The sequence below is a fragment of the Molothrus aeneus genome, chromosome 6, assembly GCF_037042795.1.
Source record: "Molothrus aeneus isolate 106 chromosome 6, BPBGC_Maene_1.0, whole genome shotgun sequence".
Classification (NCBI taxonomy): Eukaryota; Metazoa; Chordata; class Aves; order Passeriformes; family Icteridae; genus Molothrus; species Molothrus aeneus.
Genome location: NC_089651.1, coordinates 52,171,025 through 52,314,567, shown reverse-complemented (window position 1 = coordinate 52,314,567; position 143,543 = coordinate 52,171,025). Strand labels below are relative to the sequence as shown.

The 143,543-nt window shown below is 42.2% G+C and overlaps 5 protein-coding genes, 1 long non-coding RNA gene and 1 other non-coding gene across 11 annotated transcripts in view; 3 read left to right on the top strand and 4 right to left on the bottom strand.

Annotated features, from left to right (window-relative positions):
• The window catches only part of LOC136558196 (uncharacterized), a 44,427-nt gene extending 6,538 nt beyond the window's left edge, over positions 1 to 37,889 (bottom strand). For both annotated transcript variants that reach the window (XR_010783847.1, XR_010783846.1), the window contains exons 1-3: positions 37,214 to 37,889; positions 34,434 to 34,490; positions 23,720 to 23,811 (exon numbers count right to left, since the gene is read on the bottom strand). This is a non-coding gene — a long non-coding RNA (uncharacterized lncRNA). The remainder of the gene's footprint in view (positions 1 to 23,719; positions 23,812 to 34,433; positions 34,491 to 37,213) is intronic.
• A 1,054-nt stretch (positions 37,890 to 38,943) lies between these two features.
• Positions 38,944 to 40,743, top strand: ANKRD9 (ankyrin repeat domain 9). Its single transcript, XM_066551926.1, has 2 exons — positions 38,944 to 39,043; positions 39,506 to 40,743. Exon 2 carries the CDS (start codon positions 39,556 to 39,558, stop codon positions 40,429 to 40,431), a length of 876 nt encoding a protein of 291 aa, XP_066408023.1. The 5' UTR covers positions 38,944 to 39,043; positions 39,506 to 39,555; the 3' UTR covers positions 40,432 to 40,743.
• Positions 40,744 to 56,031: 15,288 nt separating this feature from the next.
• Positions 56,032 to 98,873, bottom strand: TECPR2 (tectonin beta-propeller repeat containing 2). Of its 2 annotated transcripts, XM_066552855.1 has the most exons (21): positions 98,765 to 98,873; positions 96,243 to 96,391; positions 92,950 to 93,234; positions 92,708 to 92,836; positions 92,153 to 92,284; positions 91,075 to 91,232; positions 89,666 to 89,978; positions 88,733 to 88,865; positions 86,986 to 87,414; positions 85,384 to 86,384; positions 83,797 to 83,980; positions 81,826 to 81,999; positions 79,534 to 79,714; positions 77,965 to 78,106; positions 76,510 to 76,750; positions 75,680 to 75,769; positions 74,600 to 74,833; positions 70,883 to 71,031; positions 59,651 to 59,792; positions 58,529 to 58,678; positions 56,032 to 58,267 (listed from the first exon to the last, which is right to left on the bottom strand). In XM_066552855.1, exons 3-21 carry the CDS (start codon positions 93,181 to 93,183, stop codon positions 58,110 to 58,112), a joined length of 4,374 nt encoding a protein of 1,457 aa, XP_066408952.1. In that variant the 5' UTR covers positions 93,184 to 93,234; positions 96,243 to 96,391; positions 98,765 to 98,873; the 3' UTR covers positions 56,032 to 58,109. The 2 variants fall into 2 exon arrangements, with proteins under 2 accessions (XP_066408952.1, XP_066408950.1); XM_066552853.1 differs by lacking the exon at positions 96,243 to 96,391 and having other exon boundaries at positions 86,986 to 87,447; positions 98,765 to 98,841.
• Positions 98,874 to 98,878: 5 nt separating this feature from the next.
• CINP (cyclin dependent kinase 2 interacting protein) lies at positions 98,879 to 117,981 on the top strand. Of its 3 annotated transcripts, XR_010783886.1 has the most exons (6): positions 98,879 to 98,930; positions 100,153 to 100,321; positions 101,523 to 101,649; positions 103,196 to 103,325; positions 104,796 to 105,073; positions 116,797 to 117,981. XR_010783886.1 is itself a non-coding variant. In XM_066552857.1 (5 exons), the coding sequence occupies exons 1-5, from the start codon at positions 98,924 to 98,926 to the stop codon at positions 104,996 to 104,998; spliced, it is 636 nt and encodes a 211-aa protein (XP_066408954.1). In that variant the 5' UTR covers positions 98,879 to 98,923; the 3' UTR covers positions 104,999 to 105,130. The 3 variants fall into 3 exon arrangements, 2 of the variants coding, with proteins under 2 accessions (XP_066408954.1, XP_066408955.1); XM_066552857.1 differs by lacking the exon at positions 116,797 to 117,981 and having other exon boundaries at positions 104,796 to 105,130; XM_066552858.1 differs by lacking the exons at positions 98,879 to 98,930; positions 116,797 to 117,981 and adding an exon at positions 99,380 to 100,023 and having other exon boundaries at positions 104,796 to 105,130.
• On the bottom strand, positions 107,830 to 118,611 carry ZNF839 (zinc finger protein 839). The gene is made up of 8 exons (XM_066552856.1): positions 118,069 to 118,611; positions 116,290 to 117,195; positions 114,287 to 114,538; positions 113,465 to 113,557; positions 112,965 to 113,117; positions 111,720 to 111,860; positions 110,929 to 111,067; positions 107,830 to 109,208 (listed from the first exon to the last, which is right to left on the bottom strand). Exons 1-8 carry the CDS (start codon positions 118,609 to 118,611, stop codon positions 108,217 to 108,219), a joined length of 3,219 nt encoding a protein of 1,072 aa, XP_066408953.1. The 3' UTR covers positions 107,830 to 108,216.
• A 1,131-nt stretch (positions 118,612 to 119,742) lies between these two features.
• On the bottom strand, positions 119,743 to 119,816 carry TRNAI-AAU (transfer RNA isoleucine (anticodon AAU)). Its single transcript has one exon. It is a non-coding gene; the product is annotated as a tRNA-Ile (tRNA).
• A 2,201-nt stretch (positions 119,817 to 122,017) lies between these two features.
• On the top strand, positions 122,018 to 142,621 carry MOK (MOK protein kinase). The gene is given in 13 exon segments (XM_066552553.1): positions 122,018 to 122,053; positions 122,603 to 122,630; positions 125,900 to 125,947; positions 125,950 to 125,989; positions 127,726 to 127,795; positions 127,797 to 127,819; positions 129,366 to 129,436; positions 132,182 to 132,201; positions 132,204 to 132,262; positions 132,790 to 132,838; positions 133,715 to 133,894; positions 136,223 to 136,315; positions 141,840 to 142,621. Coding segments are annotated over 13 exon segments (771 nt in total). The 3' UTR covers positions 141,894 to 142,621.
• Positions 142,622 to 143,543: the final 922 nt, after the last annotated feature.

Below are 143,543 nucleotides of genomic sequence, written 5' to 3'. Positions count from 1 at the left end.
AAAATTATGCAAGTGTTACAGCTGCATACACAGGGGACTTTCTTTTTTCATGCAGCTTTACACCAAAATAAAGGCCTCAGTTGTTCTAGTTGGTGATTAGGCTCAATATTATGCCTCTGGGAATGGGAAGCACAGGGACTCAGAGGAACAGAAAACTTAATGAATTCTTTATTTGAAGAAGAAAAAAATTTTCAAAATGTTTTCCAGAACTCACAGGAGAGATTCAGAGGCTCCTCCCTCTTCAGGAAAATATAGCTCTTCCAGCTGAAAAAATTAACCCTTGTCTGCTCTCAGCTGCCCCTCACCAAAGGTTCCTTGCCCTCAGAGCCCAAGCTGAGCTGTACAAATTCCCCTACTGGCTCAAATGAAGTCACCAACTCTTTTATTGGATCTTTTCACTAATATGGCTCACACTGGCACATCTCCCTGCAGGACTTGGGACTCACAGCAGGATGACTCAGAAACCAATCTTGAGTTGCACAACAAGCTCCAGGAAGACAAGGAATACAATCAGTGAATTTGCATACACTCACTTTGGAGGGGGCTTGCAAGTAGTCCATGAGCCAGGCTTAGCAGGCCCTTAATTTGGACAGGCTTCTGCATCCAGGTCTGAGCCAAGAACATCAGACCTCAAAATGGAAAGCACTGCACCACAGGACAAAGGGACAGCAGCCCTGCCCAGCAGGAGCAAATGGGGAGTATCCTTCTCTGGAAATACCTTATGGGCATTACCCCCCGGGTAATGGGGGCTTTCCTGATGTTGGCATGGGTTGTTTTGGGATTTTTTTTCCAAATTTGAATATTTTATGTAATGGAATAAATAAAAACAAACCCCAGTCTCAGGACTGCTTACAGAGCAACTGGGCAGCTGGCAGAGCATCAGTGAGGCAGGGCAGCAAATCCCCACTGTCACCCTGAGGCAGAGCCTCCTGGTGCTGCTGGGTCTGTGACACCTGCCTGGGAACAACACCTGAGAGGCCACAAACCATGACAGTGAGACACCACTGGAGCCATAGGCCACCACTAGAGCTGTGGGCCAGCCTCAGCTCCCAGCAGTCCAGCTGAGGAATGTTCTGCATCCAAGGACTGCCACTGCCCCTGCTGGGACACAGCACTGCAGCACCGAGGGGTTGTGTTTGACAGCAGCACCCATGGGCTGAAGGTAACCCTGCTTCCAGCCCTGTCTACAGCAGGAGGTGAAGACACAATGGTAAAAGCTGCCCACTGTCTTATTTTATCCCAGATCAGATGACCCTAAATCAATGAGCTGTGCCTGATGCTTCTGAGTGCACTCAAGCCTGCACATAAAAGAAGACTGGCAAAATAATCATGTTGCAAAATGCTGAGAATAGTAGAAGTGGTCACCCAGTGTATCCAGGCTGCTAAGAAAGCTCTTTTGATTAAATCAAACACAGAGTACAAGAAAAATGCTCACATCATACATGATGGTGTCTCCTGGGCTGCCTTATACTGAGAAGAAAAATCAGAAATTACCCATGCAAAACCCACATCATCCATAATCTGCGATGCATTTGGACAGAGGGAGGCCAGCCTTAATTCAAACCATGTGTGTTTGGCTTTAAAACCAGCATCAGCAGGACTCAGCCAGCCTTTGTGCCATCCTGCCTGCCCTGGATTCCCTGCTTCTCTCTCATATTCAGCATTTCTTTCCATGTTCACAGCTGAATCACTCTTGCATCAGCAGCATCACCATGGGCAGTGTTCCTTCTTCAGGGCAGCAAGTGGCAAGACCCCCAATCCAATCCTGCTCTGCTGAGCCCTCAGCAGCACAGATCTCTTCTAGGATACTGTGTCAGATTCCTGCAGGGCCCTGTGCAACTTTTTTTTTTTTTTTTTAATCCCAAATTAAAACTTAAGCTTCAAAGGCAGAGATCTAGGGGGGTCTCTTCATGCAGACGCTGTATTTCCTGGAACAGATCCTTTAATTTTGTGGTGAGCTGGAGTTGAAGACATTTGTATTCAAATCCTTATTTAGGCTCTAATGCTCTTTAGTATTGGATACAGGGATTTTAGACTGGAAATGGCACTTTTGACTTTACTATCACCCCCAACAGACAATCACATTTTAAGCTGCTATTTCTTTTCCAGCCTTCTTACACTGTCCTCCACACTCTCCCAGAAACTGTAATTATTCTGCCACATCTACTCGACAAATAAAATTTATTCTGTTCTATGTTCTTCCCTCATTTTCTTCACAAGTCTTACACCATCAAATAAAATCAAAGTTTTCATTTGTAAAGTGGTTATCAGCAGCTCAGCTTTTACTTACAGTTCTTTGAACAGGCTACAGGGATGGTAGATGGGTATAAATGTAATGCAGTAGCATATACTGTGGTGTAACCTCCAAGCATCACTTTCTATGGGGTGTCCCACAATACCTTCTCCTTTTGGGGGGCTTTAGCCCTAGAGATGATAACAGTACTGGTTCTAACAGTTTTGCTGGATGTTAAAAATAGGCATGATCTAGTTGGTGTTGATGTCTCTCATGCCAGCTCGCCTCAGCGTTTGCAATCCTGCCTGAACATTTGTAATCTCCATGGGTCCTTGCAGAACAGCCCTCGCTCAGGGATCTCTCAGGGCTTTACAAGCTCATGTGGTGCTTTGGATGCTGCCTAAAATCCACAGGGATGGAGAGCACTGGGCTAGTGCTGAGGCAGGGCAGGTGCAAGACCATATCCCTCTAAAACCACAGTGACTGAAACTCCTTCTGAAGGATTGAATGCATTTAATCATCTATGCCCAAAAAAAAAAATATTTTGTGAATATAAACAAAATATTTCTTTGAATCTCCCAGTTTATTCTCAGATTTGCTCATCTTTTTTGCATTGGTGGCTTTAGGAGCAGCAGCTTTTGTAGCAAAGGATTCATTCTCAAGTGTCCCTTGTATGCAGCTGACCCTGTGGTGTCCATAGAGTGCCGTGCACCTCCTCCACTCTCAAATGTGCAGGTTTTTTCCTCAAATGTTCACACCTAAGCTGGTATGCATGGGTAGAGCCTCCCACTCACCAACACTAAATTCCCAGGCCTAGGGCCTGGGAGAGTTTTGTTTCATAGGCTGGTATTGCTCCTGCTCTTAAAAAAAAACAACAAAAAAACCCAACAAATCCCACATTAAGGATGAGCTTGAAATTTTCTGTACATTTCCTTTACAGAAAACAGACTCCAAAAAAATTGGGGAAGGGGCGTGAAAATCAGATGTCATTCCCAAAAGGAAACAAGGCAACATCCATTTATATAGTCTCACATTCCCTCATTTAAAATCAATAACATCCCCAAATAAATAAAAGAGGCATACCCATTCAGTAGATCTGGGGAATACTGCTAAAAAGGAGTTAAGAATATTATTTCATATCCTCAGCATATGGATGTGCATTGCTCTGGGAGCAGCTCTCCATAAGCACTCCAGCTAACAAGCTTGCTGCAGAGCAATCTGAGCAGCAAATTTGAAAAGAAGGCCTGGAAAATATTCCCCAGAAGACAACTTGGAATAACTAATCATAAAAAACTTCACACTGGACAGCTAGTTTAGGAGCTCTGATCATCCTTTCAGTAGCTGGAAATATAACACTGGATGTGTTTGTCCAGTCAGAACAGATGTGTGTGACTCAGAGCCACCCGCTCGGGAAGCTCACTCTGCACTCAGAGGCAGAACTGGCTCAGAAAAGTCCTGAGTGAGAGCAAGAGTGAGTGAGTATGTGTGTGTGTGTGTGTGTATCAGGGGCTTCCCTCCAGCACATTATTTACTGTGAATTACTTAGGCAGCCCCAGATTTTATTTGATAATTTTTCCCTTGATGTGCTCCATAGAAAGGCAGTGTTAGCATTAACCAAAGCTAATCCACGGCGCAGTTGGAAAGGGATTATTTTGCCAATGATTGGTTTCTTTAAACATGGACTTGTGATCAAAGTAATATGGTTCTGATTTTTTCCTCTAATTTTTGGCTTTGTAGTGTGGTTCTTTTAAATAATAAGTTACTGCTATAAGCACGCTGTGAATTTCCAATATAGCAAAGCTTTAATAATTTGCAGCCATAATTGTTCCTGCTTCAGTCTCCAATTCAATTTGGTGTGGAATTCCCATCTCCCAACATAAAGCTTAACTCAATGGTATCTGTGTGAGACAGACTATGAAACTAGTCTGGTATAATGGATTTCATTAAGGGATAGGCAAATTATTTTCATCTGTAATCTATTTTAAATGGAAAAAAGGGCTTTGAATAAATATTTTTCCTTCAAAAGTTATTAATTTCTGTGGGGAAAAAGGGGCATGGTTACTGTTGCTTATTTTTTCCTTTGTTTTCATAAAGGGTTTGAAAATTATTTTCTGGTTGAATTATTTAGTTGGTTGAAATAACAAATATTTAAGCCAGGGGTAGAAACAACATCTTTTTATTTTACTGAAGAGTCAAACTCTGCAAGGAGCTTTCACTTCTTTGCCTGCCCATCTGTAACCTCTCCTGATGCTAAAATCCCAGCTCACAGACTGACATAACAAGCATCACTCATCTCCAGACCTCAATAGCTATTTCTCTGCCTGTGTGTAGATTTAGTAGCCTCAAATCATTTTTTTAGTCCCACTTGAAAGTAGAAAACGGTGAAATTTTAGCACAGATATCTGTTTTTAAGAGGGAGCCTGTGCTGGCACAAGACCATTAACCCTAACCTGAACATGCACAGACTAATTCCACAGGTAAGTGGAAAGTCTTATTCAAGCTCTGCACATGGCAGTAAATTACTCCCTTGATGAATAAAAGCCATTACTTAGTATTTAGCATCATAGCAAGAAGCCTCTTTGGCCTGTTCCTAACAGAGATGTTACAGTTAATTTAGTGTAAAATTATCACCTGCTGTACAATAAAACAACAAACTGCAGTCAAATAATCTCTTAATAAATGAAAATGTGTAATAAACTGTGTCAGCACCACAGAGACTTGGCAAGGCTGAATACCCTAAAGGTACCAATCCAAACAAATTCACCATACAATATATGGCCTATGTCATTTCTGGTTCTTATCAGAGATGATTCATCTGGGAATCCCTGGCACTAAGTTTTACCTCTAAAGGCCAGGCAGTTATTACAATGATATAATTTCTGCCACATTAATTAAATATAATGCCTGTTAGCTCCTTTATAGGGGTCCATAAATTTGTTGTAAACATATGCTGTAGATGGGCAAATGTAATCTACAAATGCAATAAACATTTAGTCAGCTTCCTCTCCTTGCAGAGCTGGGAGAGGTCAAATTATCACAGTGCCAGAAAAACCACAGATACCCAAAGGTAAACCTAAGCTTGCTTCTGTCACACGTTATGATAAATAAATATATATATATACACAAACACATTATATATATATATATATATACACATATATATGAGCATATATATGACCTGTGTCCCTGCCAGAGGGGGAGGCAGCACGAGCACAGAGAGCATGAGTTGGTGGCAGCAGGCCAGAGGACATGCCACTGCCCTCACTGCCTGCCAGCTGCCAGATCCAGTGCTGGTGAGCACCAGCAAAGGGCCACCAAGTCACTGCAGCTCAGCACAGTCCTTCTGCTGGCCTCTTCCAACTGCAGGAGAGCAGTGGTTTTGTTAAATTGCCTAAAGTCTGTGTTTGCTGGAGATTCAAATGCTCACTTTACCCAGTAGGAGAAAGAAATAAGAGGGGGGAACAAAGAGGAAAGCAAAGCCAAGGGAACAAAAGTTGGGTAACACTTTTTGCAGTCAGCCAGACCCAGACTTTGAGCAGCATCAACAGACTTTCTGAGGCACCACATGATCCCAGAAGGACCTCTCTGTCTGTAAGGCTTGTGACTGTACAATTTGACTGTATGATCTTACTCTGTCAATGAAAGGGACAGACCACTGCCTGCACTTGTGTTCCTGCTGCTGTCAGCAGGGCAGCCACTGAGTCCCCCATTCCAAACAACATCTCCAGCCTCAGCATGTCCCTTTCTTTGTATTATGAAAATGGCTGTTTATATGATTACTATTGCTACTGGCACTTCAGTTTGATGTGAAATTAAATGCTCGGTCTGGTACTGAACCATGATTTTCAGGTTTTTAATTAAAATTAATAAAGATTGAGTAAAAACAGAAGAAAAGTTTGAAGTTTGAAAGTCTGAAATTTTTAGTAAAACAGGGAACTGTTCAGCTTTACTTTGCTTTACCTTTCAGCTGTCTCAATGTCATTAAATTTTGCATTTTTTGTGGAGGAAACCCAGCCACTCCAGTAATGAGTTGTAAAGCTAAGAAAAATAAACAAGAAGAGTTTCACTTTGCTTTTATCTGTTGCCAAATCAGATGTGCCTTTTGCCTGAAGTGCAGTTACATTATGGCAGAGATGCCCATTGAAGGAGGATTTTCTCATAACACCCATGGCCACTGCCATCCCTTAAATCCTCAGACAGGGTTCACTCCACTCACCTGGGATCACCTTGCTTTCAGTTTTGCCCCGTCCTGGATTTTGCCTTGCCCCATCAAAGGCAGAGCCCTGTTTGCACAATGGCTCCTTTTGCAGCAAGGGCAAGCAGCATGGGCAGCAAACCAGCCCCCCTGTCCTGCAGGACAGCTGCAAAGGTGGGGGGATCCCCCCAAAGAGGGGGAACATGACTCCACCCAGGAGTGACTCCGCCCTTGGCTGTGGAGTCCGGCCCTGGGGGCTGGAATGTGCAGGAGCACACCACGTTCACATCCTTGACCTCACAGCACTTACTGTGCCTTCCCCATGCAGGACACAAGCAGAAAGGTGATGCTTTGACTTTTTGGGGTCACTCCTGACTTACACCACCACCAGAGCCGATTTAGAGATTCCTACAGGAGTGGCATTTGCATTTGGTTCCACATGATTACTTGGGTGGTGACAAGGAGCAGCATTTGGGCCTGTATTATGGTGTCATCATTTTGATAAAGATTTTTGCTTAACAGACATTTTCCCCCTCTCTGCTGGGTGCAAACCTCACACAGAACCAAAATCTGTCCAGAAGTGCATTAAAAGGCAAAACTATTTCTGCTTCACAGAAGGACAATTTCCATTGGCACCTCTGATAGACCACAAGGCTAATTCTCATTCTATTTTACAAAACCCCCCATTACAGTAAGGGGAAGAGAGGCAGCGGGATGTTTAAAGAGATGTGGAAGCTGTTAAACATTTTCACCAGGTCTGTCAGAAATTCACATCAAGAACACAAAGTTGCAAAAAAACCACACACACACCAAAGAATTCCTACAACTGAGTTTCCAGGCCAGCAATGCTGTTCTGCATGTGCCCAGCCACCAGGTATGAGCAGAGCCTGCACTGCCAAGGCAGTTTCTTCAATCAGACCCAGGTTCCTGTGCCTATAGTACTGCTGTACAAACTGGGGAAGAAGAGCTGCTGAGCCCTCTAGACATGATTCCACCCATGTTACTGGAATTATAGAGGGTCAATATTGCAGAAGGAAGGAAACAAAAACCTGCCTGCTCCCTGGTCTTAGCTGTGCCCAGCAGCAGAGATGGTCCCACCACAGCCATGTATCCATGGTCTGGGCTTTTCAAGGTGTGTTTCTTTCCTGGCTGTGTGCTTTGGGCATGGCAGATGCACACAGAGGCTCAGCATCCTGAGCAATGCACACCAGCATAGTTCAACAGCAGTGGCTCCAAAGGGAGAGTGAAAAAGGTTATTGCTCAGTAATTAAAACTGAGCTCTCATAGCTGGAACATGGAGCAAGAGAGGCTGCAGCTAAGGTTTAGCTTCCTTGGGGTGCAGCTGTGAGGGGAGAGCACCCCACCACAACATGGCTTTCTGAGTCCTGTGTTGGGGCTGCAGACCCAGGCACAGTCAGTGGCCACAGCCAGCCCTGCAGGAGAAACCCCCAGGAGAGGCCTGGGAATGGGAAACAGCTCTGTGGACAAGCTCTGCTCACATGTGCACAGCATGGAGGTAACCCAACAGCAGCATAATCAACAGGGAAATAGCAAAACAGCCTCCTCAGGGTTACTCAGAGAGAGGAGAACTGAGCCCACTTTCACCCTGCTTAGTGGGGAAAAGAAAATCCAGTTGCATTCTCTCTGCAACCAACTACTCGACCACCTCCTCCTGTTCCTTTGTTCTTTTGTTGTTCACTACAGACCTTGGTCTTTTTCTTGCTCTGACTATCTGGGTTTTCCTCTCAGTGTAACCAAGCACACAGCTATCCTGAAACCATTTTCTTCTCTTCTTGGAGAAGAGAAATATTAAAGCACAGGTTTTTCTGCCTCAGTTCAACTCACCTTTCTACTTTCCACAGATGCTATTTCCCCTAACCTTATATTTCTTCTGCTGAAAAAGTCCCTCAAAATAACTAATCCTCTTGCCTTCCTTCTCTGCCTCCCACCTCCTGTTTTCCCATCCCTGCTCCTCTCCTGTTTCTGGTTTCTTCCCTTTCATCTGGTTTCTCTCCACCAGCTGGTCTCTACATACACACAGCTCTCCCCTCCCTTCCCAGTCTCTCTTCACCCTATTAGCATTTTTTCACTTGTGCTAATTAGGCCCTCGGTTAACATCTTTTCTGCCTCCCTTCCCATGACTTCCTAGCCTCCCTGTCCTGTCATTTTCCCTTCCAGGGCTGCCTTTAATGCCCTCCTGGGATAAAGAGGCTGCTCAGTGCATCCAGAGACCTGTGTGGGCTCTGGAAACCCCTGTTAAAACCCCTTGCTCAGAAAGCTGCCCAGTCTGCAGCCCCACACTGCTGCCCTGCACAGCTCAGCACCAGCAAGGAGCCACTGTGGTGATAATCACCCCAACCAGGGCTCACTCTCTTAATTAAGAGGAGGTCAGATAATTTCCAGCAGGTCAGGCCAATGCCAGCTCTGAGCACAGCCAGGCTGGGTGCCCTCCTCCCCCAGAGTCCCCAGCTCCACACGAAAACTCCTCCACTGCAGTCCCAAACCACAACCAGCACTGGTCCAGGGAAGGGCTGGGCACCTCTCCTTGTCAGGGGGAACAGGGGAGCTTTCACCTCAGAGCTGATGTCCCTGAGACCTGCCCTCGAGGACATGTTACAGCAGCAGCATGACTTATAAACAGAGCCTTGCTCTGCATCCTGGTGGCACATTCCCAAGTCTCCAAATAGCACAGGTCACTGACAAATTGTATGATTCAGATGCCAAACCCTTGGTATCTGGGATGGTTCTAGTTAAGAATTGGAGAAAGGAAGGCTTGTGGCTTCTGAGGAGTCCAGCCCATTGCTGGGAGAGGTCAGGGGGGTTTTGGTCTGTGTGTGCTTTTGTCAAAGTTGGACTGGAAGAAAGTTTCTATCTCCCAAAAATGCCTTTGAACTGCTTTTCCCAAGGGTATTTTTCTCAGCACAGGATCCTCAGGCAGAGTTCTGCAGCTGTCAGAAAACAAAATGCCTGCAAAGAAAACCAGTCCAGCTCAGTGTATTTTGTTTCACATCACTGTCATTCTTCCTCCTGATCATCACTGTTTGCCAGAGCAACCAAAGCCCTACTAGGACTAGACCCTGTGTTGAACATGGGAAGATGAACTCTCTGGTACAAGGGGAATTGTTTAAACACTGAAAACATTGAACATGAAAACAGTGTGGGTCATACATATAATCCACCTGAGGACACAGGAAGGGAACACAAACACTGGGTTTTGGCCAGTACTGCTTGTGACACCCAGACTTTGCCTCTTTCCAGGCTGCCCTAAAGGCTGCAGGGAAGAGCAGGTATCCTCTTACAGGAGTAACTGAGGAACTGGGTGTTGAGACACGTAAACACACGGCCAATTCCACCCAAGCATCACCCAAAGCCCACAGAGAACAGCCCTGGCAGAAAGATTTGCCCCAGCTCTTCACAGCCCCTCCTCAAACCACAAGGAGCCCACAGGGAGCCAGTGGGACCAAAACCCAGGGAAGGGCTCTGCTGAACACACATGGGAGCTGGCACAGGAACAGTGCTGTCCCTCCCCAGCCCTGCAGGGCCTTTCCAAGGACAAGGAGCCACCGCAGCTGCATCTCTGCACTGCAGCTCTCCCCGCTTGGAGGAACACCCGTTTGGGATGTGTGTGACCCCACATGAACCCTCTCCCTCCTTCCCCTGCCAACTGCAAATGCGTCACTGAGGGATATTGCCAGAGCCAGCCCCGGTGAGAAGTCGGGCGCTTTTTATTGCAAAACGGATGAAAATGAGGCAGTCTGCACACAAAACTGTATCCACAAGTATTTTGACAGGGAGAAAGTTATTCCCATTTTTTGTATCTAACAGATTTTATTTTATATTTAACCAAAAATTTCAGATTATTTTGAATTTTCTTTCTCTCTCTCCCCCCTTGGATTTAGAAGCTGTGTTAGCAAATGCCACAGCAGCAGCACTGCCGTAAGCTCCCAAACAACCTCCTTGCTGACCTCAAGCATAGGCAGTGAATGAAGGACTCCTTTAAATTGCTCTCTGTTTTTCCCTTTGCCTCCCACTCTCTACTCCCCAGGACACAGCTTCCCCTGGGACTGCTGAGCAAACACAATCCATCTCCTCTTCCACAAATACTGAACTTATGATTCTGACAGGGATAGATGTTCCAGGGTTGGGCTGCACCCCTTCAGCTGCCTCTGGGTTTGTGAAGGCTGAGGATCACACCAGCTCCTCTCCAGGTCAGGGTCAGTGATCTACGCCTCAGCAAAGCTTTGCCTGGGCTGGGTTACCCAGCACATTGACAATCCCCCGGGACCTGCATCCCTGCCCACCTAAAATATTGTCCCTTTGCAGTATTTGCCAGCTGCAGGGTGGAACAGGCCTTGCTCACTCCAGCCATGGCATCACCCTCACCAGGAGTGAACAGCAGCAGGTCCCCCCCAGGTCCCCACAGTCCAGAACTGGTCCTGGTCAGGTGTAACACAGGGGGCCTGACTCCCCTGAGCACTGCGGCTGGCTGGGAGCCACGTGCCAGGGCCATGCCAGCTGGGGGAAGATGGGTAATTTCCAATGAACCATGAGGCTGGAGCAGCCCTGACAAACTCTATCTGATCCTACATCAAGCCAGCCCATACAGTTTACTTGTCAGAATGTTTTAAGCCCCTGTGGATGTGCAGCAGGAGCTTCTGCTGTACCACTGCTCTGTAGCAAGGGGGTTGTGACAGCAGTGATCCAGGCTCCAGGAGCAGCTATTCACTGCTCTGGCAAACCAAGCTCGTGGCTCTCCTCTCATCCAGCTCCTGGTGCTGGGGTCAGACAAATCTGCATCACAGCACAAAGCAAAAAGCAGTAGCATATTTTAACTCTGCTTGTTAATAAACAGTAGCAGCAACCCTGTCCAGGCAAAAAGGGAGAATTCTAAGGCAGCAACAGGTTCCAGATAGGATGAACAGCACATATTCTGGAGATGAGATGCAAGAGGATGCAGTAGGGACGAGACCAGCAGTGCTTTCCTGCTAACAGCAGTGATTCATCCAAGAGAGCTATGTAAAGTTTTCCCAGACAAACAGAGCAAAGTTTGTTCCTGTAAGTCATTCTAAAACAGCTGGCTTTTAGTTTTCCATTGAGCATCAGCCATTTCCTTGTCCACTCTTTCCAGGAAAACCTTTAGAAAGGTTGAGGAGGAAGAAGGAGGGATGACAAGAGAAGGCTGTTCAAGAATGGCTGCAAGTTAATAAAAAGACAGTGTGGAATGCTCTTCTGTGATAAAATGGGAGCATCTGATTTTCTAAAGATTCCACACTACTTTCTTGCTTTATTGATTTTTTTTTTAAGAGGTTTGGGTATATTCCCATTTGGCCATATTTCCAGATAGCTGTAGTGAGTTTTACACACCCTCTCCCTGAGCCAGGCCTAAACTTACCCCCACCTCTGCGTGGAAATTGCTCTCAGGGAGATGCAGGCAAGGCACAGCTTCCCTTCCCATCCCTACTCCCAGTGCTGGGTGAGGGGCTGGTAGCACTTTTAGAGCTCCAAGGGCCAGAGCTGACCTGGGGCAGGTGTCACCCAGAAGGGTTTAAGGGAGGGGAGCTCCAAAGCTCAGCTCAGCAATACAAGATCCAGGCATCATGAGATAACTTATCCCAGTCCTGGTGAAAAAAGGACAAACCCTGGCCACCACACCACCAGTCCTACAATGGAAGTGAACATTTAAAAATGCTTGTTTGCAGCACCCTAAATAGAAAAAAATATATATATTTGCCCCCATCATAGGCTTTGCTTTGTGAAGGGAAGGAAATGGGTTTTCAGGGGCTTTTTATACCTTTGTGGGCTTCCACTACAAAAACAAAAGGAGGATAACAAGAGCCCTGTTTCCACCATCAGCAATAAAATGTTACACAGCTATGAAGCTGAACCTGAGATTATAAAGTAAAACTAAACTGAAATTTAGTACTTTTGCCTTAGGTCAAGAAGTTGCATTTTCAGTGGAACCTTAATTACTTCTTCCAGCTGTAGGTCTTAAATAAGCCTGTCTGTCAAAAGCTCACAGATTGGGTTGAAGTGGAAATTTCTGTGTAACCAAATTTGGAGCAGATGAAATTAAAGAAAAATAAACCACAGAAGAAAAACAAAATGACATGATGTACTGAGCTGGAATTAATTTTGCTTTCTTGACAGCCTTCTGGAAGGGGTCACCAAGTCCTATATGCCCATGCCCAAGGTGTTGGGCAGGAGGAGAGGAGAGCCACAACAGTGTTAGTGCAGTGAAAACACCTACCAAAAGTTAAAGCCTAGAATAACTAAAGTCAAACTTCATTAGTTCACTCCTCAGTACAGCTCCATTTTATCATCTCCCAAGGTCAGTTTTCATGCGTGGGAGTGTCAAAGTCAGCAATTCACATTTTTTATTGACATGCCACCTTGCAGCAGCTTCCATGCTGAATTTAATGGGTGCAATTTCCAGCAGGGCAGGTGGCTGCTGTGGTGTTGTCTCCCCCATGGGAAGCCCATAGTTTTGGCTGCGTCTACTCCAGAAACCAGGTTAGGGCAGAGCCAGGGCCACCCTAGGCTCAAGAGCTTTTTGGCCATCAAGAGCTGTGGTAGGGTCCCACAGCCCCTCCAGCATGGCTCATGCTGCTCCACAGCCTTCCCTGGGGACAATGAGCAGCTCAGCATGGGTAGCCTTAAGTAGGGTGGACAGAGCAGCAAGAATGCCAAGAGGCACTGTTGGGGCATTAGTCTGCTGCCAAAGCACATCCCCCTGAACCTTCTAAGAAGACTTGGCCTTAAACCTCAAAATCCACATTTAGAGTAGGTCTAGACTCCCTCAGGTCATCTTCTTCCTCTCTTTTTTCCTAAAGACAAGGAATGTGTTGTTCAGCCACTGTAACAGCTGGGTCAGCATTTGGCCTGGAGGAGAATGACCCTCTGCAGAGGAAGGGCCACGGGAGCAATCAGCTTGGATCCAACAACCCATATCCAAAGGTGTGGCCACTTCATAGCTACACCTCACAGCTGCTGGCCAGCTGCCACAGCTACTTGCCAATGCTGGCCTCACTTCTGGCAAAGCCTGGAGCTTTTCCTCAGTGAAGGAACCCAGGCACCCACCCCTCCCCAGCCAGCTCTCTACCCCACTGGTCACTGGTCTGCAGCTTTCCCCTGCCTCCATTTCAGTCTGGGCCCACTCCTGCTCATTCTGTTGTGCCTATTCATGTGTGAGGAAGCACAGATAATCAGATAACCGCCACATTCAAAAAACAAAAATGAAAAAAGAAACTCAGGACTCCCAGGAGAAGCCACATTGCATCACACACTGTCTCAAAACAGAGTGATGTTATAACAAACCTTACTCAGACCAGGAAAGGAAACTGATCCCCTATTATCATCAATATATTGAATAAATACAATCTCCCAGACCCTATGAAAACAAAGGGCTCCCTGCACCCACCTCCCCCCCACCCCAGGGAGAACAGACAACTTGTGACAGCCTCACCTCCCACCACACTGGCCTGTGCAACAAGCACAGAACAATCATCCCTGACATCTCCTCAAGGCGATGTGTCCAGGGCAGGCTCCTCGGCCCGCAGCAGGAACGTGCTCGTACGTGTCATCCATCCCCCGCCCACGCCTTGGCTTTGCCATTTCAGCAGTACCCGGCAGTCCCTGGGGCTTTACCCCCTTTTCTGTGGCATTCACTGACTGTCAGGCCCCGTCCCGTCTCTGCCCTGGGCTGGCAGCGAACAGGAGATGCTCAGGCCCCAGCACTGGGGTCCCACTCAGGGGTGACCGAGGCCTCGCTCGGCCTCAGGCCGGGCCGGGCCATCGCACCCCGAGGTGCAGCCGCGCCGCTCCCGGCCCGGCTCGCCCCGTCCCCACACAGATCACATTGCCCTCTAGTGGAGCTGGAGGCACAAAAAAACCTTCAGCAGCGGCCACAAGGACTGGGGAAATTAACACCAAAAAAAAAAAAAAAAAAAAAAAAGAAAAAAAGAAAAAGAAAAAAACCCAGCAGATCCGCTCCCAGCCAGGCTCCTCCCTGGCATGCGGAGCCGCTCTCTGGGAACAGCCGGGCCCAGCAGCGGGGCCCACAGCGCGGAGCCGCGGGGGTACGAAGCCCCCGGCCGTGCAGTGAAAAATACACAGCCAAGTGCTCGCTGCCCTGAAAAGCAACGAGCCATGGTGCAGCTCCCAGCCATCCCACAGCACAAGGCCAGGACATTCCACAAAGCATTTGGTTCCCCTCACACTCAGGGCTGGAGCCTGGGTTAGCAAAGGCTGCAGCACTTCGGGTGAAAAAGCAGCAGGAGACGTCCCTCCGCCCGGGAGAGAGGGAGGGTTTTAAGCTGGCGGCTACCGAACTCTAAAGTGCAGGTGCTTTTTGAGAGGGAAACACTCCCAACTATTTAGCCGGGGTGGTGGGTTCAAAGCGATGGAAACAAAGCAATGGCTCCAAGCTGCTCCAGCCTCCCAGCCTGCCGCTGCATCACTGAGGAGAGAGGGATGGATTATCCCCCTTAGAACAGGATTTCAGAGCATCTTGCAGGACCTGTGAACTATCAGGACAGCAGCTCATCCCTTCCAAAGGAGGGGAGCAGTGCTGGGAGGTGGTGGCCCTGGCAAAGAGGCCATGGTTCAGTCCTGGGGCACAGGCACCCACAAAGCCTGGGGGAGGCTGGAGCAGCCCCCAGCAGCAATTTCAGCTTGAATCCTTACCAGCTCCTACAGGACAGAGACACAAGAGAAGCTTCCCAGGAAGACACAAAAAGCCAAGAGGCATCACTAACTGCTATGAAAGCTGCCCAGCTTCCCAAGGGGTTGGTTTTCCTTGGCAACCTGACTCCAAATCCAGTAAGGGAGGACCAGGGCAAGACCTGGCCTGCTCATTACATCAACTCCAAGGAACAAGCCAGACTCTTGACTGGGCTTGATAGAAAACCAACACAAATGAGAGGAGAATTGAACTTTCAAGCCACTCCTCCACCTAAAAATAATTAAAGGTAAAAGAAACACGGCTATTTTTGGTTTACAGGTCAGCACAGACAGTCCTGTGCTTCTGCTCCATAGAAACATTCACCGACCCCAAGATGCCAACAGTCACACCAGGAGCTCAAGGCCACTCAGGGCCTGGGTATTGTCCCAGTTATCCTTGGACAGATGGCCAAACCAGACTACTTTGGGCCTCTTGCAGCCCCTCTTCAAGTGCTATCCAGCAACTTGTGTCTAAAGTTTCTGTTGCTCTGTGGTTTGCAGGGTTGGACAGCTGCCACTGCATGACCGCACCGCCGAGTCACCCAGCTGGAGCATTTGCTGAGGGGAAGCTCATCCAGGCTCGGATGCTGCAGGGACTGTGTCACTCTTGGACACTCACAACCCCACTCCCAATAAAGGCATCCTCTATACTCTTCCTGGGGTGATTCTGGGCACCATCAGCGACTAGGTAAGGAAAGGTTTGTGTGAGTGGGAGCATGTGGATCCTCGTGTCTCCTGGCAGTGTCACCTGGTCAGGACACAGGTCAGATTGCTGCACCCCAGCAGGGCATGAAGGCAGGAACTCATGTATAGAGCAAAAGTCTTCTCCCTCTCTTGATCCACCTCAACCAGGAAGATTCATACCCTCCCATTAGCTGACAGCCCTCTATGAAGGAGTTTCACCAACATTCAGTGAGGTTCAGGCACATAGCTGCTTTTTGGGTTTGATTTCTCTGTCTGTATTCCTTGCATCCATGATTCAGGTATGAAAGCCATGCAGGTGAGGTCCTGGTGCATTTTCTATTTGAGACCAGGCAAGAAAGAAAAGGAAAAGGAGGTCAGTGCACAAGAGGTGCTTTTCCTCCAAGCTGGGGTCAGTGGGTAACAGCCAGTCCCTGCTGAGAGAAGAATCAGGGAGGCAAACAGCACTCAGGTTTCCCCTGAAAACTGGGGGCAGATGCTGTGCAAGACACTGGACTGAAGTGCACAATGCCCTTTAGCTGGGCAGTGGGATGCAGCTGATCACTCACCTTTGGTGAGGATATACTCTTGGGCTCTACAGGACATTTCACATGCCTCTCACACACAGGCCCATTACTCAGATCTTTCTCTTCCCCACTCTTCCAGTTTTATTCCTATCCTTTACTCACACATCCACCCAGATCCTCCCATCACCCAGCAAACACCCACCTAGCAATAGCTTGTTTCAGTCACACGATGGTCCCCACTGCTGGGCCTGCACTGCTTTGCTGAGTGAGGGGGAAAGCAAAGAACCTTCTTCCCCCTCAGGCAAGTCCATCCAGGGGAGGAACAGCACCAACCTCTCCCCATCTGCACCCCTTCTCCCCCAGTCCTTTCTTTCCAACTCCTTCACTTAACTCAGGTCAGAGCTACTGTGCTCTGCGTGCTCCTCCATTGCCCAGGGCTGAACACATTGAAAAATTACTATATTTTACAACATATGCAAATAATAAAGAATAAATAATCCCTGATCTGCTCAGCCATTCCGCTAGAGTCAAATGGGGACAGAATTTACCTTCAAAAGTCTGAGACACAGCATCCCAAGTGCAAGATTTTTAAGAGGCCCGAATAGACAGAGATGAAATTCAGCAGATTTATGTTTTTTGGGACATTGAATCTAAATTTGGAATCAGGCAGTTGCCTTCCTGTTAGCCCTTAGCTATCCACTTTCCCAGAAGTAGCTGCCTGTGTTTCCAAGACATTTGGCAACTTTTCTGCCTCTCACGTCATGACAACTTCCATTGGTTTCTGTAAAAGGGCTTTAAATAAAAGGAAAACACTACAGAAAGGTGGAGCATCCCCTTTGATATGGGTTTCAGAGGACATAATCATTTACTCACCTCACAGACTGAGAAGAACAGAGGTTTTAGTTCTAAGTGCACTTTCAGTGAAAAAAAATGCACATTCGATGAAAAAGTTTCAAACAATTTTTTTCATTATGACTGATGACAAATTCCATATGCATTCAACTGGTGCCAAGTTAGGTCTTCTAAACCTCTGACAGAGCCTTATTTAATATGATCATTAGTTACAAAATTAGTTCTTTGGGAATACCATCTCCTTGGAGAATCAGACAAGTTGAGAAAATTTCCCTCTGGGGAATCACTGGTTTAATATTCAGATTCAATTCTCTTCTAAATTTCTGGTGTGTGTCTCTCATATATTGAGTAGAGAGCTGAAGACATTTAGTAGACTATATCATCAATTTGAAATTCATGTTTTGTCTGGGAATGTGAAGGCTGAGTTGCTAGAAGTAGAAGCATATTCATTCCCAACTTGCCCTGAGCTGGTTCCCCCTTTCTGAAGCTCTTTGCATGCAGCATTATTACATGTAAAGCTAATTTTGCCATGCACAGGTGCTTTGCAGCACTGCTCCCCATGTGAACACAGCTGCTCAGGTGCCAAGGGCTGTGCCCCAAATCTCACTTTAGAAGTGCCATCAGATAGATCCTGTTTCCCAGCAAGGATGAAGCAACTCAGTGATGGCCATCCAGCTCAAAGGGCAGAAACCCACATCAGAGGAGTTCCTGATGCAACCTGCACCAGGAGTGAAGAGTGGTAGGAACAGGAAAAAATGTCTATTTACACCTAAAAGCAGGCTGGACATGAGAGTAGAGTTTAGAACACACAGCTTCTGGAGAAGGGGAAGCCTCACCCACTGGTGTCAGGGCACTCACTGGTGCCTCTGCAGAGGAAGGATTCCAGTCCCCAGGGCTCTTAATCAGGCATTTAATATAATTGATCTTATTACACTAAGCACATTACTGTTAAGCCTTCAGCTGTTAATGTTCAGTTGCTGTGGGAAGGGTCAGTCCCAGCCACAAATCAGCCTAAAAGTGACACATCTGAAGCAACAAGATAATACTTCTGAGAGTAATAATTACTTTGTCCAGGGAGTCTCTGAATCAGCACAGCAATAACTCCTAAAGCACTGACCAGTCATTGTGAGAGACCTCTGGGACATGTCCCCCACGGGCATCTGTCTGCAAAAGTGCCTTCCTCACACTGCCAGCTGCCCACCCTGGGCTCTCCTGCTCCTTAAACCCCAGCTCTGAGTAACTTGGACAGGTCTGTTCTCCTGTATCAGAGAGCATCCCACACTGAACTTACTAGCATCAGGTTCTCAGGGCTTTCCAACCCCTATGCATTGCACAGGCTCTGCAATTCTCCATCCTCCAAAACACACACAAGCCTCATTGGCCTCCAGCCCAGCTCTTACATCCTCCAGGGAAGCCAGAGCCCACCTTCATCTTGCAAGGCAGAGAAAGGTTCCTGCAGGCACCACTCAGACCCCAGCAGAAAGCTTAACAAAACAAGCTTCCCTGCAGCCCAAATCCCAGGACTGCTGCTGAGCATACCAGCAAAGACTGATACCCAAAACCAGCATCTCCTCTTTGGGATTGCTAATCCAAACGTTCCAGCTTCTAAGTGCTCTCTACATCCAGCATGAGTAGCTAACAGCAACCACCTGAAGGCCAATCCTTAGGAGCTGTAGGTTGTTGAGGCTTTTTGATGTCTAAATGAAAGCATTAACCACCCACCTGGTGAGGAGTTCATCAGCCAAGGGGGTTTTTGTGGGTATTTGGGCAGCCATGGTGAAGCAAGGGGTTGGGGTAAGTGAGCTGCTCTGGGCCTGAGTCTCTCCACCCATCATCAGGTGGAATCAGGCAGAAACCATGCTGGGTTGCATTCACACCATCTACTTTTCTTTGTGTCATAGGGTTTTTTTTTCAAGATGTTTTAATATTGGTCAGCTCTTTACATACTATTTGTTTAAAAGGGACCTTACCTTGAATAACTTTTTTTGACATTATCAACTGTGATTTCACAAATTATAGAGGCTCAAATTATTGAATGTAAAAATCACCAATTATCTCAAAAACTATGTATTTGAGAATGTCTTCCAATTTCTTCATTTTCCTCAGCCTTTCTAGGGCAAAACTATAACCTTGAAGTGGAGGGATGGAATAGAATTTAAGAAAAAAAGAATCAAATATTAGCTTTCAAATACCAGGAATGAGGACCCAGGGCTCTAAAAGGATCCTTGAATATTTGGAACCAGAACAGTATTACAAGAGCCATCTGTGCTAAAATTATTCATCTCATTGTTTTTATACATGAGGTGGAAATCTATATTTGCATAGTATTGCATGGGATTTAAGCACCCAAGAGAAACTGAAAGAGAAAAATTCAGCCCTGAAGATTTGGTCTATCAAAAGTAAATAACTGCAAACTGGGTGTTTGCTGATTCATTCAGTTTGTGACCAACTCTCTCATTATCACTTACTTGATTTCCCTCTCTGTCATACCTCTCTGTTTCACAATGGACAGAGAAGACTGCATGGAAGAGTCCTTGGAAGCTGTAATCAGTTATCAGCACGCTCAGATCTGTGACTGAAGGTTGAGGAAAATTCAAAGACTCCAAGCAAGAGTTCAGTGTAAGACACAGCTGGCTTGAGCTGCTGGTAGGCAGGAAAAAAAGCAGGTAAATCAAGATCTGTGTCACAGGGAAAAAAAAACAGATTGGATTTCACAACACTGCCCACAGGATGCCTCTGTCAGAGGAACACACTGGGAAGTCCTCGTTGCTACCACCTATCCAAAACCCTCCTGGTGGAAACCAGGGGCAAGGAATAGCAAACCCCATAGCAAATGATTCCCAAAAAAGTCCTCCCAATGCTCCCATGTCTTTCTCCCACCACGAGAAGAAGGTGCTCCTGGACTGAGGCAGGCAAGGGAGGTTGTGGCCCCCGAGCCTGCTGTACTCCCCCAGGAGCTCCCTCCAGCCCCACTGAGGAGGAGGCTGTGCATTGACTGCCCCCCACGGGAGCTCTCCTGGTCAGCCTTTCCCAGGCCATCTGGGCCAGCAACATCAACAAAAGCAGTTTAAGGCCATGGAGTATGAGTCATGCATCCTGTGACAGCCTTTGCACACAGGGACTAAACACTAGGGTACACCATCTCCCAGTGTTTCTGTGTACCAGTAGCCTCCAAACCAGTGCCCCTCAGTTCAGCACAGTGCACACTGTGCCCTGCAGCTTGCACTGCCTCTTTAATGGAGGTTCCTGTCCCTTGAAGCAGAGCCCAGCCATGCAGTAATCTCACTGCTGGCTTGTTTCCTACAGCTTCAGTCATGCTGGGGAAAACCAGTGCTGGAATGGGAAGCCTGATGTTGGATAGCCCAGGGGCTTTGCAGCCTGGGTTTGAGGCACAGCCTCTGCTTTCTGGGATGCTCTCTGAAACATTATCCACAGCTTGTTAATATGACCTGCTCTGAGCAGCCTGCAGAGCACAAAGATATTCTATTGGAAAGTCCTTGGCTACTCAAAACAAACAAGGAAATAAAATGGGATTAAATATAACAGCTCCAATAAAGGCAGCATTCTACTCCATTATCCCATTGGGAAAGGCTAAACTAAATCCAGTAGTGAGAAAAATCTTGATTTCACTCCTGATTTAGCATTTTCAAGGCTAACATGGGATTACACTACGCAAACAGGCTGCTACCAAATGAGTTGACTTCAGGTCTTCCCCAGCTCGATAAGCAGTTGGATCACTATGGCCACATTTTGCTCTGCACTTTTTGCTCTGCACTGCAGTAGGTTTTTGAGTGACTCCCTGTGAGCAGCAAGAAAGCAAAATATCACCCTCCTATTTCTGCATTTTTAGGGCCCAAACTGCTGTTCTTTCCCCTTCTGTGCCTAGGCATGGAGATCTAGACAAGGACAGTTCACCACCATTGGTAAAGACCATCTCCAGACAGGGAAGACATGACCTTCACTTTCCAGTTTCCTTCTCTGCTTTCCTTTTTTCTTTTTTTTTCTCCTCATCATTTCTTTCTCCAGAAAGTCCCCCCAGCAACAAGACCAAATTAATACTTGTGAGGAGTGTCTCACCAGACTGCAAATGCCTCTGCTCTTTATCCTAAAATAATTTTCATGTGAGTGACTAGAATTGCAAATTGTTTTACCTTAGCCAAATGTGGGACTTTAAATTATTAGGACTTTTAAAAGAGGCCAGAGGGTGCCCAGAAATGCCATTTCCACCTGGAGTGAAGCATGACCTCTGTAGGGCATATCTGTGTCCTCTGTCACTCCTGAGGGTGGCTGTCCTGCCTGGAGCAGGGGGCACAGAGTCAAAGCTCTGGATGAGTCCTTTTCAATGCAGGTGGCTTTCTTTGATCCCAGGAAGAGCTGCATTTGTATCAGATAATGGCTCAGGGTGATATCTGAAGCTGGCAGGTCCATGAGGCAGCAGCTCACCCTGGGTGACTTTCATGTTGCCAGAGGATGGAGAGGCAGTGCTAGGCACAGGGACATCGTCCCACCAGCTGTGGATGGTTCAGGGTGGCTCTTGTCTAGCAGAATGAATTTGTCATCACCTGGAAATATCTTCTTTATAGACATTTCACTGTACTTAGTCTTAAACACACCTGTGCACTTGTGTTCCCATCAGTGGGGTCACTGATGTCCCTCCTGTGCTGCCACTAGGTTGAACACTTTAATTTAGTCACTCAACAGTGAAAAAAGATGCTACAAAGTGACCTTTTGGGAAGGTGGAAATGCTGATCTCTGATCTGGGGGAGCCCTGCCAACATACTCATGTATCACAAAACCAGCAGCTCAGCTAGTCCAGAGCCCAGAGAGACTTTTGGGTTCAGAGAGGGGACCATGTGACAAAGCCCAGAACACAAATCACCCAAGAAACTGTCAGCAGCCAGATCAAACCCAACATTTGCATTGAGCATCTCCGCAGTACAGAGTGACAAAATCTCCACTCCAAAATTACTGAATCTGGAGGAAGTTTAAATTCAGAAACAAAACACTTATGCTTGAATCAGCCAGTATTTAGAGTGTGTGTTCATGGGTGGGAGTTTATGTGTTTGCATCCCATGCACACACATTTGTATGCACTCATTAACTACTGCATTTTCTAAAAAAAGTTAAAATCTAAGATCACAAGAAGTAAGGATAGCTTGTATTAGTTACATTTTTCATAGGCAAAGTCGCAGCTGAGGCTGGCACCACGATTTGCTTTTGCTCAGCTCTTTTCCCACGGACAGCATTTTGGGTCAAAAACAACTGGTTTAGTGAAACTGCAGAGAGCCAGCCCATGCCAGGGGCAAATTCCAGGCCTGGCCTAAAAGAGTGTAATTCACATTCAAATCAGCTGAAGTTATGCTAGCCTGCTGCAGGACTGACCCAGCTCCTGCAGCTTTCCTGCTCAGATTGTTCCCAGCCTGTCACTGTGATGAGCACAGGCTCCCAGGATTTTGGCAGAGGAGTGAGGCGAGGACGGCTCAGGACATGCTGATCAATCACAGAGCCTTACATTGGACAGATCTGAAATCAGTCACCAATTTACCAACTTCCAGGCATGTGACAATCAGGAGCATTTGGGGATACATATTTATGTTTCCAGAAGTGAAAACACAGGGAGCTATTAATAGATGAATCTAAAAGCATCCCTGGGACCGTGTGAGGTGTCATCATCTGGCAGCACGTCACTGTACCCACTGCTGGGAATGTAATCATGTGGGTTGTCATCTGCACCCACCCGGAGCAGCAGCACAGGCTCAACCACTCTGGGGCCAGCTCAGTCTCCACCAAAGCAGCAGCAATGTTTTAACTCCCCTCCAAAGCACTTAGAGAGGGAGTCACTGCTGGAGCCCAGGCACAGCTAGGACTGGGATATATTTTCTTACTAACTCAGCTGTTTCCACCTTCCCTTAGGAGACAGGATCCCATTTCCTCTCTTTCCAGGCAGAGTGAGGAAAGCCTGGAGTGATCCCCTGGTTTCATGACAAAGGTACACTTGGGAGCAGGAGGGCACCTGTGAGGGATGCTCCTCAGCTGGAGGCAATGCTGAAGGAGGATGCAGAACTTAACCTTGCTCTTATTTTCTTGGAACAGGACCTGGCTAGGGTTGGGAAATGGCTGGACAAGCCTCAACTTGAAGCCCAGACCTTGTCAGCATGTGACCCCGCAGACTGGGAAGCACTTCCATCCCCTGCATCCAGGCCCAGGGGATCAGGTGGGATTTGGCTGCACAGGCCAGGTGTTCAGTGCACTGTGGATCAATATCCAGCACGAGGAACAGACACACAATGTGTGTGTCCATTTGTTTTCATGTCTACTCCTCTGTTTCTCCTGCCATGTGTTTCCCCTTGGAACTGCAGGCACATTAGACTGTTTTCCAGCTCTGAGGTAGCTCTTATACAAATAGGCAAGGCAGTACAAGGAGATACTGTCCTTTCCCAATAACCTCTCTCATGTCTGTGCTGTTGCCCTGTAGAGGTGGAGGTGATGGCAGAAAGCAGGCTGAGTACTCACTGCTAAAAAGTGACAGGAGGAGAGGAAGGTGGCCTGACCAGCTGATTCCTGGTTAAGTCCTCAGTTCTTGGGTATGGCAGGGTGCTGACCTCCTAGGGGAAAAATATTCTTATTACTTAAAGCCAAAAACATGAAATAAATGAGCAATTTTACCTCTTTTTTAACCTGTATTTTTTCTGGGAAAATTTTTTCAAATACATTTAAACAGAGGTATTTCACATCTAATCTGTTCTTGTCCTTTAGTGCAGTCATCTGGCACCCCCTTCAATCTCTAGAAGGTCATTCTACTATAAGGCTGTTTCAAATAGCTTGAAATTAGTTACAGATTTATAAACAATTACATATTTATGTAAGATGAGGGATTTTCCTTAATATGCATTTAATTACACACTCAGAATATGAACTGACTATGGTTTGGGATTTTGTTCGTTTTTATGGTGTTTCTACCCGTTTATTTTATGGGCTCTGGGGAGTGGAGGCTAAAATTGAGAACTTGTAAGAGGTTATAAAAGAAAAGAATGGACATATTTTTCATGGCAGTTTAAATAGCCAGGTTGAAGAAAAGAAAAGAAAAAAACAGCAATGCCTTTTATTCACATCTTAGGCAATTGCTTTTTCCCAGTGCAGGACTCAGACATGGGGATCTGTATTTTTTCTCATGGGCTTTTCTCCACCACACCTCACCAATGCAGCCCAGTGCTCACTAAGGTGAGAGCATCTCCTCTATCTGCAGCCCGAGGAGGGAGGAGCTGTCATTGTCCCCTCCTTAGGGACTGGGCCAGGCAAAGGGGAGGCTGCAAACAGCCAGGGCCCAAGCAGAAAGCCCCTAGAGCCCAGTCATGGGGGTGCATGGCACTGTGCCTCTCTCTGTGTGTTTAAAGCATCACTCCTACCAACATCTGTCAAAGCTGCAGGCACCTGGCACTTCTGTAAATCAGATTTTCAGGTCTTCAGCAGGCATTCAGAGAAAAAGAAAACACATTTATGGGCCACCTGCAGTCAAACATCATGGAGGTCCAGACACAGATTTGCACAAACCAGTTCTTTGTGACCGATGGTCTGAGTACCCAGCAAGCCAAAAGCTCAAACTCCTTCTGTGTTGTTGATTGCATATCTCACATGCACCACTTCCAGCCCCTGTTTTTACAGAAAATTTCTTGAAAAGAGAGGAAACAGCCGGTGAATAATTCATTGTGTACCCTCCCAGTTGTATTGCAGCCTCTCCTCAACAGGCAGGGTTATCTGTACCACCATGAGCCATTCCCCCAACGCTTCTGGAAACAAAGGCTCCCTTTCTGCAGCTGTTTATCCAAAGGACATGCAGAGAACTGCAGGAGGAGTTGGGGAAACAGCAGGAGTGTGAAATTCCACCCAGTGTAATCCCTTCTCAGGGAGCAGAGGTGGACAAGGAGGGCTTGGGACTCACAGTCACATTCCAGGCTTATCTGCCAGCTCTGGTCCCCTCACCACTAAATCTTTTCCCAACTTATAATTCCCCATCCTCCCATATCAGAGACTGCTTCTGGACTTGGTAACAAACCAGAAGTTGTGAAGATTGAAGAATTATGAAAATTAAAGAAACAACCAATAGGACAAGAGAAAACAGCTTCAGGTTGTGCCAGGAGGTGTAGATTGCATATAAGGAAAAATTTCTTCACTGAAATGGTGATCAAGCTGCCCAGGGAAGGTGCTGCACAGAACAGGCTGCCCAGGGAAAGTGGTGGAGTCACTGTCCCTGCAGGTATTTAAAAGATGTGCAGAAGCGGCACTTGGGATGTGGTTTAGTGCTGGGTTAACAGACTCTGGAACTGGGTGGCACAGAGCAGCCCTGGGGAATGAGACAAAAAGTGCACTGGCTCCAGGGAATGCTTTTTGGGCAAAGTGGCCATTCCCTGGGACAGGGCTGCCAACCAGGATAACCACACTGCTCATCTTGTGCTGAGGATCCCAGTCATCATCTCACTTCCAGCACATCCTCAACTGGTGGAAAGTTGCTATTTCACCTCCCAGCCCATAACTCACACATCTATTAGTCACTGACAACCGATTATATTTTTTGCCATCACATGCAGTGCTGTAGATGTTGCCAGAGTCCAGCTTGGGTAATATTTCTCCAATATATCTTTAGATGTAATTTTAAAAAAAGACTCAAATCAGCTAGCTGCCCCAGTTGGCCTGCAGCATGGAGGGAGTCTGGGGAGAGGTTTGCAAGTCATTTTTTCAGAGTTGCAGTAAACCCATCTCCAGGCCCCCGCCACCGGCCAACACTGCCCTTTGTGAGCTGCACAGATGCAGTGGGAGGGAGAATGTTGGTTGAAATCCTGACAGACTTTATGCTAATTCACCAAAGAGCATTTTAGACCATACATGGACACTTAATCGAGTGGGAAAGACAGCAGCGAACACGACATTTAATTATGGGAAAGATAAACGAAGTCTTTTACCCTGCATTTGGCCTTCTCCCAACACACAGAGTTAATTGTTAGGAGGGTATATTAGAAGGCAATGAAGGAGAAGATTGAAAACCCTGATTATACTAAGGTCCTGAAAATGCTGAATTTATTGAATTTCACATGAGAAAACACAGTCTGTGCTACACTGAGGGCTGTGCCAGCAGCCAGCTAAGAGCTCAGGGGGTCTGTGTGTGCGCATGTAGGAGGGGAACAAAGCACCCCAACTGCTTTATGAGCCTCTGCCAACTGCTGGCCAAGCCCCACTGCATCCCTAAAATGGGGCAGGTCAATATATAATCATGTGGGTGCTCCTGGTGTAGGTGATGCACAAGGCCAGCATGTTTTTCAGGAGCTCAGTTTTCCTTTAGAAAAGGATCTAACCAGGTAAAGCTGGAAAGTGCATTTCATCTGTGACCTCTGTGTAGTACATTTAGTTGCATTTGCCTAAATTTGGCTAGAGCCTGAAGCAATGGCAAGCCCAAATGGTTTGACAAGCACTGGCACAGGATGCCCATGAGATAACAAGTGGTGGGGCTGTATCATGGGAAGGCCCATCAGTTCCTGGTGCACCCAGAAGAGGGGGTGTTACCAGAGAATCAACCAAAATTCTCCCCCCAAAAACCCCACTGCCTCCAACAGTTTAATTCTTAGTCCTGTCCTTGGGCTGTGGTTGCCTCAGTGTCCCTCAGCACATTTCACTATGAATTTTTTCAGTTGTCCCTTGAACCACATAAAGTTTTAGCCCATTTTTTTTCTTCACGCCTCATCATGGGTGAGGAGAAAAATTATGACCCGTGGATGTAGTCATTATATCATGACCTGTGGCCCAATATCTCCCTGGGAAACTCCCCAGATTGAGTCCCACAAAGGAAAAGTAGTGCCAATAATTACCAATTCCGTCATGGCATTAACAATCCCATCTGCTTTTGCTGAAGTCACTAGAATTTTCTCTGGATTTTAGCAGTGGAAGATGTTGGGGTTTTTTTCCCTTCTTTTTTTTTTTTTTTTTAATAGGAAAAGTTCTCGTGGATAAATGAGCTCCAGCTGATGGGGCACCTGCAGTAGCTGTCACTGTGCTGCAGGGGGGAACCTTTGGCTGCTGATGCACTCGCGGCTGCCGCGAGTTGGAACAGGCACCGCGAGTCAACTTTGGCCGAAATGCCCGTGGAAGAGCCCTGGTGATTTGTATCGTGGTCCTGATTTTATTACAGCTTCTGGGGTTTTTTCCCTAGCTTTAACCAGTTTAGGAAAAAGAGTCCTAAAAATTAAAATAATTTGTAAAAAGACAGAAAGAATCTGACATCTGGGGTAAGATAGCCAAAATTATTCCTTCAGATCACATGATTTTTGTGCCTGACCAATGTTACTGGAAATACCCAAAGGGAAAACTTGAATCCCCTCACAGACACAGAGTCAGGCTGTCACTGCAGAGGGGGAAGTCCAGCAGAAAATATAAAATTCTGGCTCTTAATGAAGTGCAGCAAACCAGAGGAAACCCCAAAGGCTTATGTAACGGGGACACACCCCTCTCACGGCAGCCAGGAGGGCCAGCCTGGGGACACGCACAGCTCCCGGGATGAGGAGCTGAGGCAGGACAGGGCGACACCCAGCATCGATTTGTTGATGGAGATCTCAGGGGAAACTGCTGAGCCGAGAGAAACAAATTGACAGCAGCTCCATCCTCAGCAGCCAAAGGCACTTGGGTTTGGTTTAGGTTTATCAGGTGCCTTACCGAGCTTGTGCTAAGCTTGAGCACAAGGCAGGCGTGTTTAGCAGGCTGGTGGCAGGCAGGAGGGAGCACTGTGCCTCTGCCAGCCCAAAGCCTGTGGACAGAGCAGGAACAGGGGGATCTGGAGCTCTGGCTCAGCCCTGCAGGCTGGCAGCATCCACCCCTCGTGATACAGCTTTTAGGTAAATAATTACGTTTGGATTTTTTTTTTGTTTGTTTGTTTTAATGAGACAAGAATAAGTCTCTCAACTAAAATGCCGACTATGCTGTTTAAAATTTATTTAAACACTTCCCACTGGTTTTTTTTGCTTATTTATCCCTCTCTCTGAGATTTTTTTTAAATACAGTTCTTCACTTTAGACAAACACTCTCCTATAAGGACCTCTGTGAGGAAGGGGCTGGCTGATCATTTGCAAGAGTGTTGATCCCTAGGGCCGTTTCCAGCACTGCTGGGTTATGCTCCAGGAGACTTGGCAATAATTCACCTCCAAACTGTGCATGCCCTCAGTCACATTGGATTTTCAGGAACCACATTAGTGTGGAACAGCACGGCAGGCACACAATGCCCTGCCTGGGTCGGCGGGAGGGAAGTGTGAGCACACACCTATGGGCAGGTCACAAGTGGAAATGAAGGTTAGAAAAGTGCAGAAGCCAGGCAGCAGTTAAACATGGGTGAGCAGATCTCTCTTTTTTTCAAGGATTGAGGGGAATTGTTTGACTTTAGTTTGCAGCAACAACTACACCTCAGATCTCCATTGCACTGCCAATGCAAGCATCCTCAGAGGAACCCAGGAAGATCTCTGCATATAAGGAAAAAGGAGAAGTCTCAAGATAGATTAAAACAAATCTCAGAACAAAGCCACCTCAACTACATCACTTTAAATGGAAGTCAGCTTGATGATTGAAAGTCTGGCCTGCTCCAGAAGCACATTTTCCTATTCCCTGTATGTTTCAGTTTAGCGGTGGCTGAGCTGCTGGGCAGTAAAACTCACTGGTGAATGAGCTACTTTAAAAGCAACAGAACTTTGTCCTCTTGGTGGCTCAGTTTCTCTGGTGTCTCCAAAATGTTTGTTTATAAGTGGGAATTGACTAACTGGCCTGTGCAGAAACGAAGGCAGTTGAGGTTCCAGCTTTGGGAAGCTGCCCATGGTGTCAGGCAGATGGAGCTGGGGAATGAGAGCAGGAGGCTGAAGGCAGCAGAGGGAATGCAGCTCCACCCTCATCACTGCAGGTGACTCAAGGAGTTCAGCTTCTGACATCTGCTTCAGCTCCCTGGAGCCCTGAGAGAAAACCTGGATGTCATATCCTACTGCTCTGACCTTGCCTCACCTCTCCACCCACCACCATCCTCACACTTCTGCTAAAAAAAACTGCCCTCAAACACACTTAGGTCTGTCAGAGCACAAACCAAGCATCAGAGAACCAGTCCCTTCTTCCCCAGACAGCAAAACACTGGGAGTGGCAGTGCCAAGGAGGCTCCTCTTGCCTTTACATCCCCACGTGCTGTCAACTCTGAAACCTAAGGATTGTGCTAACACAGCAGCTACCTTTGCCTTGCTTCCAGGGACATTGCAGCAGGCTGCCAACTGCAGTGGGCTTGTGCCACCATCCCATACTCCTTCCACAAAGCCCCAACCCCTCAGAGGGAGCATCCAGCTCACTGCAAATGTTTACCATGACACAGCCACTGCTGCATGCCACAGACTGAAAGGTCACCTCTGACACAAGACAAACTACAACCCACAGGACATAACATTGTCTCACTCACCAAGAACAGCCCAGACACTGGGAACAACAGATCAGCACCCTCTGAAGACCATGGATACCAGCAGTAACTTAAGCAAAGCTGCTTTTATTCTAAACAAGCAAGCAAAGACCTTAAACTTTTATCAGGCACTTATCACCAAGACAACCAAGAAAGGTGCTTGAACCCTGGCCAATATGTTTTCCTTTCTGCTTCACAGAATACATGAATTGCAAGAGCAGGCTGTCTCCAGGAGCATTTGTGCCTCAGAGACAGCAGCCAGGTTTCCAGGGTAAACTCAAATGAACTCTTATTTTCTTGTGGGCTTCACCAAAACACAAGTCTAAGGGATCTCAAATGCTGACATCATTTAAAAAACCCAACCCCACAGTATTACCTCTCCCAAGCACAGACCTTACTCCAAGGCTTACCTCCCTTTATCACACTGCTGTATTATCCCAGACCCACTTTCTTCAGTGGTTTAAGCTGAAACACCTGGCTGTAAACCAGGACACAGGCACTTCTTATTGTGCCATCTCCAGTTTGGGGGCAGGAGAGTGGGGCTAGAGGCTGACAGCAACAGAGATGTGAAGAGGTGAACCTGAGTAATTTTGTCTGTCTCCTACAAAGCTTCTCAGCATGACTGAAAATCCCACTGGCACTGTTGGGTGCTTCAGCAGGTGATGCTGTGCCCAGCTCTGAGTGAGCTGCTGAACAGCAGCACTCCCAGAGCCACAGAACAGCCCCCATTGGTGACAGACCACACAGATGGGATGGGTGGCCAGGATGGGCTCTGTCCACAGCACTGTAAAAAAGTCTGAGGGAGCCCAAGACCTTTGTCCAAGTGTGCTTCACACTTTTCTGCAGTAAAAAACCCTGCATGTGCTCCAGACACTTGTTCACCTCAACAGTGGCTGCTCCACTGTGGGCAGCCCTGCAATGATGAGCCCAGTCAGCCTGTCCTGGTCCCAGTATCCAAGCAAGGCTATAGGAGAGGTCCAGGGAGCAGAGCCAAAGGGGAGGAGACCACTGGGGCCCCTGCAGGTGGTGGCAGGGAGCAAGCTGACCTTGGTGTAGTGCTTAGCAGCTGAGTTCAGTTGTTTCTCAGCTTCCCTATTTACATGTTTTTGTCGTGTATCTCATCTCCCAATTACTTTACATCAACTTTTTACACCTTTTTTTTTCTGTTTTCTGCAGTGGAGGCATCATGAAACTCTTGCAACACTTTGGAAACATCAGCCCTCCCATTTCCCTAAACTGCATGTGGAGGAGTAGAGGAAAATCCTGGCAAAGGAAGCTTGGACCCTAATGCCCCAGCCACTTAATAATCCATGAGTAGACATACTAAGGAACAAATCTGATCAGGCAGGTACTACAATTTCTATGCAAAAGCAGTGCTTCCAAATGGAGAGTGCATGAAATTATGCTAGTGCTGAATTCATCAGGTAAAAGGCATTGCTACCCTGATTTTAAGCAACTTTATATTCACAAAATTATCTATCACCTCTGCATAGGGGATAGCTACTGACTTAGAAAAAGCAAATGGAAAGACCCTACTATGAACTCACTATGGTTTAACCTCCTGATTGTACTTGGATTTGAAAATTTAATTAGAAAGTAATTACAGAGAAACTGGAAATATTGCAGAGGCCTCATCCAGGCCCAGGAGGTTTTCTTGGCAGCAGAGCAGCTGCATGCAGCACTAGAAGATTTCTGACCACTCTTTTACAAAGCAAAAGACAGACTCTTTCTAAACATCACTCTGCAGCAGAAAGGCTTTTGACTGATAATCCAATCTTTTCTCAGAAAAGCAGGACAGGTTTCCCGTTGGGTTGCTGGCAGAGCTGCGGGGGCTGCAGTCACTGTTGGAGTTAACTGCTGCACCACAGCTCGCCACTGGAGGAAGCTTACCACAGAGCTGCCCTCTTTCTTCATCCCTGTTTGTTATTTCAACAGACCCAGCAGCAGCCAAGAGCAGACAGAATGAACAAATGGGAATAAAAATAAGTCCTCTGAGACACGCAAAGCATTAGCCAGTTCTTTTTTAAATCTTTCTGCTTGGCCATATATCTATTGTGTTTTAGAGCTGAAATAGCAGAGGGGTTTCTTACAGCAAAGCCAGATCAAATGCAACTCTTGGGTGAGCATTATACTGTATGTATCAGCCTCTAAACAGAAGTGAGGGGGCTGCTTTGCTTTATCTTAGACAGGAGTTTGTCCTGCAATGAGCTACAAGGTCAGAACAGTTCCATGCTGAACAGCAGGGTCTGAACAGCCACACATGCCACCAAAATCAAATATACACTAATCACAGGTGAACTCAAACCATTTAGGCCCAATGGTTGGATAGGTAATTTCTGAGTCACAGAGCCCGACTCACATGGCAGCTACAAATGCCTTGGGGGAAAAAAAAGGATGGTTAGGGTAATGCTCCCCATGGCAACCCAAGCATCTACACAGTGAAGCTGCTGCAAAAAGAGGATATCTCTGCTTTGCTCCAAGGAGGCTCCATCCCCCCAAACTTCATCTAGAGGAGGGGATCTACACAGCCCTGACAAGTACAGCCTGCTCCAGAAACAGGAGCTTGTGAACATACCGCTAACACTATGTACCTACACATCCCTCAGCTTTATGCAAAGCCATTTTGGCATTCCCAGCAGCATTGCTTGGAATGAGGGTGCTGCTGCATCAGCAGTCCTGGGCCCTACAGCCTGAACCACAGGTTTCATTCAGGCCAATTATAGCACATTATAAACAGAGGATCCTGCTTGTTTTGGAAGCGGCACACAGCGAGCGAGAGGTTCTGCTGCCACAAATAGCCCAGGAGCTGGTGAGGACAGGCTGACAGCCACCAGCCTGAGAAGTGCTGGGGTTAAAATGACACCAACAGGGAACAAGGAGGTGTCCCCAGCCTGGCCAGAAACTGGAGTGAATAAGTCTGGGTACCGATCCCTTATGGGGCCAGGTTCTGCTTTAGCAAAACCCTTATCCTCCTTATCTACAGAAAAACTGAGCTTTCATCCTGAACCTTCCTTGAACGTTTTAAGTAGCAAAATTTAATAATCACAGGTATACTTTTATAGACAAACAGATGATTTTTTAAGGGTTTTCAGGCATCTTCATGATATACAATGCAAAAGGCAGGGAATTCATTGGTTCTTAGGAAACCAGGGCAACAAATTCACATTGAATTCAATCAGGCGTCTGCTCAGAGCAATTCCCACTGGGGAAGCCATCCTAGTCTCTAATTATAAAACACTGCATCATTTTTCTAACTTTTGAATATTATTGATTTTTTCTTTTAGGTGGGGAGAGAAATGCCAAGTGTGATGTCAGCAGGCAGCAGTACCTGGCACAATTGCTCTTTCCCAGAGCAGAGCACTGAATGCCAACTGAAGCATGGCTGGATATTGCACAATAAGAGACAAGCTATGCTGTGCATATTTGGGGCAATGGACACAAGGGTATGACCCCCTGTGCCCTTGGGGGTTGCTCTGCCAAGGCCAGGTTGCTATATCATTATGATAAGGGTAATCCTGTTAGGCAAACACATCAAAGAAATAGTCACTCCTGATAGCAGACCTTGTCTAGGCAGATCTAAGCCTGGGTTAAAAATGTGCTGAATGTGCAATCCTCTGGCACAGCACACCAGGGGCAGAAAGAGGAATATGTGGGGGCTTCTGTGCCTCAGGACCCCATGCAGGCACTCTCTGAAGCTCAGGCTAATTCCTGGAAGTATCTAAAAATTGCAACAGAATAAGTTCCCTCTCTTTCCCCTTCACTTCTTGTGTAGAAGAGGACAGATGACTCTTATGTCAGCCTGTTTTGCTTCTATATTTATGTCCTGCCTCAGGCTCACAATGTTCAGCTCAGATGCAATCCAGTCTGGTCATATTAATACATCTGGGAAAATATTTTTAACAACCAACATCAAGCTGAAGGCCAAGATCGTCCACAGGCACCAGGAGTTCTCTGACCCCTCTTGACCGCTTGCTTACAAAACAGAAAGGCTCCCCAAAAGGTGCTCTGTAGGCTTTTAAGGGCCAAGCACACTTTTCAGCTTCCCTCTGTAATATGCTGGATGAAATTTAATCTCTGCTGTAACTCTGCGAATTTCCCTAAATTTCCAAAAGGCTGAATGTGGCTCTTTTATTACAGGTGCCAAAATCAAGGGTTAATGAGACGTGGGCTGTGAACCCAGCCAAGGTGAAGAAAACACTGATGACAGCCTGTGAGCATCCCTGAGGGTCTGCAAAACACCTGCAGCAGAAGGAGCTCATCACCTTGCTACCCACCTCACTCTGCCAGACCACCTTATCAAGGAACCAGAATAAAAAAAAACTTTCAAAGCCTTAAAAATTGGGTAATCCCACTGGTGGGCAACATCAACAAATCCCTGACACCAGCTGAGACATTTATTCAGCCTCTCATCAGCTGGGACTGATGTCTGACAGCAGTCACCCTTAAATGCTTCCTACAGAGCCACTGGAGAGATTTCCTTTCCAAAACAAAAGGTATTAGAGCTTCACTTGGGCTCTTAAGAATCAAAAATGGGTAAGGTTGGAAGGGACCACTGGAGGTCATCTAGTCCAATCCCCTGCTCAAGCAGAGTCCCTGGGAGCACATTAATCTGGATTGTGTCCAGGCAGCTTTTTAATATCTTCTGGGAAGGAGACTCCTCAAGGTCTCTGGGCAACCTACTCCACCAAGAACCATTTCAGATGCAGATTTTTGGGATTTGCTCAGCAACAGCCAGGAAACAAGAATAACAAGAGAAGATTCACTTACTTTGTTGTTTCCAAAGCAGATTTTTCTTTCATGCCACAGATCAGGATGGAGCTGACCCTATAACACAGCAGAGAAAGCAGAGCAGCCAAGGTTATGGGTAGCTTTGGCTCAGTGTGAAATGGTGATTCACACAAACTCAAGCAAGCAGAGAATGACTGTAATACAAAAGAAGACTGAGGAGGAAGAAGATGTGGATGCAAGAAAGTGAAATGGTGAGTCATGAGAACAGGGCATGGTTCAAGACCATGACTCCCTCCCTGGACAGGGCAATGTTGTCTGATGATTCCAGAAAGGGAGTCAGGAGCATTGCCCCAACCCAGATCACTGTTGACTCTCTAATCAGCTGTTTTGTTTACCAAATGAAAATATTTTTGCACTTTCCAGGAAAATTTCTGTATCTTTTCCAAACTGATTTGATATTCTGAAATGAAAGGACAGCACTTGTGAAAATGCTCCCCTAAAAATTGGAGATGGGCAAAGAGACACACAAAAGGCATGTACATGACCCAGGTGTTACAGACCCAGGTGGATAGAGGAGGGAGGTGCTCTCATCTCTGCACCTGATGTGCAACAGGCATCCGTGGTGAACAGCCCTCACTCACCACCATGCAGGAAGATGTGCACTCCTCCTTATCACGCAGCCCCAGGCAGCTTTCCTTGCTGCCTTCCCATCCCTGGTGCTGCAGGCAGCCAAGGGCCCTGAGATCACAGAAACAAAGGACAAGCTCATTGGAGAACCAGCAGCAGCAGAAGAAATGAAACCGAAAGGTTTCTGAGAAAATGTTTGTGTGAGGCTTCCACGAGGTGTCAGCAACAGCTATTATTCATCAGAGCTGAACAGAGTGCCTGGGGCTGCCATCCACCTCCTCACATGGCATGTCCTCACCAAAGGAGAACAAATCCTGTCTAGTGACTGCCAGCAGCTCTGCCCCTTTATCTCTGCACAGCATGACCAGTCTCTGTCCCCTGTCTGTAACACAGCAGAGCAAAGGGTTCCCCACACCAAGCCCAGACCCCAAGGACCAGAACAATGTACTTGCATATTATACCTGACCTAAAGAACTCACCAGCTGAAACTGGATGGTCAAAGCAGCATTACTGCACCCCTTGTGCAGGTGGGATGCTGGTGGCAGAGATTAAACTGAAGATCAGTGATGTACCTGTGGTGAGAGTGGGACATACAGTGTGTCTATTCCAGCCCAGTGCCCCTACCACAAAACCCCTGAATCTCTTCATTCCTTACTTCACTCTGAAGATGTGCAGTTTTAGCTAAACAGGACATAAGGCATTTCTCTCTGACTTGTTGATGAAGATCCCAGAGGCTAAAAGTGAAGTGGCAGCTGTGCTGCTCCAGCCCACCAGGGATCTGGAGCTGTTGTCCAAACTCTGCTGACCTTTGGTCCTGAGCCTGCCTTTTTCCAGAGGAGACTGGTAAGTGTTCAGAGTTAAACCTGTGCATGAATTCTTTGCAAGGACTGGAGTAAACCCTGTATCCTTCAGCTCTGTTCAAGAATGAGGGATGTACTCTTTGCCCATCTTCAATCTCACGTTCACACCCAGCACTAGACTTTGTTCAGTGTACTCCCTGATAGTGCCTATTTTTATTTTGCTTTTAATTACACAGACAGTCAGGTCCATTATGTCAAAATTATCCTGCCCTCAACTTGATGAAAGCTTTAGGGAGCAAATGACGTCTGCCACAAGAAATGGCAGAGCTTTTCCCTTTGTCCGATTACGTAGTTGGGGTTTCCGTAGTATTAAGAGGGTTTTAGTTGGTCACTGGTTGGAGAAACCAAAGGATCAAGGTCCCAGAGTAGGGTGAAGATGAAAATAGCTCTGAGAGAATACGTCACGTTACTTGGATGTGGCTGCACAGATAGAGTAATCTCTGTCATGTGCCAAGGAACCTGTGATAAGCCCTCTCATAGTCAGATTGGTAATAAGATCAGCTGCTTAATTCAAAGTGATTAAAACCAGGCTGGACTGCAAACAAACACATCATATTCATGGGTCTGTGCAAAAAAATATACACATCAGAAAAGTAACATTTTTCTGGGCTGTCCTGTTACATCACTAGTGATAAGCACTGCACCCTATAAACAATTTTGGGGCCAAATGTAATCCAGTGCAGCCCACAGGCAGGCTCCCACATCAAATGTATGTGACAAATACAATTTGCTAAGGGTTACTCACCAGCTGTGAGGCTGAAAGGACTTGGCACACTCTGGCCTATTTTTAAGCCAGTGCTGGGGCCCAAAGAACATTTTGGTTGTAACCACTCCCACCACCTCCATAGGAGACCTTGGCCTGTGAAAAATGGTACCACTCCTACACCAAAGACATTAATTTCCTAGGAAAAAGACAGTTTGGCTTTGCAACTGTGCTAATGCCTTGCCTTTTGGGCTCTGACTTGCCCAGGTATATGTGCAGGATGAGTAGAAAGGGCTGGGCAACCTGACATCACCACACTGGACATCCAAATCAAAGGCAATGTCCTAGCAACAGCTAGAAAAGGATTTGGGATTCTCATCAGGGCATCCCCCAGAGCAGGAGGCACACAGAGATGTGGTGGGTACCACTGCCATCAGCAATGGGCAGCAAGGCACGGGCAGACAGAGAGGAAGGGCTGTAGAAGTAGCTATTTTTAAACCATTTCTTTTGGTGCTGCACTTTGGGTACAAATTATCAATCCATGGCTGCAGTGACAGGACGTGACTGACAGGTCAGTGCCCTGGTGGCAGCAGGGAGTGGTGGAGTGGCTGCCTTTAATGGGTTTTCACCTGGAATCGGAAACAAGCAGTGAAAGAGGATTTTCTGTGCCGTGGCTGACATCCAGGACGCCAGGAGCCGCGGTGGATCCGCAGGGATCCTCGGATGACGAATTGTGCTGACAAATGCTGGACGTAATTCTCCCCGGCAAAGCAGATCAGTGGATGTTATCCTTCTTCTATTCTCTTCCCTCAGATGTGGTCAGCAAGAGTTTTTAAGTGTGACAGTGTCCTGCCCAGCTCCCTCACCTGCCTGCACCCCCTCACAGATCCCCAGGGTTTGCTGTGAGCATTGCTTGGCAGGGAAGAAGTTACAAAGCAAAGCAAGCACAGTTTAGGCATTGTTTCCCTGGCTGAATGGGGGTTCAGAAGAGGCACAACAAAGGGGATGGCTGTTCCTCGCCAGCTTCTTACTCATCGTGGTCATCAGGACAGTTGGTAGCACGATGTGGTCTCCCTTCCTGCCTCCCTGAGCAGCTTCACAGAGAGGGCTGCAGGGAAGCAGAGCATTTCAGCCCCTGTCTGGTGATCCCCTCAGTGTGCACAAGTGTCTCCACTCCAGCAGCAAACAGCAGCAGCGGGACAACTCCAAGGATAGAGAAATCAGAGCTGTGGCCTGTTTGTGGCACAAATGGCATTGCCCACATGCAGATCTGATCTTCCTGACTGAGAGGACAATGGCTGCAAGAGGAGGAGACCCTGGGGCCAAACACAGAGAGGAAGAGGGAAATAGTCTCAGGGAGTCAAGGATGGAGCAGATCCCAGTATTTGCTATCAGTAAGGAGGCCTTATGAGAGAGCAGATCCCAGTAACGCAGCACTTGCTTTCCCTGTGTGTGACTGTACACGTGCATTTTAGGGCCAAGGGACTGCAAGTGCCCAAGGGGAGCCCCTGGTGCAGGGCTGTGGGCAGTGCTGGGCTCACCCCACACCACGACCCTGCTCTCCTGTAGCCTAAAGCCGACAGGTGCCTGTCAGAGGGAATGGCTGCAGACAAATGTCACTCTCTGGAGACATCCAAGAGACACAAGTTTAGCAACAAGCACGTGTGCAAACATGTGTTCTGGCCGAAGGGCAGTGCCAGGCCCCAGCCCAAGCCACCCACAGGGGCCAAGAACTGGCACAGGCCAGGCTGGGCCCTGCCAGGGCGGGCACGGGGGTGTGACACCGCCTGCCCCGGCACATGTGTACCCGGGCACTGCCGGTCTGCAGAGGCCGGGTGTCCCACAGCCGCCGGGAACAGGCCCGCTGTGGCCCAGACACCGTGTGCCCTTGACCCATGTGTCCAGGCTCGGGTGTGCCCAGACTCAGGATCTCATGGCCCCAGCATTCTGCGCCCTCTGCACCCCGTAGCCCCAGGGCCCCACACCCCAGGACACCATGTACCTGTACTCCACACTTTTGGGACCCCAGAGCCCCGCACTGCTAGGACCTCATACCCCCCGGACCCCACACCCCCATACTTCAGGAACCCCATATCCCTGTACCCTCCTGCTCCTGGAAGCCCCCGTTCCTACCTCCGGGACCCCGCGGCCCCCGCCCCGCGGCATTCCCGCCCCGCCCCCGCGGGACTCCGAGCCCTCAGCCAAGTTTCTTGGAACTTTGCCTCCCGTGACGCACGCGCCGGCGCCGGGCCCCGTCCTCCCGGCGCAGCCAATGGGCGGCCGGGGCGCCGGGGCGGCGGCCAATCGGCGTTGGCCGGACAGTTCCCCGGTCCTGACCGACCTTCACCGCCGGGCGGGGGGGCCATAAAAGGGCCCCGCGGCGGCGCGCGGCGCTCCCGCCTCCCGCTCTTCCACTGCGGCGGACACGGCACGGGCGGCACCGCGGGACCGGCGGGGAGGTGAGCGCCGGGAGCGGGGGCAGGGAGACAGGCCGTTCCCGTGTACCGGGCCCCGTGCACCAGGGATATGGGCGTCCCGTGCACTGCCGGGAGGCTGTTCCCCTGTAGCGGGTCTCCGTGCACGGGAATGAGGGTGTCCAGTGCACTGCGGGGAGGCCGTTTCCCCGTCCCGGGTTCCCGTGCGCCAGGGATATGGGCGTCCTGTGTGCTGAGGGGAGGCCGTTTCCTTGTACCGGGGACACGGGTGTCCCGTGCAGCGCGAGCAGGGACGGACAGAGGGACGAAGGGAGGGACAGAGGGAGGGATGGCGATCCCGTGCTGCGGGTGTCTCCTGCACCGGGGTGTCGCGCCGGCTCGCTGTCCCCCCCACCGGTGGGGAGGCGGGCGGGCCAACCCTGCGAGCCCCGGAAGCAGCCCGGGGAGCCCCGGCCGCCGGCACTGACCGCCCGTCCGCTCCCGCAGGTCCGGGCCGATGGTGGGAGGCAGCCCCCGGCGGAGCCCGGCCGCACGCCATGCCCTGGAGCGTCCGCTGGGTCGGCGGCTGCGGCGCCCAGTCCCAGAAGCAGTGCAAGAAATCATCCTTCGCCTTCTACCAGGCGGTGCGGGACCTGCTGCCCGTCTGGTTCCTGGAGGACATGCGGACCATGGAGGTGTTCCACTGGGAGGACGGGGGCAAGGTGAGCGTGTACTCGCCCTCGGAGGCGCTGCTCTACGCGCTGGTGCACGACCACCAGCCCTACGCCCGGCACCTGCTCACTAAGTTCCCCCAGAGCGCCCTGGCCGTGCCCAGCCAGAGCTTCAGCTGCTGCCAGTCGGCCCCGCACCTGGCCATGGCCGTGCGCTACAACCGCGTCCGGGTGCTCTTCCGAATCCTCAAGGCCATCCAGACCTTGCCCCCGGGGGACAGAGCCGCCCACCTGGACCGCCAGGGCTGCAGCCGGGTGGAGGGCGGCAAGACAGCCCTGCACATGGCCTGCGAACTGGTGCGGCCCGAGTGCCTGCTGCTGCTGCTGGGGCACGGCGCGGCGCCCTGCCTGCAGGACAGCGCCGGGAACACCCCCCTGGACACCCTGCTGCAGCAGATCTCCCACATGCCCGCTGCCAACATGCGTGCCAAGCTCCTCTGCCTCGACTGCCTCTTCTTCTTCGTGCCTCAGGACCTCAAGTTTGCAATGAAACAGCAACTGTTGGACAACCGGCGGCAGTGGCAGGACCTCCTGGGAGAGAACAGGTTCCAGTGCCTGGTGGGCTTAGCTCCCCCGTCGCTCTTTGTCGGAGCCATGCGTGTCTTGATCAGGACCATTTCACCTGAGCACTTCCCAGAGGCTCTGGATAATCTGCCTCTGCCTCATTTTCTAAAGCCTTTGGACTTGAAACTGGAGAGCTAGAGGGGTGGTATGAGAGCCTCCTGCTCACCTGACAGAAATAGACTTGTGCTAAAAATGTATCATTATACAAAGCTGCTAATGCAGTGGCCAAGTATCTGTTTTACTGAGAACAGTATTTTTTAAAAGAATTGTATCCGGCACTTTACAATATATTTTATTTAAAGATCCTTGTGTGAGGTGAGGGCCATGCTGCATTTTATAAAGATGTTCTATGGCATGTACAAATGAGGGTATGGGGAAGAACATATTTGTAAATACATCCGAATAAACCGGTGGCAGATGTGATCAAAATACAAAACAAGCAACTGAAAACCCTGGAGTGGCATGTGCCTTGGAAAAGGGTGTGCAGGGTGGGGGAGTATCTTTTTGTTAGGATTTCCCTGTTACATAAGCCTTGTCCTGGAACAGGATGACTCCTTTTTTTACAGCTCTCCTAATACATCTTGGCAGAGATGCTGGGTTTTTTTAAAGGCACAGATGAAAACTTCCTCGTCTTGTACACAAGACCAAAGAGAAGCCAGATACTGTTACAACTTCCCTAAACAAGTCTGCCAAGGATGTGCATCTGAACAAAATGTATTTTAAAATACGCATAAATAACAGTTGGCTTCCTTGTAAAGTTGTCTCTGTTCTCCTTGGAGGGCCAAGGAGTTTGTTGTGAGGCAGAGAGAGATGGAGCACACCGTGTTGCTGTGGCCACAAATGTACCTGCCCTGGCCAGGCTGGACCCTGCAGCCCCTCTGTGTGATTGCTGCAGGGTGAGGAGGTAGCAGAGAGCAGGAGGGCCAGCCTGCTGTTCCCAGGGGATGTAAGGAGGTGTGACAATGGCCCAGGATCCTAGATCATGGCTTTTTCGATGGATTCTGGCCACTCCAGTGCCACTCCCACCAGTGTGTGATAGCTCAGGTTCAGCTGAGAGTACCACAACAGTCTTGGTGCCAGAGGAGTAGTTTAGATATCCAAACTTTCCCCAGCTATCCCTTCTGACATGCTCCAAGGTAGAAACAACATCCTCACATCAAAAAGCCCTTTAGGGGTAATGTCCTGCTTCCAACATTTTTGTTTTGACCGAGCAAAGGGTACAGCTTCAGTTCCTTGCCCTGCAGCCTTTACTCTTCAGCATTCTGGGCAGTCCCTGTGTGCTCTGCAGGGAGCTGTGCTGGCTCCACCAGCCCTGCAATGATAGTGATCTCCTAGGACACAGCACTGGAGCCTTGGCTCTGTTCTTGGAAGTTGTCATTGAAACTGGAGGGTTTTGTTTCAAGGCTTACATTCATAGCCAGGGAGCTGTTTGCCACTTGAACTATTTCAGGACTGCTGTTCACTCTAGGGTCATCAAGGAATTGGTGTGCTTAGGAGAGAAGAGCTATGTTCAAGGCACAAATTTCTTTATTCATTAATTAATTTTGGTTCAGGAACAAAAAAGCCACAGAATTAGGCACTATAAGCTATTCGCGTTTCAGCAGAACAAAGTGGTATTTAATCTAAAATAATCTCCATACTGCATGCACAATAAAAGATAAGCCATGCTTCTGAAAATGGAGAAGAAACAGAAAGAAGATTGCTATTCTTAGCCTGATAGCGTTGAAAATGTTTCCTAGAAGAGAAAATGTTCCTTTTTCCTAAGAAACGAAGCTGATACATGCTCAAACCTATTACCATGGGAAATTCAAATCCCTTGCTGGAAAACATGGAAAAATTCTAACTGTTCTCTTCAGCTTCCTTGTTGGTTATAAAAATACAGAAATCCAGAGAATTAATCCTAATCTTCCAAACCTAGCCACTTAAAAAAATTATCTGTGTTGCTACACTCTTCATTGGAGTATCTGTTCCCCATTGCTTCTGTAACAATGTTGTGGAAACATCTTTCCAAACAGACAAGTAGTAAAGGAGTCAGGTCTAACTTGCACATGGCAAAGTTTCCAAGGTGAGGTGGGGGAAGAGACAGAGCAGGGGGTTGGGACAGAATGTTTATCAGCTCTGCTGACAAAGACATAACGAGATTCAGCAGTAGGGGGGAGTTGGTTGGTTGGTTGAACTGGAAAATGCTCCTGCTCCCAAGCTGTGAGGGTAATTACACCCTGGAACAGCACAACAGGCTGGGCAGGATATCCTACACCTTCAGATGAGCCCTTTGACAAAACACCAATGCAAAGGCTGTCCTGTGACTCCCTGGAGCCCTCCCACCAGCTCTGGGGTAATGAATTTCAACAAGCAGAAGTGATCCCTCAAGGTGCTGGGATGGGTGCAAAGCCAGCTGCCTGCTGTGCCCTTCCTGTTATTCTGGGACAGGATCGCACTTGGGGCTGAGCCCACCCTGGCATGGCTCTGCCCAGGGTCCCCACCAGCCCTCACTGTGTGTGGCTTGTTGAGGTCAGCCATGCTTCATCTGGAGAGGAACTGGGGGCAAAACAACCATTGAGCACATGGGTCACTCACCCAGCTGGGTCCAGGCTTGTTTTTCAGGCAGAGTCACAGCTTGGGAAAAAGGCTGGGGCTTCTTGGCATTGGAAACAGAAGTCTTTTGTTTACAGACCAAGCAATAGCAGCATCATCTTTCCTCAGACTGATCTGCCAGCACATCTCTGTCTTCTGCCACCCTTAGGGCACAGTGGAGAGCAGGCTCCACAGCCCATCCAGTTTTCCATCTCTTGGAGAAGGCTACCAACAAAAATACCAAGAAGTGCCAGCTGCATCACCACTGACAAGCTCAAAAAAGCAAACATGGACAGTGATTATGTCACTGCAGAAGAAAACTGTGGTGCTAGAGCCTGGAAGCTGGCCACAAAGGTGTGGGAAAGAAGATTCACAAAGCCCTAACACCATGGGAGCAGAGGGGTAAGGAGATAAAAGCTTCTGTCTTACCTGCACATGTTATTGTTGTCACACATGGCAAATTACTCATCCATAGGAAATGCTTTCCAAAAGCATGCAAGACAGTAGATAGAACCAGCATTCCTGAAAAGCTTGGTTACAGTCAGTCCCCTAAAAAACTACCTTCTGCCAGGAGACAGTGATGAATTCTAATAAATATGTCCCATGGGTTCCTCAAGCACTTTCAAACCAAAATATTACCCACCTTGTAGTGCAAAGTGGTTTTATTTGCAGTGACAGTGAATGAAACATTTTCATTCAGAAAGCAAGGGGAGGGAGGAAGTACTGAGTTAGTTTTGACTCTGCAATTGACTCCTCTCTGCAGTTCCCAAAGTTTAGCCCACCTAGAGTCTGCTGAAGGAGATGAAGTCCATTGTAATTTTGGGTAACTTGTTTAAAAGATGGGTTTGTGCTCTTTTAACAGTCTTCTTTTACCCTGGCACAGAGGCAAGGAAAGACAGAGACTAGAAAGGGGCCAGGATGCCAGGTTTGTTTCCTAATTTCCTATTTGTCCTATGTCTGGTGTCCAAGCCATATGGGTTTTTGATTTGCAGTATAAGAAATGTACTGACATCAGCAGATCCTTGTGCATTGCATCATCCCATCCAAGCAAACAAGGCACTTGTGCCATGTGCTTAATATTTAAAGAGCACTGTAAATCCTTGCAAACCAAGTTTCATAAGATTTAAGCTAATAACAGGACTTCCATCCCTGCCTGGTGTCAGCACATGTCTGAGGCTACATAACCATTCATTCCCAGGCTGGCTGCAGTGGTCTCTCCTCCTCCACCTGTAATGTGTGAAAAGGAATTTCTGCTTATGACTTGCTCAGACCACATAAAATTGTCCTCTATTACCAAGAATCTCCCCTGTGGTGCTGCAAGGCTGCTGCTTGCACTGATTTACTCCTGCCCTTCCCACCACACAGGTACAGGAGCACGTGGAGCACAGGAGTGGAAGGGGCTGAGCTCCCCCACAAAACCCAACTCAGCAGGAAACACAAATACAGTTTGCAAAAACATCAGAGATCCCTCCCTGCTGCTACAAGAAATGGAACCAAGTTCAGCTGGGGTACAAAGCTTGCCCCCACTTGCCCTGATGACCTCTGAATTGACCAGTATCTCTTTGCCCAGTGGTTTAGTTGATAAATTAAAAAAAAAAAATCACATAAATCAACAAAGCTAATTTCAGAAGCCTCAAACAAAGAGAAACTCATCAAGTTTAGGGATTACTGCTAAAGCCAGGAGAGCCTGGTTATCTAATGACACAGGCCAGCAGTTCTTCTGTTGAACTTATCACATCTGATTGATTTACAGTATCTGTTTTAAATCCAACTTTACTTTATTGATTTTTAAACTGTGGTGCATCCAAGGTTCTCTGAAGAACTTGTAGCTGAGCCAAACAAAGGTCCCATCCAACTAACCTTGATTTCTTATGTGTCCCTAAGCCCCAAAACATCCCCTGCCATCAATTCTGTATGAAAAAAAATATTCTTTTCCTAATACAAATGTGAGAGTTGACCAAAATTGATCTGAATCAGGAAAGAGAAAGGCAGAGACAATTGAGAAAAGCAAGGAAAGCAGAGAGGGGCTTTGATCTGTCCCACACTTCAGCTTTCTGAGCAAGGTTTTAGCAAATCTGAGCCAGTAATTCAGGATCCTGTGTGAGCTCCAGACCCTCCAGCCACTGTAAGGTTACATTCCCTGTACTGCCAATTTAATGGGAAGCAGAACAAATCAACACTTCTCCTTCAGGAAAGCAAATAAGGCCTGAAAATCACAATTCCCCAGTTCAGGAGCCATGACAAGACACCTGCATGCCTGGGATGTGAGGGGTGACCATGGGCCAGTCTCTCCTTCCCTGTGCTCCCCAGCTGAGGCAAACACAGGGGCAATACATTCCATGGACCTCAACAGGGAGATGAACAATTAATGCACAGGGGCAATACATTCCATGGACCTCAACAGGGAGATGAACAATTAATGCACAGGGGCAATACATTCCATGGACCTCAACAGGGAGATGAACAATTAATGCTGGACAAGTCCTTCCCCAGGAGAGGGGAAAGCAGTGGAAAGAGGCCAAGGAGAGAGAGACTTCCAGACAGAGAGGACCTGTCTCAGCAGGGACAGGAGCAGCTTCCAGCACCCTCCCTGCACAGTGTGCTGAGTGCCACAGCTGCTCTGCCCCAGTCTCATGGCTCTGAGGGCACATGGGCTGATGGGCTGTGACACAGACCTTGACTCTCTTTGGAAAACTGGGCAGCCCCATCTTCTCTCTCAGCCAGCAAAGCAACTTTGCCCAAAATCGTCCCTCTGCTCCTTTGTTCCAGCCCAGTGGTAATTATTGTTTTGATGTAAGGGGTGGCTTTTGTCATCATGCTCTTAATATTCAGGCTTTATTTTATAATCATTAGGGGATTTTTCTTTTTAGCAGTGCAAGTACATTGCAATAAACACATACTACATCACACTCCTATTTTTAATGTGATGTCATTTTCCTGACAATGTTTCAGGCAGCATTTTAGAGCAAAGGCTAAAAGGATAAGTAATTTCTAACTCACAGTAAGAGAGAGAATGAAATCCCTTGAGGAGCTCAGTTTCTGAACATGCTTTCCTCTAAAACCATCTGCTAGCGCCCTCCTGCTCTCTCCCACTCCTGCAATAGGGACAGCTATTGATGGTTAGTGACTCAAAGTGACAAGGCAGAGGGATGCAGACTCTCACACTGATTTCAGTCCCTTGCTAATGCCATGCTCTCTCAGGGCTGTGGCCAAGGCAGGCTGGATAAAATTCCCCAACTGGTAAAGGACAATCTGAACAATGCCTTGTCCACTTTTTCTGTGAGGAGAGGGGCACATCACTTCTGGTAACATCTGCAGGCTCTCCCAGCAGGAGCAGGACTGGGACCTTAAGGGTCCCAGAGCTCAGGAAAACTGCTGAAAGCACTGTAGGGCCAGAGAACCATGGCAGAGCTCTCAGTGCTTTGGGAAAAACACTCTCATGGCACTGGGAAGAGCGTGGCACTCCCTTGGGTTTGCCTGCTCGTTCAGATGCCCAAGGTTTGACTCAGCTTTGCTGCCGCCTCATTTTCCCCACCAACATCTGTGGTTAGACCACAAATGCCCTGACAGGAAAACACCTTCTGAGACAGCCCTGAGCTAAGAGCTGCTGGGAGAGCAGAGCAGGTGAGTCACTCACTGAGTCACTCAGCAGGTAGAATATTTTGAAGGATAAAACCAGGTAATTTCCTTCAAAGTGAAATGCCAGCTACCCATCACCCAGGCTGCCTTCACTGTGGAGAACATCAGGTGAGGTGTTGGAGCTCTGTACAACATCCTGGCCAGAGACAAGCAATTCACATCCAGCATCATCCTCCCAACCTTCATGACAGGTCAGCTAGCTACCATCCCATCAGCCAGGGCTGTGGTATCAAGCTCTAGGTGAAAGACTCAAGGTGTAATTCCTCATAATCCTTTGCTCCAGTCAGTCTGGTCTCTATGAGACAATAATTCTTCCTGAGAGTCGCCACCCCAGACTGGGTGTGCAGAGGGAGGCACTCCACCCTCCACTCTTTCTGTCAGCAATAAAGTCCTCCCTCCAGCACAGCCTGTCCCCAGACTCCTGTCTGCCACTGAGCCCTTCCAGCACTTCCAGCCCTGCTCTCAGGATGCACAGGAAGCTCACTACCAGCATGGCAGAGGGCAAAGAGCATCCAGGCTGTCCTGCACTGTTCAGGACACTGGGTGAGCCCCAGCTCCTCAGTGAGATCAAGCCCCTGCAGAAGCACAGAGCAGGAGGCACCTGGGGCTTTGGGAACAAAGCACTGGGGCCAAGCACCTCAAGACTGGTACCATGAATGCAGTGAGAACCTGAGTCCCTTTGGTACCACATGGCATCAGCCATGCTTACTCACAGGCTTAGACATGCCTGTGGTACTGAGCCCCTGCCCACATGATGAACACATCTCCTTTTGCCAGTTCAGAGAGATATAGAGCAGTTAAATTCCAGCTTCTGAGGTCAAACTTTTCCAGAGTAACATCAGCAAACATTCTTATCAGTAATATCTGCAAATATTCTTATCACCAGAGGTCTCTGGCTCAGTATTGCCTTTAACTCTTTAACTCCTCAAGTCTATCAGGCCCCCACAACACAAGGCAGACAGCAGCAGACCTTGCCCTGCAGCAGTCCATGCTGCAGCTGCAAACAGCATTTTTGCTGGTACCAGCCCAGGGCTGTCAGGCAGGTGTTTCTACTGCACAGCTGAGCCCCATGGGGCTAAAGAAGAACCACAGTGCTCTGCTCTAACAGCACGACTCTCACGTGTTCCCATCCTCTTTCCACTTCAGCTGAATGATGGGGGAGGAAAAATGGGGAACAAATTACTCTGCTAGCCCTGACAGTGAGGGAGTAATTTTCCAAGCTAGAGCCAAACAGAAGAGGGAAGAACTGACACAGAGCTTGGCTCTGCCCACCTCCAGCTCAGAAAGAAAAGCTCTGCTGAGCAAATGCTGTGCCTTTCAGAGGGTGCTAAGCAGCACTGAGTGCTCACTCTGGGAGGTAATAACTCCCAGCTGGTAGTCTGGATCTGCATCTATTCACCTTTTCAGCATTTGCAGTTCATGCATGGGAAGTGGCACTGTGCTGTACCAAACCAAGGACACAGAGCTGAGAGGGTATTCGGAAGTCTTTTGTTCCCGAATCAAAAGAAGCCTTTCCTCCTCCTACTTGGGATTTGATGCTTTAGAAACTGGTTGCTCAGATACCAAACAAATCTTGTGTAGACTCCCTATTAAAACAAAAGCATAGAAATTTATGTAACCAAATCTCTGCTTTGGACTGTGACCTTACCAGGCCCTATTCATTAATTAGACTACACTGAAGCTTTACTCAGATCCAAAGCTGACAGAGGTGCAGCTCACTCTGTAGGATACACCCTTGCTGATGGGACACATACCAAACATGCTGTTTTAATCCCATGTTGACCACAGGTGACCTTGACATTAAATACAGTGTGGCAGAAAGATGTGTCCTACTTCTCCCTGTTAGCTGCTGTCTGTGAAGAAAAAAGCAAGTTTGGCTATCCAAGCCCATGAATTTTAGCTCAGCCGGCAGAAGGGCTGCACCCCCTGTGACAGCAAGTCTTGAGCTCTGACTCTAAAGAAAACCCATGTTCTTTGTGGTATCAAAACATGAAACTAGCACAGTGCTCCTGGCATTTCCACCTGCCTTCCTAGCTCCCAAGCCTCTGTAACAGAGGTTTTTATGGTTTAATGGGAAAACACAGCTCTACTGGTCTGTGGCTCACTTTCCTGTTGCTGTAGGTTGCATCATGCTGCTCTCAAGCCCACACCCTCAGTGTAAGCTCCCTGCCTGACATCCTGCTGAACTGGGTGGTGAGGGTCACCTCACTCAGCTGAGCACTCTGGTTTGCTCCTTTCTGAGCAGCCTTTGGGAACTGCCTGACCAGTCAGTCTGTCAGCAGCAAACCTTCAATTCCTCTTTCCTGTTTGCCTGCTGTCCTTCTCAATCTGCCTTTAGGTAAAGATAAGTTTACTGCTGATTTACCACAATAAATACATGAGATATCTGGGTTTGGGGAAAATGACCAGGTAATAAATAAAAGGGACAGCTCAGGCCTGTTGAAGTCAAAGACTGATACTACACATGAGCATCCACGTGTGGAGGGATCACCTCTGTGGAGAAAGACTATTGGAACCAGCACCAATAAGCACTAGAGCTTAACAAAAATATATTTACTACCCAAGTCTAGCCATTTGCCTTTTACAAGTCCTCCATATTGCTGTAATGTCAAATCATCAGTGGTCACAGGAATATTTCTTAGTTATGTTCGTGCCATACTGATTCTGAAAATAAAAAGACCAACCCAACCCCCAGATATGTTACATCTCTTACAGGTGATGTGACATGTTATGAGCCTGCTGGTGGCATTGCTTTTTTGCCTTTTCTACAATAAGAAGCACTGTTTTCACACAGGCCATCAGTAAGCCCTGAATGTTCTCATGGATAAGAGAAGTGCTGGAGGACTGATGTGCAAAACTGCTGTGTGTTCACAGCACCAAATGACTGTACAGGACATTCATTGATGAGTTGGACTCAATGATCCTTGTGGCTCTCTTCCAACTCATAATATTCTGTGATTCTGTGAAAATGACATCAAATGACACTTGTTCTTCACCTTCAGAATTCCTGACTTTCTGCTAACATTATTCAGATCTAGCAAGCAGAACATGAGGGACATAAAAGTACTTTAAGAAGTGAAAACAAGGTGATGCCACCTACATAAAAGAATCAAGCAAAGCAACAGAACATTAAATGACTCTGGCAGATAGATTTTCTTATTCTTTTATCTAATTACAGAGTTTGGTCCTTTTTTCCAGTGTTAAATGCTTCATGGAAAGGAACTGCAACCATTTCCTGACAACAGCACAACCTAATAAGTCTTATGATAAGGAAATGCTTCCTGACATTAAGCCTGTTTCTTCTTTCCTCATTCATCTTCCACAGGTCAGAATTACTCTCTTCAACAGTCCCTGAAATCATCATTTTACTTCTACTCACCCTAGCAACCACAGATTAAGGCAGGTATTCTTTCAAGGCTCTTCCACTCCCATGCCTGCCCCAGTTCCCAAGGGGGAGCATTATCTGTGCTCACACTGGTTTGTCAGAATGTCCTGTCTGAAATCCAGGTGCTTCCAGCTGTTTGCAGTAACCTTGATGTGAACACATTAATATCAGAGGGAAACAAAGTCACGTTAGCACTGTGCAATGCAATGCAAAAGATATCCCCCCAACCCAAGAATAAAGCTGCAAATATTACACAAAACTACTACCACAGGCCTCCTGTGACTTGACTATTTTTTTTAAAAGATATGCTCCTATTTCTCAACCAGTGGCATAAAATGGCTTCCAAAGATATTCCTTATCTGTGTGGACTACAGCAGAGACATTGGGATAAAGAGAGGGGAAAAAAAAGATGGTTCCTTCCCCATGTGTCATCTGTATAAAAATTTTACGAGTCACTGCCAAAGAAGAAAGACTATCACATTATAGAAAGAAGACCCACTTGTTTTGCAAAATCACTTGCTTGGGATGGCTTCCAAAACCATCTTACTTGGCTGAACATAAGCAGAGTTGCCTCCAGAGATGTTATGTGGCAAAGCCTTATAGGCAAAGCCTACTAATAATATTCCTGAAGCCTTTCCAGGGTCCATTGTAGTGAAAGCTTTGACATGAATAGGACTAAATATGAAAGACAAGCATTCCAGTACTCCCTACTTGCCTAGCTGTGCTTTCACAAAATATTTTTTTCAAAATAGTAAAAAAAATGGTTTTGTTTTTCCCCTAGTCAGCGTGGTTATAACTGTGGCCAGTATTTCCTGGGCATTACATGACAACTAAATTCAGATACTCTTAATTGGGAAAACAGCTGAATATAAGTCACGAGAGCAACAATATCAGTGCTAATAAAAATAAACTCAGATTTCTTTTCTTTTTTGGGGTGAAAGCAATGCTCATATTCCCACTGCAGCAGTGTTTCTGGAGCAGTGATTCTCCAAGATGCTTCATCAGGCACTGCCAAGTGGACCACATTTGTTTACAGAAGCATACAACTTCTGTGGTGCTTTCTATTAAAAACTAGATGGAAAAAGTGCAGGAAAATCTACAAGGAAGTTTAAGTGGTGACCCAGGTCAACTGACTCAAGAATTTGGGAATAGCTATTTTAAATCTACTCACTCTGAACAGGCTGTACTTGTAAAACTGAGAGTAACAAAAAGTGAGAATCTTGAATGCAAAATGCAAACAGGGTAATAATTTGCAAATCATCTGGGTGAGAGGCCTAATTGTTGAGTCCATTAGACACTGAATTTTAAAAGTACCCATCTCAAGGTCAGAGATGGGTACTTGTGGAAAATCACTGTCACTCAATGTCCTAAAATAATCATACATGGTAGATTCAATATGGGCTGTGCTGCTCCCCTCAACATTTAACTTTTAAAATTAAAAACTGCATGAAATTTGGTGAAATTCACCCTGAGAGAGCATGAACAAAGTTGTATTTGTAATAACAACTTATCAGGGATGCAATTTGTGTGTCTTGTGCTGATGTGTTCCACCCTGGCTGACTTTGGGAACTCTTAGCATGGAACCCTAGACTTAAAGCAAGAATCCTTAGAGACACACTTAAAAAACCACCCATTTGTCCAGATCTGCAAAAGATCTGCCAGCCCACAGAGGCTGGCAAAATTTACCAGGCAGGGAATCCTATGTAGGTGATGAACCTGTCCATGCTGCCCAGAACAAATGTGCTGAGGGAGACTCTGAAGCCTGGGCTCTTGGCAGTACAGTTCTGCAGAAACATTGTTGTTCTTAAGGTCCCTGAAGCTGACAGCAAGATAGATGCCATCCTGCTTCTAAAAGTGGCTCTGAGAAATCACTGGCTGCATGATTGTGACACTCAGGGACTGAATGAAGCATGGCCTTGTAAGTGAAAGCCAAGCTCACCTTGCTTGGTGTGCTTTGAAACTCATCTGGGAAAATATGGCATCTTTCACCCATTTAAGAAAAAAACCCAAACATCTGTTACCTTCCACCTTAAAAGTCTTCTATCAAAATCAGGTTTAAGAAGTCACTACATTGCAAGCAGTCAGCAATGGTGAAAAACATGCTGCAGAGGACTAAGGACAAGGTTAAAGCTGACACAAAACCCAGCTGGTTTAAGCTCTGTTTTTTTAATTAAAACTGAAGTTAAAGTAGAAGGAGCTGCTTCACTACATCCCTGGTCCTCAACTCCCATCCTACAGCAATTAGAAATGGCAAGATGAGGGGAAGGAAAGAAGGCACACAACACTCAATTGCCTGTGTTTTCCTCAAAGGATTTGCTCTACATGGGCATCATGTAAGCACATGAAAGGACAGGAGAAAAATCTCCCCACTAGGCAAAGAACAGTATGAAAAGCCATCAGCAGGCCTTAAAAGCAGGGAGATTCAGCTCCCCAGTGCATCCATTCCAAGCAGAGACAAACACAGGTTTCAGATTTTTTTGTTGCTGTTTTAAACATGCCCCATGTTGGCAGTATTTTAAGTAGCCAGCTAATCAGACCTGAAGCCCAACAGATCTCCTACACAAGTACCTGTGGCATCAATGTTAATATTTAACAAGGTCAGCATTGTTATTACAGCAATTACAAAGAGGACCAACAGTGCTAAACATGTTATTTCAAAGTGTTACGCTGATCATTTACCATGCTCTCCTTAACCTAAAAGGTCTGACTTTCCCCACAGCACCATGGAGCAAAGTGCAGGTCCATTGCTTCACATATTTTTGTCCCCAATTTGGAGTGCTGGGTGTGGCTCACAGAGGGAACAGACCCTCGACCATCTGTTGAGGCACAAAACGGATTTAGCAAGACAAGCGTGGGAGCTGAGCAAGTAAAATCTCAGTCATTCTAGCAATTACCCTACTTACTTTGCACTTCCCATGATCAGCTGGCTGGTCTGTTCCCTAGAACAACCAGGGATTGTGGGGTTTCTTGCTGGCAGTTGCAGTTTTTCCCTGCAGCTGAAGCAAATTCATTCTCTATGGTACATCCCCCTGCTCTGTAGCGAGGCACACGTGCCAGGAATTCTGCTGGGGGCTTCCCTGGAACTTCCCTCCCAGCCTTATATTGTTTTTTCTGGGAGAGATCTAGTTAGCTTGATCTTTCATCTGACCCAACAGAGCTTAGCTAAATTCATCCAGCCCACATTTAGGGAAAAATACAGCAGCATGGAGTCATCTGTTGAGTATTCTCATGACTCCTCAGCAAGGAGTCATCTGTTGAGTATTCTCATTTCATGCTTCAAGAGATGTTAACACCTGTGTCACTTCTCCATCCCATACACCAGATACCTCTGCACACCCTTAACAGCAGAGAGCTCTCAGCAAAGGCTCCCTGCACTGATTAGACAGCAGGTCCACTGAATACAAATAAAGCAGTCACTTGTGCAAACCCAAGATGGTAAGTACAGGATGTTAATAAAATTCTGTACACATCTTTAGGTACATTTCTCTGGATATGAGATTCAAAACACAAGTGTTGTAAATGGAAGTCTCCTTCCTTTATCTGCTCTAAGTGTATCTCAGCTGAGGTTATGAGAAAAGTATATTAAAATGGAAAGACAAGTCACTGGTTTCTTCAGTATCAGAAATAGTGAATAATGTTTTAAAGATTAATTCATAACTGCAGCTCCACTCAGTGAAATTCAGCTGTGTACTATTCAATTCCTCTATAAGAATCACAGGCTATAAAAATCCCTGTATTTAGAAGTATTTTCTGAGGGCCAAAATGGAAAGGGCATTTTTCAGTTTGGAAGATTAAGTACATTTTTGGTATTTTATTATCATTGTTATCAGCTTTTACAGAACAGAAATCAAAGCTTTTATATATGTACATATACATATATAAATTAAGTCCACCATCCATAAGAACACAAAGATTCTTCAACAGATCTTTACTTTTTCTATGCTTTTTTTTTTTTCACTAGCACCAAGAAGGATTTTAACTTTATGGCTAATAAAACAATTTGATAGATATATTTAAGTAGATTTCAAGTCAGGTAGACTCAAAGACCAAAGGAGTCATCATGGTAATTTCACTCAGCTTCTAGTGTGATACTGGCCACAGAACATTCTAAAACATTTCCTGCACTAAACCCAAACCTCACTTCCCATCTCAATTTCAAGCAGTGAGAAATCCATAACTGATAAACTCAGATATTGCTATAGCAGACTAGGGAGATCATTTCATTCATCCAGACACTTTAATCTTTATTGGTAGAGCTCTGGTTTTAGTAATTCACAAAAGATAATGACTGCAACTCAACTTTCGCTTTCCAGTAATTAAAATCCAGTCCTATATATTACAAGTTCTCTTCTTGATGTGAGAGTGGTTAACTACAATAACTCATTATCAAAAAATCAGGGCGATTTACCTTGTTTGGCACAGGATCCATCAGTCTTTCCCAGCTATTAGCCACTAAAATACTGTTTCCAACATGTAACCTTGGCTTTTAGGAAGGCTGCAAGAGGAATAACAGCTGGAAATACAGCTGGAAATCCTCAATCCAGTCTTACCTCTCTACTCCTGACAGTAGGGATGGAATGCAGACAGGGCCAGTTAGTGTAAAATCTGGACACCTAAGGAATTTACACCAAAGTAATGAGGAGAACTCCATACCTTCATAAACAATTTATGCTTCACTAATTGCTAATTGACCAGGATAAGCCATAGGCATACAAGCACTTGAGTTTCAAGCCTTTATACTTAGAACAGCATTTACTGAAAAGGTGTATCAAGGTTGCTCCTTGAAATCTACCCAGAACTGGCTGAAACAACTAGCAAAAGCTCCCTCAGTAAAGGGAGTTCCAAGAGAAAAGCAAAATATAAACCAGAATGTTACACAAGACTGAAATAACCCACAAGTGCTTTTGAAATGCTTGGCAGAACTCATCTATTGAAAAGTAATGTAGGGGAGTTATGGGGCTCTGATTTTCACAAGTGTGTGGGAAGAAGGGAGGATCCTGGTCTATTCCATCAGACACTCTTGGAACAGGTAATGGAGGCTGAAGAATTGTGAAACTTTTTATTGCACAAATAAACTATGTTTAGACAATGACCCAAGTTCATAATTAAGTGCTTCTCATTGTAATTTTCCTCGTAGTAGCACTGTTTCACATCAACACTTCTACCACCTTACCTAAGGAATTAGTATACTTTCTTTGACACTTGTTAGTGAAAGACTTTCTCTGTACCATTTAACATGATCCTATCTATTTTTATTGCTGTGAGACAAAGAAAACCAGGAGTTTCTCATCTGTCTAAGATAGCTGGTTTCACAACAACTCATCACAGACATCTTCCTTAAGCTGTGACATCAGGATTACTCCTGCACAATAGCAAGGAGCCAGTGCTATAAGGAGACTACTATTTCCCTGCAGGAGTCAGAGAAGCAGCTGAACCAGTTTGTCAAGATAAAAGCTATGATAATTAGCAAGGACACTGCCATCTGAATCTGAGCAGGATTCCTGGGGCTGGAAGTGTGTTTAAGAGTCAGAAGCCTCATTAATCACTGTTATATTCTCTTGTGTGAAGTTACCCAGGTCCCCGCTCAGCCAGGAAACAGCTCTCTCCTTTGGGAAGCAAAGCCAAGGTGTTCTCTCTTAAACCCCAGCTGCAGTTCCAGTAAAATGCCAGAAACACAGGAAGTCCTCAGATAATGAATAATTCAAGGAAGGGTGCAGTTACAGCACATGTGGTACAACCACCATTTTCTGCTGCACCATTTTCTAGCTGGAACCACAAATGCATATTTTTCACTGAGAGCTAAAATATTCCAGATGCAATTTTTGTTCAGCGTGCAAGGAAAGAAATTTGTTTACTTCTATTACAGCAATACTATCTTAATATGGATGCAACAAGCTTAATATTAAAATGAGAGATGTGTTTAATTGTCTTTGCTTGAATGATGAACATTTTCCTGGCTTGACACCCCTGTTACAATTAAAAAAAATAGATAAAATAAACTTCACAGTATTCAGGTCCTTACATTGTCATTACCATGTTGTCTGGGGCTACATTAGGGCTCAGTCTTTCACAACAAAATGACTGTCAGACATAGAGAATTCTCTTGTAAATCACACAAAAGATGAGTCTTACCACAGTAATTTATTTCTTAAAAATCTAATTTATTGCACTTTGTCTTAAAGCACAAACAAAACCAAAAACTAAATACAGAAATAAAAGTAAAAAAAAACCCATCCTAATTTTGTTGAAACTACCCTAAAAAGTAGTCTGTAAGAGCTCTTGACACCAATTGAATATTAAGGACCATAGCAAGGAACAGTATTATACAGTAAATAAACAACTAGCAAGCTCAAACCATTACTAAGATGACTTTGAAAAATGTAATACAAAAGTGTCACTAAAATAATGCCATTGTACTTGAGCATCTGGTGCTTGGAGGGCACAGAGAAGTTGTTCTTTCTCATGTCCCTTCTCCAAAGTGATTGACTCGGGAGTTGCCACAAGATACTTTTAAGCTGAATTTCAGCTTCTTTGGGGTCCTCAAGACACCAAGCTATGCTTGCATAAAACAGACTGGGTTACTTCACAAGCTGATTCCATTACCATCCACTTCCAGACAGGCTAAAAGAATCCCTCTGGGGTAATCTCTGTATGGAGATGAGACAGCAAAGAAGCAAACAATCTGTGAAAGGGAATTAAATCTGTCCTTCCTGTACAACTGAGATTCAATTGAGAACTCTAAGCCAATGCCACAAGTGCTACTAAAAAAAAAAAAACATAACTTCTCTCTCCCCCAATTCACATTCTCACCTTGCACCATGTTTGTTCCAAGTTTAGTGCAGTACACGCATGAACTATTCTGAAAGAGAACAGAGGTTAAAAAGAAAACACATCCTTCTCCATTTGTGTTAAGTTCTGAAAACAGAAACATCCTCACTTTTCAACTCTTGGCCTTTCCTGAAGCTGGCTCTTTTACAGTATTGGTTAGCAGCTGCTTAAAACATTCTGATGATTTATAAACTTAGAACAAACACAAAATAACTCCTCTGCCTACATACTGAACTCAGGTTCTCTCATCTACAGTTCTATTGCTTAAAAAAGATGAGGTATCTTTCCAAGAAGATTTAGTATAAAGAAAAATAAACTGCAATGATTAACTTAGTTATTTCCCAGTTCATCACATACTCCTGTTGCAACATCTGTTAAGTATAAGACACTTCAAAATTTAGCTAACATAGCTAAAAATCAGAATATTGTTAAGTATTTTCTCACAATATCACAATTTTAAATGGGATATATAGGTAATTCCAACAATTACCATTTTATTCTTAACAAATTTAAGTTTGGTACTCAAAACAATATGAGTCCAAATGTTAAAGCACTGGCTGGAGGCACAAATACAGCACAACAGGAATTATGAAAGCTGCCTTGTACATTCCTGCTTTGTACTACAAATTCAACAAGTGACCTTTTCTTACTCCAAACTGGGACTCACCCCCAAAACTCTGTCAGCTTCTTGATGGCTATGGAAATGGGCAAAAGTCCCCCTGATATTAGGTCTAATCCAAACCTCTACCTTGTGAATGAAGCCAAATTATGAACAAAATTTCTGGAAATGGAAGGTTAGTACAGCCTCACAATAATTTATATGGAAATGGATCAAATTAAGTTCATTCTAACAATACTGTGTAATCATGATGTTCTCAGATCTTACTAAGAAATACTTCACCATATTTTCTTCCATGCTGCAAGGAAAAATAATTCTAAATAAATGTACAAGAACCACGGAGTGATCCCATCAGTATGGTATGGAGTTCCAAATACAAGAAGAAATTGAGAAATGCTTGATGTTTCACTGTAGAGAAATATTTAATGCAACAGAATTCCTTCTCAAAATCAGTACATTAGTTGCATGCTGTTGTGAAGTACTCACTTTCATTGCTAGTAAGGTTAACTTAAAAGTTATATTTCCAAAGGAGCTTTTACAGTAGTACGGTATAACAATTGCAGTATGCCACACCTAAAGAGTCTCCCAAAGGATTATGTAACAAACATTAGAACTCACAGCTTGGGGGCTATTTAACAGGTCAGTTTTCCAATACAAAAGTGCTAATATCACAGGTCCAATATGAGTGGCTTTTAGATCCAATATTCTGTACATACATTACAGAAATTCTGTCCTCCTGGTTTTTTCACTGCTTCACAAGCTTGACAGACTTCATATCACTTCCCATTCATCTTCCAGATCATCAGGGTGAAGCAGAACAGAGGTGTCATTATTTTTCTGCAAACTATGGGAATGGCTAAAGGTCTTAGTGAGGCGCTGGAGCAGAGATCCAGTAGTACTGATCGCCCACAGTTCATCTAGAGGGGTCACTGCAAAGCATAAATTATCCATCTTTTAATTACAGTAGCAGCTTCCAATTCTAAACACAGAATAAATAATATTTGGATCTGTTTTCCCAATTATAGCCAGAGAAGGTTTTTACTAATGCGATAAAAACACCCTTGGTGAAACACAGTGTGTGCGGCTCTCCCTGCATATGGCCAGCTTGAGCACCATCAGGTAGAGCTCAAAACAGACTCAAAGCAGACATCCCAACGTTTTGGACAGACTGCCATACAGAACCAACTTGCCTGTTAAACGTGAGACATTCCCAGGAATCTTTTTCCAGTAGTCTCCTGCAGGGTTCTTGTCGGTGACGCCGTAGCGGCGAGCGACGTCTCCGTTGGGGCAGCGCGCCCACACCGTCCTGGCACTCAGAGCCAGCTGGCAGGCCTGCAAACCTGCAGGGACATGAGCAGGGAATAACCAGGCTGTCCTGCACTCTAAACACCCTTGCAGAAAGTACTCTGAGAGCAGACATCAAGACTATAAGAGTTTTTGTATTTCCTTACATGAAGCGCTGGTGAACAAAAAAAGGTTTTTAACTGCAGACTTGGCACTCCCTGCATCTATTGACCATAAGGGTTATCCCAACATGGATATAATTTGTTATGTGGCCACAGCCACAAGCAACATCCAATTAGAGGACCTTCATAACATGCTTTTGGAGCCCCCACTGTATGTGACTACCACATAGGGAGTAAGCCAACAATTACAATCTTAATTTGTCTAAAAATGGTTAATATTACAGACATTGTGGACTCTTGCCCTCTCTTCACAACAGTACTCTGCAACTAAGTGCCATGAGTTAATGCAGTGACAAATCTTTAAAAAGCAGACAGCATCAATGCAGTTATTTAGAAGGAAAGAAATGAAATTTAGTTTTATTTAAAGGCAAGGCAAAAGTGTAATTACCTAATCCACAACATATCCAGCACACGGAATTAGTAGAAAGATGTGAGAAATAGTGTAAGGTTTTTGTTACCCACATCTAGGTAAGAAACCTCATGTGATATCATAATTAAATACAAAATCCCCCAGCACAACAGTCTCCCTGCTGCTTAGGAATTCTGCTTTAGTTTTAATTGAAAGGGAACTGTACCACTTATTAATTGAGTGGCAGCAGCCTGAAATAACACATCAGAAATTCATTTTAAAAATCGTATTTCTCCCAGTTAACTACTCAGTGTTTTTAAGTAAAACCAAGGTCCTCTTTAAAAAATAACCCTTATCAAACACTTGATTGGAAAAAAAATAAATTAAGCATTACTATCTAATTTAAAAAGCAACAAGAAAAAAAAAAAACAACTAAATGAAACAAAACCACTGAGAAAATGGCAGAAGCAACAAGGAACTGATGCATTAATTTTTACCTGGAACATGTTCCCAGTCAGTGCCTACAGGCATTTCATCTGTAATTCCAACTCGTACGTGGACATTCCATTTGCTATCAATTGCCCACAACATCTGATCATTTGGACTTGAATGAATGCTGACCAAGTTGATTCCTACTGGCTATAAAAATTAAGCATAGTATTTAAACTTTGTACTACTATATCTTTGTACTATTGTAGCATTTGTTTTTCACAGATGTACACAAGAGCAGTAAAATATTTACCAGATACTAAAAACAGAGAGAAATGTATCTGATATTTTATGTGTTATTGTACACAATTATCCATTTTCCAAGAACTTTGGCCCTCTGAAAGTGCAAAAGGAACATGAATGAATGTATCATTACTCATAGTGATATTAATATTTAAAGTTCAGTATTCAAGTCTAATAGTGTTAGTATTTGCTTAACCACTGCTATTCCAATCAGATACAGTTTGAGCTGCAAGTTGGAAGAAGGAGCTCTTCCAAAGAAATGCACAAAATGCATTATTTTCCTCTTGCCTGACAGAAAGTTTTCCTAACATTAATAAACCTACACTTTACTTCTAAGCATATTCTAAAGCAGTACATTTCTACAGTCTGAATGTCTCCTCTTTGCAAGGAAATGATGATCTGCCTTCCTGTACTCCATTCCACAGGAATACACCCATGGAGCACCTCACCTGCAGGACAGGATCCACACCACTGCCCACTGGCAAACACAAGTGAAACACACTTCCCATTCTGCTCCCAGGCATGTCCTCACTCCACCTGCCTCTACAGAGATTTGCCTTAACTACTGTTCAAAATCAGTGCTACATCATGACTTTGTAGCAAAAGCTATCATCCAATCAGGTTGAATGATTGCAAATATCCTGCAAAACATGGACTTCAAATAAAACATAGATATCAAAGAAAAAAAAGTTTTTCTCCACACCAGCCTAGTAAAGGCACTGCAGAAGACAGTATGATGTCTGAAATATATCATCTCACAAAGCAGCACTGCATGCCCTGCTTTAGCCTCATGGGCATAAGCTGAAATTCCAGAGTAACTAAATAGAAGAGCAAGTAGCTCTCTGTATGTATAAACCAAGGGATACAGAAGCATGATCTGCATGTATATACAAGCACACAGCCCAGTCCCAGATGGGCCTTCTGTGTACATAACAGTTCCCTGCTTTGGTTTTGCTTTTAAAATGTTGGTGCTGACTTGGGTCTGACCAAGCTACAACCAAATCTGACTTGCATCACCAAATCAATCCTGTCTGTTTAGGTTTCAAGGCCCGTGACAGACTATCTTCTCATGTTTTTCCTCTCATTAGGTATTTGCCCTTTGTTGGAAGCTTGAGGCTGGTAGAGCCTTGATCAAGTGTTTACCTGTGGTCACAGTAAATTCACAAGTGGCTGCAGTTTGAACACTTAAAAGTAAAGCCACTAATTGTCTTGAAAAGCACTGACTACATAGAATACACAGCTGATTAGTTATTTTCAGATTGGTATTAAACTACTGTCTTGAACAAAAATCTCAACCAACAAAAAACCCCAAAAAACAAAACAACAACCAACAACAAACCCAACCCCAAAACAACAAACCACACCAAAAAATCTCCAAACATATCCAAAACCAACCCATCAAATGCCCAAACCACACTAAAAACAAAACCCCACATGATTTTCCCATTTGGACTTATGCCCCTTTTCTGGAAGTGATCCTTACTCCTGCCCCAGTTTCCATTTCTCCCCTCCATTTTTCATTTGCTTCTTTCTGCAGCCCCCTTGGCTCTCATTCCCCCCTGTCCCTGCTCACATCCCTCCAGGGCAGCTCCCTGCTCCATCTCATCCCTCACCACACTCCTGCTCCTGCAGTCCCAAGTTTTCACACAAGGGAGCTGGGCAGTTATCAGCTTGTGCAGGCTGGAGTATTGCATGGAGACCTCTGCCTTTCATCTTTTTTTTTTTATATTTCATTTTTTTTAATCCACTTATCTCCTTCTTACCACATTCTTCTAAATAGCCACCTCTTTCCCAGATCTAGGACTGTCTGTCACCTTTCCCCCATGTCCTTCACACCACAGACTGGCAGTGTGTCTGTCTATGCTCTGCAATACACTTCATGTTCCAACCAGGGTCTGTCCCAAACTGTGCCTGACACCTTGGTGGAATTTTCTTGCTGAACTGTTGAGATTTGTGCACCTTGCTCCCCACTCTCATATGGCAGGATCCCAAGCCTCTCTTCTACTGTCATTTGTCTAGAAGAGAATTCTCTGAGAAAGAGCTGGAGGAGTACTTCCCTCCAAAAACACTTACTGTTTAAACCTGCTACCTAAGCCTCTGCATTATTACAGATTTAGAGGCAGTGGAAGCTAAGAAAAGCAGAGGAAACACCCAAAAGGAGAGCCACAAAAGGAGTTGTATGAATCTCAGCTAAATTGCTCCTGACACCACTGCAGGCTCAAGTGTAATCAAAGCAATTACTTCTACCCTATTCTGCACCACCAACACATCTCAGAAACAAATCCAATCATCAAATTCAAAATGTGTTTAAAAGCTTGGCCAAATAGTCTTCTCATTCTTTGCTTTTCTAAGTGAGCTCACTTCATCCTTCAGTTTCCCTGCCTCTCTGGGTATTTCACTTCCAGCTTCTCTTCCTTCTTCAGGCTACTCAGCTCTTTCTGATAACCTCACATCAATAAAACAACTCTCCTACTACTACTGCAAAGGATCCAGGCAATTCCTCCACCCCTCAGCTTTCTGCTGTGGAACAGCCAGGAAAGGACACAACTGACAGGACACAGAATGACATCATTATGTGCAGCAGCTTTTGGCACAAACCAGGAAATTTGTTTGGAAACAAATACGGGCAATTCTTAGAGCTTGTTGCAAAGGTTTGACTTCTGGATTATTTTTCACACATCTACAACAAGAAGCCACTCTCATGGCTACCACAATAAGGTGGATTAAATTAATTTTAAATTTTCTTGACATAATGAACTATTTTCTTAGAACAATCACGCCGTTATTATCTCAGATATATCCAATTTTCACAAAGTTTTAATTACCATAAGCATGCTTTAAGTATTTTATAAGTTATATAACAAGAAAATCTCTACAGCTGCAGCTAAAGGTTAAATAGAGTTCTCTCACAGCACTAAAGAGAGATATCTCTGCAAATTCATAAATCTGCTGATAACATTTTAGAGACTGATAACCATGAAAATTGGTAAATTATTTCAGCGTAGCCTTTACTCAGCTGGTTTAACTTCCAACAGCATTCATGAGATTTATATACCTTGACTGTGAAACATGTCCTATTTGTAATTTACTGGAGAATCTGGAATTTTAAAGAACCTGGCAGCAGTTTCTCAGCTTCCTGCTCTGATACACCAAACTCTGTTTATACATTTATCCACAATATGAACAGCACTGTGAGAGATCAACCTGTGATGGATCATTCATGGATCCAGTGCTATTTGATAAAAAATTGCAGAATGTTGTTTTTCTATTACTTGGGGTGCCAAACATTTCTAAACTCTAAAAATCTCACAAGTCTGACTGTTTTAGCCAGTCAGATCTGAATGCAGATTCCCCATCCTGCAAACACCCCAGTCACTCCCTGTCTTTTGATATGAAGAATTTCCATCAGGATCATGGACTGCAAGACTATCAGCTACGTCCTTTTCAACATAAAAGCAATATACTGAGAGCTGTGGATGTATCTGTCCTCTGCTACAAATAAAAACAAAGAAAACCAGCTTGCCACATGTCTGTTGTGAAAACAGTGTTGATAAAATGAAAGAAACTTGAAGGAATCACATAACTGGCAAATTGTTAAATGATATCAAGAAACAATGTCTATGCTAAACATATTTAAGTTACCAAGTTGTCCATCAGCTTTATAATTCTGTGCAAGTTACTTCCTCTCTTTTGCAAACCACAGAGAAGTAAACTTCAGTGTAAGAATTTAACTTATTGGTAATAGTATCAAACTAAATCCAAAGTAAAAACAAACACATTTCTCCACCCAGTCTCCCCTACATACTACTCAAAAGTTTTCTCTTATTAGTCACAGCTGAACCCAAATGGTTAAAGTTCCCTGTCAAGGAAGAAAGGACAAGCACACACACACAAAAAAGGCACCAGAACATTTTCCACGTCACTTTTCAGGAGCACAGAGTCCATGTACCAGCAAACCTCCATTATCTCTGTTCTGCTGCAAATATGCAGGATAAGGAAGACTAAACAGAACATTATCAGTCTGGCCAAGCCCAATCCTTTTTGTAACAGGTTGGTGGCTCCATTCAGCACAAATGTTCTCCTTGCCTTCCAAAGACAAAGCAGAAACACCTTCAGCTGGTCCAGGCCAGACTGCAAGAAGGTCACATCAGGGATACTCCTCACACTCTTGAGTATTATGAGTGCATCAGAGTAATCTGACTATTTTCATGACTAACAGCATCCAGACCCTCCTAATGAGGATAGCAAAGAATGCAACTTAGAGATACTCTCCCCCAGGAAAGGCCTATTTACATATTATTTTCTGAGGTCCATTTGAATGAAGGTTATAAAGCCCTTTCAGCATTTGCTTGCTAAATTAAGTGCTTTTTTCTCTGCAGAGAAGATCAAGGCATTATACAGGAATAGGAAAGATGAATCTATGTTTGGTCTTCCTTGATGCCACATGTTCTTCAGAAAACCTGGCATTAAATTGCCAGAAAAACATAACTATTTATTGTCTGCAAAACTGGAGCATTATTTTCCTTGGAAGCATCAGAACAGCAACAGGACCCTTTGCCCCACTTTCTGCCCCCACTGGATAAAAGGGACAAAGGCCTTGGATGGGTATTTCCAACCAAGCAGGTATCTACTGTGCTGTCCATGACTAGCACAATCTGGAAGACAAAGCAAAGCCAAGGAGGAAATCCCTTGACCTCTCCCTTCTGTTAGCTCTAAATTTTTTATTCCAATGTTTTTTTCTTGCAGAAACACGGGAAAGACAACAACACATGGTATTGAATCATAGAAAAGATCAAACCAAACCCATGGAACTACTCATCATGTTCTCAACAGAAACAAAATACTTTAAAAATACTTAATACAACTGCTCCTTAGAAGCAATTAAAAAAATAAATAATTAAAATTTCATGTAACCACTTTAGAGACCTTACAAACTCCAGGCCTACTCAGGTTTGCCCAACTGTATTCTGGTCACACTGTTTTATAACTAAGATTATAAACTGTAATGTAGGAGATAAGCCCTCTGTAATTACCCCTACAGGTATTTTTAATAACATATTGAAGAATTGAACTGTTAGGAAAATAAAAATTAATTATTTACAGGAATGTGTGTTAAGTAAACACTAAGTGCAAATTCCCAGGAAACAGAACATAATTTAACACTAGGTAATAAAAACCTTGTATAAGCAAACCTGAGTAACCAAGGCTTTTATTTTCTTATAAATACACTTTTAATGAGCATCAGTGAAACACCCTCAGATGCAGCCTATGCCTGTGAAGTGCCCCTCTTTAGTTTTTGAAACTTAAATACCTTACCAAGGAGAGAAAGCATTTTTGGGGGTTATAGGGAAGGGTCTTCAAGCTCCTAATTCAAGGTCAAAGGGTCTGATGTGTCCAGCAGGTATCCCAGGGTGTCTCCTTACTCTGTGCTACCACAGCCTATACCTGCTAAATCATGATGATCATCCTCTACCCATGAATTTTTATACCATGGTGCTTTTATTTTTGAATAGAATAACCCTGAAAAATGGTCAAAACTTAATGATAGTTGTGGTTACTTTATTTGCCCAACTGAATGTTAAATATATTTCTTCATCTCTCTGAAGAATAATTAAATATCTAATTCTGTGTTAAGTAACCAAAATATGGGAATATTGGAAGAGTTACAGGTAGGAGGAAGTTCCAAATAATGACCAAACTGAAGTATGAAAACTGAAGGTTCTCTCAACTGAAGGTTCCTCTCACAATTGCTGTTTTAAATGTAAGCCAGTCTTGTCAAAAAGCAAATACACCACCTGGAGATCACATTTTAGAAGGACACAGGAGGACTGCCTACTGAAATTCTGGCTGTACTGCTCACTGGACACTTTCTGTGACCTGAAGCTTCTGGTGCTGATAACAATTGTTATCTCCCAGGCCAGGCCACGCGCCGCTTTTCTGAACACGGCGATAGCTGGGCCCTAAAACAACATCAGAGGGCTAAAACTCCAAAGCAGCAAACTACAGTGAAATACAGAGCCAGCAGTTTTCTTAACTAGCAACAAGGAGGAAGATAATAAGCACTACACTCAGCAATGGAATCAGCGTGAGGCAACTCCAGAACAAATGCTGAAATTGCATTTTTTCAGCCTCTAAAAGCACCTTTTATGTAACTTTACAATTACTTAAGATAGGCATGCCTGTGAAGAATAGCACAGACTTGAACTTAAACATTATGGCATTCTAAATCAGCTAAACAAAAGACACAGCTGCAGAAGCTTTGATCTCCTGTACTTATTTGCAACCCACCTTGAGACAGCTGCTCTCACTACTGCCAAACAGCTTTTCTCTACATCATCTTGAAAAGTGCAGTCCTCCAGGAAAATCATCTCCCTATTAATGTCTTCAGAGGCCTCACATGAGTGAAGATATACAGAACAACAGACTAGTTAGTCTGGTCTAGAGAGAACCAGGCCTAATGACTGTATTACTTCTCCAACCCTAAGCAGACTTGGGTTAATTAAAGATCCTTCCTCTGAATCTCATCTTAGCACTCCAAAGCAGAACTCATGGTAACTCAGAAAATGTCTGTGCAATGGCTGAGAAATGCAAGCTGGTCTGTGCTAGTGAAAGCCACTGGACTTGGAAAGAACAGGCATGTGAATACTGCATTAGAAAGAACAGAGACTTCCATGACAAGGATGTTGAGAAATAGATGATGATTTTGAAGTAAAAACTATAAAGCATTTTCAACAGAAAAATTTCCTTTCCCTCAAAATATTCAATTCTTCAAGATCATTTCAAGCAAACCCTTCCTGCATTTCAGCTTAATGGCAAAATCTGATCTTGAGGACTGCTCACCACTTCCTCCTCTAAGTACCACTTAATGCAGAATTGGCCTTAATAACAACAGAAATCTCACTGAGAAATGCAAAAGCAAAGCAGATGCAGAACAAAGTCCCCAGACCCAAAATAAGTGTTCTGTAAGGTAAGTAGAATTTTATCTAAATAAAGGAAACAAAACAAAGATGATGATGATAACCATTTCTACCAAGTCAACACTCATCTGTAAGGCACAACCAACACCTTAGCTTTTCTTGACATATGTTCAATGTGAGGTATTGAAAAGAACTTAAATCTATTCTGTAGTGATTTTTTAGAATAACAGATAATTTGCCTACATTTTAAATGGCATTTTTGGACTACCACTTGCTTCATAGTTTTAATAATTTTTGAATGACTGTGAAAGCATGAAAAGCCTTAATTTATTTTTTGGAAGTCTGTGTGCAAGAAAAAAATAGCTCCTCCTTAGTCAATAAGAATTTCTACTACCTGTAAGAATTTCTCTTACCTATGATATCAAGCTTTAAGTACAGAGACACAATTACCAGGCTGTTTATGGGAAGAGCAGTAAATCAAAAGTTTCTATAACTTGAAGCACACAAAATTCAGGTGACACTTTTATGGCAAACTAAGTCAAGCAGTGCTTGTCTGCTGAGAACTACAAATGATCATCTAAAGCTTTATGCAGCAACCAAATGCTTCCCTAAACAAACTCCTTGTACTTTGTAGCTCAGACAAGCTATCAGAATATTTAAACAGACCTCTGGATTTAATAGTATCACTTTTTCAATTCTATTTTCTATGAAATTTGGTTACAAATTAACAAAGAGCAGCAATTAAAGAAGTGACAATAAAATGTCTCAATCTATTTTTAGAGTAAGACTGATTATCTACAATGACTAGATGATTAGTCACTCATTACAAATATTTATTCTGTTTGCTTTAATTTGGTCAGATAAAGTTGTTTATCTGATAGATGCCTCGATGTAAATCTGAGAAGGTTTTAAGGCCAGTTTTTAAACTGTGGGAAGCAAGAGTTTCTCAAGATCAGATTTTGTCTCAGCGTCTTTTTCAGAAGGTACCAGAAATCAAAGCTGAAACGTTCAAAGAATTATTTTCAAACCGTTCAACTTGGAGGGACCTTTGAAAGCAATTTAAAGACTTTTACCTTTTGATCAAACTCTACCCTTTAATAATCTAAATTAGTCTTACTGTCTATACTAATTTTCTATTTTATTTTTAGTTATTTTTCCTTTAGGCCAGATATTAGAAAAGCATTAAATCCTAATAAAGATACAAACATATAAAAAGATACTCTATATTATCTATATAAGTAATATTTATATTTCCTGCTTTTTTTAAAATTAAATTTTTATGTATGTAAAAATATGGACGTATTTTGAGATGTGTTGCAACAGATGATAGTTTTGTCCTACATGCTAACAATAGAATGGAAAAACATTTTCAATTTCCTGGTCTAAAATAATTTCATCAAAGCATTTTGATTTGTTTTGTCAATGTCCTTGAAACAGCTTTCAAAAAGCTGCTTAACTACATAATTATTTTACTTCTAAGACTGCAGAACCAAATTGATGAATCACAGAAACCAGCTATATATAAACTACTACTGCTCAAGATACTCTAATGATGTTATCAACCACTTCTGAAGTACTGGATAAAGAAGGAGGGCAGAGAACAAATAATGTTTTCTTCATCTCAAGAGATGCTTCAGTAAGGAGGTACAGAGAGAAGAGTTACAAACAGGAATGGGTTTAGCCTTGATTTAAGAAAAAATACAGCATCACAAAGTCAAAGACTGAACTTAAATTATATTCACTCATTTTAGCATGAGCAGAATCTCATCAAAACTGCAGTCTCTGAATACCTTTGTGAAGTTCTGCAAAGATGAATGCTGTGCAACTGCAGCACTCCTTTAAGGAGAAGTGACACCATAAAAGCAGAGTCTGCAGCTGCTCCCAAGCTGCTCCTGAGTCATGAGATCTGGGACAGCCAAGTCATATTGGCTCTGACATTTACTAGGGAATGAAATATCCATAGCTGGTTTTAAATTACGTTATTTGAGAGTGCTCCTGTACTTGAAGCAAGTGAAAAGCAATTTTGATTTCCTTCTTCAAACAGAAAATGGCTGAATCATTCACAAATACTTCTTACAGTATTTCTGTTGGTCTGAATATAAGAGCAAAGCAGCATGAACTGTGTCCAAGTCAATTAAGGGACAGAACAGTAAGGTGTTCCTAATAAACAAATATTGTTCACTTAATAGTTCACTCTTCAGACATCATGTTGTATTTGAAAATACTTTTAAAGTTCACATATTTTCTCATTTTGCATTAAGCCTCTGCTAAAGCATGAATGGCTGCTCATTTAATGACTTTTTTTAACATGCTGGAATTGTCTCAAAACAAGCATGTAAGCCATGAGTTTTCATCGTCTCTGCAAGCAATGTTTGAATTCTTGCCTCTTTATATTGACCCATTAAATTTGCCATGTCAGGAGTTGGCAAGATAACAGGAAAGGGAATGACACTGCTCTGGGTATCAGAAGGTTATAATTTTTCGAAGGCATCATCCAGCTTTGTTGATAAGATTATGGGAAATAATTTGATTTTCAACCTTGTCCATTTTTTACTTAAGGAAGTCACTGCCAAATCATGAGCCATAGCAAATCCCAATTCTTGTAAACACCTTTGTATTGAGTAGTTTAATCTACTTCAGTGGAGGAGTAGAGAATCACCTAGTACAGAGAAAATAGTATCAGCATACAGAAACAGCTTTTTGGGCTATTCTCCTGGATAGACCTTTGGTAAGAAGATAGTACACAAGTTTAATTCTCTGTCTCTTGGCAAACTCAGTTTAAATAGAATGTTTCTTCCTCTTTTTTTTTAAGAATACTGCCTTTATGGGAGACATCATCGCTGACATCTTCAGTCTCATCTTGCTGCTGCCCTACGCCCTTGCTAGCAGGGACAAGGTGTTACATCACAAAGACCCACTTGCAACACATCAAGAACAAGCTCTGGAACCAAGTCCTTTTTGCAACTGATATTGGCACCTATTTATAAGTCTGCCTTGCTATTCTGCAAAACAAGCTACCATTTCTCCAGAACCACATTACAAAATGTACAGAATTAGTCATCTAACCAGTGCTGTGCTATTTGATGGGATGCATAGCTGCAGTTTTCATTTCCCTGTTCCCCTGCCCTTCTTCGCTGTTAGACTCTGAGATACACATGAGCCAACAACTGGCTGATAAGAGATAAGCAGAACTAAAAGCAAATTATGTAAAAGCCAAATAAATGATTGCAACTCCACTGCCACAGATTCACTTCTGTTTCTTAATGTGTACTTTTGAAAGTATCACACATTTCAAAATCTTTAAGAGAAATGCTGCAACATCACAGAATGTCCATCAAGTATGCAAACACATCCAGTGTTACTGTGCTAGACCAGCAGACAGTTCAGTTCAAGCCATTTCGTGCCAAGGAGTAAAGAATGATATCAGTAGTCAGAGGTCAGCTCCATTACAGCAGTCTCAGCCCACAAAAGAAATTACTCCCATTTCATAGATTAACTTGCAAAGTATTAGAGCAGCAATGAAAGCAAGCATTGTGGTTAAAGAGAGATTTAAAAAGAAAACAACCAAAAACCAAACAACAAACAGACACTGGAGAAACAGATTTTGTCAGTTTTCTATATTTTCCAAATATGCTTCCATGTTACTTTAGGAGGCTTCTTTCAGCTCTGACCCTCCCAGCTGGCAGGTAGAAAGGATATAAAGTTTGCCCATTCTGGTAACAAGGGAGAAGAGCTGCAGTTGTACTGCATGCTTACAAAGCACTGCATGACAAGGAAAGTCCCTGAATTCAGGCCCAGCACCCTAACAAGCATCCCAGACTCACAAGGGTGAGGATAAAGGAAAAGGGAGGCAGGCATCCAGCACCATGCCACTTGAGCAGAGCCTTCCCACACCCTCTGCTCTGTGCTGCTTGTCCATCCAGCCTTGCTTAGCACACTGAGGGTACTCAGCATAGCTCAGTGCTACACTCTACTATAAAACCTGGCTCTACTGTTTCCCATGAATTCTAAAATTACTGTTTTAAGGTTTAGCATAGAGCTAAACCAATGGGTTACAAAGAATTGCAATCTACATTTTACCTGTATGGGTGGCTCAATCATTATCCAGGCAGGAAGCATCAAACTTGGGTTAAGAGGTTGAGTTCCTACACGGAAATAAATGCCACCATTGGTGTCACAGGCCCAAACATGCTGATTTCCACAGGTCAAGCTGATCAGCTTTACACCACCTAATAACAAAGAGATTATTAGCAACCTGGCATTTTCCTTTCAAATTCAGCTAATAATCACAACTTGTATTTAGACTTCATTGTATTAAACAAGCTTTAGTCACACAAAAATGATTAGAAGTTAATACAACTTGTGGGAGAATAAAAAAAAATTGCTGGATACAATGAACAAAACCAACAGGTAGTACATATGTGTGAAATTTCTCTTCTAAACCTAAAAATAAAAGTCATAGGAGAGTGCAATTTCTAAAGCGCATTATAAATACTCTATTCCAATAACCAAATTCAAGCAGGGAACCATTCCATGACAAATGTTATCAGTGCCTAGACAAACTTTCACATGACCTAATGTGAACTCTTCTCTGTAGCTGGCCATGCTTGGAGACTTTTAAAGGTGTCAATCTGATAATACAGTCAGCAAAGAACATTCCTAACAGCAGCAGCATTTCAAAAATATGAGAGCATATGGGTTATGCATTTCAGTGTTAACATACCAGTGTCACATCTGTAAATAAAGGAACTGATTTTCAAATGGATTTATACTCACCACTGTACATATTTATTACACCAACTCCAATGTGCAGCAGTATTTTAACCCTGTCACCACCATAAAAACAAAGCTCCCAAATAAGTGTGTGTTGGAATTTTGGCATGGTTTGTTTTTGGGTTTAGTCTAAATTCCTGCAAAGACAGTAGAGATGCAAACCTGGTACTTTAGACCAAAAAGAACTGCTAGTTAACTGTCTACTGAAACTCTTACTCTTTCAAAATAACTTTAAAAGAGCCACATGATGTAATGTATCTAACATTTGATTTCCTTTTTTCACCCCATGTTGGAGAAAACAAAGCTAAGTCATGGAAAACATGTTCCAGAGAAAGTGGGACCCAGGCAGTACAGATCCACTACAGAAGGAATGCTCTGGTCAGATTCCAAACTAAAGTATCTAAAATTAGGTCTTGCTGGTTGACTGAACATGCCAGTGCTGCTTGGGATATCCCATTCTTGGTAACAGTTCTGTTTTCAGGGATGTGAAATTTGGCAACAAATCCTTGTAAAGTGCATCAGACACAGCATTCCTTAAAGAGAGGCTTGGAATTTTATCCCACAGAGTGCAAGTTCAAAGTATTTATTGCTGCAGAATGCAATATTCCCAATTGTTAGGGCTGGCTGGTGAAAAGAACAGGAAACAACAGGGCAACATAGCTTTATCTTTTAATTATCTGTAGTAAACAGATCTCATTAACCAAAATTATTTCATTTTCTGGATCACAAGAATAGAAATCAACCTATCTCATCCAAAAATTTCCTTTAACCAGACAGCTTCATATAAAAACCAAAATGACAAACAAAAACTTCTACTGCTTGGGATGAGAACATCTATAGCAATTTTCTTTTGTAGACAGAGACTTGACTTTGAGCTGCAAAGCCAAAATCTTATTTAAAACCTTGTTATTCCTTCTAAAAAAATATGCCTTAAAGCAATGGCTTTGTCACATGATACCTCAGCTGTCCAAGTGCTCTGATCCAGACAAGCATCAGGCACTCAAAGATGGAATCACATATCACCTACCCAGCAGAGCTGGTTATTTAGGTCTACAGTACAATTTGATATTCAAAAACACAGCCTTTATGTAAATGTTTTGGGGTTTCTCCCTCCTCCCACCTACCATTTGTATCTTAGGACAAGGTCGTGTTAACCACATTCACCAACTGTTTTAGAGCAAGTAGCATGAACCAGCAGCATTGTTTATTGTTAAAACCTAAAGGTCATTCTACTGTGTTTAGAGACCTTGATAGTGATAGTGGAATGCTAATCAAAATAATCTACTGGGTGCTACTCCCAGTACATAATGCAAAAGGCAAGATACTACCAACATAATAAGAATATTTCAACCTAATGCTGGTAAACCCCATCACTTCCATACAGAATTCTGAATTGCACTTTAGAGAAAGTTGCTCCCACCCCACCTGCCCTCTGCAGTCATAGTCCTAATGTTTCTGGAGTAAACTTAAACATACACTTGACACAATAACAATAACTCTCCAATTCTTTCAGCCTCATTAGAATAAATAAAGGCTTTTCTATTATAGCCATGGATATGCACCTTGTCAAGCAGTGATGTACCACATGCAATTAAATGGAAAAAAAATGTCTAAAACATTTTCACGTTTCAGTGCTAACCCACAGTGACAGGCACAGTGGAGTGTTTCAGTATTTCCTGGCCTCAAATCTCTTCTATGCCACCACCATGTGCCAGAGCTGACAGGAACAGCTGAATGTAAAGGTTGAATTTCTGAACTGCTGAAGTTCACAGGCCAGGTATTACAGGCAGCTAACACCAATTACATTGATTTCCTGTATGAATTCTTCTGAGATTTTCAGACAATGACTAGAAGTTACTTATTTTCTCAGTTAAACAGTTACTGTCTAAACTGCCAGAAAGCAGTGGTTCATGAGAAGAGTTTCAAACCACACTAAGGAACATGAGAAGGACAAAGTGGCCAAATCTATCCTGTAGGTCAGTAAAAGGCATCAGTGTTTAAAGTATGGTATGATGAGTGATTTGAAACCAAATCATCAGGTCTGAAAAATAACTGGTGTACAGCTGAAAAACAAGTTAATTTTAAAAGACACGGTTTACAATTTTTCCAGGAAGTATTATAAACTATACACTAAAATTGTACACGAGGCCTAAACTCTGCCAGCTGTGTCTGCCTTTCCTTAAACCTTAAGTTAAAATTGCTTGTCTGTTATCAGACCAGTCATGAACACTGCCATCAAAAATGGAAAAACTGCAAACCAGTTGAATTATTTTTAAAATGGTGAGAGAATGGTGCACAGTCTCAATTTCCTTTCTCTTTACCTGAAAGAGGTGTGCAGATTAGCACCAATATAAGAATGTTCTAACAGTCAGACTATTAAACAAATAAATCTGATGAGAATACTACTTATGAAGGTGGCAAATAACTTGATTATCCCAGAGCCAAACTCCAAACTGTGACTACATTTCAATGATCACATCATGGTCAAGCACCTGAGCAAATGAAAAGAGCAGTTAACCAGCATCACATTCTAAGCATTATGCTGAATGTTTACATCACTATAAATCTCTACATAAGTGCTATGAGCTGCATCACTCATGAATGATTCACTCTTGGAGCATAATTCTTCCTTGGCAGGAGCTAAAAATGTGTTTAGCCATAAAATCCAGACGTTTGTGCCCCAGATGAGGTGACTATGGCTGCACTGAGGTATAAGAGCCAGCCTAGTTAAAGCTGCTGGAGGCCCTGCACAGCACGGTGTCAGGCCAAGCCACTTCAGACTGACCAACAAAAGATGCACTAAACACACACCAAGTACCTTGCAAACAGGAATCTTCTTGTCTCCAGGAAAGGGCTAAACAGAACACTCTTTGAAAGCCACATCTGTTCCTGATATTTTACAATCACCTGTCAGTAGGCACTATTTAATCCAGTAAATGTTATGTTCTACATCAATAAACTGAAAGATACTTCTGGAAAATATGGTGCACTTAAGAGACAATCTACTCACTAAAAATGTCATACCTAGTTGGGAGAGATCCAGTTTTGTCCAATGCATCCCTGTTGGGCAGCTGGAGGAAAGTGTTCTGATAAATATCTGCCCTAGACTATCCAAGCCCCAGATGGCATCCTGGCAGGCAGAGTAGTGCACCATTTCAGCCTCTGGTGGCAGCTGCACCGTAGAAGGACGAAAATGAGGATTCTGATCACTGACACAAAACAGATCCTTGTTGCTTTGGCACAGCCACAGAAAGCTTCCTATGGAAAGGACACTTCTGTTATTAAAATAATTCCTAATCCACTCTGAGAAAGCTTACACATCTACTTTTTCTGAAAAAAAAACTATCAGTATATTTGAAGGCAAAACTAAAGCTTCTTGGCTATGCTCACAGGGTAAGGCTTTGAAGTACAAATACACATCCTAAGCCCTTATTTAGGCACTTAAATACTCCATTTCTCAAATAAAGGAAATAGTAAGTGATCTCATTTGAAGAAATGTTTCATTTGAAGGAACTAATAGAGATAAGACACGTAACAATGCACTATCACCTCTCTTTATTCTTTTCTCTTTTATATCCTCAATAATAGCCTTTGAAAAGCAGCATTCTTTTTCAGCTCCAAACCACATTTTTGCCACTAAAGCCAGTGTACTTAGATAATGCAATTGCTAACTACTGTAATCAGCAGTTCAATTCCCTGACAGGGTCTCACTTTTACCAATAATGGGCAATTTTGCTGCAGTAACTGCACTGACAGGAGAAGCACTTGGTTACTACAGGCATTTCAGCAAAGCATGCTCTGAAACTTCCAACTACAAATTCTGGCAATTCATGCTTTGGCAGTTTAGGAGGTTGCTGCTCCTGAGGACCACCCATTTCCCTGCTGGATGCCACTCCACACCAAAGGTGAGAGTGAATAATACGTTACTTTAATCTCCAGTAGTTTTACAGATATACTTCCACCCTACTTCAACTACTTTAGATCCCTGCAAACAGAAAAGACAACCAATACCTGAAGTAGTTCAGGATATTTAATTACTTACACCATCAATTCCAGTCTGTTTAAAAATCAGATATTATACACCTGCAGTGTTGATTTACCAACCTTCTTTAGATGAAGCAGGGGAAGCCAACACAAAAATCCATTTTGTGGCAGAAGCAGTACCACGAGGCACAATATTATTCCAATACGTGCCTTGAAAGAAAGAATGAGTGGCATTAATAGGAAACACAGCTTTCTGTTACAGGTTGTTATTTCAAATTTAGAAGAAATTCTATTGCAATCAATTATTAAATATATTTTAGACAAGATTTTCTATGAAAATCTTTCAAGATAGTGTTGGGGGGAGGGGGAAGTCTCCTCCCAACACCTATGTAAACACACAGAGAAAACTGTGAATGCAGAAGAGGATAAAGAAGAATATTAATGGTCTTCGACAGGAGACCAATTTGGTGATGAGGTATGCTAGATGTATTGTTAGAGTTTACCTAAACAAAGAAATGTGCCAAATAAGTATTCTATTTTGAGAACTGTAGCAAGAAAATAAAGCTATCTCTCTATTAGCACTATAAAACCATAACATTGGTGTCTTGCACAGTCACACTGATCATGAGCCAGACTCCACTGTGCAAGATAAAATAACTTCAGCAGCTTAAGATTGCCTTATCCCAGAGAAGAGACAAATGTAGGTGTTAAAAGCAGTAACTTGTGCACAGTTCACTGGTTGACAATGACTTTTCCATGAAAAATATTTCCCTTCAAATGAGAAGGTATTTAAGACCAAATGCTAATGAATCATTTAATTTAATTTTTAAACAAGTTAAAGCTGCCCTGACTTGCCATGGGTAATTTCTGTGGTGACAGAGTTTAGTTAGTTATTTCCTTCTATTTAATATTCTTAACTTAAAAAAATTAAGATGCAAAAGCACACCAACCTACTAAGTTTCCCTTTGCTACATGGAATTCATTTTTGCCTGAAGAGATCCAGACTCCACTGCCATTGACTCCAAGGAGGCTGGGCTGACACTGAAGCTGCTGTGACCAAAATGCCATTCTTAGCTTGTCAGCCACCTTCTCCACAGGTGCCTGAGCTGCTGTTGCCACCGTGTGAGTTGCCTGGATTATGGTCTGGAACAGGCTGCACTGGTCAAACACTACATAATCAGTGATGCTTACCTGGAGGAAAAAAGAGAAAAAAAGTGCTCTTGATAATTAGTTAAACTCTGGGGTGAACTGCACGATCTTTCACCAGAAGGTTTTTTAGAATTCGAAGTGTAGGAAAGGAAAAATAAAAATTGTACATTTTGAGTAATTGTCTTGCTAATTACCTAAAATCATTATTAAATGCCAGCTTACAGCTCTTTTCTATCCAACAATCCATTTAGAAATCTACATTTTAAATAGGCCTTTGTTTTAGGATGCGTCCCTCTAAAAACATGCCAAACTCTGCAAACTGAGAGGTAAATTTTCAATTTCCCAAAGGAAGAGAAATTTGCACAGTGTAACAATTCAAACCACGTGACAAAAACTTGAATGCAATACTCCTTTGCAACTACCTCATGGACATTTTAATTCACAGTGCAGAAGGAGGTCTAAATAAGTAATTGCTCAAGTTCTGTCATGGACAACTAGGCTGGCAACACTCTGGGATACTCCTAGAAAGGAATAAAATGTCTAAGAACACAAAAGAGCAGCAGTTTGCCAATAACCTCAAAGCCAAGCTAGTCATGATGCTCCCATGCAAAAAGGGATTATACATATACATAGACCAAAATTCTTGTAACTAAGGTAGCATGTTGACAAATTTTCTGTAAGACTGTTTTTGTACTCCCTTCTTCCCCACCCCTATCTCTGGAGAAAACAAGAAAAGCTGGAGGAACCAGAGTCAGGAATCCCAAATCAATACCAGACAATAATTGCAATAATTGAGTTGGTTTCACCCACATGAACTGTGGCTGAAGCAAGCTGCTCCACATGGCTCAAAGAAACCTCAACTGAATGGAAAAATGTGAAACACATTCTTTTGTATGGTGACTCATTATTTATTTTCTCTAGCTGAGGAAAAGGATGGGCACTACAAGACAAGAGAAAAGGCTGCATTCAGCAGCCAGATTTGATGTTCTGCCTCAACAGCATGTCCTATGACCTGGCAGAGCATTTCTTGTGCTCTTGAAAGCTTCTGCAATGCTGCTCTGAATGACCATGGGATGGTTTTCCTTCCCTCTTTACAGCAGACACAGAAAGGAGATTTCAGCCACAGCCACACAGAAGTTTTAATATACTGAATAAAGTGTACTATTAATTGAATTTTTTTTTGGAATCTTGTGGGAAAACAACACAAATAATCAACCCAAAAGACTAAACTGAAAGCAAAATAAAAAAATGCCTACTTGCCACCAATGGTTATCATCTCCTTGTGGTTTCTTTGAAACTATACCAGTCCTGAACCAGAGATTGCCATGGATATCCAGAGCCCATAATGTCTGCTGATCACCAAGGGTTATGCACACTGGTTCCAAAGCTTGCATTTCACTGGAAATGCAAAGAAGTAAAAATGTTAAAAACCTTAATACAAATTTGTGTTAATGGTATTTTAAGGAAGTTGATACAATGCTAATAGTTTAACATGGTTGAAATTCAGTGGGACCAAGCTAAAAAACACATTTGACATTAAATTTTCAGTTATTCAGTACTTTATATTTTATTTAAGTAAAAAACATTCAACAACTACAACAAAAACGAGTCCTACAAAGATCACTCAAGATGTGAAACTTGGATACATAACAACAAAACTAAACAAGCGCTATGTTGTTCAAGAAATAAGCAATCAAGAGCTGTGTTCTTTAAGGTTTTGATAAAACAGCTTCATAAATGTATCTCTTCAACTTTCTTGACCTATTCTGAGAACAATACCTGCAGTTCAGGAACCACAAAGAGAAAACTCAACTTAACTATGTGACAGAGATAAATGCTGAATTTAGGACTGTAAGTTTCCTGCATAAGTAAACGATTTTCAAGCTCAGAAAGTCAACAGGGTCAGGTGATCATATCAGACACTGAAAAGGTAGCAAACAATGCCAGTTCTTTCAGATAACCTTTCTTGATAATTTAAGAACAAATAGTGACTGCCTTCTGCAATTTTAACACAAAGTCCAAGAACATGAAATGTACCTAAGGTGTAGGTCAGCAGGTATTTTCATTAAACAAACTCATTAGAGTACAAGAAATTTCACATTTGAACAAAGACACAGTAGTTTCTCAGACTGTTCAAGAACCAAATACCAGGCTGAGAGGTGGCACAAGTCAAGGTTTCACAATAGGATATTCAGAAGATAAAATCACCTGATAACAAGAACTTGAATTTCTTCCTAAACTTGCACCAGGCTGATGTCACAAGAGACACTAAATTCTACATTCTTAAAGCCAGCAGTAGAGACTCAGTGCTTTTAAGCACAGATGAACTACTGTGGGCAGAGGATCAACTACAAAGCTAAATACCAACTATACAAAGTATTTTATAAAAATCTAGGGCTGGGGAGTGCAGAAGCTGTGTGGATGACCAAAAAATGCATATATTTAATGTCACAAAAAAAAAAAACAACCAAAAAAACCTCTCAAAACTAGAGAGCTCCTTAAAACCATTACGCCACAGATTAAAGAAGGAATATTTAATAGCAAATCACGTTGACAATCGTTATAAAGACATTTCAAAATTTTTTCTCGCTCTTTAAACCTGCTTCTGTTTATGACAATTCCTTTCATTACACAGCAGCATGGATGGATGGATGGCTGGTAGGAAGGAAGGAAGTATAGACAGAGACAGCTAAAATAGATTAATCTGCACACAGAGGGGTATATAGACACAGGAGCTCGGGCAATGCTTTTCCAAACATCAAGGAGCTCCAGCACAATGGTTTGTGTCGTTCAGGCTATGGCCAGCATGTCCCAGCAGTGATTACCTGACAATGTCACTCTTCCACTGCTCGCCCTCGGGGCAGAAGCTGCGCACTCCCTCGCGGTAGAGCAGGGCGCGCTGCTCGCTCAGAGCCCACACCACGTTGTTCCTGGATGTGACCTGTGACAGTGGATAAGGGCAGTCAACCTTTACTGCTCGGGCACAAGGACGATCCACACTCAGGCCTAGAAATCAGAAAATGAGGATTGCTTTACAAACTTTGGCTATTTGCAACAAAAAGGAAAGAGATAAAGTAACTCAAAAGAAAATGCAGAATGGAATCTCCTTGACATGCTAACATTTGTCATTTTATCACAATTTCCTTGAGTGACTGTTCTTTCTGTAAACTACAAATAATTTCCTCTAAAAAATAAAGACACTGTACATCCTTCAACACCCTGCACAGTGCATGTTCAGTCCTGTCATTTCTGTTCCTTTTCTCCCTCTAGTGTCAGCAACAGGAATCTCCATTTATAAAAGCTCTATTAGAGCTGACAGGAGAGTCAAAGAAAAAGCCAGTAATGGAACAACTTTTGCCCAAAACATGCCAGGGAGAGAAGCAACCTGATCTGAGTAGTGACAGCAGAGTAATTACAAAAGAGCATGCCACAGCGTGTAGTACTGAAAGGAGGAGAGAGGTTCTGGCAGATTTACAGGCAGTTTGCACACATTTCTACAGCTAATCCAAAGGAACATGTCTTCTTTACAATTATACTGAAGCTTGATTTACACATATGAAACTGCATGTGAAACATCTCAGGAGATACAGCTTTTGTTTTATCTCCTCATGCTGCCAAAACCAGTATGAACAGACTCATGTGTATAATATGTTCTAGACTAACAAGAACACTCATTTCTAAACTTCTGAGCACACACTTTTGTTATAAATGTTACACAAGACAGTGAAGGGGATGAAAAGATCCTGGAGCAACAATTTTCACTGGCTGCCTCTCATTAGGAAGACTGATATACTGAGAATTTATTTTTTGCATCAAAAGACAAATTTGGAAGCCTAAGAACAGCAAAATGTAAGCTGATGTAATCAAACCAATCTCTCAAAGGGAAGAAAAATATTGATTCAAACCTCCACAGAGCCCTGTATGATTAGCATCCAAAATTTACTCTCTATCACCCCTATCCATGCCTGTTGGCAGTATGCATGTGACCATGGGCAGGCCACTTGATTTCTCTAGGACTACTACACTTAATGAAAAAAAAAATTAATACAGTGTCTTTGAAACAGTGATGTGTACTTAAAATAGTTTTCTTAATCACAAAGAATTTTTGCATTGTGCTACAGTAACTAAACCTAAAAGAGAAATTACTAGAGTGCCAAAATTAAATGAAAGGTAAACAAGAATTTTGGTAGCCACTCAGACATGGTGTCCTGCCTGTATATGTCTTACACAGTTTGCCCTTAACCCAGTTCTCCTCTTCATTCACCAGTAATGCCTTCATCATGTTGCTGGTAATTTTTCCTTAGTAACTCTGTGCAAGCCTCACATGCCTGAGAGTCCTTGGTACTTTTCTCCCTTAACTCCAAAACTACCATCCTTCATCCTAGCTGCTTGCATTTAGCCTGAATATTGTTTGCATAACACCTTCCAAATACATCCTCTTCTATTCACTGAAGAACTTAAAACTAAGGCCACGACTTCAAAGTTGCCACTACAATACCCCTTTTTCCAGTTTGTGCCTCACTGACATCCAGGAAGAAGGCAGCTGCAGATTCCTGCTCCACAGCCCATTCTGTTCCTCCACGGCTTTGCTTTCTCTGTCACATAAAACACATACCACTTGTCTATACTTCCAAAGCACTTCACCATCTTCTGTCTCAGAATACCTTCCTGCCATTATCAAGTGGTAACTCTTACCCTCTAGAGATCTGTGCTTTTTAAAACACAAACCATCTACTTTTCCCTATTCCGCCCACTTAAAGCTGAGTTGTTTCAGGGCACCATACCACTTTCAAAGCAAGGGTACTATTTTGATATTTTCTATAATCCCTTTTCATTTATCTCCATCCATCTCATATCTTCCCCATGCCAGAAATTCTCTGTACTGTATGTACTCCACTTGGCACACACAAAACAAGTGGCCATGAACGAACTGGTTTTCCCACTCTCCTAATTACACAAAATCTCACAACTGTTTCCAAGTGTTTCTCAAGAAAAAAAGGTTTCCTTATGTCCTGGCTGTGGATAAAAGTTTATAGCAAATTGCCATCATCCCATAGACTTGAAATCTAATATCTCAGCCCACAAAAATTCAAAGAGCCTGCAATTAATTCAGGTACCTGTTTGCAGATACAGATCTCCATTTGTTCTGATAATCCAGGCAGTGTCATCACTTAGAGCTACAAATACAGCCTGGGGTAAAGCTTCATACCAGTGTCGTTTTCCTTTTATAGTCACTTTTCCACAAGCAAAAGCTTTGTTAGTCTTCTGTTCAATCTTCCAGAGAAGAGTCCCTGTAAGAGAAGAAAAGAAAGAACATAATAGCACTCAGCAATTACTGCAACAGTCACAGGTGATGTGTTCTAGCTACACCTAAACTAATAGGAGAGGAAAAGCAAATCAAAAGCATTAAACAAAAATGCAAGTTTAAAAAGCCCTTACAATTTTTTTTTCTAAAGCAAGACCAGAACAGTAACTGACTTCTAATATATAATAATATCTTAAAAAAAAGAAAACCAAATGGAACTCCAAACTTAACTGCTGGCTTGTACCAGAACAGTACATTGTCATATTAATTTCCTTTGAATGATTCCACAAAGTTGCATTTAATTCCATTTTGCCATGCTGTGGTTAACCTGCTCCTGCATTAACACATCCATGGCAAACTGGGGATGCTAGAAACTTCCACAAATTCAGTGAAAAGCTGGGTGAATTCCTGGAACTGAAGGATAAGAAATGCAGAAGAACAATCTTTTTGCCCAGGAAATTTGAGCCACCAACAACTGCACCCTGAAACTACCATGGGTAACTATGACATGCCTTTCACTTTTCTGCAGGGACCCTGCTGCACCACTTTTAAGGGTAAGACACTGAGCTGGATGAACCCACACTCTCACCTATACAAAAACTCTCAGATTGTTTTGGCTATAGTAAAGCTCAGCTACAGATGAAATAGAATTTCTTTCTTCTTAAAACAGGTAGCAAGTCTTCCCCTACAGACAGAAGGGGAGCCTGGCATGTGCTTTTAGAGATGACAGGGAAGAAAAGGCAGAAGACAAAGAAATTAAAATGACTGAGAAACTTTGTATTTTCACTCCAGTCCTGGAACAATCTGGAAGGCCAAAAGCGATGCAAGTTTATAACCAAAACCTGCTTAATTTTAATCCAACATAATCCTCATTCACAACCATCCAGAACAAATGCATATGCAAATGTAGTAAAACTTCAAAGTTTTTTTCTTCAGCATTTAAAAAGAAATCAAATCAATCAACCCACGCATACACAAAGCCAGTTCTACACTTACAAGAAAAAGAACTTTAAAATTGTGAATCACAGAATGGTTTGGGTGGGAAGGGATCTTAAAGATCATCTAAGTTCCAGCCCCCCTGCCAGAGCAGGGACACCTCTCACTTGACCAGATTGCTGATGGCCTCATCCAGCCTGGCCTTGAACACTTCCAGGGATGGGGCATCCACAGTTTCTCTGGGCAACCTCTTCCTGTGCCTCACCACCCTCACAGCCAAGAACTTCTATAGCTCTGCAACAAAAATCAAGGTTTTGTATAGACAAGGAGCTCTTCTCTGCCTACCACTAAACTGCTACTTCTGAAGTTCACTTTAACCAGGCAAATAACTGCATGTTGAAAACCTCCCAAAATGTAATGTGAACCTGCTAGACAGCCACTTAAACTAGAACATGGGATGCAGAGGTAGAGAAGATGCAGTCATATAACTGTGACTATTTAAAAAAAACCAAACAAAAAGAAATCCAAACCAACACACTAATTTCACATGAAACAAGCCTTAAACAACCAAGTTTCTCAAAGTAATTGATTTGGAAAAAAAAACAAACAAACAATAAACTGCCTATGTGGAAATAACATATGCACTCAACTATATAGGTAATCTCATAAAGATGACAAGTTACATCTAATTAAATAATAACTGATAACAAAAAAAAAAAACCCACAAAAACCAAACAACCAAAAAACAAAACCAAAAAAAAAAAACAAAAACCAAAAACAAAGAAAATGCTCAAGTCTATCCAAGCTTTATATTTACAAGGCAACAGTGCAGCAGAAGCCAACCTACCTGAGGGGGAAACTGCCACTTGCTGGACCCCATCCTCAAACTTCTGCCAGCGCAGGCCAGCCGCAGGAAGGGCACTGCAGTACAGGCTGCCCCGGTAGTCCAGGCACCAAATGTATTTTTCTGAGACAACCAGGCTCAGGATGCCATATCCAGGGCCAGAGTATCCCATCCAGCTCTCTGCAAACTAAAAACTGTAGAGTCAGAACAGTGTCAGGTGTCTTCCAAGTGTATAAGAAAATGAGTATATAAGAAGAGCAGCTCCCACGTTTTGATTTTAAAAAAGCTAAACTAAAAGCTAAGTACTTAAGTACTTTAATCAATGATTAAATTTGCCTTGTGTAAAGTAAAACTACATCTGTCACTCTTCTCTAAGGCTGTATGTGCACAGTGAGACTGTTTAAACAACAGATTTAGAAAAAAAATAAACCCCTCCACCCTGTCATCCAGCTCCAAAGAAGGAATATATAAAAATGTGCAGTCTGCCTGTAGTTCAGGAAATTATTGATTGTCTAGGAAGTGATGAGCAAAGGGAACAAAGCTGAAGGGCAGAGACAGCTGAATATCCAACTCTGGTACTCTCTGTATGGTAAAGGAGCCATATCTTGCACAAATCTGGTTTACAGCCTGTTCTCTTAAATTTTGATTGCTTGCATGAGGTGAACTCAACCACTGCATATATCACCAGGGGAGGCTTCTGAACATGACAGAGTGTAAGAATACCATAACCTGAAACAAAAATCTTCTGCACTTTGGGTTGCAGTTGTCAGTAGACAGGACACCAACAACTTATAACTCAACCTTTATGAGTTAGTATTTGGTTGATCTCAATACAAGGCTCTTACAGATCTAGAAGAAACAATTCCCCCACCCTACAAGAACTGCATTTCCTTCTTAAGACTTCTGCTAAAAGTCACAGTGATTCTGTCAATTTTGCAGATTTTACAATTAACTTTAGTACTTCTTTTCTATAGTATCTATGAGGATTACCCACAAATAACTATGAAGGAAAGAGGGATAACAGAAGAAGGAAACTGTCAACATTTTAACAATACTAACTACTGCTGGCTAGGGGGCAAAGACTAATCCTTATTCTGAGTATTTAGAGGTAAAATAATCCTTAAGCAGAAGCCAGCCATGTGAGATAATTAGCATTAATTCTTCAGCAAGTCAGCTGAATTTGGGAACAGCATCATGCAGAATTTGGACTACTGGAGAGCCAAACAAGCAGCAGCCTTTGAGCGTGACTGGGTTTTACAGTTCACTCTTTAATGGATGGGTTTCTAACAGCATTTTTGTTGAGCTGGGAATAATACAGCCAGAACAGCTTCTCTGCATTGCAAGCACACATCACCCATTTTGAAGTCAGATACATCACATTTTTTAAGAGTTACAACACACACTGTTGTTTGGCTTTGTATTTTACTTGTGTATTGAATCAAGTAAAAAAAATTGCTCTCCTAAAGATGTAAAGGACAGAAATAGCAGGAATATTTCTTTTGAAAAGCAGGAATTGCAGTAATTGCAGGAATGTTTCTTTTTGCTTCTTTTTAAGGTTAAAGGTACTTTAATTAAACCAAAAAGAAATACCTGATCAGATTTTAACAGCACCATTTCATCTAGGCTTATCTTGGCTACATCCTGTGCACCAGGCACAGCACCAACTTCAGGCATGCTGGTCTCTGAAGATGAATATGGTAATCCATGTCCATAAATATCCTCTTCATCACTTGAGGCAGATTTTTCAGTCCTACTTTCATGAGTGTCTGCTACCCTTTCAGCAGTGCTAGTACTACATTTAGCTTTGATTGCACTTTCAAAATTCCACCCAGAAATGGAACAGTTATCTGAATGAACATTGTCAGAGATGTCACAATGGAGTGCAGAAGGGTCTGACAGAGCACTGTGGATTAGAGACAGCTGCTGTTGGTCTTCCTCACCAGTTTCATCAATTTCCTTTGGTGTCAGAGATGTCTGGACACCAAGTATACTGTCACATTCCAAAAACATCTGGTCTGTAAGGTCTGCATCTTCAGAAGATTTTTCAGTATCCTGCAGCTTCATTTTATCCAAGTCTTCATCTATTTTACACAACGTAGGAAAATCCTGCTCCTCCTCCTCCTCCTGGCTCAGCTTTCCAGGACAGCATTCACTGCTTGCAGAAACCACACCACCATTACATTCACCACCAACACTGCTTGTCAAGTCTTCTGTGAGCATCACAGGAGATGCAGATGTCAAAGTATCTATAACAGCTGAAGTACCCATGCCACTGTCACTGTTTGGAAGTTTCTGTAAATCAGCCACATCTCCATTTTCTTCATTAATTAGTACATTTGCTAACTCAGGAGACTGCAGGACGCTGAAAGTTTCTGAACCATTATCTTCTTGCAAGATTGTATGGGACTCCATGCTGAACATACTTTCCCGATCTGGAGATCCAGTACTCAAATGATCAATGCTGCCACTCATTATGCTGGAAGTCATGGAAAAGGAGTCTGCATTCAAGGAATGTGGACTGTCACCAGAAAGCTGACGCTCATAAATGGGTGTGCCTTCCAGAGAGCTGTGGTTTCTCCTTGTCCCACTTTCTGTTATCACACACACACATGAAAAAGAAGGAGAAAAGTAGTATTAATAAAATCTATTCAATCCCAGTGCCAAGCAAAAAATTAAAATAATTTTTAGAACTGGGGAAGAACAAAGCTAAATCTAAATTTTAACCATAAGTTTTTTTCAACTTTAACATTAAATGATACATATAAAGCCAAAAATGTCTTAATACAGTAAACAATTAAAATAATTGAGTACTCACACTACTTCATGAAACTAAAGAGGATGGCTAAGAAAGACACTGCCAAATATTCTGAATAGGATGAATAGATATTACACAATTCCAACATAAAACTGGACACAGAGTCCACTGTGTGGTCCCATTAACAAATACATTAGAACTCAAAGCATGTTTACATAAAGCAAAGCAAAAGAAATAAACTCCAAACAGATCTAAAAACACATCAATTTATCACTTTTAAAGGAGATTTTCATCTTAAACAGAAATGGCCCACCACAACCCCTCACCCATTTCAGAAGCACAACACCACAGTATACAGGAAGCCTGCCCAACACAGGCTCTTCCATGTAATGTGCTCTAACAAGGTGCAGTGTCAGGGAAAGTTCTGCTCCACCTACCCTGTTTCTTCTTTTTTTTCTTTTTCACCTTAATTGGCTTTACAATAAGTTCTTGATCAAAATCTTCAGAGCTGATGGTGCTGAACCGTTGTGAAGAAAGCTGACCTTCCCTCTGAGCTTCTGGAAGTTGGTCTGCACACAGCAGAAAGCTCGAGCCACTGTCCACGGAGTTCACAGAGCTGCTCCTGCTCCGGGATTCACTCACTACAGAGCAGCCCCTTCTCCTGGCTTCACTGCTCAAGTCTCCCACTCTATCAAAGCTTTTCTCTGATAGTGTTGGAGTTTCCAGATCATCTTTCACCAAAGAAGTGCAATTTTTATCACCAGTAACTGAAGGAGAAGTAACCATTTTTCTTTCTGTTTCCACTGAAGGGCTGGATGATACAGATGATACAACTGATGACGGGGTCAGCAATTTAGGACTTGTATCTGTTAAAGGATTTGACAGTTTTGAATTCACATCTGAAATTGTCCAAGAGAAAAATAAAAATATAGATACTAGTTCAAGTATAAATACTACCATCAAGTGAGTAGGGGCATAATTTTGGAGAGTATTGAATGAAAAGAATATTTATGAAAAAAAATGTCTAAGCTAACAACATTTAAAAATAAATACCTGTGCACATGCACACACACTGTAAACTCCCTGCAAATCAATCCATAAGAAAGCACTTCCCCCAAACCCTCGATCAAACTTCTATTAGCAAAATTCTGAATTTATGTTTATATAAAAAGAATACTACAGGTCTGCAGCTTGGAAGATCCAATTCTATCACACACTGAAGTGCCATCCTATATCTTTAACTTCTTCATTCAAATATTCAGTAGCTTGAAAAAGAAATCGAGGAAAATTACCAGACAAATCACTTCAGTGATTAGCAGAAAATACACTTCTAAAGGCTCCTTTCAAACTATACTTGAAAGTTGAAACTAAAATAACAAAATAACTTCTCTAGAAGTTTGTGAATAAAGACCTGCCTAAATGACTAAAGCTATTGCCAACATGCCATGACAAGAGAGTTAAATTCTCCACCATTGAATGAGACTTTATAGCACATTTATTAGCATTTTGCTAAAACAAAGCTAAGATGGAATATTTAAATGCATTAGTAGTCCCTTTTAAAGAGTTCTAGTAACATAAATATTTAACTCAGATGGCAACAAGTATGAAACAGTCAAATTATTTTTGGAATTTTAGTGAGTGTTCTTTGGATTTATTTGCCAATCCTTTCTTTTTCATTGCTGGGAAGGCTGAGATTTCCGTTGGAACGTGGCTGGTGACAGGTGGCACAGAATCAACGTATTCAGCTGTTGAGACTGATCCTAAAGGGATAACCATGATTAGGAATCCAGACTGCTTCAGCATCATGGTTCAGAATGAGCTCTCAAATGCACAGATTAGAGATGCCTCGTTAGGTTAATGCTGATCCACTCTCCAAAAAGGCAAGCACATTTAATTTCTTAATGCCCCCATTCTCACTGCAGCCAAAAGAGAAGCTCAGATAAGCAGATAAACCAGATCTCTAAATATAACCTATCAGAACAGATGAGTAACTCTACAGGACCTGGCAGGTTTTTGTAACAATCTGAAGGGATTTGCCTGAGGTTTGATGTGTTTCAGTTTTGTTGGTTTTGGTTTTTTGTTATTAAAAAAGTACAATAGGCACCATGTTCCATGAGGTACACACTAATTTATACATACTAAACTTACTAATTTCTACATAGTAAACTTACTAATTATACAAACCTATTGATGACACTCCTTCAGGTCTATTTGAAATTCTTATTATGTCTCTATCTCCCTTTAAGAGAAAAATCTCATTGTTGGTACAGGACACAGACACAATATCACCATATCCTTCCAAGCCACCAATCAAAGCCTGCAAAGAGTCAGCAGAGAAAGAAATAATTGGCATTAGATTAACAGAGTGTTTGCACAACGTGGTACTCTTAACAAAAGCGTTCTCTGGATTTTAATCAACAAAAACAGTAGAGGCTAAAGATTTTTATCTTATCGAAAAAAGAAAACAGAAAAAAGAAACAGAAAAGAACTCTTTAAAAATGATGCAGCTCCATTTTTATACTAATTTAAATTCCACAGATCCATTCTTTGTCCAGCTAAAGGCAATTAAATATAACAACTTAAGCAATATACAATTTGGTGGCAGAAGAGTGCCACAGTATGAATATTTAATATAATTTAGACAAAAATATACTAGCTTGTATCCACATTCATATGCATTTTTAAGACAACAAAATAGCTAACACTTCACTGTATACCAAATAAAAGCTAATATGTCTTTTTTTCAGACAGCAGCAGTCATAGAAGAGAAGAATAAATAGTTCCAGGCACATTTTATAGGCCTAAAATATCTTCTTGCACTAATTCCTAGACTGTGGGTTTCTATATGTTTCACTAAGCATCAGAATTAATTATGATGTTAAAACCTTAACTGAAAGCTTTACATATATGTAATTTTCATAAACAACATACTGAGCTATTTGCTGAGTATATCATTGCAATGACAACTTGAGAAGGGAGACAATAAATATTCTTTTTTTTGGATTTAAATAGGGATTTAAACCACAGCCATAGAATGTATAACCAAAACAGAGTCTCATGGCATAGCATGAACAAAAACAAGGAAGAAACAAAATATGCAGCCAAAGATTTATCTACCTGGTTCACAGTGTCTAGTAAATAGATGCTGTATTCATTCCAGGTCAGCACCCATCCTTCTTGGAAAAAGCATGAGACAAGCCCAAGGTGTTTCTCTGGAGAGCTGTAACTTCCTCTGTCAGGTGGTTCTAAGCGAGGATACAGTTCAAAAGTTTTTATTCCTCCAGCAAATACATCTTTCAATATGAATGTGGCCTGAACAGTCCCATGAACATCAGATTTCCACAGACGAAGCCCAGGTCTGGCAGCAAATAGTGTCAAGTCACTCTGTTTACACAGGCCAGGTATAAAACATGCTCCAAATCTGCCAGTGCTAAAATGCAAAAGAATTTATTTTAAAAGCTATATACTCAACTTTGAAACAATTTAAAAACTAATGGCACAAATTCACAAATTATCAAAAGTCTTTGATTAAAATATTCAGTCAAACATCTGAAATACAAATTTACTTACAGTAAGTCAAGAGCAGTAATTCCAAATAAAAAGTTTTCCCTCAGCTTTGAATGTCAGACACTACATCAACAAAGCAACTTAAATGACTCCTCCTAATAAGCTTCATTGCCTTAATGACACTCTTCCCATCTCAAAAAGATCTACTATGCACTCTTCCTTCTCCCAGAATTTACGAAAAACAAGCAAAATGCTACAAACTAATGCTAAGGAACTGGCAGCCTTTACTTGCAAGAAGCACAGAACAGACCCCAGCTGTTAAACCCTTCATTTCACAGAAACACCATTGCTATCATCCAAGAAAACCCTTCACATATAAGATGAACCTTGGTACTCCTCCTAATATTCATAGCCCTGAAAGATACATCACAAACCATCTTTCAAGGGTAAATTTCCTCTCCTTAAGAGAAACAGTCAGTCATGCTGTTCCATGACTGGGTTCCCTCTTCCTTACTTGAGAGGGATTACAGAAGAGGAGATGTCAAAGCCACAAAAGAGGTTCCTAGTCTTCAACTCAAATTTAAGTGCTTACTATACATTCTCCCTGTTAACTCACTTCAGTGTATAAGAAAAACAGGGATGATGACTTGGTTTTTGCATTAAATATTACATCACCCACTAGACAGACTTGATTGCAATGCCTGCTCACTGCAAGTCACAGTAAACATAGAGGGACTGCAGGGGAAGTTTGGCAGTGTTTTCAGTTTAAAAAATGAGAAAACTTCTTAAATATTTTTGCCTAATAGTGCCTTCAGAATATGATCGTGATATACTTGCAACCACATACTTTCTAAATAGGTATAATTGTCATTTCATGTTCGATCCCACACAGCTATGGTAACCAGCTTTTTATGAGCAGACTGCTGTGTTGTATTAATTTTACTGCCTAGATCACTCTGTCTGTAATTCACTTGCAAGAATTAATAGATGAGCCTGCATCAGGATTTTATGAGGGTTACTTTTTTCTGGGCTGTGTTCCAACTTGGTTGACGGATTTCTCTTCTGTGTAAAAAAGCAGAGTCCGCTGTAAAGTAGAGACAAGCAGCACCTTCTGGTTGTAATCCAACTGGACAATTGAAGATGGCTCTTCCAATACAAGGCTGGAGTTGCAAATACCCTTTCAAAGACATACACACAATTCACAAGAGTTAAACCTTCCTAAAAATGCAAGGTGGTAACTAACAATTCAAAGAAATTTATGAGCCCAAGAGAAAAAAAGAAAAGAAACAAAAAGCTTTTGAACTCCTGTTGCATGAAATTCAATTAATGAATATAGACTTATGTAGGCAAGAGGAGAGTTAGATTGTGTGTGACACACTATGAAATGTAGTTTCTCTTGGAATACTAGCTAATACACTTCTCTTGATATCAACAGAACCTTTAGGAACTTTAGGACACATTTTCTTCCTTCTTCCCCACTGCCAGCTCATGCCTTGCTGAGACAATCATTACTTTTGGTGGTTTCTGTCAAACCAAATTGAGGGACAGTCACAGGTAAATCAGATGTTGTTTAAACTTTTCTCCCATTTAAAAATTCAAGTTAGCATTAGATTTGTTGACATTTCAGGTCTGTATTCACTAACAAGATGTGAGAAAAATTCCATTTACTGGTAACATGCCACTCAGCCAGCAGCACCCAAATGTTACTTTCATTCTACACTCTAGACTGAGATGCTGAACAATTCTGGGAGAAATACTTCACCAACAGAGCCACATCAGTCAAAAATACCCCTTTCCAAACAAAAGAGAAAGTACTGACTGAAAGCTGAAGAAAGATTTGATAGTTATTTCATTAAAAGTGAGAAAGATCACTACTTCTTTTATAATGCTTTATATTTTAAAAATGATAAGGCAGTTCTGAATCCAGTGGTTGCCTTGCTGGGTGTGCACACACTGGGCCAAGTGCACACATACCAATAAAGCCATCCAACTAAACGCATAAGACTGAGCAATTAAGTAACTGCTGAATATTTAAACACACAAGCATCCTTTCAGAAAGTGCAAATGTGAATTAAGGTCCCTAAAACAAATGCTCACCTGGTCTAGGTCTAGTGCAGAGTAGACAATCTTTCCTTTGTCATCTCCAGAGAATAATTTCATTCCATTGGGACTCCAAGCTAAAGCTGTAATGCTACTTTTGTGGATGCCAGCAACATCAAATCTGCGAAGCTGTGAAACAATAACAAAGCAGTAGAAGAATGAGCTAAAGAGAAAATGGATGCACAAAGCCTATTCAGTGACTCCTAACTGGTTTAACTGGAGATCAAGTACAAAAGTGCAGGTTCTTCTAAAGTTTATTTAGCACAGAAAACCCATAACAATCCAAAACTCCCCTCCACCAAAGAGATCAGCCAATCATTACACATGAGAAATCTCTCAGAAACATATTTGATTAAATACAGCTTTTGTAATGCAAAGCATGCTTTAATATTATTGTTTTTGAAGGTTAACATATGAAGCCTAAAACATATTCACAGCTACTTCATCAGGCAAGACTGGCTGGGTGTAACTCTTACAAAGGATCATGGTAACACTGTACTAGAACTGGCCATACTAGAGCTCACAGAGATTTAAGCAAATGAAAATATTTACCTGTTTGTTCCTTCCAGGTAACGAAGACACGAGCTGGAAAACTGCAACCCGACCTGAGGCTGTGCCAACAGCAACCAGATCATCAAAACAACTCAACAGCTTTACAAAAGTTATAGATTCACACCTCCCCTGTTGAAACAAACCATACAGAGAAGTCACAAGTTAATGAGACACCAACAGAAAGCTCAGTTCTGAGCATCTCAGCTTCATCAGAAGAGACAACAGTAAAAGCTAGTAGTTACCTCAAAATTATATTTTTTCATCTGGTTTATATGTCTGCAGTAGAGATAAAGCATTCCAATGCTGCTCCCCACAGCAATGTAGTCTCCATTGGTATCAAGTGCTGTCAGGTAAACCACAATGGAGCGAAAGCCTTTCTGGATCTTTGTAGGAATGGCATTGAGGAGATAATACAAGGGACAAAATTCCTTAAATATAACTGGTGAAGCCACAGATGCCATAGCAAGGATTTTCATCAGCAATTTTAAGGCTGAAATAAATACATCTACATGACCACATAAGGAAATCTGAAAGACAAAAGCAAAAGACTTGTAATTGACTTGTGTGGAGAGAGTAAAAGGGTAACAGCCACAATCGAGCAAAAAAGAAGAAAAAAATCTCAGATTTTTCTGAGATTTTGCTTTACATAAACAAAAAGCAAGTTAAACTCTTGTAGTGAATGTAACCTATTCTTAGAAGAAACATTTTTTTACCAAAAAGTGTATTCCTTAAGTTCAGCTAACATATAAGGATGTATGGTGATTACTAAATATGGGATAACCACTTTTTCTTGCATCTGTAAATTTGTCAAAGTTGAGTTGGAATGCAGTGTTTCTTTTCATCTGCCTAGTGAACAAACCATAAGGACTCTCACACTGAACAATCCATGTGATGTATTTCTTCATCTTTCTGCAGCCTCTACCCTCAATCCAACCAGTGCCCAAGAGCCTGGGATATTACAGGGTTGTAAGATCAAAGCAACAAAGCAGCATTTGTGCTCCACTCCTTAATGCCCCTCAGCCCAAGAAAAAACACAGCTGAGAAGCAGTTCAGCTAGAGCTACATCTGCTATACATTAGAATAATGTGGGAAGAAAGGGGTGAGTAAAAACTTAAAAACTCCTATTTTGACAGACACAGGAAAATATCCATGTAGCAACTGAATTTAGAAAGATAAGGAGCAAACAGGAAAAAAGTACCATATGTCCAGGTTTCCTTTTATGGATAAGAAAATAATTTCATGCTTGTGAGCAATACTGTAAATATACTTTAGGGAGAATATCTATGAATAACAAAAACAAAGAGTCTGTTTGCCTTCTCCAAGAAAAACAACTTAGTCAGAGCTCATCACAGTAAAAGCATACTGGCACCTTCAGAAAAAGCTGATCAGGAGGAACGAAAAAATATTCAAAAAATTTAATTAAACCAAGCATTTTTTCTCAGCACTACAGCCTTGACAAGAACATTTTGCAGCAGTAGCTGCTGCTTCTCCTCATGGGTGACTTTGAAACATGGAAAAGAAAAGAAGCCTTCATTCCTTGAGTTTTATTTTGCTATGAACAAGTGCAGTTAACAGAATGGTAGAGAGTCTTGCAGTTTTCCAACACAAGAATTTTGGGTATCTGTAGACAGCAAAGTTTTTGATGGCTGTTTAAGATCTTAACACTGAAGATTTTCTTTAGCTTCAGCACAGTTAGAACCTCCTTAGAGAAATAAAAAAAGAGATCTGCCAATTGAAGTTAGAAATGCTTCCAAATGCTCACAATTATTCTGTGAACTACTCCTACTTCAATTTGTGATATGTCCTATTGTGCTTGTTTTTAATTCTTTAAGGATGGAAAATGTTTTTTGTTTGGAAGCTTCATACATTGCTTGCAGTGTGTATCAACTAAACTAGATAAAAAAAAAAGCTGTTCTAGTTTAATATCTCCATTATTGTGAAAGGCTCTGGTGCCTCAGTTTTCCAACTATTTACTATTTCAGTTATTGTGCAAGAGCATTCAGCACATACACTTTGGGCCCTGCAACACTTGCTGTCAATATAAAATTGCACTAAGGCCAAAGGGACTGTTTGCAGGACATTGCCCATGCATGTCATACACACGACCACAGGAATAAAAACTGGTTATTTGGCTTATATTGTATCTGCTACAAAAACTGCCAACAGCTACACTAGCACCAACTGGGAGAAGTTCCTAATTGTGGTAAATTTTACTGCTTGCTAGAGTTCAGAAATTAATTCCACTATCCTCCAATGTTTACAACCTGTCATGATGTATTTCATGAAATATCAAGACGAGCTGATACATGTGTCCAAACTATTCCTGAATGAAGAGTTCCTTTCAGAGATGTTTACTAAGTTAACAGATAACCTTAGCACATCGTGACACTTCCACAATATTTTCACAAACCACTGATTTCCTATCCTATATGTTAAGTCTCCTACCCCTTTCTTCAGCATTTTCTGCTTTCTATCTACAGTCAACTAAATATAAAAAAGAATCCACTGTTAAAGTCTCATTTGCTGCTCTACATGTGCTATTTTGCCACTTTAGTAATTTTACTAGTCAATGGTCTTTTTTTCTTTTCCCTAATAAAATAAAATCCAGTTTTTGTCCTGACTCTCACATTTTCTAATCTTCCTCTAACCTCAACTTCTACCACTACCCAGATACTGCCTCATGAATCCCACATATTTTGGTTTTTAAGTCCCCCTTGTGACTCTTGCAATTTACATCTGTCAGCATCCAAAGCTGCTCTGTAGCTGGAACCATCTCACACTCCTCAGTTACTAGAGGACCTTCCAAGCCCTCAGAATTCATCCTCTTTCTTAGTTTCCACCACTTATTCTTCCAGCTCAACTAAACCATTAAAAACAGAGTAACTGATTACCAGCTATGGAAATATGGAAATTTTTATTATCCAGAAAAAGACTTTTCTTCATTCCTCCACAATAACCCTATCTGCTACCTGATGCATATTTTGGCAGTTTATATTTAATTTTAAAAAAGAGAAAAAAAAGAGAAAGTTTGACAGGGGTTTTTCTTCCTACCCAGAAAACACCATAGAAGGAATTACTTCTTGTCACATACTAAGTTAAATTTGAAAACTCTGCTGTTAGTAAAGGGCTCTCTTCATAAAATTTATATACAATCTCTAATGGCAAAGTAGTCAACAAAAAAATTAAGACTTTGTTCTCTATAACCCATTCACCCTGTACAATCAAAAAAGGGAAAAATGTATCAATGAACTATAATTTCTTGATATTGCACACAAATTAGTTTCATCTTGAGCTGTTTACAGAGTAACAAGACACTTCTACTGATTGTGTAAAAACAGGTAAGTGAAAAGTTATGTAAACCAAATGTATAAGGGACTAGAACATCTCCCACATGACCTATACATTCAAAACATCTGCACAAATGCCACAATTCTCTGCTTTTGAGCCTGTAGTCTTTCATATCCCTCCAATGACAGCTGTGTATCACATGTAGTCTGTAACAGCTTTAGGATTAATTGTTATCTGTTTTTCCTACCTCATTAATCAAAGGCAAACAGCGGATATAATCTATTTTCTCAGGCAGATTTTGGAAGTGGATGCATGTGTTCAGTCTGTGTCAGCCACAGTTATTCTGAAGTACATAACAGTCATATAGGGCAAAGCAGCTGGTGCTAAGCAGCTGTCCTGCAGAGATAGAGTGGAGAAAAATACCACATCAAAAACCATCACCAGAGTCCTTTCTTCTCAACTCTCAGACTTCACAGTTTCTTAAATACTGCATTCAAGGCCATGCTTTGAAAAGTAGCTTTTTAATTTTTTTCCCTGGTCTTAGAAACAGGAATAAGGCTCAATGCTGCCTAACAGAGACAACTGAAGTGAGAGATAATCCTGTGGTTCAGCAGACAGGCAGTGCCCAAAGCTTCAGTGCCAGGGTATGTCACAGACTGACTGCAGGAAACTAAAGCTGTCACTGCATCTCTCTGACCCCAAGGGTCCTGTTCGTACTAGAGGGACAACAGACCCATTTTTAAAAAATCTTTGACATTAAAACTTAAATGTAAAGTTCTTCAGAGCACAGACAAACTCCCATATGACCACAGCTAAACACAACAGTCTCTGTTCTCAGCTAGATCCTGCCAACTAAAGAGGAAAGCAGTTTTCTTTTCTAATACTTCTCCCACATTCAGCCCCAGAGCAGGCCACCCCACTGCCACATCTCCAGAGCTTTTCACAGCACAGTGCTGCAGAGCAGAGCAGACAAACACACACCCTGCCAAGGGACCTCTGCTTCATGTGTCCTGCACACAGGTCATGGTTACCTGATTAACTCACACTTGGCTTTACACAATTCATTACATGTTGCATTTTCAGCTTGTGAGAAACAGAGCTCACTCTCTGAAATTTTAAAAGTTTAATAAAGGATAAAAGGGACAATATCCAGCACTGGGGTGTTTGGCAATATGCCAAAACCACACAATTAGCTTAAAACAGTGTTCTTATGTATGGTTACATTACAGGGGATACATAAATACTCATAAGAGTTTACACATATTCAAACATTCCTGTGAGTTTAGGAACTCTTTTGCTTGGCTTTAACCTTTAACTTGTCTGCATGCCATCTTGTAGATTAAATCAATATATTTTATTTCTTCTTGAGGCTCCATTCTGTTGTTTTGACACTTCCTAATAACCACAGAGTCAGTAGCAAACTTTTTCTCTTGGTGTCCTGCTTCTTGTCACTGCTATCTTATCATTCAGATAAAATGGTCAACAAATATGAGAAACCACATAGCTATTTCACACCATTATCTGAGCTAGTTACCACAAATAAAAGCATTTTAACATTATATAGTTTTTATTTTAATATTATGCAATGGCTTAAGACATATATTGATCACACTATTATTTATATAAGCTATACGCTACATACATAAATTGACAGGTTATATTATACCAAAAAAGCAGTTAAAAGGAAAAATTGTACTATATACAATACAAATTGTAACTATATACAATTGTATACTATATACAATTGCAAATTGTACTATATCGGAATCTTTGTGATCAATAAGAACTTGCAAAAGCTAATACATAAATGCAAAAGCCAGTAACTACATTTGTCATTTATAACACAGCTCAAATTATGTTTGGGTTTTTTTCCTCTGTGACATAATATAAAATAAATAATAAAACAAAGAATCTAGATGAAGGATGCAGAAAGGGTAGAAAAGGGGAACCTACAATCACTGCACATCATTACAGAGATAGGAAAATTCAGTTGATGGTCTTGTGACACCCTACGAAACCTTCACAGAATCCTGGAATGGTTTGGGTTAGAAGGGACCCTAAAGACCATCCAGCTCCAACCCTCCTGCCATGGGCAGGGACACCTTCCACCAGCCCAGGCTGCTCTGAGCTCCCTCCAAGCTCGCCATGAACACTTCCAAGGATGGAGCACCCACAGCTTCTCTGGGCAACCTGTTTCAGTGCCTCGCTACTGTCACAGTGAAGAATTTATTCCTAGTATCTAACAAATCTGCTCTTCTTTTACTGTGAAGCCATTCCCGCTTGTCTTAACCCCCCTCAAATGGATGTCTTGAGCATATTCTATCGAAACACAGTCAGATGTTTCAAACTTCTCCTTCCCACCAGGTGCCTTCTCGCACCTGTGCGGCTGCAGCCCGGCCAGAGGACGACAAAGCCCGTGGCTCCCAGCCGGACACCCACGGGGCTGCCGCGCCTTCCCGCCGGCTTTACCTCGGCTTATGCCGGATTTACCGCCCAGACACACAGCCCAGGCAAGGGGAGGGCGACGCAGCCCCTCCGGGCGACGCAGCCCACCCGGGTAACGCAGCCCCTCCGGGTAACGCAGCCCCTCCGGGTAACGCAGCCGCCAAGCACCGCCCCGAGCCCCCTCACCGAGCGCTGCCCGGGAGCGCCGCCCGCAACAGGCGCCCGGAGGCGGCAGGCCCCGCTGGCGGCGCCCCGGGAGGGGAGCGGGACCAGGCCGGCCCTGAGGGGTCCCCCTCGGCTCCGCGGGGACGCGGCTGCACTCACCGCTCCGGGGCGCGGGCTGCGGCTCAGGGAGGGCGGTAGGGAGCGGCGGCGCCGAGCCCCGAGGCGGCGGAGCGGCGGCGGCCCCGGTGCCCGCGCCGCTCGGGGGCCGGGCTGGGCGGGGCCGGACGTGAGGAAACTTCCGCGGGCGGCGGGGTCGCCATGGCGGGTGAGTGCGGGGGGAGCCGCAGGGAGCGAGCGAAGGAACGCGGGAGTAGCAGGGGCCGGCCAGAGGCGGGGTCCCGGGATTTCTCAGCAAACTAACCAGGCTTAAAGCGCCTGTGGTGCTCTGCCAGCCCGCCGGGCTGCTGCTGTCACACCTCGGTGTGCACCGTGTCCAGCACCTCGCTCGTCTGCAATGGGGGGCCCCCATGTGTTTTACCACGTCTCTGTATAAATCTCTTAAGGGTGGGGGTCAAGAGAATTGAGCCGGGCTCTTCTCGGTGGTGCCAACCAGCCAGACAAGAGGCAATGGGCAGAAACTGATGCACAGGAATGATGAACATGAGGGACAACTTCACAGTGCAGTGACCGAGCCCTGGAACAGATGAGCCAGGGAGGTTGTGGAGTCTCCTTACCTGGAGATATCCGGATGTCCCTGCAGAACCGTCTGGACGCAATCCTGTGCCATGTGCTCTGGGGTGGATGGCCCCGCTTGAGCAGGGGGGTTGGACCAGCTCACCCATTGGGGCCACTCCCAACCTGGCCCATTCTATGATTTTGTGTGGACTTTATATCTTTCGATGTGATGAACTCTTTTCAGGCATCTCTGTGGATAAAAGTTGAAGCCAGCAAACATTCAGGCAGGGTATTTGGCTTGGCTTTGAGCCCTGCTTTGGCTTCCAGGGCCGGACCTGAGGTGCAAAGGCGGGGCTGCTTTGTGTGATCAGAGGAGGAGCAGAGGGTTCTTGCATGGAGACACCATGAAACGAGAGCTTTGTGCTCGGCAGCAAAGCACCCACCACCTTCAGCAGGACTCAGCCTTTCCCCAAACTCTTGCAGCTCACATGTTGCTGTGAATTAATTCTGACATTCGTGGCACACATGCCATTGCTGCCATGATTTCTCTCTGTCGTGCACTGCATTAGCATCTGACTGTCATTTGATGTCAGAAGATTGCTAGATCTGCCAGCACTACAAAGCCACTGCTGTCTGTGCTGCAACTGCACAGCTCAGAATGTGCTTCCACTTGTTTAATAACATGGTTTTCTTGTAAATAGCAAGAGATGGGGAATTAGATTTCACGACCAAGGACAGTTAATGTAAATTCCATTTTACTTTAATCAATATTTACCAGTAAAGCAAGGAGATCCCTCACATAAATAGCTGCTGGACACTGATTTGTTTCTGTATGCTTTAAATGACTTCAATTTCTTTATTTTCTCATACAGCTAAAAGTCCTCCTGATAGTACTCCAAGAAGGCCTGTTTTATCTGTCAGTGCAAGAAAAATTAAAGATAATGCAGCAGACTGGCATAATTTAATGATGAAATGGGAGAGACTGAATGATAATGGATTTACTACAGCAAACAAAATAGTCAACATGAGGATCAGTGAGCAGTAAGTATGCTAATACACATGAATAAAGATAGCATAAAGATTGCTTTTATTGAGAGATTAATCTGCTTTCTTCACTAGAAAGTTCTTTTGGGGGATGGGAAAAGAACATGTCAGAGTGAATAAGCTAGGTCTTAGATCAAACTCAGCAGTTGCATTTTTTTTTGGTTACATAAATTATTTACATTCAAATAATGTCTCATATAGTAATGATATTTGCGAGAAATGGGAAATGTTTATTTTACATAGTCAAATGTAACATATTTTTAATACTTACATAATGTACCAAGTTAAAATCTAATTTTATAAATATCAGCCCATGTGAGTTCCCTTATTCTCTTGCATGTTTTACAGTGAGGCGTAAAAAACCTCAAGTCAAAAGTTCAGAAGATTTTAAGGAAGACTAGTGATTTGTACAGATAAAAAGTTTTAGTGGTGACAACTTAAAACGAACAAGGAATCAACAAAAATACCACACCACATCCACCATAAAAAAAAACCACAGAAAAACTGAAAAAACAACCACTTTGGTAGAGCTTTTATTTTCATGCTTTAATGGAAAACCTTAACTAACAGGGCTGTGAGCAGCTTCTCCAGATTCCTGACAGCTGAAGGTACAAGCTGATTCCTCTCCAGATTCCTGACAGGGTTCTGACAGGTACAAGCTGAGGAATATTTGCTGTAATGGTGCCAGATGTTGCTTTTGCTCTTTAGCAGCTCTCTCTCTCCAGTCTAAGTTTACAGCTGGTGTGAGTCTGCCAGACAGGGCAGGTGTCTGCACACTGGCTGCTCTGGGGTCACAGATAAATGTCTTGGCTTAAAGTTGCACAAAGGTGAGTTTGTGGTGAGGCTCCAGATTGTCCTGTGGAGCAGCTGAAACCTGGGCATACCTTGTTGGTGATGAGAGGACAACTTCCAGCACAGGGGCAGGGTAAAGAGGGAAAAAGTGTTATCTTAACACCTGCAAATGTTTTTTCAAGCACGTGTTCTAAGGTAGAGTAGTTCTGTTCTTCTCTGAAGATTGTGGTACAAGCCCCATTTGCCCACATGGCCAGCTATGTTTTTTGCTATTTTTATGTAGGAATTCTCATGAGCAGCCTGTGAGTGAGAGATTTTGTAGGATCAGACCACAAGGATTTTAAATCTGCACTGCTCAAGTAAACCTATGTGTAGTTGTTTATGCTGCCTCATGTTTCTATTTTAGATTTCAGGACAACAAACTGGAGATAGCGTGTGATAACAATGCCACAGAACCTGAAAAGCCAACCCCAAAATATAATGAAGAGCTGGACAATTGCTGTGCAGAATTACTTGAGACCTTAAAGCAAATGGTAATGCTAATTTTTTAGACTTAGTCAATATGAATCAATTCCAAGTGTGCTCAAGTAACAAGAAAATGTCCTGAAGTATTTATTGTAGGCAAAAAATTGGGATTTTCATTCATAGTTCTTTGGCTTAAAATCTAAATAACTATAAATCCAGAGTGCACCATTTATTTGATTGATTGGTAAATTTCAAAGTTGGTTTTACATCTTCTGTCAGCTTATAGTTCTACTCCCTCCTTTGTGAAAAGTGATGTGGAAACAAATCGTACCAAGAACTCATTCCAAAGCTGCATCCGGTTTCTGTTTCTCATCCTGGATATTCCCTCTGTTTAGAACAAAAGAAACAGCAAAGCATAAAGCAGTGCTCCACCTGCCATCATATCCTTGCAGCTGTCTTTGATCACACATAAGGCAGTCATACTTTCAGCCTTCTTACCTGTATTTGCTGTGCAGATCTCCTTCTCTGGAGAGTGGAGTAAGATAATTATATAACCCAACATTTTTTCTGGATACCTTGCTAGGAATTAATGTCACCTGTCAGTTTGACAGGAAGCAAACAATTTTTTTTCTGCCAGATACCGTAATTTAAAATTCTTATTAAAAATAACTTTTATAGCCTTTTGCCAAAGTGGAGGCCCATTAAAAGAATGGTAGGTTTTTGCTTTTTTTTTTCATAGACAGAATACAGACCTCCAGTATTTAGAAAAACCAGGAAACTGGCTAGATTTCCCTCAGATTTTTTTCTGTGGTGAAAATGGGGATTTTTTTTTCCTTGATGCACTCTTGTATTCAGACTACAAATGCATTGATAAAGTTTTTACTCTTCCTGAGGAACAGGAGTCTAAGCAGTCAGTGTTAGATTGGATACTAAACATAGTTACCATGACCTAATTTATTTTTTATTCTTTAGGAGTTTATATGAGCTTAACGTTCATAGATGTATCTGTGTTTTAGCTGCCTGATGTAAGGATACTGCCTGCAAGCTTCATTTTGGTGTAAATATTCATACCCAAATGCACAAAGTCAGATGAACATGAAGGAAGTGGATGGAATGGCCTATTTTTTGAAGCAAGCTGTTAGATATCCCTAGATATATTGTCAGTAGTAGCTTGAGCTGCTTTTCTCACCTGCTGCTGATCTTTTGAAATTAAAGTCATCTTGATATGGTAATGTACAAAAAGATCTTGATAGGGCTTGTGCTATACTGGTGTGATGTTTTTCCCCAGTGCTAAATTAGCCTCCTACAGGTAGCCTCTGTGTTGCTGAGGTGAAAAAATGAGAGGGCTTTAGTATATTTCTACATGTGGGAAACAGAAGAATGTCCAAAACAGAGTCATATCTGCTGTGTTCAAAATTTCTGGGTATCTCATATTAAGTAGTCTTTATATAGATTACAGTTTTGATTCCTGTCTGGAGTTAAAAAAATGGGAGTTAGAAATGTCAATATTAATAAATAGCTTTAATAAATAGTGTGTTTTCAAAAGATGCTTAAGATTATGGTAGCCTAATATTCCTGAGATATTCATTAATGTTCCATGTTCATCATTTTCAGACAAAAATACAACTGAAAATGGAAAAGCTTACTTCAACTACTAAAGCAATCTGTGACTTGGAAACGTTCCACCATGGAGCTGGGAATTGCAAGGCTCCCTTCTTTCATACATGGCCCACATCATACTTCTGTAAGTAAAATATTGATTATCTTAGCTAATTACATTGTGTCAGCAGTGTCATCCAATTTATGACTGAAAAATAAGCCCTCTTATCTGGATGTCTTGCCTGAGAGGGAGAGAGTGCTGTCTCCTTTACAATTGACTAATCAATAAACATGTGAATGCATCACTTGGTTTAGGGTTACTGCTGATGACTGCCAAGCATTGTCTGACATGCAACAATTACAGCATAGAGCTGAATTTGTCAGCAGTTTACAGTGTCCAAGCTGCAACAGCCACATCCTCTGCAGGCAGAGATGAATTTGCAACTTGCTGGTGTTAAGCTGCAGGCTTAACTACTTGACTTGTTTCTTGACATTGAAATTAAATCCTTGAATGCAAAAGCAAGCTATACCTCAGTTAATTCTCAAGCAGCCAAAGAAAAATACCTCTGATCTCAGTGTCAATCAAGACAAGTAAAGAAATGTTACACTCAACTGTTAATATTAATTCTTTTAGCGCTCACTTGATGGCAAAAGGTACTGCCTCCCAACTGGTATTACCCCAGTTTTAAAACTGTCTGAATTCAAGAGAAGCCTGATTGCATGCAAACCAACTGCCTTCTTTGTGAAAATCATACCTTCTTTGTGAAAATCATACCCTGTGAAGCTCTGCCTCTTAATTCACTACCACAGTTTAGCAGGAATCTTAATGTATTAGTTTCTGCCAGCCTCAAAGAATAAGAATGACAAAGACAACTGCTGTCAAAACACCCATTGTGACTGAATCATTTAGTGGAGCTGTCTACTCCATGAAAGACTAAATCCTTCTGAAGGCAGTGATAGTTCAGGCTAAGTTTGAAGCACAAGCTCAGTCTCTCTTTAAAAATACTTTGTGTGGTTATTTTTTAGGAATTCAAACAATGAAAGATTACTGATGCATTTTAACCTCCCTACCAGTTTTACTAACATAATTAGTAACAGTTTTTACAATAAACGCTTTGGTTTTGGTCTGTTGGGGTTTTTTTTATTGTTCCTTTTCACTACTGGTATTACTTATTGGTGATCATAAGTGCTTCACAGCATGTGAGGGCATCCTTAAGATTAGGTAACATCAGGAACAACTCTAAAATGTGAAGCTTGTATTGCAGGATACCGTTACCAAATTTTAAAACCAAATTTCAGTTATTTGAGGAATAAACTGATTATTTTACAGTGAGTCCTGAGAACTAATACCACTGCTTATTCTATAATTAAATGTGGACTCATGTCAAAATCAGAAGTGTGTAAAATATATCCCAGAGCTGAGGAAATTGTTTAGCATTTTATATTCTAATGTAAAAAATATCATTAATGCTGTAAAAAAAAGATAGCTACAATTGGGGAATAACTTATGTAAGGTAGGGTTTTTTTATGATCCATGTATTACAAGTACAATTTACCTTTTAGAGAATTGCTGAAATGTTCTGGTTAATGTGCTTGGTTTTTCAATCCATTTCAGATGAGGTTTGTCTGAAGCTGTCTGAAATGTACAAGAAGGAACTACAACTCAAGCAAACAATTGTACAAGACATTGCTCATTCTGCTGACCAGGATCTGATGATGGTGTATTTATCCTCGTGGCTGTACCAGCCTTACATTGAGAACAGCAGCATGCTGCTGCTTGAAGCCATGCTGCTGGAAACAGGACACAGGCAGTGCTAGAATTCCAGAGGTTACATGGCTGCCTTCTAGTGATGCTAATATGAAACTGAACTGACATATTGCAAGGCTTACCAAGTAAGTTGATTTTTTGTAAAACCTATTAAAAATATTTTTCTCTATTCATATTCTTTACTTTGTCTCAGCTGGTACTCCTTTTTCTGCGTGGGACAAGCTAGTTTTGGTTGTTTTTATCTATTTTAAGGGCAACACAGAGGTTACAATTGGAGGTTAAGTCCTCTATAGTCAGAAAGAGGTAAGCACTGCTTAGTAGTCTGGGGGATTCAATGCATTTAGAATCTACAGCAAAAGATGTTACTTCCTCCCAAGTCTGGACAGCCTAAAATACCCACATGGTCCCTTTTGCCACAGAAATTCAGCACTTCTTGATCTTCCATGGTTTTGTTTTTTGGTTGGTTTTTGTTTTTTTTTTTTTTTTGCAAGAATTAACAGGGCAAATGTTTTTGTACTTGATTTATAAGTGGAGGAAAGCACAAAAAGAATCCAAAAGGATCTACATAGTTTGGTATGTGATTTTGAAATGCTGCTGCAGACAATAGTGTAAATTCTGGTTTGGTTTTGATTCTGGTGTTGTTGGGTACATCACCCTCGAAGAGTCATCAAACCTGAACCAGCATCCAGGGAAGGTTTAGTACAACTCAGCATTGTACAGTCATTATATAATAAGGTCTTGTCCCTTTTAATTAACTTTTTTTTTTTTTTTTGTAAGATGGTAAGAGATGTTTCATGAAAGCATCTGTGAATAAAACAAAACCTGCTTTAGTCAAGGCTGTATCCCTGTCATAGGGCTCAGTGAGTTTTTCCTCGGGTTACTGATACTGATGTCAAGTGGTTTTGGTTTGAAGGTGTGTCTGTCCCTCTGTACTGATAGGAAAAGCAAGGTCACTTTCCTCATTAGCCCCAAGCTGAAACTCTGGGGTTAGTAAGGGAAATTCATCAGTTTCCTGCAGGACAGACAGGCATGAATTAAAAAGTTTTCTTGAAAAGTTGTTCTGTTAACAATGAGGTTGTTTCTGGCAGCTAATAAGAGTTCTATTCTTAACCCACAATTCCAGCATCTAAAAAGAAATTCTGCTGTAGCTCAAGGAGAATAAAGTTAGGAATAGCTTTGTTGGGTTTTGTTTTTTTTTTAGTGGAAGTGTTCCACTTAGTTTAACAGCCACCTTAATTCATCTGAGTTGGGCCAGACCTGTGTCACTATGGAAACATCTCAGTACTTCAGAAATATTTTTCAAGGAGAAAAGATTGATTCACATATAGAACTGTTCTTTTAAGATGAGAGTAGGTGTATTATATTTCCCAGCATGTGCAAATTGATAGGGAAGGCAAAATTGAAGCAAGTTTTCATTTTCTCCACAGGTGGAAATTGTGGTTTGTTCTCATTTCTTAAGAGGAAAAAAGCTCTTCAGGCAGGGGTTTTCATATTCACAGGCCCTCTTGCCTATTGACTGTTGCTGGGCATTGGAAGATTACTGCAAAATCATTGCAGAGATGTTTTGTCATTCTAGCTCTAAGTTGATTGTTATATTTGTAGCTCTCAAATATAATTATTGGACAGTCAGCACAAAAGAATATCATAAGGAATTGCTCACTGCAATGAAAGACTTTGAAACACCAGCAGAACTTTGCTTTGTATGCTACCTTCACTTACAAGGTAGGTCTGTATCCTCTGGCAATTACCACCTCCTAAAAAAAGAGGGGGAAAACCCCAAAACAAATAGTAACTCATTAATAACTCATTAATGTACAGTACCTTCAACAACTACTCATAAAAGGCAACGTTTTGCATAATCAAATTCATCTTCTACTTATGCAACCACAAAAAAAAAACAACAAACCACCAAACAAAAAAGCCTAACCCAACTATGCTTAAAGGGACATAGTAGAGCAGTTTATTTAATCTGTAAATTGTCTTCTGTTTAGATTCAATTTTAGTGTTTTTCTTCATGGTAACAATACCATGAAAAAAAAAAAAAAATCAGTGCTCATACTCAATTTAAGAACAACTCTCCTGTCCTTGGCAGATTTGTCTGATTGTCCCAGTAGTTGTATCTATTCAGCAATGAGGTGGCATAGACATTTTAAGGATATGTTACCACTTTTCAGTAATGTCTGTTCATTTAATGCTGTTCTTTTTCACCTGCTAAACTTTTTGAAAGAAAAGACAGTGCCCTGGACAAGATGCTGGTAGGAGGTCTCCACAAAAATATAATCTGATCCAAGGATCATATTGAAAGTATGACAAAAATTCAAGTAATTGGGCAAGTTTTCTCCCTGCCTAGAGCAACAGTCCCTTTGTATTATGATTAAACAGTACAAGGTAGCATGGAGTTACTGCAAAGGTTCAAGTGTAAAACTCATAAAGGATGCATCATCTGAAAGGGGAAAAAAAGTGTAATAGCACTCTAACAAAAATAGGCCATGACAGACTAAAGCAAAAAAAGGATTTGGTACCTCATTAAGGAAAATTAGATCACTACTTATGCACCTTCCCATTTATGTTTACCTAACAGCATATTTTAGAGGTGTGGCTGTACATTAGACAAGCAACTTAAACACATTTCCAACTGCTCAGTACAAATCAGATCTTGTTTGAGGCTATTTTTGTCTCAACTCAGTGAATGCTTATTTCAGTAAGGATCAGCTAGGCTGTCACATTGTTCCCAGAATGCACAAGTTTGTGGATTATACTTAAACCTGCTCATTTTTCCTGGCAGATTTATGTGCATCAAGTCTAGATGCTAATGAATATTCAAGGTAGCTTTTAAAAAGCACAATAACAGTGCTTTGTAATCTCAGTGGCACAGAAAATGCACATTTTTAATATAGCTTTTATTTTACCCATATACAGCTTGCCAGTACACAGCACATCACTGCTGCACAGCAGTACAACTTACTGCATTTTGAGATGGCTAGAGAGAAAAGGAATTACGTAACAAAAGGGAACAGTGCAAGTTTTAGGGTTGACAAGATTTCCACTTTCCACCCATCCCCAACATATAAAGCAAATAGAACAATGTTAATTCTAGAATTTTTGGTTGCAATGCTGCTAAATTTATATAAACATAAGTTATAAAAAGTACAGGGCATAGAAACAGTTTACAAATAAGTTAAATTTCAATTATCTCAGTATTCACATTAGAAAAATATACATTTTATAATCAGTCTTTTCCAGAAGAAAGCTTATAGGGTTTTTTAATTTATGGCTCCAATTCATTTTGTGAGAGCAAAATATCTTCACTTTGGCCACCTGCTTCCATTGCCAGTAGTGCTTCCACCGTTTCCAAAGGTATCCCTTGGGGTGTGCGAATGTGCATTGTAGTACCGTTGGAATCAGTCACAATGACGATGCCTTCTGCCTGAGACAAAACAGCAGTGTCTGGATGAGACAAGATAAGCCCATCTGAAGTCTGAATAAAAATCTGTTCGTGTCCCTGAGACAAAAAATCATGGCTCTCATCAGAAATCTCAAAAGCTACAGTTTCATCTACAGTAACTGTATTTGCCATCTCCTGTGCTTCCTCTGTCTCGCAAGAATATTCACTCTGGTGTTTGAAAGCGTTTTCCTGGTTCCCATGAGCAGACAGGGAAGCTCCCTGGCCAGGGTTCTGGTGTGACTCAGCCTGAGCACTCTGGGGGTAGTTTATTGGCACAACGTTTGTTGAAAACACCTTCTCAAGTTCCTGCATCTCATCAGTCACATCAGCATTATGGAGTTGCTCAGAACGTTCTTTAATTGCAAAATTCGGGATTTCTTCTTGCAGCTGATGGTATTTTGGACTGTGACCGTTTTCTGCAGTCATTGTTAGGCCAGTGCTCTGCCTGGCCCCTGCTTGCTCCATCAGGGAGCTGTGGAGCTCAGGAGCTGCCGGTGCCCGCGCCGCGCTCCCGCTCACAAAGCGCGCCTGGACCGGCCCGGCCGAGCCACCTGCTCCCACGGGCAGCACCGCTCCGGGGTGCAGCAGAGATCCTTCACCTGCCACACCTGCTCCCTGTATCCCTGCAGGCTGGGGATACTCCATCCTCATTTCCACACTTTGGGAGAAGGTACCTGAATTTTCACCATCGATTCCAACTCCTGAATCAGCAAGTGAGTTATGTTCCTCTGCTGTCTGTAACGTACTTCCAGTTGTACAGCAGGTGATATGCCTGTCTTCTGAAAGCAGGATTTCTCCATTTAATGGATTAAAACCTGAAAAGGGGGAAGAAGTTTAATTTTGTTGGGCAATCTAATATTGCATGCCAAAAAACCTATATTTCAGCAATAGTTTTGGAGGAAAAGCTAGACTACTTCCCTACTTTGCTTCCCCCAAATTAGCAAACCTGAAGCACCTTACAGGAGTTTCATAGAACTTCCCAATGAGAAAGTCATTATAAAATATAAATACACAACTATAAAATTATAAATATAACTATATAGATATTAAAAATATAAATATAAAAATAAATATAAATAATAATAAAATTTCCTTATTTTTGAATAGTGATAATTTATCAAGTATTTCTATATTAACATAGAAATACTTAGAGAGTATTAGAGACCTTACATTTAGAGGCAGCATTTTTCTGTTCATCCTGAAAACAACCTGGGCTGAAAGGCAAACTCAATTTTCTTCCATCTGTCATGCAGCCAGTAATATTAAAAGATAAAGACTTTACCAGGCACAAACTTGTCAGCTGCTCACCCTCATCACTTTTAGTAAGTCGATAGAACCATTTAAACTTCTGTTTAAATTTCTATTCTTCATCCTGAACTCAGACATGTCATCAGGTTGCTACATATTAATTAGCTGTGCTAAGAGCCCCAGCAGCACTTTTGTCCTGTGCCAGAAAAGGTAAAAACCACAAGAAATGCAGTGTTCTACCAGTTACTTGACCTGGACCTGACCAGGGTCCCAAGCCCTGAAAGTAGTTGGACAATAACTACTAAGCTGCAGTAGTATGAGCTGTCAGTTTTAATTATTAAAGCTCAAAATGAACAAGTAAGTTGGTCTGGTTTTGGATTTTTTTTGTTATGAAAGATACCACTGCACAAAAAAGGGACTAACACTGCAGAGAGGACTATTTTTAACATTTTGCACTGTAGACTAGCAAACACCCTACTAGCAGGTGCAAGCAAAATGTAATTTTAAAAACTCCTAGCCCAGAAGAAAATCAGTGCAGCAAGAAGTAAGCATGGTCATGCAGAGAGCCTTTCAGAGAAAGAAAATGTAATGGAGGGAAACAAAAATAACCATTGACTAAAAAGCATACAAAGGGCAAAAGCAAAGGCACTTAGAGCAACACCAAAACAAGGTATTTACAAAGTGGATGGTACTGATAGACACATCTTACTAGAGATTTACTTTCCTTTCACTGTTACCCTGCTAATATGAAGGGCAGCAGGATGGAACATGAAGAAGGAATAAAAAGAAAGTCAACCACCTGAAGACTGTGGTGCCTAATGGTGCCTCAATTCCAATACAAGATGTATTCCAATAATTGATACAGGACAGCCTACACCAGCTCTCCCTTTCCCCAAGTTCCACAAAGCTCTGGTAATTCTACCGTTGCAGCTGGCTGGGGCCAGAGGAAGGATGTGCACTGTCCTTCCTCTGCTCTCCCACAGCTGACACAAAGGTTGTGCACTCAGAGGGACAGGACAGACAGGAAGCACACAGCAGAGGACATTACTATACTCATAAGTAGTATCAATCACTGATTATCATGCATCCAGCACTGAGCTACTGCTGTCTGCATCATCTGTAACTTCTCCCTCCTCATGAGGCCTTTTCCAGTTAAACAGCTGCTTTTGAAGGACCTGGGAAGCAAGTTAAGAGATGAAACTGGAAGACAAAAACCACAGGAGCTTGAAGAACAAAGATTTGTTCAGCTCCTCCATGAACAGAACTGGAAAAATCTGAAGAAGTTACCATCTTTTTCAAACAGTGTACACAAATTCCCACTCCTTTCTTTCACTTCATCTCGACTGGCATAAGCGTTGTTCACATTTTCTATTACATCTTCTAACTTGGTCCTTTTGGCTGGTGGCAACAGTTCTTCCCCTGAGCTCTGTCAATACAAGAGATGATTAACTGCAGCCTGTAACAGTTGACAATACTGGAATAGATAACTGTGGGAACATCATGGCAGTGAACTGATGATCCCTGAAAACAGGATTTACACTAAAGGTCTTCCTAAGGATTTAAACACAGCCCTAACACTTGACCAAAACCCCAAAGGGACAAAACACAGCTCTCTGCTACGGCACAAACAGACTGAAGCTCATCAACTGACTTGTCAGAAAGAAATAAGCTGTTTTCATGCCCCTCTATCCAATTAGCACAGCAATCACTTCTCCAGTGTCTGAACCTGCTGTAGGTTAGGCCATTTCCTGTAACACAGGCTGGAATCTGTGGAGCCCCCAATTACCAGCACCTCAATTAAGTTCTTTTGTCCCTGTATCAAATACCTGTAAGTCTTTGATACTCTGTCCTGAATGCTACCAAGTGTCCTCCCAAAGCCCATACTTAGTGTGCTAGTTCATATACCCTGCTATGATACCACAGCAGAGAGTATTTTCAGTATTTCTGAACACCACAAAAGCCTTACTTTAACATGACTCAGATAATACCAGCATGATTTTGTAAGGAATAATTATGTATTTTTAAAAGTTTTAATTGGTCTTAGTTTCACTGGTAATTTTCACAAAGGTGTTCCATACCTCAGCTAACCGTTTTTGTCCCAGTACCTCCACAGGCACTTGCTCACTGACCGTTTTAATGACACATTGTGAATAAGGGTCTGCACCTTGCATCTTCTGTTCTCCACTGAGTATTTCTGTGATTCCTAGAGATTCAGCAACCTTCAGAAACAGATGTAAGGAAAAAAGTAAAAGTTAGCCTCTCAGATCTGAATATATACATGCTGAAATACAGATTCATTTTCTTAAAACTGAACTAGAACTACATCTTGTGTAGCCTGACAATCACCTCAGCTCAATGCAAGTACTTAGACTCCCATGTTTTCTACCAGCCTTCACAGTGACACATGAACATGACCTTCATCTGAAGGTGATTGTTAACAGGCAAACTTGAAAGAATTATGGTTATATATAGAATCCAGGGACAGTTACTCAGAGCAGTGTTTAATAAAGATTATTGAGACTCTCCACCATATTAAAAACATTCAAGTCTTCTGTTTAGAGTATCTCTGTGTAGTTAAGGATTTTCCCCCCTCCTCACATTCCATTCCTGTGCTTCAACCTTACATAGGTGTGCTACTGTCCAGATTCTCAAGGCTAGGTTGTTTTGGGGTTTGGTTTGGTCTTGTTCTTTTTTAAAGAGCATCATTCTATACTAAGAATGCACATGAACACAGAAGAGAAGCAAGAAAGAGGTTTCATCTGTCTTTTCAGATAGAGCTTCATAAACAATCAATCTGGAATCACTGAAATAATAGTTTGCAATTTTATTAATGTAGTCACTACCTTTCATGTTTGTTAATGTGACTGTAAACTGCATAGATGCATTCAGTTTGCCCTCATTTTAAAATGTAATGATTTACCTCTTTAAATCAAGATCACTCATTTTGCATATAGACCCTCCCCTCCTTCCTGATCAAACATCAGGATGTACTTTGATTAGTGGTTAATGCTAATAAATAAACCTTGCAGTAACATGCAGCTTCATACTACTCTAGAAATGCAATGCAGGCATCAGCACTGCTAGAAATGTTTTTTATCTTTCTAGTTGTATCCACTGACATAAACTAGAATTGAAGTTTTATTATGGATTTCTTTTTCTTCTTGATAAGTTGTTGGACTTTTCACAATAATGCCTATTTTTGCTAATTAAAAATCTTCCTGTTTTGAAATAAATTTACCTGCACAAGAAAATTAATTATCAGAGAAAATTAAAAATGCAAGACATCTAAAATAAAACAAGTTCCAAACAGAGTGCTTTATTACCTTAGCATCTTTTATTTCAACAGGCTGTTGGCAATTCAGAGAATCAGAATTACTGAGGTGATCATAAGCCATTTTCTTTACCATGTTATGCAAATCTTCAAACTCCCTATACACATCTGGAAAGTAAGCTTTGGCTGGATGTCCTTTTTCCACCTAGAAATAAGAGGGGAATAAAAAAGGGCTTGTTTCTCCCTCTCCTATACTTTAAAAAAATATTAAGATCTGTCAATTGTGTTCTGTTCAACATTCTAAAATAGAAAGATTCAAGTCAAAAGACTATGGAATATTCAAAATGCCACTGAACCAGGCAGCAAAAAGCAAAGCTTTGAGTTGAGACATACCAGAGTTTTGCCTGTGTAAGACTGAAGTGATGTGTGGAACATCTACATACTGCATGATATTAATTTAGGAAATTCAATTATGTCTCTAAAGGAATCTTTTTTATGTGTACTAATGGACATTTTCCTAAAATAATTTAATATTTCTACATAAAAACTCACCTTCATCAAGAGGAATTCATACACTGTAACAAGCTTTGTAAGACGTGGGAGAGCCAGCTCCATTAAATCTTCATTATCACATTGTTGTATTAGCTGTCAAAAGCCAGAATGAGATTATGAGGAAAAAGCAGCCCACACATTATGCACCCCATTTTCAGAACATAAAATATCACTACTTTTTTTTGAAAGATATGCTGTATGTTTAGGCAGCTTTAAGAACAGATGTAAACTAACTCCAAAATGGAGTAAGTTACAAAACCTCAGAATAGTTACTACTGATGTACAGACTAAACTCAGTCCCACAAATGTTGCCAATTCATAGAAAGAACAGCAACTTCAGTAGCTTTAGTAGCCATAAAGGATCTATAACACAGAGAAAACAAAGAACATGTTGTGTTACTTGGATTTTAACCCCCATTCTATCCTCCCCCAAGACCTTCTTTGTGGGTTTGTTTTGGTTTTTTTGGGTTCTTTTCATTATTATTTCTTTCACTGTGTTGGAGGAGATACTAGCAGTAACTTTCTTTCTCCAGAAAAAGGGTAGCAAGAATATATCTACATGTCAGAAGTCCCTTTCCAAACCCAGTTCCCATTTTCCCTTTTTCCAGTATTCCGCTGGAAGTATTTTTTCCTTAAAAGACAAAGTTTTCTTCTTAGAAGCCATCTAAGGCTTTCATCTTGTCCATACATGAGGATATATTAAAAAAAAATTAAAAAATGATTCATTGAAAATAAGTGATTAATTAAAAAAGGGAGGGGGGAAATTGGGGTGGGGTAAAAATACTTAAACACTTGCAAAGTAATTGCAGAAGAGAACCATACCTCTTTTAACCTAGCTTTTCTTCTGAATACATTGTGTTCTGCTGACACACTACTAAGTGACTTTGAAGGGGACTGACCAGGTCTGCTAAGCCTTCCAGAACACCTGGATCTTCCACCCATCCTGGGTCTACCACGTCTCTTTGGTCGTCTGGGTCTTCCAGGTCCTTTTGGGGTTACAGGTCCCCGGCGTCCTGAACTGGTTTCATTTGGTTGTTCTGCCAGCAGGTGTCTGCTTTCCTCACACTCTGATGCCTTAATTAAAAGGAAAAGTGTTTATTCACCATTTTAAACAGTTTTGAGGAAGACAGTTTTAAAATTAAGTTTGCATCTATGCAAACAATAAATAGCATATTTAAAAAATGCATAGCTGGATACAAGCATAACTTGCAAAGAAAGTTGTGGAATAAATCCAACACATGAGTAAGACTGCTACTTCTGCATCACATATATGCCATTATTTGCAAAGTTAGCATTTTTGAATCACAAGATGTCATACAAAATAAAAATATTGAATAAACATAATGAAAGAGGTGGTTTAAGTGGGTTAAATACATTTAATATTTTTGAAGTAAAATATATCCTCTTTAGATAAAGATGTTGTAGAAATAAAACTTAATTAGCAGTAAAACATACTCAAAGAATAATTTGGGTTTCATTGTAACTATGTCAAAGCATGAAGACTTTATAAGAAAGGCAAAAACTCTGACACCATGAACAGTGACAAGCCCAGTAATTAAATTCCAAAATGTACTGCCCAGTTACCACTTTTCAAAATCCTGTCTTCCCTAGGAACACAGCTAGGAAGCAGCTTCTCTTATAAGATCATACAGAAAGTCAAAGTACCTTTTATATGTTTAAGTTATAATGATAATTTCAGTGTAAAACTTTTTAACTGTTCACAGCAGTGACTTCTTACTTAAGCATCTTCCCCTTCCAAGCTAGAATTTCTAAGAATGTTCCAGCATCTTTCAAGAAATTAATTTATAATAGTACTGAGTTACATCAGGCTTCTTTGCATAATCTGTACATTTGCATCCCAGCATTCAGTAACTCCCTACTATTCTACTGATTAGGAAAGCTCTATAAATGGCAAATTTATGACAGTTCTATCCAGGGATTAAATTACTAAATTAGTTCTAAATTTGACACAGGATTAGGGGTTGAGCATGGGGATTTTGATTGGCTTCCTGTCTGTATCAAACAACTACAATAATTCAGAGAGCAGACTTCAGTACTCTGCAATTCTTTTTTTCCAGAGATGATAACTGAGTGTAGAGGTTGAGGGAAGGTTTGTTTCCTGTACATTTCCACTTTGCTGAGAACAAATTCACGATTACAAAGACAAGTAATAAATGTGACACCCCTACATCTAAACAAGTACTTTTTCCTAACCAGCAGCTGCATCAGCTCTTGCTGCAAAATGTTAAGAGTCATTTCAATATTAAAAGAGAAACTTTTCTTTGAAGTGACCAGCTTAGAACATCACAGGAAAAAATTTGCAGCTGAGGCAGCTTCTACCCTAGAGGGTGGAATTTCACCAGTGTTTGGTGTGCAGGGCTTCAAAGCCTCACTTTGAAAACCTGCTCTAGGAAAAGTTGTAGTTCACTGCTATGTTCCAAATAAGAGATTTTTCTGTGATGACATTATTTCAGCAACAGAAAATGAGAGCAGATGATGTGTTGCTGTCATGCTAAAGGCTGTAACTGAACAACAGTGTTCTTATCCAAATGCAAAGAATGTCATTTATGCAGACAAGGTGAAAACTGTATGTCAGAAACACAGTAGGAAACGAACACTCAGTGAACATTTAGTTTTATGTGTCTGTGCAAGAGTACTATTGCTGCAGCACTGTAAGGGGCAATTTGAATTCTAAAGGACTTCAATGGGAAATTTGCCTAATGTAGTCTATCAGTGGACATTTCTGAGCAGTACAAGACTGTGCAGCTATAGAACTGCCATTCTACTTTCCACAGAATTGACAGATTTTCTAAGCAACACTTTACCTGTTCTCCAGCCTTTGAATCAACAGTTTCTTCCAGACTGGTATCTAGTGCTTTTTCATGACTTAAAGTGACAGCAATTGAATCCAAATGTGCTGGACTCATCATTTCCTCTTCCACAAATAAACTTCCATTAGGCTTATTTAGAGGTATTTTCTGAGGTAAAGGCTCCAGCTGTCCATGGTCTGGGTTAAGTTTATAATGTCTTGCTAATCCTCCTTTGCCTATGTAAGATTTTTCACAAGTCTGACATTTAAACGTTTTGGGTTTCAGATTATAATTTGAAGAACTGAATAATGCATCCTTTCCCTTCACCTTTCCTTCTTCATCATCTTCTATACTCAGCTCAGAGTAGTCATCAGAATCAGACTGATGACCATCAGCCAAATCCTCCATTTTAATGAATTTATAATCTTTAGCTTTGTATTTTGGGGGGCGTGAAATCCGTCCAGAACGAGTTTTCACCTTCAAGGATTTCTTTAACTTGTCATCCTTTTGCTTTTTTTCAAGGCTTGGTGTACTTGCTGAACTGGCTGCAGCCACGGTAGGTTTTGGAGACCTTGAAGCTGATGCTGTGGCACGAGAAGCCCTCTGTCCATTCACCATCTTGGATGGGGGAATCTTGTCCCCAGACACTGAGCCGTGAGATGGGAAAGGCCTCTGCATAAGCAACTGAACTGGAGACTCAGAAGAACTATGCAGGAGTAGCTGCTGCTGCTCAGTTCCTGAAACAGGCTGTATCCTAATTATCTGGGGATTAATAATGCCAGCTCCTGGTATGCTAGATTTCCTACCAACTGGCTGACTCAGCGTTATAGTTTTGGACTGGATTGGTGCCAATGATGTCATTGGCCCTTCAGTTTCCTTCATCTGTCCTGGCTGAACTTGGACACAAATGGCTTCCAGCTGCTTTTGTGGAAAAAAGGAAGAGTGGCAATTACACAAATACAGTATTAATAAATAAGTACAATACACACATTCCCTTAAAGCAAAGCGTGAAGAAACCGCTGCACATCATTAACTTTCCATCTTAATGCATCAAAGCAGATTTCCCTTCCTTCAAGCTATGGGTTTTCCTGCACATTTTCTGCTGTGACTGCAGTTCAAGTAAAGCATGTTAAATTTGCTCTGAGGCCATGTCACAGCTTTGTTTCCTGCTAGCAGCCCTGTCTGGAGTAGCAGAGTCAATGCCATCACCAAGGCACATTCATAACCTTCAGCAAACCCCACACACGGGAAAACTACAGTCTGCTACATGACACAGGCCAAACATCCAGTCCAGCACATCCTATAATGTGTGTTCACAAAAACTTTGTGGTGATGATTCACAGAATCAGATACTACTGTTCATCTCCCTCACAGTTTCTCTGCCTCATCCAAATTTCTGCTTCAGTTCAAATCAATCACTTCACAACCTACACGCCAAAGGTGGTTTGAAAGCCCAGGGACTGTCACCTGCAAGAAGCATGCAGTAACTTCCTGCGCATCACCACTTAACCACTAGGAAACAGCTCTTTTAAGCTGTTCTTGGCTGCACGTGTTGTCACACCGAAATACTGACCACAGCAGCTATTAGCTACATTCAAACACGGAATTTCCCAAACCACATTGAAAGCTGTGCCTTTGAGCTATGGAAGTGGAGTCTACACCCGAGGTGAAGTGTGACTGAGGAGAACGGGGGGAAAAAAAAAATAAATTATTAGAAAGGATTAAACCCGCCGGAGCCGTGGCTTTCATCACCAACGGAGCGCTGCAGCCTCCCTCCCCCAGCCCCGGGGTTACCTTCTGCGGGAGGAGGCGGGCGGCCGCGGCCCTGCCCTGCTGCAGGGCGACCTGCTGGGCCACGCTCTGCAGCTGCCGGGCGGCGTTCTGCATGATGCCGCCCGCGGGGCAGGGCTGCGGCGGGGCCGCCGCCGGCTTCAGCTGCTCCTGGGCCTTGCTCACTTGCTCGATGACGCGCCGGAGCTCCGCGGGGGCCAGCGGCGCGGCGGCGGGACGGGGCGGCGGGGTTGGCCCCGGGCTCTCCAGCAGCCGCTCCAGTAGCCGCCGCTGCTCGCCGGCGCTCAGCCCCGCGCTCTCCGCCGCGCTCCCGTCCGTCCGCAGGTACAGCACGGTGCCGCTCGCCGCCGCCCCCCCGTCGGCTTCCAGGGCGGCCAAGCTCTGCACCAGCTCCTCCGTCACCGCCAGCAGCTCCGCGCCGCTGCCGCCGCCCTCCTCTCGACCCGCCGCCGCGCCGGGGGGTGCCCCGCGAGTCCCGGGGGGCTCGTCCTCAGTGGGCGGAGGGGGCGGCAGCGCCCCGGCGCCCCCCGCCCCGGGAGCCGCCATCTTGGCAGGCGCGGGCGGGCGGGCGCCGCATCGGCGGCTGCCCCCGGCGGTGTCGGCAGCGCGGGCGATGCGCGGGGCACCGGCGGCGGGGCCAATGGCGCCCCCGGCAGCGCCCGCCGCGCCCCCCGGGGCGGGGCCGCCCGGCGCCGACGGCGGCTCGCGCGGGCTAAAACCGGCGGAGGTGCGCCCGGAGCTCCTGGCCCCGGTGGGGCTGGACGCGGGACCCGCGGGCGGAGTTACCGTGAGTTGGGTTTGCCCGCTCTTCGAGCTGAGTCTGTACCGAGTCTCAGTACAAGAGGGACATGGAGCTCCTAGAGCGGGTACAGTGGAGGGCAATGGGGGATAGCTGAGGGACCGGAGCGTCTGTGCGTCTGTCTTATGAAAAAAGGATGAGGAGGTCGCGCCTTCCCAGTCTCGAGAAGAGACGACTCAGAGGTGACCTTGTGTCTGTGTACAAGTGTCTAAAGGGGCTTGTGCCAAGAGAATGAATGGATCCACGCTCTTCTCGGAGGTGCCGACTTCTGGGATACGAGACAACTGATGCACAGAAAGTTCCACCTGAACATGCGGAAGAACTGAGCTGTGCAGGTTACCGAGCACTGAACAGGTTGCTCAGAGATTGTGGAGTCTCCCTCAACTGGAGATATCCCAGAACGGTCTGGACGCAATCCTGTGCCATGTGCTGTAGGACAAGTCTGTTTAGCAGGGAGGTTGGAGGAGTTGTGGTCTCCTCCAAAGTGACCCGTTCTGTGAATGTGCGCTCCGCCACTCGCTCCCACCGGGCGGCGTTTCAGGCGGCGGAGCGGGTGTCACGCGGGAAGGACAACCCACACGGCAGAAAAGAGCCCGAAGGGGTCACCCGAGCGCGCTGTAGCCGACCCCGAGCTCTGCTGGGGCCGGCCAGGCTCCATCAGCCGCAGGCGCGCGATGAAGCTCGGTCCGTGCTGCAGCCGCTCTCGGCGCTCGATCCCGCACAGACAGACAGACAGACAGACACACCCCCCCACCCCCCGGCCGTGCCCTTGTGCAAAGATCACGCCGCGTCTCAGCACAACCGCGCGAGGTGGGTGGGAATCACTGGGACAAATCAAAGAGACGAAAAAAAGACGGGAAAGAAAAAGGAAACTCCTGTGGCCCGTACGGGGATCGAACCCGCGACCTTGGCGTTATTAGCACCACGCTCTAACCAACTGAGCTAACCGGCCACTTGGCAACCGGGCAGCCTATGGAAAAAATAAAGACAATCCTATGCCAATGTTCCACCTTTTAGTCAAAGTAGTGAAGGCGACGGACTGGGCGAGGAATCTCCTCGTCCCCAGGAGCGCCAGAGCCGGGCCCGCGCGTATAGAAACACACGCTTATCTCCTCAGAAAAACCAAAAGCAAATTGGACAACTTTTCATTGCCTATAGAGAGATGCAGCGCCTGGTAGGGAATAACCATAACGCGGAATCGGGGACAACTTCGCCTCTAAGTCAATAGACTAATACTTCTTCAGGTTTACTAAGATATGATTCCAGTTTCTTTTAATTAAAATATTTGAACATTCTTTAAAAGCATCTACTATTCTCTTTAACACACTACTAAGATTTTGTTTTGCACGAATAAAAAATTCACCTTTTCCTGGTGTTTTGATTTTTACTACATTTGCTGCATAGAAAAGAACTTTTCTGCTCACCTTTGAAGCCTACGTTAAAGCACAGGATGTCTGTTTAGCAAGAGACAAACACCGGGAGCGGGGACAGGGAGGGGAGCTCTCCAAAATGCAGGTTTTTGGAGACAGCTCGGTGAGAACACAGCCCCTGCTCTTTCCCCGGGCTCTTCTCTGTGCCGGGCTGGCGGTACGGCGGCTCTCCCCATCCCGCAGTGGCGCGCAGGATCCGCCAGGGATCAGGCCATCACCGGGGATGAATCTGAGCCCGCCGGGGCGCTGCTCCAGCCACAGGAGGCTTGGCAGGAGACAGGGCCCGCCGCTGGATTTATGGAGCACGTCTCTTATCCCAAGGGCTCCCCTCCTTAACCCCTCCCCGCCATCCCTGGGGAGTCGGGACGCCAATTGACACCTTGAGGCGAGGTATTTCGGGTTTTATTCTAGTTTGCGCAAAGCAGGGAGCTGGGTGGTATCCCACAAAAGTCTAGCCCAGTGATCATCAAAACTTTACACTTGCTATACCTTTTAACAAACAAAGGCATCAGCATTCCTCGGTTACCAACTACGTAAGTTTTCTATTAATTAGTATTCAAACCACTATTTGGTAGTAGCATCTCGCTTCTCATGTAATTAGTCCGCAGGCGCAGTTCTTTTTTTTCCGGCTGAGTCTGGGGTCTCTTCTGGGTAGGTGGCCAGTGGGTTGCGATCTCGCACTGCCGAAATTACGTTTCCCCCAGTTACTGCTCCATTCTCTTGACTTCAGCCCTGGTGGCTCTCGTCCAGACAGCCCGTTCACCTTGGCATTGTCTTTCCTTTTCCTTAAAAAATAAGATTATCGGAGGGTGCGACATCCACAATCCTCACCTGGGCGCGCACCTGGCGGGCAGGGGCGGGGCGCTGGCACGCCGTGCACACTGCGCATGCGCCCTCCCCCCGGCCGTGCCGTGTGCAGCGGGCCGCGGCGCGGGGCCGGCGCGTGCGCGGTTGCCGGGGCGACTGGAACACAACATGGCGGCCTGAGGGGAGCGCCGGGAGCGGGGCCGGCCCGGGCCCGGCCGCTCATCCGCCAGCCCCGGTACCGGCGGGACGGCGCGGGAGGCACAGTAAGAGGGTACGGGGGAAGGCCTCTGGCCCTTTCTGAGGGGTGGCGCGGGCCCGGGCCCTCCATGGAGGCTGGCGGTCTCCGAGAGGGCTGTGGATGCTTTTGCCGGCCCTGGGAATGCCGAACCCGCGGCCCGTGGGCAGTTCCTGGGTCTCGCATGACCACGCTGGTCTCTGCGTCCCACTCCTCCGCAGCAGGGAAAGAATGGGTCTTTCTCTGGGCTCCTGCGGGGCATCACCCCGGCTGCTAGTCTCTGCGAGTGCTTTCTCAGAACTGCTAAGTTTTCCTGGTTCAGCACGCCTTGCCTTCCATTGCTTAGCATCATGCCGTGTTACATCTTGCACATCTGGCGTGTCTCTCAGTGCAGTAATTACGTACCATGGCCTTGAAGCTCAACTTCTTCATTTCTGCTTCCTTCATTTCTTTGGTTATTTCTTTCTTCCCACGTGTATCAATGTTATACTTAAACATCATAGCTTTTCCTTTCTCAGTATCTTGGCATCTTTGTAACGAAGTGTCTGCTTTAGATTTCTATAATATCCTCTTTTGACTACTGTAGTGCTGTCTTTTGTGTCATTTTTTATTGAATTCTTTAATTGTAAATGATCCTCTTTTGTATCGGAGGGTGCGCGTCCCGGTGCGGGAGAACCGTGCATGTCGCACCCTCCGATTTTGTATCTTGGCATCTTTGTAACAAAGTGTCTGCTTTAGATTTCATAATATCCTCTTTTGACTACTGTAGTGCTGTCTTTGGTGTCATTTTGTATTGAATTCTTTAATTCTAAATGATTATTAATTTTCCACGCTCTCTAGTTACAATGATTGGGTGTTGTCTTTGAGTTCCATCACTTGCCCATAATTTATATTTAGATTGTTCCTTATTTCCTGGGCTCTCAAGCCTCTTGCACATTAAATTCTTATTCTGTTGAATAATTCATGGCCACTTTTTTGGGGTGTTGGATGAGTTCATATTGCTACAACTTGTTCTTCCCAACCTTTATTTCCCTTTCCACTAATGATTCTAAGCTTGAACATCTGTGTGTCCTGAAACAGAGGGGAGAGAGGGCAGAGGTTAGTTCACATCCATGGTTACAGATGCATGAAACAACTCTACCCAGTGATCAGGTCTCTTTTATTCTTCAGGGCTCTATGCAACAAATGTAATTGGAACACTTCCTTTAATTTATCGTCAAAGCTTTCAGTCTACAATGCTCATAAAATTTTTAACCTTTCTTTCAGTCTTCAGCTTTGACTACAACAAATTCAGGTAATCCTAACTGGTAGTAAGTTTTGTTTTGTAGCTGTACAAATTTTCATAGCCTAAAGTTGCTCTGACCTGGCTTTTTTTGTTCAGCATGTGTTTGAAGTCTTTTGTTTTGCTGGGTTCTTTTCATCATGATCAGGATGGTGCTGAAGTGGGTTTTTAAGAATCTCCAGTAATCTTGGCTTGTGAATGCAAAATTAAAATTTGCTAGTACATCTGAAGTCTAAATTTTATTTCTTCTTATTCTATGTAAACTTCTATGCTGTTGTTCTTACAATGTCTGATTTTGTTTCAGCTGCTGATTAAACAATAACTAACTTGTCATGTGATCATTATAATTTTGTCCCTAGGAAAAAACCCCTCGTATTTTAGTGACCTCTTTTGTTCAGAGTTTACACATTGACTTTATTCATCAAAGAGACATTTCAAATAATGCAATTTTCATTCCTGATTCCACCCTTTTTTCAGTCAGTTGAAATTATCCAGGCCTTTGCTTCATTCTTTTAACTGGGTGGATCTCATAAGTGCCAGGTGAAAGCCTCAGTTGTTGGTTATGTGTGGGGTATTTATTTTGTCTACAGAGCTCTCTGTTGTGAAAGAATTACAATAACAAGTTTTACAGGCTTATGTGGAAAAGATCTTCAGTGCTGTAAGAATGTTCTAAAATGTGTGAAGGATTAAGTCCTTGTAGCATATCAGAATTCTGCAATTTAAAATCTAAACAACTCAAGTTGTTTTGAACTCTCTACTCTCATCTGGACTTCTCTTGCATGTGTAAAATACATTTATAGAAGAAAATATATAAACATAACCAAATAGTATAAGCATATACTATCTGACTTGTTTAAATACCTGAAGATATTTTCAATAAATTTGTACAAGAATGCTTTTCCTGGATTTCTCTGCCCAAGTACTTTTTAATGCCAGAGAATCAATTACTTGCATTTAAGAAAAAAAAATCAGGATGGCCATTTTCTAGAATAAAATAATAAATCAACAGATAGCTAACTTTTTTTTTGTGTGTGTCTGTCTTGTGTATATTTTGGCCCCAGGGCTGGCTCTGACATGATAAGAACATGTAACACAGCCATGTGTTTGTGACTGGTTGGAGGGTATCAGCTGCTACCAAAAATTGCATTTACACTGAATTCTGAGAAAATAGGATTTAAGTAGTCTGAATTTAAAATCTCCATCTTATATTTAGCAATTTAGATAGGAAATTAAAACTTAAGGTGGGGATAGAGAACATGGTGATTTTTCCTGACAAGATGTTATTTCTTCAGTCTTAATTAGTGAAGGCTGAGGGTCAGCCCACCTGAAGCACTAACCAAATTACCAAATTACAGCCAAAACAATTAAACTGTCCTGTGGTCTCCTCCCCATGTTGGAGTCTGTTAGAGATTGCCTCCTTTACCCACAAAGAGTTTTTGTGCTTTTAAAATAGCTCTACATGTAAATTGTCTCTGTTGGGTGTATGAGATGGTTTATTTTCGATTACTCGGCTATTTCCAATTTTTCAAATTTAGATGGCCTAATTAGCTAGTTTATGATGCAGCATGATTGATAATGATCAGAAAACAAAAGCAGCAGATGATAAAAATGAGAAGAGCACCTGACAATTCTCATCTAAGTGCTGCTACTGTATTGAAGAAAGAGGGGTTGCAAGGGGAAGGTTTCTATAATGAAGATACAATCATATGGCTCACAAGGAAAGAAAACACTTTTTTTGTTGTTTGGGTTTGTTTTGTTTTTGTTTTTTTTTTTAACAGAAGCAAGTATGGAAGCTGGGGAGATGAAAAGAGAATAAGAAACACAAATCAATAGTTGGAAGACAGCATTAGAATGTCCCTGCCTAAGTAACTTTTCCCTCTGCAGAATTTCTTGGCAGGCTTTCTCCACTGTAAGGCTGTGTTTATACTTGTAAATTAAACATATCTGGAAATCTTCTTGGACACAAAGAGCAGCTGGCATGAAATAGCCCTCATCTGTGCTAGTAAATTCTCTTATCTTCCAAAACAAGGCAGTAGGACAGAAACTGCTTGAGCACTGACCTTAGAAGGAGTCCTCAGAGCAGGCAGGGAAGGTGCCCCACAAAGTGCTGATTGTCACAGGCCATGTCCCTGCCAGGTGCTGTTGTCACAGTAACTAATAACAGGCAGCTACCTTGAATTTACTGCTATCACAAAGCTTGAGACTCCCAGTTATTCTCACATGCATAAAGGGCTGAATATGATAAAGGAGGTTTTCTGCCCTGCCTCCCTCAAAATGACTGGGTTTGCATCTTTCTTGAATAATAAGACCCATGTCAAAAGCAACAGCAGCATAAAGCTAACCAGAATTGGATTTTGCTCAGGTGAAATTACTGAAAAAATTATCAAGGATAGAATCTGTAGGTGCTAAAAATAAAAGGAAATTGGAGGATGAGGTGGGTGAAGGGAACTAGGCACTGGGATTGGTAAGGAACAGTTAATCACAAAGCTGAAGGAGAATAAAGGAGGAAAGAAAAAAGTCAATTCTGATGGAAATTAGAAGACCTGAAAATTAATATAAATAAAACCTTCTTTGATTACCCATATCTACTTCATCCCTTAAAGTTCTGCAGAATTAGAATTGACTGATTTTTCACGTTTTTTTATTTGAAGCATTTAATTATTAAAGCCAAATATTACTTTTGGCCCAGTGCAAATCTTATATATGAATTTAATATGGGAATAAAGCTTTAAAATCAGAAACTGTTTTGCCTAAAGTAAAATATGTTAAAAAAACCCAAACAAACCAAACAATACCTCCACAAAAAACTCCAACAAATAACCCCCATGTTGGAACAATGATTCCATGATACACTTAGTTTCCAAGATAATTTTGTTTTCAGTACATTGTAAGTAAAGGGAGTTTTTTGTTTTGTTTTAGTGAAAGAAGCAAAGAATAAATTCAAATATGAGTTGCTAATATGATACAACATTAAAAAAGGTAGGAAGAGCTGTGTGGAGAGGCATCCTATCTCTGAGCTAGGAAGTGGTAGTTTATTGTCTAAGAATTATGGTCTACAACTTTCTGGAATATATATTTCTGTAATCTGGGCAGCAAAACTTCATTTGCTGTTTTTCATTTTATTTTCTCTCAATTTACATGTTAACAAAATACCTCTTTTATTTGAAAGTTTTCCATTAGTCAGCATTTAACGAGTAAGGATTGATACACAGTCTGCATAATAATTTCAAACATACTGAAACAGTGTTTTTTGTTTTTAAAATACCAGTTGCTAAGATAAGGAGAGGGGATATTTTCTGATGTTCTGGAGAAAGTGAGTCTTTGGGAAGGAAGTACTATGCAAGTAAACACATGAGGCAACATTTTGAAAGGTATGCATAATTAATCACGGAAATTGTACAGAAAACCATGTTTAAATTCAGTGAGGGAATGCAAAATTAAGACTAAGCGAAGCTTTTTAAGTACACATGAATTAAAAAGGTTTGCATGTGGTACAGAAAGGGAGCTCTGCCTTCCTGCTTGGCACTGGGGGGTTATTTCCTTGACTACTCTAATTGATGTCACCCCCTGTATTAAATGGGGCCTGGCCACTGGGTCGAGGGTGAAATGATGAATGAGGAATAAATAGTTGATTTCTGCCTTGCCAAACACACTGAATATACTGGTGCTGTTTTTCTTTTATCTGTAAATAATATTTGGAGGAAATGTGTCTGTACTCTTCTTGGGTAATACTTTTTTCATCCTCTTTAAGTACTGTTGTAATGCAGGTTAAAACCAGTGCATTTATCCATAGTCAATATATAGCATTAGTTCTCCTTCATATTTGCATTTATATTTACACCCATCGCTCAGATGTTATATGGTCACAAAACAGGTGCTTTTTATCAGTTAGGAAAGTGGAGGAGAGGGCTGTGTGCAAGTAGACACAGACTTGACATTGTCCTCCAAGTATGTAAGTGCCAACCAGTGCCTCTTGGGTTACTGATTTTATATTCTCAGTTAAATATATCAAGTTCCTAATGAAATCACTGCCAATGACTCATTTGTACATACAAAGTGAAATGGGACATTTTGCTCTTAGGTGAGATTTCAAAATGTAACTCAGAGCTTCAAAGAATATCAGTTAAAAAAAGAGAAATATCTTCAAGTAATGTGGCTTCTGATTCTCTGTTATATTGTTAGAGATCTGTTGGTCCATTTATACACGACCTACAACTGACAGAATTGTGCACTTCATGATTAAAACAGTATTTAAACTATAATTATTTTTAGTATTTAAAATATCTGCTTAACTGTATCAAGGGCAGATGTATACAACTCAGTGGAAAGGCACTGCAGACTCTGTTATCTTTTCATCTAAAACATCTTTTAGGCCTTTAACCCTTTGATAAATCGACTGACAAATCCTTTTGATGAAGTGAACTCTTTTGACATTATTTTAAACAGAACCTGCCCATGCATGGTATTTCTCCTTGTTTCAAAGTGGAAAATATTGTTTTGGTGTTTAGCTGTACATCTGACTGGGAAAAGACGTATGTCCTGCTCTGATCCATTCAATAGTGTGCAAAGCTCTTTGTTTCCTGCTTCCTCCCAGAGTTTCTGTAGCATGGGTTTTTTGTTTATTAAAGCCTAGGAGGGCAATGAAATAATATACACAATAATTGAATAGTGTCTATTTTTCATGTAAGAGGTTTCCACCAAAACTTAATTTTAAACGTTACATTTGGCAATGCATCCCACTGAGCGATGTTTGGAATGTATGCTACAGCAGCACAGAGTAAACAGTATCATCCATACTCCTATGCAACACAAAATTCCTGCTGGGAGCTCCTTGGTATCCTAACTGGTGTCTGGGGCACAACACATTACTACTTTTTTTCTTGGGGTAAGCCCAGCTACTCCAAACTGCAGGAAGGAATAAAGCCATTTACTAATTACTGATCTGCTCAATAAAGCAACAGGAAGGAAACAATTTATCAGGCCCTGCATTTGAAAGTTCAGTGACAGGCTAAAGTTCTGACAGCCTCATGGCAGGGGAAAAAGTCAGCTATAGTCCAGTCCTTGGCTGCAAGACAGTCTTCCTCTTTTCTGTTTAATTCAACCTTAGTATAGAACAATGAGATAATAATCTGAGATAAATACAAGCATTAAGGAGGCTGACTCCACATCCTACTATCTTTATGTTTACATCAAGTTGTTTTGTATGCATGGTGCATTGATTTCTTTCTTCTTTATCCCTATATTTGAACAATATCCAGTAACTTTTGGGTCTAGAGAAAACCTGTAGATTCTTAACCAGCTTTTTGAGTTTGAAACACATTTCTCAAAATCTGAAGTCTACATGTCTGCTGTTGTTAAGAAAGTCTGATGTAGCTCTTGCTTTTTGTGTCTCTTTTCCAACAGACCAAAATATTTCAACATCAGTATTAAAATGAAAATCTAAATACATGTTAAGCATAGTTAAATTTCATCTCATCATATGTAAGATTTGCTGGTGCTTTCAGTCCAGTCAGTGCTTTAACTGTCCACCATGGCTCAGTACTCTGGTTAGGCACACTCAGAGCTTAGCTGCTGAAATAGCCTCTGGTACTTAAGGATCTTGGCTCAACTTATCAGTTTGAACTAGGAATCAAAGCCAACTATTTGGCAGTATCATTTCACAGGCAACTTTACAGACACCCTGTGCAAGCAGTTGAAGTGTAGATCTCAGAGTTAGGCAGTAGCTGAGCTATGCTTTTGGAAAGAGGTGTCAGTGCTAAAGTTGGGTTCCTTGCGTCATTAAGCACTTCAGTGTCTTCTGGGGACATGTTCTGTCTCCGAGAGTGATCACGTTTTATGACAGCATTTACTCCATTACTGCATGGTCCATTTCATCACTGTGCAACAGCAGACATATCCTTCATTATTCAAATCCTTGACACAAAACTTGTTGACTGCTCTGAAACATTTTTTCTTGCCCTTCAAGCTGTCTTACTTCTCTGTTGAAGGCTGTACAAGCAGTACACTGTTATTGCCAGTCCCGTTTTCTGCAGATACGCGGGACGGCGCTAATCGTGTCAGCAGCTTGGCTTTCTGCAACCCTTAGCCTCAGCTGCTGTGCTGTTAACCAAGGGTAATCCAGCCTGCTGAGCTCCTGCAAGCTGAACTGCAGATTGTACCCTCAACCTTTTACTGGCTGGCTTAATACAACATTGCAGGGGAGATGGGCTGTAATGCAATTATCTTACAAGAAAAACTGAAGACCTAAAGATGTCTGCCTCTGCAGGGCAGTGAAATGGAAAATAAAGTGTCAGATGTATTACATCATGATTATACTTTAAATTGCTGTTGTCAGCAAAATAGTGAGTTCAGATACACATTGCCATGCAATAGAACACTACTGGAGTTCTAAGTAGAAGGTATTTTCACATATAGTGCAGTGGCTTCCCTCTCTTTTGTTCTAAGCTTGTATCAGTTAATTTACTGGAAATTTCTTGATACTGAACAGTGTGATATGCCCAGAAAACATGCTTTCAAAAAGCTTCATTGAATAAATCTGTTGGCTTCTGCAGTGGGTGCTTTGGATAGTATAAACTAAAACTATGATACCTCAGATGTAAGTTTAAAAACTTCCATGAGACAGCATCAATTAAAAATGAACATGTCCATTTTAATACTGATTAAACTATTTACTTTTTTCCTACATTGTGGACAAATCAATGTGCAAGTTTTATTTCTAGCTTAAAGTCTCCTTATTTGTTTCTGCAGGGATGAATACCCTGGCTCCCTTTCACTGGTATGTGAATTTATGGCCATGACTATTTATGAGCTGATAAAAGGTATGTAGCATATGCTTAAGAAACATAAACTGTCCTTGTGTAGATCACTAGTGAAATTAATTATTTTTCACTTGGTTGTTCACTGTGACAGATTATAGAACTCACAGGGAATCTTGTGCTGTACTGCTTTATCCTTTATTTCTTGCCAGTGGAATATACCCAATTGTTTAAGGCAAAGATAGATGCAGTCCATAGCTATCTATTCAACAGTCAAATAACCTTGACTGCAAAACACAAAATAATTGGTTTATGTTACAAAAAATAAAATTTAAATAGATTCTTTGTTAGGTCAGGGCTATTGAGAGTTATTAAGAAAATTATTCCCATTTGTTTCAAAACTATTGAATCAATGAATAAGGATTTTTAGTTTTTATACCTTGTAAAAAGGTATAAACTTTCACTAAGTTTTCTTTATAAAATAACATTGTTCCCTCATACCTCCTATATTTAAAAATTCTGGAGCTGTTTGTCAAAGCAAGTCAGAGATCATAAAGCATAAGGAAGAGTTCCTCCAAAAAAATTTAGAACAAAGCTGATTTAAAACCAGTTCTTACATAAACAGTAAAGAATTGGATACAGCAAATGAAGAGATTTACAATTCATGAGTAAAAGAGGATTTAAAAAAATGAATAATTAAGAATTTGTAATGTCTTAACACTTGGGAGTTTAATTTAAATAACTGAACATGCAAGTGTCATTCAGCGTAATACAATAAAGACTTGCTCCTGAACATGACATTGGTGACATTGACTAGTCAGATCTCTAACAAAAGGAGTAACTCTGTTTCTGACCTAGATAAGAATGTGAGATTAAAATTGAGTTATTTGCTGATTGCTGAAGTAGATATTAGATATTAGTGTGTACTACTTTTAATAAGACATTTTGGGTTTGCTATATTTATCATGGTATTCAGATGGAAATGAGAATCATCATTTCAGTATGTTCTGATTTTTTTTACTATTTAAAAATACAAGTTCTTTCAAAGTTTTTCAGATGATGATTGTTTTAACACCACTTAGTTATAGTAAACTACTTTTCTATGCCATGGTGAATCAGTTCAAAATGAAATCTGTGTTCAATAATTATCTGAAACGCTGCACTTAGGGATTATCTGAACATTCATCTGGGTTTACCTGAACTTCTATAAATTGTTGATTCTTCTTTATGGTCTGAATTTTGAGTCTGGACTGTGTTTACCATGATACAGTGCCTTATTTTTAATGTTGTATAAGGTAGAGGCACATGGGGTGGACCTTGTCAAATCATAGAGTATAATAGGAAAGTGAACTGAAGTGGACTGAGAGTGAATTTTTAATTTGGCAAGGAGTATGAAGACACTTCTGTAATTAGGAGGACAGCTCACTGTAATGCTACTAATGTGGAAAGCTGATAGTTTTGTGTTTTTTCCTTAAAAAAACAAGAGATCCATGTTACTTCAATCAAGCCTATTTGTCTTTACACAAAGTCATAATTGTCTTGCTGTTAATTTATAGCAGAAGCATTTAATAACTGAAAAACAATCTTGCCCCTTATTTAATCAACAGCAGTTTGGTAATTTAAAGAATGAAAAAAGTGGCTGAGAGAGAGATGTGGAGGATTTCTCAAAAGAAATGAGAGAAGCCTCAAGTGCCACTGCCTTAGGATTCGCTGCACCATTACTGCCAAGTAAGGTTTCTCCAGTGATAAATCTGGAAGTAGAAGAGCATCTGCTCCAGATTTTTCTAGTGACATGTAATGAAAAAGCAATTGAGCATGACTTCTTTTTATGAAGGCCCAATTCCTTAAATAAGAATAATAATCTAAATTGATTTGAATTGCTGCATTTTCTAATATCTTTTCACTATAAATGACAAAAGTCCTGATGTTGAAAGCACCATTTATCTCTATGGGGGCACTAGTACTACAATTCCCAATGTAAATGGTACTGTGTTCCAAGTGCTTTGTGATCTAATCCTGCTCAGTGGATTATGTGGCTGCCTGGAGGAGCACTGTAATCATCTGGGAACACAAGTCTGGCTCTGGGGCTCTGGCCTCAATGAGTTACTGTCCTGATAATCCCCCTCCTCCTCCCAGCCAATTACTCATACTACTGTCATCACCAGATCAGTACCTGCTTTGTTTTTCAAAAATGTGATCGTTTCTGCCTCCCTTGATGGCATTGCAGCGTTACATAAAGGCATTACAGCAAGATTAAAAGGCCTTTGGAGCCTATAAAAGAAAAAAGCTGAGCAGTTACTGAATGGCTCTGAAAAATAGATAAATTTTATAACTGTAATTATTGCCTAACAGCAAGCTAAACAACGTAGGTTAGCCTTGAATTTGCAATTCAGATGTGAATCACAGTCTTTTAACCGTTGTGGTAACTTGAGGTGATTGATACAAATCTTAAACCTGAAGGACAATTACTTTGAGTAGAGAGGAAATGAGATATTTAGAAGTGAAATATTGCAGTTCTGCTAGAACTTGGGGAAATAGATACTGCAAGTAATACATGCAGTAAAAACTAAGGCATCTTACAGAGTATTGAATTGACAATTGTTAGTTGAGCTGTTCTGGTGCATACTGAAATATAAATTATGTCAGAAGTCAAGTGGAAAATGAATTACAAAGCTAGCTATAGATGACATATAAAAGTAGCATAATTAAAAAAGGTGATATCAATGCACCTCTGGAAGCTGAAGACTGATATTTGTATTCTATTTGTTCTTCACGAAAAAGGACACACAACTTGAAATTTTATTCTAGGAAGGAGAAAGCCATTGCCTTAAAAAAAAAAACCAGGAACAACATGTAACAGATATGCAAATCTCTAGGTTGTGTATATTGGTAAAAGACCTGGTTCAGCAACAGCTTTACAGCAAATGTAGCATACTTTTATTTCAGGGTATTCTCTAGGCAGAAACAGAATTGTCTGGGGCAGCCACCGACTGCTGCAGGGAGAGAAAAGGCCCTGGCCCAGGTAAATCTCTGCCTGCAGCAGAGCCCTGGGAGGCAGCAGGGAGCCAGAGCTGCTGCCAGCACCCCAAAGGAGCTCTGGTACCTGCTGCAGGAAGCCCTGCTGGGAGGGGATGGCCCTTGCAATCCTCTGGTAGCCCTGGTGAGAGCAGAAGCAGAAAGCCTGGCCTCTCCTTCCTGGACTTGCCCATTCCCATATCTGTAGCTGCTGTCTCACCATGATGGCAAAATTTGATTTTTTACTATTATAGTAAAAAGTTTTTACTATTATAGTTGATAAGTTTGAAAAAAGTGCTGGTTTCTTTAAGTATTATTTGGTTTTTACAAATAACTGGAAGCACTGATAATGTTTGTCTTTTTACTGAATTCTTCTCTCTGCTGTGTTTGTATTAGTACAGAAATGGGATATTTCAGAGTGATGGGCAACAAGAAAACATAATAATAAAGGTAATTAAATTTATGTGAGGATATTTAACTAAAAGTGAAGTATATAAGTATTTTTCTCTTTACGCTGAGAAGGTAATGTTTATTCATGAACAAAAGTGCAGATTTTTAAGAAATATATAGGCAGTTACTGTATTCCTGATCTAGGGGAATGAACAATCAATTTTCTTACCGGCTAAAAACTGAAATGACTGAGATGCTTTACACCCTGTATGTGCTCCCTCCAACCTAAAAACCTGTTCTTTATCCTGTGTTAATATGTATTTTCATTTCTGTGTTAATCTAGATGCAGGAAATAGGGTTCAGTTTTGCAGCTCTTTATTTCTACATTCAATTCCTATTTTTAGTGGAAGTTACACAAACAAAAGAGAGCAGAAGATAGTGGCTTTCAGAAGCTTTAATTGTAACCATCTCTCTTTACAGTTCCAGAAAGTTATTTTGCTAATGTTTGAAAGACAAGGATTTTTAAATTCAGTTTATGAAATTTTATTTTCTGAAGATAAATTTTTGAGTCATAGAAGTGCACAGGAGAAGCTAAAGCCACCTATTATAACACTGCTAAACAGAAGAACTCTAATAACTTAATCTAGATGTCCTATTTAGCAGCCTTTCCTTCTGTGTTAGTCCCTATGCTCTTAGACCTTTCTTTTCATGATGTACAGAACACTATTTGAATTACATGCTATGGACACAGATATCTTCATGCCTGGACCCTACTCACTGTTTTAATGCAGCTTTACTGCTGTGATACTACCCCTGGATTTTGGAAAGTTTCTTCTTCAAGTCATCTGTGATTTCTTTTACAATGACTATTTTACAGTCATTGCTTGAATATTTTACTGTTTGTAATCTGTGGAAATACTTTATTTATTTCTGCAGCAGAACACCCTGAAGTTAAGAGAATTTGGATCTTGTAGGAGTATCTATTCTCAGCAGGCACACAGTACCTCCCCACGCTGGTACTGAGCACCTGAATGTTTGCTTACAAAAGGGCTCTATAGTTACAAAATTGGCATGTGGAGTCCTGGCTGTGTTTTCTATGAAATCACAAGGTACTGTGTTCAGTGGAGGGTTTTGCTTATCATTAATCAAGATAATCAAAGGTAAATAACTCAAATTAGGAGCGTGTGGTTTGGATAATATGATCTTCGTTTCCATGGATTTGTAGAAGAAGCTTCTGTGCTTAGTGTGCAGGGTTCATGAGGCAGTAATCCCATCTGGTCTGGCACTCCCTTCACCCTGTGGCAGGTTAGTAATAAAGCAGTTCAGGAGAACACAGTACAAACAGAAGTGATTTACAAAGGAACAATTTTGAACATTTTCCCCCAATCGCTTAGTATTTAGTAAAAATGTATTTTCTCTGCTTTATTTCTGTGTAGAGTATGGCTCATTTCCTCTCATGAACATCAGCATCACAAACTATCCTCAGTCTTGTTAATGCACTTAATGGTAAAATTTTTCTCACTTTTTTTGGACTTTCTAATACTTTCTGTAAAAACAGAGGAGATTAGAGAATACACTTTCTCTGATTTACAAATTTGATTTACAGTATAGTGTATCTAAGCCCCCTGTGCTCTTAAGATCTTGTGTGCTGGTATATTTTGAAATCAGGTTCTGATGAAGGAAGAGTTCAGGAAAAAACAAATTAAGGTCTTTTAAGATTTTTGGTGATGATGAAACTATAACTCAAAAAATGTGTCACTGGTCTTCAAGAAAAAAGCAAAAATACCCACCATGAGTATTTCTCCAATATCTTTGTGCCCTAGCAACAGCAGCAGTTCTTTATTCTCCTCCCACACTGCTGTCTCTGATATGCAACCAGGACTGATAACATTTGCTTTGCTTCTTTCCTCCTCCACATGGCAAGTGCAGCTGCTGCCATCACCATCACATTAAATGACAACCATTATGCTTTGCCTGCTAACTTGTAGAAACATTTCTACTTCTCCAGCCAGAAAACTGTTAAAAGAAAAATCCCAAATGTGGCAGTACTCTTGCAAAGTAAATTGGGACCAAAAGCTTTAAGAATGCCTCGTTTTTTCATTTCAGCTTGAATCAGCTGGGCTTTGTAGCTTTGTAAGAAAATTACATGCTGCAAACTTAAGTTTTCTTAGGGAAAAAAACCTGGAAGATATTTCCTTGTAGTTTCAGCTTAATGTAAAATATTTCAGTCTTTACAACCACTGAACGTTTTCAGAGACCTTACAGGTGTTTTCAGAGAGGAAGGAGGGATGTTTATTGGAAATTAATGAATTTCCAGAGATACAGTCTTGCCAAACTAAAGGCAATTATGGACAGGTTTGTTTATTTTCAGTGCCTCCTGCAGTTATTGCTGTTGAATGGTTGCATAAGCCTTTATGTTTTACAGCACATTGTGTAAGAACTTTTAGTCTTTTTTTCAGCCGTGCTGATCTTTCAAATCTTGTTTCCCTTTCTGTTCCCTATAAATCATGATTCCTGGATCACACTTTTCAGTGGCTTGCACAGTTGTTCTTGAATTTGTTACAGTTTTACATTTGACAGCAGCACATTTTCTAGTTCACACAGAAGCTCGTCCCAGCTGCATGTCTTGGTGCAGCTGCACAATGTGAATCAGATCTTTTTTCTCCTTCCTCTAAGCTTTATGAGGACACTCAAAGCAGTGTGCAGCCAGCTGTTTGATTGAATTTGTAAACAGTTAAAAAGAAGTTTCTCGTGTCTACAAAGGGGCTGAGTGTTTTGCTTTCAAGAGTCATGTGGTGCTACTGAAGTGTTTCTTGAATTATAAGCCCAAAGAAAAAAAGCAACAAGTGCAGGAAATGTTACTGGACCCGACTGAAGTCAGATTGCTCTAATATGATAACAGTGTTTTCAAGGACTCTGTGCAAGTTTTATATTAACTGAGGATCAAGCTCAGGAATGCAGTTCAATTTACCATGTTTCCAGTATTGCTGCTTGCAAAGAACCTGTGTGTTAGGAATGGAGTGTTACAAATACATTTCTGTGTGCATACACAGCAAGAGGGACTGCTTGATTCTGCTGTCTTAAAATGAGGAGAACACGTTGTGTTGTAGGATCTGCTGCTTTACTAGAAGCAAACACAATCCCAGATCCATTGCCCTTCACCACAAAGGATAATCTCTTTACATATTTTTCCCCAAACCAGCAGGAGAGGGCAGCTACAGATTTCTGTTTAATAACCCCAACTACTCCTTCAATGCAAACCAGCAGCTGTGTTTGCTCTTCTGCTCACATTATCCTCCAGTTGTTGATAGGTATTAAACTGTCCACAAATGAATAATTCTAACATTTTATCTTTCTCACAAAAAAGGGTTTTTTTAATCAGAAGTGATAGTTCAACTGTGTCTTGTCTAGTACTAATACCATCTCTTACCTTGCACTTTCCAGCCTCTTTTTCTTGGATATAATGAGCTGGACCACATCTCAAAAATCCATGAAGTGATGGGCACTCCTGGTAACAAAACTCCAAACCTTCAAGCAGTAAGTATGCACTCCCATAGCTACTAATCTCACTGTTTCAATATCCACAATGGAGCTGTACAGCTGTGTGCAATTTCTGCTCAGGGAACCACCACAAAAACCTAAATCTGTTGTGCTGACTCAAGAGCAGTGTCTGCTGTCCCTACCCAGAGACAGTCACCCATTCCTGAATCTTACAGGCAGAGCAGAGGAAATCTGAGCCTGTCTTCATCTTATCTTTTATTTCCATAGTATCTTTAAGGCCAGTGACATAAATTTTTAGGAAAGGTTTTTTTTCAAGTACTACTTACTTTTCCCTAATGAATGATTACCTAAATCAGGTGAATTGTTTCTTTTCAGTAAATTGTAATCCTCTCTGAATATGCATGATTAAATGTTTTTCTCAGCTTGCTTAACACAGGTCAAGAATTTTGAGTTTTGAATCCTCCCTTTAAAGAAAGGAAAAGGAAAATCTTCTCTTGTGCACAAATTTCCTTTTAAAAGTTTCTATTTCCTGTGTGCAATGATAAAATATGACCCAAATGAGAGAACTGCTGCCCACCAAACCTTACAGCACCCTTATTTTCAAGAACTCTGGCAAGTGACTTCAAATCACTTCAGTTTTGAAGACTAAAGTCAAAAGGTGAGGGGAGCATTGTGTCCATGTTTCAAGTGGAGTGAAATTAAATTTGTTTCCAGTGCTAGTCCTTGTCTTGTCAACCATGAACATAATTCAGTCAACGTATTTCTTTGCATTGAGTCCAGACCTTACCTAAAACACTACTGTTTTGTCTCTATTCTTTTTGCACCCACCTTTTTAAGATTGCCAATACATGAGCTTTAACCATGCACAAAAATTAGTAGTAGGAAATACATCAGGGCAAGTACTTCAGGATTTGTGGCAAATTTCAAAGGCAAGTCCAAGACAGGTAATATTTAAGTGGAAGAACTGTCAGCCCATTTAGAGAAAGTAATTTGTAGCACTGAGCTTGTTAGCTAGAAACAAATGTTTTACTTAAGCTGATTACTTGGGTTTATTCTGTCTGCCTAAACACAGATCTTTATTTGGTCTGATGCAGTTCCCCCTCCCCCCAAACCCCTGACAGACACGAGTTAGAATTCAGCAGCTCTCATACCTCATAATCCCCTCGGTAGATTCTTGTTAGAGTTGCCGTTACTTAAAGGGTCAGCTCCACCTTTATTTTCAAATATCATCATCCTGTTTTTGATGTCTGCCTTAAGTTAAAAAGTTTTCCAGATGAAGTGTGGCAGATACAGGAATTATGCTTTTGCCTTTTCAGGGCTTCAGTCTACATTTTGAGCAAATAAAAATATTTTTTTTAAAAAACGTAATTATCATGTATATAGATGATACTGGGGAACATTCTAAATATGTATTTGACATGAAATAATAAATAATTAAAATCTCATTTAAAATTCTGGCAAACTAGAACTTTGTTTATACATCAGCTATTTGAAAAATACTCTATGTATTCACTTGCTGTATCAACAAGGTGAGGTGGAAGTTAGTACCACATAGAAAACTTTCAATTACAGGTTTTTCTCAAAAAAACCTTCAAAAACTTCCACAAACTAGCAAAGAATAATTATAAATTATTTTCTGCTGTACATTCAGCTTTGAAAGCATGAACTCTCCTTCTACCAGAGAAGCCACTTTTCCCACAAATTTAGTTCTGGGATTCATCAGTGTAGGTTTTCTAAGAAGTTCCTTTAGGCAAGATTTCAAGAAACATCATGTAAGGCAAATAATTTTTAAAAAGGAACAAGGTGAAGTTGTAATTGGCTGAGGGTTTTTTAATTTCTGATTATTGGGGGTTTCTTTTCTAATTGTATTCCTTAAGATGTTCTCAAAAAGAAATTTATTCTGGTTTATTTATTTTAAAAGCATTATCTCAGGAAAGTCTAGGAAAAAAACCAAATCAACAACATCAGTCTCCACTGGGAGAATTACCAAAACTAATTTTTCTGGAGTGGCCAAATTGATTTCCTTTCCTACTCCTACATTGCATTCAGTTTTCTGGAAACCTAAGGAAGGTGGTAGATCCCCTGTGTTCTAGTCTGTCAGATTTACTGGATCAAATATTGAGGTGTAGACTCTCACTTGCCCACTGAAGCACATTTGAAACTTCTGTTGTTTCTTCAACAGTCTGAGAAACAGAAGGCACTTCAGTCTTCCCTGAAACATTTCCATTTGACTGCTATAGAAGGAATAGAAGTGAGAGAGACCCAGTCATGCTTCTGTTGTTAGAGATCTAACAAGAACAGCAGTGCCTGATTTTGTCTTGCTCTGACAATTTGTAGGAAAACCCCACAAGGTTTGAGGGCTGGTTTCCTACCATTTTGATATTATGTTCCTGAAGGGGGTCAATATTTAATTAAAGCATTGTTCTGGCAGAGCACAGAGAGTGTTCTGCATTGAACTTCCTCAGTACTTGTTCCTTTTAGAACCTGGTGGAGGAGGAGGTTGGTTAAAAATAACATGAAAGGATTCTTTGAGTTCAAGTATTAGGAATGGAATGTTATCTACAGAATTTAAGTTTTCAAATTGTATTACAAATGACAGCTAACTGCTGTATTTTTTTTAGATTTAAGAGTTTGGGGTTTTTTTCAGTTAGCTCTGGAAATTATTCCTCTCCTGTACTCAGTAACTTCCACCTCAGGTTTTACTGAGAATGTGCAAATTGTGCAATCATATGAGATACCTGATTTTGATGCAGCTTCTGTAACTGCTGAATATTTTTATGTAACTATAATCTAATTCAAAGCTAAACCAACTTTTTAGCTAATTCAAAAGCAAGCAAAACTTAGTCCTAGTTTGCTCCAAGCCATTGATCTTAACATTAATCAAAAGTCTTAACAGGGACTGATATTGCAGCCAGCTGCTTAAAAGAGCAGTACGAGCACGTAGCTGATAATGCTTCAGAAATCTGGCACACAGATCACCACCAACAATTTAACAGAATATTTCCTATTATTAAATAAGGTGAGAGTTAAAGGGCAACATTCTTATCTTACTAGGAAAGAATCTTTATTCTAGATTGATACCATTGATTTTTAAATTCCTGAGATGTAAAAACTTGCATTAAATAATTTCTAATACATAAATTTGGTGATGTGTTAGAGAACATTTTATTAGTTAGAAAATGAAAGTCTGTGCAAGTCATACTTGGCTGGGGGTAAAAATCTCCCTACTGAGTGTGCATGCAAGACAGGTTTGGCAAATAACCTTTTTGGAGGTTTTAACAGTTATAAAAGTTACTCTGCTCATAATTGGGAAGTGATCGTCATTTTTTTCCATAACCAAACACTGGGCTCTGGTGCTGCTGCTCAAAACCCCAGCCACGAGCAGGAGGCAAAGGGCATTTTGTGTGAGAGGTACTGCTGCAGGGAGCACCGTGGAAAATGGGGCACTGGGGAGGAGCACATCACATCCAAGTGTCACTTAGCCAACCCTTAGGCATCAACCTGACATTTGTGCTCTAGATCCAGACTATTTATTTTAACCAATTAAGATACACAATCCAGTAAAATACAGGTTAACATAAAGATCTTGTAAGAGTAAAAATTAAGCTTGTTACATTCTCAGCTCTCCTTCTGAGACTCCACAGGGCTGTGCACTTGTGAAAATAATTATTCTTCTCACTCATTTGAGCTCTTCCAGTTAGTAGGCTTTTTGCTGTGGTTTGGTTGTTTTTGTAAGAAGAGGCATCTCAACACTTGTAGGGGCTCTGTTGTGACTGGATTAGATCCTAATCCTTGTTCAGGTCAACTCTGGACAACTTTGAGCATGCCCAAATTCCACATTGTAGCTTTTCTGCGTGGACAAGCTCATGAGACTCAAGTTCTTTATGAATCCTTTTGACATCTACTGCTTAAAAGCACTTGTCTAACTTATGTTTGTCTTCATGCTTAGAAGATGGTATTATTATCACATTCTGTACTGAGGATCAATCTGACATTTATAAGGAGATTCTTGAAAATATAAAAATAGTCACAGGGTAAATGTGGTGCAGACTGTGGGAGTATTTGATATTGATTCAAATTTGACTATCCAAGTTAAATATCCTGCACCTGCATCATGTACAATTGCTCAATTTATGTCATTTCTTCATAGCAAACTTTCAGAATCTCAATAGCAGGAATGGAAAAACATCCCAGGCTTGGCAAGAACTTGTATGGAGTAAGACTAAAGCACTTGAACAAGGCTCTGCAGGGAAACCTCTATTGCTGCTACTTGCACTAGGTGTGCCAAAGGAAGGGCAGATTTCTCTTACTAGGACTGAACAAATACATGAGCTGAGTTTTGGTGGAGGAAGTGCTTTACACCAGTAGAGTGAGAAAACTGTAACAAGGGGAAACAGCAGAACACAAGGGTACAGCTAACTGCTCCTCGTCATGTTATTGAAACTCCTGCTGCATGGATGCTGCTTTCATCCAGTTCCAAGCAAAAAGTGTTCTCCTGAACACAGTATCTCCCAGTAGAGTGACTGGCTGAGGTTTCCTGCTCTGTTACATTTCAGTGAATCATCTCCCCACATCTGTATGCTTTCATGTTAGCAGCTCATACTGATAGAACAGAGACCTTCAACAATAAAGCAATACATTATTTGTCTGAATACTTACCATAGGGACTTTTTATAGACAGACAGATTAGATAGATATGTGAAAAGTATGAAAAGTATGATGCTACACTTCGAGAATGAAATTAAGGACTGCAGGTCTGTAGGTGGGCAACACAGTGCAACAGTAACCTCCAAGTCCTTACCTATGGAACACTGAGCAAAAGGTGCCACGAGCTTATCCAGTGTTTTTTCCAGAGAGGAAGATGGTGAGTTGCTCAGTGCTGATATATTTGGAGTTGAGCATAGTGAGTAGCATTAAAATTGATGGTCTAAAAATAGGTAACTAACTGGATCCAAGGGACCTCACTCTCCACTGTTGTTATTTCTTACAAAAAGAGAGGACAAATCCTACTACCCACATTTGATGGATTGTTCTGACTCAGATCTCCCTTACCTAGCACTATACAGGAGGTCAAAGCTCAGATTATCAAAGCTATATTCCTGATGGAGATATATTTATTGTATTTGTTGCTTCCCATAATCAGTTTCTGGAAGCCTCAAATCACAGATGCTGAAGTTTAAGTATTTTGACTAAAAAATATAAAATTCCATCAAACTGTGTTTGGACAAGGTACCTTTCTGATTTCAAAAGTGTTATTGCCACTGTTTGCTTCCCTTGTTAATATATCAGGTAGGTGATTATTCATACACCAGGAAAAAGATGAAGTCAGAATTTTTTTAAGTTTTAAACTGGAAAAAAAGGGCTACTAGAACAACATCTTGTGTATTATCACATTCTGTGTATCTGGGGCTGTCCCCAGATTCTCTGGGGAGAATGAGAATGATTCTGGTTGTAATGAGAATGGCAATTTCATGTTCAACACATCATTTTTGCTATAAAATTGCAAATCTGAAGTGAAGAATCATAATGGAATTTTTCTTCATTTTTTTTATATTTTCAGGTGAATCTTACTCAATTTGGCACATACAGTACTTCAAGGATATTGATTTCCTAACAAGTTCCTTGCTGTTAAACCTCTGGAGACAACTTACACTTCTCTAGCTGTTGGATGAATAGGCAAACTTGAGTTTTCCCACCTGCTTTACAGTTAAAATCCACCCAAACTTTAAACTACAAACTGGCAAGTATAGTTCCTACCCTCATTCTTCCAGCTAAAATTCCATACTGAGATATCTGTGTTCTGCTCACTTTTAATTATTTTTTAATGTAGTAGGAGAAATATTTTTATTAGAAGCTGTATCTGCAGTAGAGGTCTTAAGTTCCTTCCAGGTAAGTTATTAGTACCCTGTTTCTTAATAAAATAATTTTCTTCCATATGGCATAGAGTGGGGTATGGGCAATTCAAGCTTCTAGATGATTGCCCTAATAGTAAAGAAGAGGCTCAGAAAAGAAACCCCCCCACATTCCTTGTGTGCTGCTGGACTACAATTTGTGGCAGGGACATTCCTGCCAACACGGATGTGAGTAGCTGCTGCTGTTCCCTTGGTGTTGGATATTGCAATTCTTTCCCTACTGGTTTTGTATTTTTCCAGCTGAAGGAAAAAAGCCTTTTAAAGTTACTGCATATTTTTTCAACTGTTTCATTTTGACTCATACCATATGAAGCACTTATCTAGAAGAAGTCTACGGGGAGATAACTACACTAGTTTTCAGTGATGAGGTTTATCTGTATTTTAACAGTCAAGCCCACTATGTTAATAAAACAAAACTTCTGAAAAATAATCCTGCTCAGTTTCAGTATTTTCCCCATTCCTCGTGTTTTAGAAGACAGATAAGAATTGTAAAGCACAGCTACATCTTGAATAAAGTAGGGAACTAATTCCCAGCTTATAAATGGATCTGGCAGTTCTCTACATGCTGGCTGCATTGCAAGGATGAGACTTAGTTACAAGCTAGTGCAGTTGCTTTTCCCCAAATGTTCATTCATTTCCTGAAAACAAATTGCTTTTCATGCCAGAAAATGTCTTAAGTTTACTTGTAATTAAAAAAATTCTACCCAGCTTTATTGTTGGAGAGCAGGAAGGGCATTAACTTGTGCCCACAGCTGCAGTATGTGCACCCTCAGGCAAGTTCATGGTTCTGGGCCAGCAGCCTCTGCTCTACTCTGCCTGCAGGATTCTGCAAATCCCAGTTGTGAACGTTTCTGCATAAGAAGGGAAGCATATGATGGATACTTCTGTTCTCTCTCAGTCTGGGGCTGGACATGGAGGGTTAGTCTTTGCAAGAACTACTGAAAACAACTTAAGTGGTGTGCTGACTGATTAAAAATGACAAGTGTTTAGACAAGCAACATTAACTCTGCAAATCCATGGATATGTCTATCCCCATCACACTTACCAGTTCAGGACCACTGAATTATAAATAAGATGCCTGATGTAAGAGAAATGAGTCTCAGAAATGCTACTCCAATGTTAGCCCAGTTTCTGATTGAAAAGTCAGAAAGTGTGTACAGCTGCTGCTGTGGGATCTTCCACTTCCCAACTCCAAATGCACGGGACTACACAACAACAAAGTCCTCACCCCATGAAGTTGGCTGTCTGTGGAGTTGCTGCTGTATGATGTATTTAAACTGCAGGATGTGTTTGGAGATAAGCCATTAAGAACAAGAACAGAACAACTGTGTTTCACTTTCCTAATTGAAATT

Excerpts from the sequence above, each read along its gene's own strand:
- CINP (XM_066552857.1), top strand. Across the intron at positions 100,322-101,522 it reads AACATGAGGATCAGTGAGCA|ATTTCAGGACAACAAACTGG; the intron begins GTAAGTATGCTA and ends TTTCTATTTTAG. Across the intron at positions 103,326-104,795 it reads ATGGCCCACATCATACTTCT|ATGAGGTTTGTCTGAAGCTG; the intron begins GTAAGTAAAATA and ends AATCCATTTCAG.
- TECPR2 (XM_066552853.1), bottom strand. The coding sequence starts at position 93,183 with ATGAAAATCCTTGCTATGGCATCTGTGGCTTCACCAGTTATATTTAAG. Across the intron at positions 92,285-92,707 it reads TACCTGGAAGGAACAAACAG|CTTCGCAGATTTGATGTTGC; the intron begins GTAAATATTTTC and ends ATTGTTTCACAG. Across the intron at positions 89,979-91,074 it reads GGAACACAGCCCAGAAAAAA|CACTGGCAGATTTGGAGCAT; the intron begins GTAACCCTCATA and ends TTTGCATTTTAG.
- ANKRD9 (XM_066551926.1), top strand. The coding sequence starts at position 39,556 with ATGCCCTGGAGCGTCCGCTGGGTCGGCGGCTGCGGCGCCCAGTCCCAG.
- ZNF839 (XM_066552856.1), bottom strand. The coding sequence starts at position 118,611 with ATGGCGGCTCCCGGGGCGGGGGGCGCCGGGGCGCTGCCGCCCCCTCCG. Across the intron at positions 117,196-118,068 it reads CCCGCCTCCTCCCGCAGAAG|CAGCTGGAAGCCATTTGTGT; the intron begins GTAACCCCGGGG and ends TTTCCACAAAAG. Across the intron at positions 113,118-113,464 it reads ATGAATTCCTCTTGATGAAG|GTGGAAAAAGGACATCCAGC; the intron begins GTGAGTTTTTAT and ends TCTTATTTCTAG.